General features: G+C 50.9%; 6 protein-coding genes, 2 long non-coding RNA genes and 2 pseudogenes across 11 annotated transcripts; 5 read left to right on the top strand and 5 right to left on the bottom strand.

The window, feature by feature from the left end:
* Positions 1–11,527: 11,527 nt before the first annotated feature.
* On the bottom strand, positions 11,528–12,479 carry LOC148055974 (olfactory receptor 51E1-like). The gene is given in 3 exon segments (XM_087758766.1): positions 11,528–12,039; positions 12,042–12,398; positions 12,401–12,479. Coding segments are annotated over 3 exon segments (948 nt in total).
* A 7,230-nt stretch (positions 12,480–19,709) lies between these two features.
* On the top strand, positions 19,710–20,123 carry LOC104014865 (olfactory receptor 51E2-like). Its single transcript, XM_009467539.2, has one exon. It carries the CDS (start codon positions 19,725–19,727, stop codon positions 20,121–20,123), a length of 399 nt encoding a protein of 132 aa, XP_009465814.2. The 5' UTR covers positions 19,710–19,724.
* Positions 20,124–22,956: 2,833 nt separating this feature from the next.
* LOC148055973 (olfactory receptor 52K2-like) lies at positions 22,957–23,685 on the bottom strand (annotated as a pseudogene).
* A 3,191-nt stretch (positions 23,686–26,876) lies between these two features.
* LOC148055972 (olfactory receptor 52K2-like) lies at positions 26,877–32,693 on the top strand (annotated as a pseudogene). The gene is made up of 3 exons (XR_015704697.1): positions 26,877–26,945; positions 29,061–29,150; positions 30,065–32,693. The product of XR_015704697.1 is annotated as an olfactory receptor 52K2-like (transcript).
* Positions 32,694–35,491: 2,798 nt separating this feature from the next.
* LOC104014868 (olfactory receptor 52K2) lies at positions 35,492–36,505 on the top strand. The gene has a single exon (XM_009467540.1). It carries the CDS (start codon positions 35,492–35,494, stop codon positions 36,503–36,505), a length of 1,014 nt encoding a protein of 337 aa, XP_009465815.1.
* A 7,044-nt stretch (positions 36,506–43,549) lies between these two features.
* On the top strand, positions 43,550–44,497 carry LOC104014869 (olfactory receptor 52I2-like). The gene has a single exon (XM_009467541.1). It carries the CDS (start codon positions 43,550–43,552, stop codon positions 44,495–44,497), a length of 948 nt encoding a protein of 315 aa, XP_009465816.1.
* A 5,774-nt stretch (positions 44,498–50,271) lies between these two features.
* On the top strand, positions 50,272–51,300 carry LOC104014870 (olfactory receptor 52K2). Its single transcript, XM_009467543.2, has one exon. It carries the CDS (start codon positions 50,272–50,274, stop codon positions 51,298–51,300), a length of 1,029 nt encoding a protein of 342 aa, XP_009465818.2.
* Positions 51,301–61,228: 9,928 nt separating this feature from the next.
* Positions 61,229–68,613, bottom strand: LOC148055971 (uncharacterized). The gene is made up of 3 exons (XR_015704846.1): positions 67,234–68,613; positions 65,449–65,583; positions 61,229–61,610 (listed from the first exon to the last, which is right to left on the bottom strand). It is a non-coding gene; the product is annotated as an uncharacterized LOC148055971 (long non-coding RNA).
* An 8,867-nt stretch (positions 68,614–77,480) lies between these two features.
* On the bottom strand, positions 77,481–82,741 carry LOC148055970 (uncharacterized). 2 transcript variants are annotated; one of them, XR_015704848.1, is made up of 3 exons: positions 82,514–82,741; positions 79,546–82,181; positions 77,481–79,305 (listed from the first exon to the last, which is right to left on the bottom strand). It is a non-coding gene; the product is annotated as an uncharacterized LOC148055970 (long non-coding RNA). The 2 variants fall into 2 exon arrangements; XR_015704847.1 differs by having other exon boundaries at positions 77,481–79,272.
* A 1,069-nt stretch (positions 82,742–83,810) lies between these two features.
* Positions 83,811–104,953, bottom strand: RRM1 (ribonucleotide reductase catalytic subunit M1). Of its 2 annotated transcripts, XM_087758146.1 has the most exons (19): positions 104,720–104,953; positions 103,484–103,572; positions 101,575–101,752; positions 100,980–101,080; positions 100,266–100,325; positions 98,886–98,925; positions 97,170–97,332; positions 96,443–96,584; positions 95,708–95,791; positions 94,902–95,063; positions 94,232–94,311; positions 93,564–93,765; positions 92,449–92,598; positions 88,252–88,473; positions 87,753–87,829; positions 86,773–86,908; positions 85,472–85,567; positions 84,424–84,612; positions 83,811–84,081 (listed from the first exon to the last, which is right to left on the bottom strand). In XM_087758146.1, exons 1-19 carry the CDS (start codon positions 104,883–104,885, stop codon positions 83,893–83,895), a joined length of 2,526 nt encoding a protein of 841 aa, XP_087614272.1. In that variant the 5' UTR covers positions 104,886–104,953; the 3' UTR covers positions 83,811–83,892. The 2 variants fall into 2 exon arrangements, with proteins under 2 accessions (XP_087614272.1, XP_087614274.1); XM_087758148.1 differs by lacking the exons at positions 103,484–103,572; positions 104,720–104,953 and adding an exon at positions 102,058–102,075.
* Between the last annotated feature and the right edge of the window lie 928 nt (positions 104,954–105,881).

The raw sequence follows: 105,881 nt of genomic DNA, 5'->3' as shown, positions 1-105,881 counted from the left end.
AGCCCAAAGTATATATAAGTTCAAAAGAGCATTAGACAAATCCATAGGTGAGAGATTCATTGATTTCTATTAAACATGATGGCTGAGGAGCTGCCTCCTGTTCAGAAAGCCTCTAAATTGATTGCTGATGTTGGGACATGTGCCAAGGGAAGGATAAACTGTAAATTACCTTCCTAAATGGCCATTAATAGCCACTCTTCAAGGCAGGATGGCAGGATAGAGGGATCTTTAGTTTGATCTAGTAGAACAGCTCCTCTGGTCTTCAGAGCAAACAAGCTTTAGCCAGAGAACAACATCTTTATGTTGGAAAGTGAAAGCTGCCTCACAGTTGGCTGTGATGAGTGTAAAACTCACGCGCGGTGTGATGGGCTAAGAGCGGTGAGATGCCACGATGCAGAGCAAAAGCAGGAGATGACCTTGGAGGCATCAGGGAGAGGAAAGTGTCCGGCAGCAAAGCAGAGATGCTGCAGAGATGGGAATAACCAGACTGTGGGGCTAAGACAAAGTGTCCTGGGCCGAACTGGCAGGAAGGAAACCTGAGGTTAGGCAAGGGGTGGACAGCAAAGCAGGGGAGCAGGCTGGCATGGTCATGGAGTTGCCGCCACAGATGGTTTTCCTGAATGTCTCTCAGTAACCGTTTCATCTGAGCTGATCCTGTCTCAGGGCCAAGGCACGGGTGAGATACCCTCTCCAGGCCCCTTCCAGACCTGGTTTTCCACAGCTCTCCAGAAAAGGTATAACCTTGAGTCTTTTTGGACTCATCCATCTGTGGAAATGACACAGTATCTCTTTCCCTGCCTACTCAGACCAGCTGCACGCACACACTCGTCTTCCACGCACCCTGGCACATTTAGTTTCTTTCCCTTGGGACTCTCTGCCACCATTTTACTCTACATATCGGGCAGTTTCCAGCGTTTCATTTCAGTTTCATTCAGCCTCCTGCACTGAGAGGCTGCAGACAAATTGTGTTGAGCAAACCTGTGTCAGCTGGAAGCAATGATCTGGTTTGCAAACCACAGCATCACCCATAGGAACTGCCAGAGAGAAAATTTCCCCTCATTACCTATCTTGCATGTGCTGAAACGATTACCGATTTCTAGCATGGATGTTGTGCTTGAGGGTCCTCTCAAGACCAGCGTGCCAAGCAGCCTGGTTGTATGCATGGCACAGAGAGAGGTGTTGCATGTGGTCTGCTGGGACAAGGGAATGGCTTGGAGATGAAAATGTCTGCTCAGGGTTATCCAGCAGACCCATGGCTGAATGAGAAAAAGGGCCCAGGCTTCCAGCAGCCACAATACAATGCCCAACACTGACCTTGCTTGAATCACCCCCGTACCTATTGTATAGTGTAAGATAATTCCATCTTGTACCCGATACGCTTGAAATCTTGCGATTCCCTCCTATTTGTGTCTCAAGTCTCACCCACATGCACCCAGCTTCCTGCAGTGGTGTTCCCACACTGTGCTCCCACCAAGTTGTTCTTGCTGGTTTTCTGCTTAATCCCTTTTCCCAGAAGCATAGGTATTGCGTGCATAAAGGGAGGGGTGTGAAGATCTGTTCATCTATTTTCCCATCTTCAAAAAACTGCTTTCCCAGAACCACAGCTAAGGGGCAACACAGCCACCACTTGACACACGTCACTCTATTTGCTAGAAATGTTTATAATTTGAGCCTAAGCCAGTCCTAAACATATTTACTGTACAGGTTAGAGTTCAGTGTGTGAGTGCTGATAGGAGTGTGAGAAGGGATGGCGAGAAGGGAAGGGAAAGGTGGGGGGGCTTGGTCCTCCCACGTAAAAGCCTTTACAAGTCCCTGTTCAACACGAGCACGATCACAACATTTAGTAAGGTAATGCTCATTGGAGAAATGCAAATAAAGAATAGGAAAGTGTTTAGGAAGATCCAACAGGAGCACCATTGGTGTCTGAAATCACCACATTGGCACCAATTCTGGCTTCCTTCTTTTCTCCTAGTGAGGGGTTTCACCGTCTGTGTGTCCACGCACAGGTCTGAACTGAAAGGTGAGACTCAAAGGCTGCTGTTGTGGAGGCTTCACCTCCCACCAGCCCAACAGTGTCCCTCAGGATTGCTCCAGACTTTGCAGATCCAGGGCAGGGGAGGAAGGCAGGCATGTCACCCAACCTTCTCTGCTTCAAAAAGTTTCAGAAATGCAAAGGCTGTTTGATCATACGCAGTTTTCTTTGGCTGCAGCGGCTGTGTTGAGCTGGACAAAAATATCCCAGCTGCCTGGAAGGAAAGACTGCAGCCCAGAAGGGATGTCTTCTCCTTGGCAGGCTGTCCTTCCCACTTGCTACCAAAGGAGCAGCTGACTGCGTTGGCACCAGCAGCTCTGATGTCACCAACAGTGATGCAACATTTTTCCAAGTCAGCCGTCTACTGAGGTTCAAAAATAGCACTGAGGAAAAGAGCTCGGCAGGACCTGGACATGGACCAGCTGCTCTAATGACAGATTTCCCAAAGGACCATGTAACCCTGGAGCTGGGCAGCTGTCCTGCTTTGGGATCTCCCTTGGGCCTTAACCTTAGGGGGAATCCCTCTCCTGCTGAGGTCCAGGGATGAGCTTGTAGCACCAGCTGAGCACCCAGGGGAGATGTGATGGGTTAGACACTTAAGATCCAGCAGCTCCTTGCAGGCAGCAGTCATTGCTGGTCTCTGCTCTGTGTGTGTGTGTTGAGGGTTGTGGTTGAAGATGGTGGAACTGGTGGGGTTAGGACTACAGTCCTGGCCTGAAAGGTGTGGGTAGATGCTGGAGAAGCATGCCATGTGGCCAGGCTTTGATTGCAGTGGGAAGTCATAGAAGCATAGAATCATTTAGGTTGGAAAAGACCCTTAAGGTCATTGAGTACAACCATTAATGTAACACTACCAGCTCCACTACTAAAACACATCTGTAAGTCCTGGGGAAGGATGGAGAAGGGAGGCTCCAGTTTGGGGTTGCAGTAAGTGCATGAGGGACTTACATGGGGCAGGACTCAGGTCAGGGGCAGCTGTACCTGTGCACCAAAGAGGGGAGGATAGACGAGTCCTCTGGATCAGGGTCTGACCTGGAATAGGGTTTGCTGCAGACACCTCTGTGAATGTCACCACTTCAACCTTGGAAGTTTAAATAGCTTTGAAAGGGGACAGAAGGTCCCTCCCTTCTGCCCATGCTCTTGCTGCTGTGCCTGGTGTCAACAGTGGGTCCCCTGCACTCCGTGTGTGAGGCATCTAAGCTGTCTGCAAGACTTCTTGTTGTCTGAACTGTGAAAGGCAGGATCAAGAGGTGGTGAAGCCCAGATGTGACTCCATTCATGTAGTTCTGTGCAGGGGTTCTGGGCAACTTCCAAAACTGCAGAAACCCTCGCTGGCTCTGGTCCTGTGCTGAGTGCCCTGCCAGGAAAGCACCATGCAGTAGCTGTGGGTAAAACCCTCCCAAACTCTCCCAGGTTCTGTCGTACAGCTGCGTTTCTGTATTTAGTGTTCATCACCTTGCTGCTCGTACATTTTTTTCAAGTGAAAACCCTCATTCAGTGGTTGCTAATAGAAATCAGTCTTTTGCCAGAGCACCACAGTCTCCAGCTCTATTTTCCATCCTAAAGCGGGTCCACTTTAACTTCACCACCTTATGAACAACAGGGTGACCTCAACACAGAGCTTGGAAGAAATTATAGAGGCAGACAATGCCACTCCAGCGTGGTCTTCTGCAGGTAGCAGAACAGTTAAACTTGTACGAAGAACTTTTAAGCCTGTCCAACTGCAGCTCTGTTTCAGCAGAAAAATAGTGTCCTTAATTGAAATCATCATGAAAACCCTGGGTGAAGTGAAGTGGTGTCAGCCAATTTCCTGTGCTGCCGTGAGTGACACACAAGAGATCCTCGGTCACCAGCGCTCCATCCTGCAGAAGTGAATGAGCTCTTGTATGGGCAAACATTGACATATTTAATGCCCGACTTGGTACATCAAGTAAATAATACAATGGGGGGATTCAGAAAATGCAGAAAGGACAGGGAGTCCTGTCGCAAAGGCAGCAGACTCTCTGCTTTTAGTGTGCGGGGTGGAAAATCAAACAATCCCAGAGAAATCTGCAAACATTGCAAAGCCCTGTATTTCATTTTCCCATGTTAAGTGAAGCTGGTAGATAGAGGTGATTCAGAGGCAACTGAGAGGTGAGCGTAGGTCAACATGACCTGTATATAATTTGCTAAAACACAAACTCACAGCAGCATCATGTGCAGCATGTCCCAGACCTCCACCAGCAAGATAACATTGTCTGAAGGCTGTAAATAACAACTAGGATGCAATAAATTTACTCTGATGGGGAAGGAATGTCGAGGCAAAGCTGTGAAACTCGCTGCTGGTGTGTGATCTCAGTGAGAGCAGTGCCTGTCCCCCAAACCCAGCGGTGCACGCCATGGCTGTTGAACAAGCATCGTTCCTTAGGGACTTCCTTGCAAGTGTGGTTTCCACCTCCTCTGCTCGCCATCCGCAGAACAGCTCTGCCAGGAATGGCCAGCAGAAGGAGAGGGCACGGCATTAGCTGTAAAGAGAACACTGTTTTGCCAAAAACAACAATAAAAAAGTCTGTGTGGAAAGCACACTTCACTTTTGGGTGGATCCCCAAGTGCCTAAAACAGGGTCAAATGGATCCAGGTGCTTGCTGGGGGCAGGGACAGCCATGGTCTGCTCTGCAGGAGCGTTTCCTTCTTAGAAGGAAAAAGAAGAATGATGCCAATTAATTAATCCAAAGGGTTTCCAGGTTGCCTAGCCCTGTCTGGATCAAGGTGGCTGGATCACAGTGCATGCGTGCAGCAGGAATTTCACATTTGTCTTCACCGCGTCTTGCAAGATTTAGAGACCAATTCCAGAATGTCATTTTGAAAAGGTTGAAAAGACCTTGGGTTTTGATCTCATCAACATATTTTGTATTCTGTTCATTGAAATCGTTTCATTCTGATAAATCCAAACGTGTCCATTCACCTTTACCAGTCTGCTATAAGTTTGTGTGTTACAGACCAGAGCTCTGGGCTGCACCGCGATGTCGTCCCTGCTAAAATATACATGTACAGAAGCTAAATAATCACAACCACCCACCTCCAGCCTTTCTCACTGCCTCTTGGTGTCTGTGCCTGGTGAGATGGGTTAACACCACCTCTCAAAAAGCAGAGCCGGTGTCAGATTTACATCATGATTTTAAGAAGATATTGCAACGGGCATCTCAGTAACAGCAGCGAGGAAATGAGAGCAGAGCTGTGAGGAGAGACAGTAACAACGTTACGTTGTTAATCTGCAATGATTTCTTCAAAATAAATCACTGTGACATCATCAAACCGGTCGAAATTCAATCTGGCAATTCAGAAAATGTTATCAGATGACTCTGCTTTCAAAAGGGACCGGGGCAGAATCAAGGGGATTTGATAATGGACATATGAGTAACTCCGACGTTGAGCGAAGTCAGAACCTCATGCATATACAATTTTTTGTTTGTTTCACAGGCTGGTTGTATGTCTCAAATGGTTTCTCAAAGAGATGGGATGGAAGCAGAGCCAACAGAAAATACCAGCCAAAGGACAGATACCAGTGTAAGCAGAGATGTAATCCGAAGGATTGCAGGGAAAATTTCCATTAGAATTTGCGTTCATAAATCTTCCAGTTTCTTTGAGAAGCAATTTTGAAACCAACGGTTCTTTGGACAGACTGGTTTACAGATCTGCAGAGCTGCCTGGTGTTCCTGTTGGCAGCCCTGGGCACACGGGTGCGTTTCCCCTGCCTGTGCACAAGCACGAGTCCCTGCAGGAGAAGAGGAAGGGGGGAATCAGGGGAGACTGATGGCAGAGGTGCTCTGGGACGCTTGTCCTGGGATGTCCAGCATCACCACAGGGGCCAGAGCATGAGACACCACAAGGACTGTAGGGCCAGCCACAGGGTACTGTACTCAGGTCCGGCAGGTTGTTGGCCATTATGCCTAGAGAGGCCATCTTCACTGCCCTCAGGTTTTTAAAAGAGTATTTAACAAAGTCAGAGCCTGAGAGGACCATGCAGGTATCTCTGGATAAAGTCACTGCTCCCACTTTCTCCATTAAAAAGGTTAGGAGGAATGAGGTATTTCTCCAAGGTCATTAGTCTGATTAATTCACTGAAGAGCACTGCAATAGGGACACACAGCCAACCTAGCCTCATTGAGGAAGAAGATGTGGGGAGTGCAGTGGGCAATTTCTTTGGAATTAGACCAAATCAGGTTCGGCATAGCTGGCAGTATCAGAAAAGGTAGGACTGGATCTGTGAGGACTTGCACAAAATGCAAAATATATCTGGGTGCATGGAAGCTTCTCTTCACCTTTGCAATACAGAGGATGTGGAGTTTCTAGCAAGACTAAGGAGATTAGAGCACAGAGGCTGGACAGAAATGTCACTGGCGCCCATCCAGATGGATGTCTGATGATTAAAGATGCTGCTTGTTGCTGGGCAATAGTTTCTGGATGCCGTAGCCCAGAGTCAGTAATGCAGTACCCTGCAACAGAAGCAGAGATGTATACCTAACCAAGTGCCCTAAGGACCATCAGAGCCATGATGCTACAGTTTTATGCTGTCTGTTCTGTGCTAATCCTAGAAATCATACACAATTTGGTCAAAAGGGACTTGAACAGGTCATCTGGTCCATCCCTCACACTGAAGAGGGTTCATGGGTTTCTAAATGAGGCTGGATAAACTCCCCCTCTCTGCAAGAAGCAACACAATGGTAGGGCCAAGAGCCACAAGACTCACTGCGTTTAACCAAGGTGCCAAGAGGAGGAGGAGGAGGACATGGGGGAGCCATCCTGTGCAATGCCTGATTTCTCCCGCAGCTGGAGACTAGGATTATTCTGTAAATCCTAAAGCCACCCAGCATAGCCCACCACCTGACTGACAAACCTGAGCTTCTTGAAGGACACTTGTGGGTCAAAAGCTGAAGGTTTATTCATGCATGACCTACAGAGCTATAAACACCTCCAATGGGTCACACCTACCAGGTGAAATTTAAGATGAAGGGTTCGTTAGCCAGGGTGTGGTTTCGGGGGTGGGATTTAGTTTGAAGTTTCCTTGTTTGAACCTGCAGAGCATCTCAGCTCACCTTAGAGAGGTGCTCCATGGACTGCATTGACTCACCACCTCTGACTGTCATGGGAGCTTGCACCCCGGGCCCACATGTAGTCCCAAGTTTGGGACACAGAATGCAGAGCTGAATCTAGGGGAACTCAGAAGCTCCATTTTTTTAGTTATTCCTCAGCACTTTGAAAAGCCATGTGCCCTTTTATGGTGTCCCAGTTTGTGTACTTAAAACATCCAGTTCATTTTGGCCTCAACCATGATCTACTTCATTCTCAAGGTTGAGATTCATGTATGAAATTTGCTTACATGGAGCTAAAAGCTGCTCTGTCCGGCGATGTGCAAAGATATGGATATGCAGGCATAAACAGAGAATTCTGTGGTCTTAAACTAGGTCAGAACATTAGTTCATGTCCAATTCAAAAGATAAAACAAACTTTCCCAATGAACATGTAACCCTTCTCAGAATCGCCCCATTTATGTTGATTTGTTACAAAGTTCCCCGGAACTTAAGAGGACCTCATAATGGTGAAATCCCACGACGCATAAGCAATGGAATTGGATCGTTGCTACTAAAAATAGTAAAAAGAAAAATCCCCCAAATATCTCAGTGGTATGCAGCGGAGTATCCCAGATCTGACCCAGTTTCAGAACTTGTCTATAGACTCCTTTAACATCACAGTTAGGGCCCGGTTTATATGTCTTGCAGAGCAGATGAGGTTTTATCAGTAAGAAAGCTGTGCTGCTGCAGAGAGCCTTCTCCCTTTCTTGGAAGAAAACCCCTCTGAAATCTGTTAGTACAAAACCAGCTGAATCTGTTGTAAGGGCTGTGCATGTTTAGCTATTTCAGTAGGAAAGTTGCACACCCAACTAAAATATGAGACTGGTGCAAAGCACAAATGTTGAGCAGAATAAGAAGCAAGTGAGGCAGTGTCTGGATATCATTTATTTCCACATCCCTGTGTAGCATCATCAGAGCTACTGTACTTACCAGGCTGTGAGGGTGCTGGTGTGAAGTAGAAGTTGACAACTTACACTGTTTGCTGGCAAAAGGGATTTTTGTGACAGCAAATGTAGGTACGTATGTAGGTAAGTATGTAGGTACAGGGCTGAGCAAATGCAGATAAGAGAAAGGGATCGACAGGTGGAAAGCACTTGTAGAAAAATTGGTATGTACATTATTGGTTTTGGCGTCATCTATGGAAAGTCAAACATAGAAAAGCAAACAGCAAACGTTAGGAAGATGTGTGCGCCTGTCAATTATTAAATGAAGCCGGCAAATTGCTGTGACTCAGAGACAGCTGGAGGACAGCGGGTTTAGGGGGAGCTGCAGGTATGGCGAATGCATGCAAGCCTCATGGTAGCACATTTCATATTGCAGACCTAAATCAACAGGCAGCAAGGTACCTGACTGTGTTACTCTGTAAAGTGGGTGACATGTTTTTAGGAGAAATAAAAACTAAAATTACTATGAATTTCATTACTCGGCATCACACAGACCTTTCAGGACTGCAGTGCATTAGCTGTGCTCTATTCTTGAGTAAAAGGCCACCTCCAGGAGGGCTGGGAGGCCCCATTAGCGCCAGATGGACAAATTGTCATGCTACGTCTGCCCCTGGAAGGAGATGCACGAGCTGTTTGGGGCTGGGTAACTCAGCACCGCGGTGTCAGTCGGCACTGCTTGGCTGAAATGAGTGAAGTGCTTGTAGTTTAACCCAGTTGTGGATTTCGCCTGTGAGGCAATTGGTTCAAAATTGTATCAGGAACGGTGTGGCCAGCAGGAGCAGGGCAGGGATGGTCCCCCTGTGCTGGGCACTGGTGAGGCCGCCCCTCGAATGCTGTGCTCAGCGCTGGGCCCCTCACCCCAAGGCGGCCATGGAGGGGCTGGAGCGTGGCCAGAGCAGGGCAGCGAGGCTGGGGCAGGGTCTGGAGCCCAAGGCTGGGGAGGAGCGGCTGGGGGAGCTGGGGGGGCTCAGCCTGGAGAAGAGGAGGCTGAGGGGAGCCCTCATCGCTCTCTGCAACTGCCTGAAAGGAGGCTGGAGCCAGGGGGGGTCAGGCTCTTCTCCCCAGGAACAAGCGATGGGACGAGAGGGAACGGCCTCAAGCTGCGCCAGGGCAGGTTTGGGTTGGGTATTGGGAAAAACTTCTTCCCCAAAGGGCTGTCAGGCCCTGGCCCAGGCTGCCCAGGGCAGGGGCTGAGTCCCCGTCCCTGGGGGGATTTAAAAGCCGGGGAGATGTGGTGCTTGGGGACATGGTTTAGTGGTGGCCTTGGCAGCGCTGGGTTAACGGTTGGACTCGATGATCTTCAAGATCTTTTCCAACCTTAACGATTCTGTGATTCTATTCTATGATTCTATGAAAACAGCTGCCAGATTTGTCAGCAGCTGACATGCACCAGCTGCATTAACCTCCAAAGGAGCTGCTCTGTTCCTCAGGGAGCTGCTCTCTACTGTCCACAAGCTGATCACAGCAACACTTGCTCTTCCCCATGGCTTGCCCAGCCTGACTCACTGGATTTAGCAAAACATTCCGGCACGAGACAAACTGTTCATTCATGTGCTCACACAACAACACTGCTGAGCACTCAGCTCTCCGTGGTTAGGTCCCCAGCTTCTGACCTCTTGTTGGCAGGTCGGAGCAGCTTGACAAATTCAGCAGGCACAAATGGACATGCACCAATGCCCTCTCTTCAGACGACTACTTTACAGGCCCTTGGAAAAATACAGGAGAGACTTCTGGCAGCTTCCCAGCCATGAGGCCCAGAGTCTGCGTGTTAAACACTCACATTTGCCTTGTATCCACCTTTCTTTTTGCATGGCGTACGTCTTTCTTCCTGCAGACACCAGTCCCTTCCCAGCATCTGACTGACGTGACGCTTTGCAGCATGCACAGCAGCACCCATGTATTCTCGCTGGTTTTACTGCTTGGCACCTCCCAGTGACAGTACCCGAGAGACCGTGGAAGAGACAGCATTTCCTTCCCCTGATGAAAAAAGAAAAACCCAAATGCAGTTTTCCCATAACTCTCTCATGCTTGCCAAAAAAAGCACCTAACTTTCATGACACTGGTTCTTGCCAGCTGGATTCTCCATAGCAGCACCTAGGACAGCTGGGAGAAGCTCTCAGTACATTTACTAAAGCAGCTTTTGGAGCTGTAGGGGGTGGGTGGGAAACAAATAAAAAACTAAAGAGAAACACCAATTTTTTTCTCACTATCAAAACTCTCCAGCACATTCCTGCAGCATGCAGCATCTCCCAGTTTGCTGGGACCTGCTACCAGATGGCCAGGGCATCCCAAGCTCCAGTCCTGACCCTGGAAGTCCTTATCGCCCTGCTCCCTCCTTCTTGACCACTCAGCTACTAGGACGAGGCAAAGGCTGGGCTGAGATAGCCCAGAGGAGGAGACCAGCCCATGAGGAAGACTGATTTGGGGGGAGAAAGGAGCAAATGGTTTGGTGTGACCCTGCAGACATGACAAAGTCACAGGGATTTGGCTTGCAGGGGGGATTATTTTACACAAAGACAAGGGTTAATCAGGAGGTAGGTGCCTTGGGACAGGCTGGAGGCTCCATAATGACAGCCTGATGCTCTGAAAGGGGCAGCTCAGCCAGCCTGGGTATGAAGCATGTCACTTATACATCACATGCCTCCCTGAGGAAATGCGGCAATATACAAATAGCACCACGCGTCGCAGGATGCATTTGAATTGCACGCCCGTTGCACCCTATACCTCCATGCCAGAGCAGCCTACCCACATTTGGATCATAACCTGGGAGGTGGGGAGAGATTTTCGTGATGTTCCCCAAAGAGTTGTAGGCAGAGCAGATGCTATCATGAGACAGTAAAAACGATACACCGCCCTTGCAGACCCTGCAATGAGATTGGACTCAGTTTTCTCAGTTTGTGTCCTTAGGTTGCAGTCCACAGGCCATTAGTACCTGTCTGTCCTCCATAACTGTAAAGAATCACATTATTTGTATAATGGAAGCTGGGGAGTCTCATATGATCACATAACCCTGGGAAGTGACAGTTTCATACAGTGGACCGACATAGGGATATTGTAATTAAAAGCACAAGTCTGGCAATACTGCTTGTATTTCTTCAGAGACCAAAACTTCTGCTAGCAGTGAATCCCTTGATGAAAGCCTGCTCTCAGCAGTCTTCTCTCTCCCCATGTGCAGGGAGGACAGCTTCATCACACAGCCACACCAGCTCTGCCCTCTTGCAGACTTTCTGAGAAATGGGGCATCCCAAAATGGGAGGTGGAATAATGTGAAATGCCATAATTCACCCCTCCATGGAGAGCAAAAGAGCTGTATTGTAGAAGAGGTGACAAGTTTCTTCTGGCATGAGTGACTTTCTCTGGGAGAAGATACTGCCCATGAGCAACCAGTCTGGAGAGGAAAAGAAGGAGGAGACTGGCTTTGGGGCATTGCTGCTCTGGGACTAGACCTGCTGCTGGGTCCCTCTCCGACAGAGCAAGATGAGGATCCGCCTGCGGATATGCTTGGTTTTCCAGCTGTACATCAGTGGGTTCGGGACAGGCGGCACCAGGAGACAGGCATCAGCCAGGAGCGTGTGAGTGAGGGTGGGCAGGTGCTTCCCAAACCTGTGGATGATGGACAAGCCAATGAGCGGGATGCAGAAGATCAGGACGGCACAGAGGTGGGAGATGCACGTGCTAAAGGCTTTGGCTTGTGCTTCCTGGGAGACGATGTTCAAGATGTCTCTGATGATCATCATGTAAGACAGGAGGATGGTCAGGGAGTCCAGGCCCTTAGTGAGTATCACCGCAGTCAGCCCGTACAAGCTGTTGACCCTGACATCCCCACAAACCAGCCTCAGCATGTCCTGGTGCAAACAGGAGTGAGACGAGACATAGGACCTGCAGAAAGGCATCTTCTTAATAAGGATGGCAACGGGCAGCACCACACAGATGCCCTGCGTGAAGATTGCCCCCCCGCCTTCATTATCAGGGAGCTCATCAGGACAGAGGCATAGCGCAAAGGGTAGCAAATAGCAACAAAGCGGTCAGAGGCCATGGCCACTAGGACCCCAGACTCAATGGCAGAGAAGGAGTGGATGAAGTACATCCGGACAATGCACACCTCAAAACGGAGGGAGGTGGACTCAAACCAGAAAATGGCCAGCATGGTGGGCAGGGTGGAGAGAGACAAGCCCAGATCTGCCATGGCCAGCATAGAGAGGAAATAGCACATCAGTGTACGGAGACTGTGGTCTGTCTTTATCATCCAGAGTAAGGTGCAGTTCCCCAGGAGCAGGAGGAGGTACAGGCAGCAGAGAGGCAATGCCATCAGTAGCTGCTCATCGTCAGACCAGGAATCCCGGTGAGGATGAAGGTCAGGGGACTGGACCCAGTCCTATTGGAAGATGACATCTCACACACAGATGGTCTGGGGCTCTGGAAATAATAGTGTTTTGGAATAAAAGCCCTGCTATGAGACATACCACACACCCCCCCCACGCATCCCAGCTACAACCGTGTTGGGAGGACAGGCTCCTGAGAGCCAAGAAACCTCTGTGCAGCTGCCCTCATGCATATCCACCACATCAACCAAGGAAAAACCACAGTGGACCAGCCCTGGGGTCACTGTCTGGGCTGTGCACAGCAGCAGATAATGAGGAAAGAGCAGTGCACAATTTAGTCTCCCCTAGTTGTAGTCCCCAACATTTAAATACCCAGGGTTTCAGGAGATTTGGTGCTCAGCCCTTTGGGAGGTGCCTGAAAGCTTCTTAGCAGCACGGGCAGGACAAGAGCCTGGGGCCAGGGTGCTCCTGCCTGGGGAAGGAGGAGAGGTGGGATGGAGACCTGGAGGTCAGCCATGGGAACAGGGCTGGTTGCTCCCCGCAGCAGCAGGAGGAGCAGCCCTGGCCATGCTGGTCCCTGCAAGGCTGAAGCACACGGACAGGAGGGAAGGGGGGATGGAGGGGGAGAGAGACAAAGGCAGCGAAAGGTCAATGTTTGTGCTGAATCAAATGCGGTCAGACCACAAGAGATAACATCTCACTCCGAGATGAGAAGTAGCCCCATTATATGTGATTCTGTATTGATTTCCTCCCTTTTTGTTTAAGTATGGCAAAATGTATAATGTTTTAGGGAGCTTTATCAGGTAAACCTGCAGGTCAATTAACCAAACTAACCCTGATGGAAGGAAAATGGATTTGTGCTTTACAGCTGCCAAAAAGGTTAAATGGAAAGGAAGAAATTCAGAGGCTCAAATAAGACTGAGAACCTGAAGTGGTGTTTTGTCTGCCTGAGGCCTTTAGAAAACCCAACAGCAAACACCAGGTCTCCATTTAGGCACTCTGGTAGCCTCCTGCTTTCCTGGGCAGCTTCACTGGGAGCACAGGCGATCAGCTGTGATGCTCAGCGATGGGAGGCTGGGGCAAGTGGGGGAGATTTCCAGAGAAATATTCCAAACAGGCTTCTCCGCAAATGCAGTTAATTTTAGTGCATCTTAAACGTGCCAGCTGAACAGCTGGTGGCCACAGCAGCATATCCTCAACTCTTGCCACGGCTGATCAGGGAAAATGTCCATGTCTCTATTAAGCTCGAAATGAATACGTTTTGCATAACTGAGGAACACAAACTGTTTGAGATTTGTCCCAGAATTTGTCTGCACGCGCACACACACATTCTGAGACCTGATCTGCTGTCAGGAAAAAAAAAAATAAATCAAGTTTTCACATGGCCAAAGGGTCAGGCCTGAAAGAGAGCAGTGGGAGAGCAGTCGTGCCTGCAAATAGCTCAGCTCACCACGGTGCTGCTCTCCTCCAGCAGCCCGTGGGGCAGCTCCTCAGGAGCCATCAAACACCCACTTCCCTGGTTAGGGGAAGAGTCACACAGGGACAACAGTTAGAGCTGGCTGCCCCTGGGATGAGGGGAAAAAGCTCTCTGAAACTGAACTGAGCAGTGTGGGAGAGGGGGGACTGAGGGTGTAAAGAACCTAAAGCCGAGGAGCTGAAGACCCCTTTTGCTCCTGTGGGGAGCAAAGACGTTACAGAAATAAACTTACACATCCTATTTGTGTAGCGCTTGTGAGAATTAGGGAAAATTTTAATTATTGACCAAGGCTGATGTTTAGTGTGGCTTTTCATATCAAGCCCATCTGTATATATGAGATCAGAAGTAACATTTAGTAAAGCAATTTGCTCCTAGCACTTTTCTAATACGCTGGTTTGTTGTTTCTGCCAGAGACTTTTGTAAATTCTTGTTTTGATGCAAGCCCTCAAACAAATTGTCCTTGCAGAGGAAGAACACCTGTATTCTGTCATCTTCAGGCAGCCCACCCCCTGCTTACCCCAGGTGACAGCAGAGGACGTGGGGCAGGGACCAGGACCAGCCCCAGCTGCACACACTGCTGCAGGCAGGCGCCGGGCAGAGGGCTGGAACGCCGTGTTTAACCCAGCCAGAGCAGACCCCACGGGTCTCGCCCAGGGAGTCACAGCTGATTTCTTTGTTCTTCAGGGTCTGTGAGCGCCACAGGACTGCGTACAAGTAGGTTTTCCTGTCGTGTCTGAAAAAATGGCAGAGTGCAAAAATGGGAGCGCAGGCAGCTTTGGGGCACTGGCTGTAAAAAAAGAAAACGGCAAAAAACGTGTATTCAGAAAATTTCCCAGTTTTGCCCTGCTCTGTGAAACTTTTGCATTCTGGAAAGTGAAGACACCCAGCCCCGATGCCTTCCACCCCCCGGGTGCCTCCGTGCAGCTCCCCGATTTACCCATAGGTACACTTCATATATGTATATTTGTATATGTGTGTCTATCACATTTAGATAGATAGGTTAAATACAAGAAAACAAGGACAATAAGAAAAATCCCCAAAAGGTTCCCAAAAAAGAGCACAAACCAAAAGAACCAACCAATGGATTCATAATCAGAAACTTCATTTTGAGAATTTTTTTGATTCTGTGATGAGTTTCACATAGAGATGGTGGGTGGTGGGGTACGGAGATGGTGGGTGGTGCAGAGATCCCTTTGTCCATGGCTGTGGAGAGCCTCCAGCTGCCTGTTGCCCACCACTGATGGGGTACAGACTGGGGCTGTGTATGTTTCCTTGTCTTTTGGTCAACGTCCTTGTAGAAAGCTGTGACATTCTCGCTGGTGGCGAGGAGGGAGAGGACAAGAGCATGGCGTAGTCTGATCGTGTCCCTGCCTGGGCTCTGGATCAGAGGAACTCCTTGCTGAAGGTTGCTGTGGATTCAAATTATTTACATGAGTTCAAAAGGAGGTTGGGAGAATCTTGGAAGAGGGATTGCTGAGGGCTGCCTAAAGAAGACCAGCCCCCTCCTGAAATGAAGATAGCAGGACGCTGGAGAAGAATTAAGGGGTATGATCAGGCCCCCCCCCCCGCCGGTTTTGTATCATCTGCAGAATTGCTGAGGGTGCACTCCGCCCCATCATCTGGGTCATTAAGGAAGTGGTTCAACAGTACTGGCCCCAGTATTGGCTCACTAGTCACACTAGTGACTGGCCTCCAGCTGGACCTTGTGGCACTGATCACGACCCTTTGAGCTGGGCAGCTCAGCCTCTTTCCTGGGACGCAAGGAGGCTGTCCAGGAGGTGAATATTTTGGTGTGGTGGGGAGAAGACCAAGAATCATTTCACGGTGCAGAGCTGTGTGCACTGACAAAATCAGCTGGAGCAGCTGAGTTCTTCCAGCATGGTGCTGTGCCCCGGGGGATGGATAAGGGTGTCCTATGAAACAGGGCAGCCTGTGGCTTGTCCTGTGTTGGCAGCACTGAGCCTGGCTGGGACACTTGTGCAGTGAGAAGTGCAGGTCTGTGGGTGCCTCGGGAAGCTGTGGGGTTTTGGTCCCCAGGATCTCCTCCATCATCAATGCGTGACCTCTCTGTGCTCCTGCAGCCTGGTTTTATCTGAGGTTCCATCTGCCATCTGCAGCACTGTGCTTTTTGTGATTGTCAGGATTTGTCCCAGACTTACCCAAAACTCTCCAAACACCAGCAGCCTGACCTCAGACACTGAGTTGCTGGAGCTTAATGAGCTGGGAGCGGCAGACGAGCATGGTCATTCCTCAGGGGCTGTGTTAGACATGTTTCAGACATGATGTAGCCCAGCTCACAGTGAGCAAAGCTGAAGCCAAGCAGACATTGCCAGTGTTTTCTGGAGGCTAGAGCAGTTTCTCCAACGCTTTCTGCGGCTCAGATGATGTAAAATACCCTGGGAAAGGCTCTGACTGCTTTGCTTGTCAGGCAGGGTCTTTGTCAGGACTGTGGGAGGAAAGAAACTATTCCCAGATGGCATTTTGTGAATATATTTATCAGCTTGAAATTTCCCTGTTGTTGCCATAACATACCTTGTGCCCTAGCCAAGAGCATAGGGATGGGAGACGTCCAAGTTGACAAACTACACTATGAACACAAAAACTACAGAATTTAGACTAAGCAGAAACACGCTCACTTTCGACTTGGCAAGACAGTTTTTTACCCTTACCTTCAAAGTCCCCTGGAACTGAAATTTACAGTCCTTATCCTTTCCTGAGACTTCTGTTCTCTGTAAGATAACATTTGCTTGCAATGGGACAAAGCATTTACCACCGCCTCCTTCCTCCACAAACACCACGTGTCTGTGTCTGTGATAGACCCTATCAGGAGACCTTCAGGAGTGCAGATGTTTTCAGCTGTGGCAACTGTTCAGTGCCCAGCACAATGGGGTATGAGTCTGCGAATGCTACTGCAAGTGGTAATAGTGTAAGTTGCTCAAGGATTGTGCTGGGAATTTGAAATACAGAGGCCCTTTTCCTTTCCTGCTAGAGTCAGTGCAAATATTTCCACTGGTTTCAGTGCGGTAGGGCTGAGCCTGAGCCAGGAATTCAAAGCAGGATATGCTGATGCTTCTCTGTGATTCATCCTTGCTTCTAAATTCTTGTTGCCAATTATAATAGCATAGCTGATAAATATTCTTCACTTCAAGGCTTAGGAGCTCAAGCAAATCTGCACGGAGCTCGTGCCAGCATTCAAGAACATCAGCTTCAGGGCTGCATTCTTCCCCCAACAGGTTTCCCAGGGTTGGAAACTCCTCACCTCTGCTCTCTCTGTTTCACTGTAAGTCATGGCAATGCCTCCTCATCTTCTATGCAGTGAGACAGGACTGAAGCCCATGCACTATTTCTTGGCCATGTTGTCCATCGTTCTAACTGTTTGTCTTCAGGATGTATTGTGCTGGGCATATTCTGGTTTAAGCACAGGGCAGTGCTTGTTTCCCTTGAATCTTCTTCATCCACTCACCGTTGCTCATGGAGACATCTGTGTTGCTGCTGATGGCCCCCGGTAGCTTTGTGGCAAACCACAACCTCCTGCAGTAGAAGTCGATTTTAACCACTTGAGGGATGACCATGGCAGGACTGGTATTCATGTCCTTCTTGTCTCAGGAGGGAAAGTGCCTGCATGTCCTGGGCTGGATGCTTAAAAAGACTGCAAAGAGGCAAAACCACAAAAACTGGGAAGTAGATTTTTATTTTTTAAAATTATCTACAATAGCATCAGACTTTTATTGTGGCCCACTGTGATGTGCATTGGTAAAGTACAGAGAACTTCTCTGGAGGTCTGTTCTTAGCCTGGGCCACAGACCCAGCCTGGTTGGGACACCAGGGGAAGGTGAATATGGAGGATGCTCTGCATGGGCAGGGCAGGGTCTAATGGCAGAGGAGTCTTTGGGGCTGAGAGGTGTGGAGGAATGAGGGGTTCCTAGGGGGGATCCTCACTGATAAGAGAAGTTGGGAGCTGGTTCACTGTGTAAAAGGTATGATGGAGCAATAACGTCTTCAGAGGGTTTGTGATGTTCGATCTGCGGTTGAAAGCAGGACTACTGTGGGAAGTCTTGCTGAATCACCCCCTCATCATTGCAGGGCAATGGCACAGGACAGAAAAGCAGAAGGGAGAATTTTGCCAAACATAGGAATTGCTCAGGTGGGTTACAGGGAGCAGGTCACCATTAGTACCTAGGTGATGTCTCATTAAGGACAGTTATTTTCAAAAATGACCAGGTTGGAATTTCTTCTGAAACCCACATCACTGTCCCCATTGCCATTGTCTCAACACTCTGAGCAGGCCCTGCTTTACACTTTCAACAGCCAGGAATGTCAGTGCCTCCAGCCCTGTTGCAACTAAACCAGTTGTGCCGCTCCAGTTTGCCCAAGCCACAGTCAGTGCCTTTAACCCTCAGATCTCTCCTTTCCCCTCACAGCTGGACAGTTTGAAGCACAAAGAGATGGAGGCTCTTACTTTTCACCCGCTGATGCGCGGGTTCTTACTGCACACACTGGTTCCTAAGCAAGGCGCATCACCACTATCTTGCAGCAGTGAGCTGAATGGGTTTAAATACATGTATTTTAATACCAGTATTTTAAAAAAAGTGTTAAAACTGAAACCTTCTCAGTTTTCCCCAATGGTGTGCTGCGTCTGTATTTCTATTCAGTAGACACCTAGAAATTAATTTTTTTGAGAGCTTTTATGCTTTATTCTCAAGCATTGCTGTAACTCCTCTTGCTCTGAAACAGGATCAGTCAAAAGCATGAGCCCAGCCTTGACCACGGTCATGACGTCGCACCTGTGAGCTTGCAGGGTGCAGCAACACACGGTGAACAGTGTGGCACCTTGGTACCCCCCTCACCCCACCCACAGTTCTTTCTGCCTTTTAACTCTATGAATCCTCAAAACCAGGCATGCACCCGCCGCTCCACACGGGTGCAGTGGGTCTGGGCCCCACATGATGTTCCCCATGATGTGAGGACCCAACTCTGTGCCCCAAACAGCAGTTAGGGAGCGGACAGCAAAGGGCATGACTAGTACATGAAGCAGTCCTGACTCTTCACCAACCGACTCATCCCAGTTGCTTCTAAGGTAGATAATAAATAACCCACAGAGTAATGCTGACCTGCGGGTGGCCCTATAGGCTGTATCAATACTGTATGAATAGTTACCAATGCAAACTATTGTCTTTTTTGAGTCTCAAGCACCTTAAGGGAGTCATTGTCCCTGTTGAAGGGGCATTTCCCTTGGCAAAGAGATTCTATGCATGAGTGCGCCTTCTTAATGTGTATAAATACTTGATGGGATGGAGTAATGAACACAAAGCCACATTCTTCTCAGTGGTATCCAGTGAAAAGACAAGAGGCAATGGGCACAAACTAGAAAAAACAGGAGATTCCATTTAAACATAAAAATTTTTTTTTTTTTTTTTATGATTAAGTTAATCAAACACTGGCACAGGTTGCCCAGAGAGGCTGTAGAAGCTCCATCCTTGGAGATACGCAAAACCCAGGTGTGCGTGGTCCTGGGCAACCTGCTCTGGGTGACCCTGCCTGAGCAGAGAGGTTGGCCAGGATGATCTCCAGAGGTCCCTGCCAGTCTCAGTGACTCTGTGACTCTGGATAGCATGTACACCTGTTTCACGCTACAAAAGCACTGCTCTGGTGGTACTACAGCGCAGCTCTCATGCTGGTAACATAATTTCAGTACAAAAAAATAAACACACTTAATGTTCTAAGACTGCCAGAACACCACCTGGCTCCAGAGGAGAGTCAGAACCAAGTCCTGCTCTGCCCCCTCCCTTCTGCAGCTCCCGGCTGCTGTCACACTCTTTCTGCCTGCACCAGGACGTGATGAACCTGGCCTGTGCCAATACCACCCCCAGCATGGTCTACAGCCTCACCGCCATCCTGCTGGTCATGGGGCTGGACACCATCCTCATCTGCCTCTCCTACATCCTGATCCTCAAGGCTGTCTTGCGGTTGGCATCATGGAAGGAAAGGCTCAAGGTGTTTAGCACCTGCATTGCCCATATCTGCGTGGTCCTGGCCTTCTACGTGCCCCTGATTGGGCTCTCCGTGGTGCACAGGTTTGGGAAGGGCCTGGCTCCACTGGTCCATATCATCATGGGGAACATCTATGCCCTGGTGCCTGCTGTGCTCAACCTCATCATCTACGGGATAAGGACCAAGCAGATACAGAGGAGGATCCTGATTTCAATTAAAATTTCCAATGACAGAACTGCCCATTGAACTGCACCCAGCTCTTGACTTTTCTTGACTTAGCTTTGGGGATGGGGAATGTACTCCTCTTCTTTGACTATGCAGCATGCTGCCTTAGCCCTTGGCAGGCTCTCAGTCACTATCACAGCACAAATAACAATAATTTATGACTGCAAATTGTAGAGCAAATATACTTCGTGCAGCAAGCACTAGTACTGTAGTAAAAGACTACACAAGCTTGGCAGGTTGATGGCTTTACGGACGCAGTCAGAGCCCTTCAGGAGTTAACATTTAGATGGGATTTGTTCCTTTCCTTGCAGTGCATCCCAGTGCAACCCAGAAAGACACTGTGGCAGACAGACAGTATAAAACACTTTCATCTAATATTAACTTTTTCATCGTGTGTTCTTTTTCTTGCATTTATTCACTGCCTATAATTTAGAAAATTATTTTTGGAAACAACAGATAAATACCACTTTGTGGAAGCAGAAATTTCTAGCACAAATTTGATTAAGAGCTTCATTTCCTGAATTAGGAACAAAATAACTCATTATCCACACAGCACAAAGCAGAACAATATTTGTAAATAGTAGCTCAAGATATTTGTGGGGAGGTATACTCGGTGTAGGTGGTAAAGTTTGGGTAGTGGAGGGGGCTGCAGGAGTGGCCAGGAGGGAGGTCCGGGGCTGGCCTGTGCCAGACACAGATGGTTCCAGCTGGATCAGTAACAGACCCATCACGCACCAAAGCTGAGCCAGTCACGGGAGTTTGTGGGGCCTCTGTGAAAACATATTTAAGAAAGGGCAGAAAATGTCAGACTGAGAGAGGAGTGAGAAACAGCACGGAGAACACCAAGGTCAGAGCAGTAGGAGGTGCTGCATGGTGGTAGAAGCACTTCCACCGAAGGGACTGTGAGCCATGGAGGACCCACACCAGAGCAGGTACACCCCCAAAAGCACTGCAGCCCATGAATAAACCCATGACAGAGCAGACATAGACCCCAAAGGAACTGCTGCCCATGAACAAGCCACACCGGAACAGGTACACCCCCAACGGGAATGCAGCCTGTGGATCAGCCCATGCTGGAGCATTGGAAATGAGTGAGAAGGAAGGAGTGGCAGAGAGAAACTGCTGTGTACTGACCCTGACCTGTGCCAATCATCATCTTGCTGAGGGGACTGAGTGAAACCTGCAGTGATAACAATGAGAGGAGAGGACTCTGGAGTGAAGAAGTGACTGGGTACCACTGAAGTTTTCAAGGCGTCATCAGTCATAACTCCAAGATATCTATTTCCGAGTGGGGGTGTACAGCTCATAGCACAACCTTGTCTATGCAAAAACAAGGCTGTGTTTTGCCAGAGCACCTCAGTTTTAATGAATCTATACTGAATTTTGCTGTCCAGTTTATCACTTCATCATTCAGCTTTGCAAAGTTCTCCCATAATCCCTCATCTCTACTACTTTGGGTATCGTGGCTTCATAAAAAGCTTCATAACATCCTTCTCTAGGTGTTTATAACATCCTTCTCTAGGTGTTTAATCAGTAGAAGAACTGCTGAGGACAGCCTGGGGGAAGCAGAGACCCCCCAAGACCCTGTGACCCTCATGGTAGTGTGGGTGATGAGCCACCACATACAACACGAGCTGGTTGGACGTGGGGATTTCTTACCTGCTGGGCTGCGATTGTAAAAGCTGGGTCAGGGGTGCAACAGCTACAGATATACTAGTAAAATAGGCTGGACTTTTTTCTTGTGCCATGTAAATTCGACACTGTGAACAGGAATCTCCTTTTGTAATAGTCCAGATTTATAAATATGCCAGCTATGCAGCAAAACACATTTCTTATTCTAAGACTTGGAGAAAATAAAGGAAGTAGACACATTAATTCAGTAGAAATATTATGGATTTCTTTCTTCTTTTGTGCTCTATTTGCAGTGCCGATCTATGAATCAGATCTGCAGCAGCCTAGCACATCAATAAATAACTCAGGCAACAGAAATCACATCTAAGTCATATGAGGACAAGCACAACTGAAAAGAGCTAAAAACCCCAGTGCTCACAGGTGTTTGTGCTCTTCCCCATGACCCTGGGAGCTGATCCCCTGAGCCCCCCAGTGCATACAGGGGTGGAGGAAGGGGTCAGTGCTCTGCCTTTGCTATTGAGGGGGGATAAGGTGCATGCAGCAGGTTTAACCGTACCGTTACTGACACTGTTCTCAGAGTTCATGCTGGAAAATGTGAGCAACCCTCCTCCAGGTAGACATGTCATTGGCCACTGCACATCTAGCCAAGAGGCTGGGAGCAGGCATGGGGCTCCGGGCTGGTTTGTGCCTGTGCCAGTGCCATGTGCTGGAGGAGTGGGCATCACCCACCACCCACCCCCTCTCCTGGCAGCGAGGGTCAGCACCTCAAACTTCACTCCTCTCCCAGCTGCCTGCCAACACAGGATGGCTTGGCCCCTCTTTCCCCCACCCACTTTAGTTAAATGGTCCAGCAGCATCAATAGCTCTTTGGAGAAGACCTGCAGGCCATCAGCTCATTTCCTTAGCACACAAAAAGAGAAGAAATGCAGCCTGTGGAGCTCAAACAAGGGTATTATTTACCTCCAGGTCACTATCAGCACAGTGACGTCAAAGCTGAATACTCTGAAAATTTTCCAGTTCTACATAGGCTGACCTCTGGATTTCGCACCCTCCTCAGTCTGCCAAGCAGGCTTTGCTGCTTGCTGCAGGCAGTGATGAGCTGAAATGCTACCATTTTCAGCACATATGTACAATCCTCTCACAATTCTCAAGTCTTAAACTTGGAAAGATTGAGGAGAAGAGATGGAAGCTATTTAAAGTGGATCATGCACTTGCTGCAGAGTTATGTGTCCAGGGTTAATTTCTGTGGCCCATCATGGGCTGCAATTTGCATGTGCAGTTGTATGGATGTCTGTACATGCTCCTGTGGATGGGATGTGCAAGAATTTAGATTCTCTTGAGAGAAAAATGCAATGAGCAATGAGCAGTCATGGATTTGCTTGGTTTTGACACCATACACCATGGTGGGGGAATGGGAGTTAGAAATTAGCCATCAAGATGTGCATGTGAGAGGCAATGTGGCAACCAAACCTGTGGATTACTGATGGGAGAACCACAGAGGTGCAGAAGACGAGGATGATGCAGATGTGGGAGAGGCAGGTCCCAAATACCTTCAGTCTGTCCTCCTCAATGCCAGGCTCAACATGATCCTCAAGATCCTGAAGTAGGACACCCCGACGAACAACAGATCCAACCCCACGATGAAGAGAACCATGGTGATGTTACTGAACCTGGTGTTGGCACAGGTCAGCTCCACCACTGCCCGGTGTTGGCAGTGGCAGTGGGAGATGCTGTGGGAGCAGCAGTACAGCAGGCAACAGAGGAGAAAAGGCAGAGGCAACATGAGCCCAGCTGCCCTGGCTAGAGCATTGCAGATGGCAACCTACTTGTTGAAAGCCATGGCCAGCAGCTCCACCGATTCCATGACTGAGAAAGTGCAAAGAAAAAACATCTGCACAGGGCAAGCACTGAAGGTATGGGGTCGTGCTGTTGGAAGCAGAGAGTTTGACATTGAGAGGCATCCTTTGCAAACTACACCTAAAAGTCTTTCTTTTCAATAGAACATAATAGAAAGAATCATTAAACTTTGCAAAACATGCCCAGATTGTGCCACTTTCACTGAAATTCCCTTATAATGTGTGAAGTTGATTTATTATTCTGCTTGTTACTAAATCATGGCAAGGTCAGTGTGTGGAGTTTATCAAAAAGAGTGTGAAGTGATATCAAGTAAAAAGCGTGATCACCGTTGTTCAGATATGAAATTCTTCGGTGTTTATTTGGATCCAAGACACCTCTCTTTCCTTGGGGAGGCTCTGCCAGCTGTGCACAGAGGCACAGCCACAGCTGGCGAGTGGATCCTAGGTGAGGAGGACTTCTGATTTGACCCAGCACAGGCTCTCTTATGAGTTCCCAGATTAAACTAAGAAAAAAATCATGCATCATCAGAATTCAAGCTGTGTTTCCATCCCACAACAGATTGGGACCTACATCCGTGCTTGGTTCAGACCCTCTCTTTCCTCCCCCCTCGCACAGCTCGTGTACCTGACTACCTGGGATGACTCACCATATTCCTGACCAAGCTGAAAGCAGCAGCTCCTTTTCTCCAAGGACCTCTGGCTCTCCAGCCCACTGAGCAGACTTCAGAAGCTGCCCTGCAGCTGGGGAGTTTATCACTAAGCTGTATGCTCAGAGGTTTCCAGTGGGCAATCTCATGTCATTCTCCCTCTTTCATCTTCAGCTCCAGAAGACCAGGATTAACTCTTGCCTCTCAGAGTTGGAGGAAACCCTTGCTGCAGAAGAAGGGAGGCAGGGCAGTGATTTACCTTCTCCCTAAGCTGTTTCTCTTGGCCAGAGTCCCAGCAGACTTTCCGTGTCTCTTTTTACAAAAACCCAAACAATTAATTACTGCCACCATATCTGGGAGACGCATCCAACAACCCCAAGTGCCCAGCAGCCCCCAAAATTTCCTCTCTAGCTCTACCAGAGGTCTCATCCTAGCTGGGTGGGCTTCCCCCACCTTCTGCCGCTCAGGCACAGCACTGTGAGCCAGGTGCAGAGACGCCAGGTAGGGTAAAGGATGCAGTAATCGCAAAGTGGTGTTCAGTGGGCAGTGCTTCGCTGGTTCACCTCTGCAGTATCAAGAGTGAGCCTCCACTCAGGCCTTCTTGTTCCTGTTTGCACTGTGACAATGACGAGAGGCCTCAGAGCAGAAAAGCCATCCCATTTCAGACACACAGATGCGATACCTTTGCTTGCAAAGGATGGGAACCCATCCATCGGATTGTACAACGGGACTGCATCTGGAGCACCAGGCTGCCTGGCAGGTCCACATCTGGCTCACGTGCTGAGGTGAGCATGTGAGTCCTGGTGTGAGATTGCAGCTGGGGAGGGCTTTCTGAAGAGGTCCTTTTGAACACGGATGCTGGGTGCCCACCCCACGTGCTCCCCAGCTGTTCTGGCCTCTCCCCACCGCGGCAGTGAGATGTCCCTGGTCCCTTGATGGCCAGGTCAGACTTTGGAGTAGGAGAGAAGCTATCGCTCGGCTGTGGGGACCCTGAGGCAGGGCCCTATTTGTGGTAGGGCAGGACTCAGAGATGGCTTCCCACCACACTGATATCTCCATGCCCTCTGATGCTGGAAGAGCTGCTGAAATCACACATCAAGGCAGCCCTGTGTGCCACATTAGAAGCAGGATGAAAATAAGTTGGATGGCCAAAGTCACCAATGAGTTGTATGTTGAGAAACATGAATGCAGGGAGAGCTCAGGTGATGGAAATACACGTCTGAAAGCAAAACATGGGTGAGTGGCCAGGAGCAGCACATGGAAGAAGAGGGGACAAAGAAAGAGACCAAGGAAGCAAGGAGTTTCTACTGGGAGCAAAACAGTCTCTACCTGGGGATTTTCACTGAGTTTAATTTATGACAAATTAACATAAACTTTTGATAATTAGTTCATGCATTGAGGCAAAAAAGAATAAAAAAAAAATTTTAAAAACATTTAGAGAAACACTGTTTCTCACCCTTCCCCTGATTTTTCATCACTTCAACATCTCTTCTCCCCTGTCCTAGCCTCAGGTCCCCACGTTGTGCCCATGCATTGCACTCCTGCCCTCCCAGCCCTTTTGGTGGGGTGATGGTGGTCCAGGAGGTCTGGATCAGTGTGTGGTGGTTTCCTTCTGCTGCTCCTTCATCCTCATTCACTCTCCTCTACCCCAGCTTGGGTCTCCCATGGTCTATCATGCTGTCATGCTCCCATGTCTGTCAGCTCAGGGCTGTCCCTGCCCCATTGTGGGTTGCCTCCTTCCAAGAGCATCTCCAACCATGCCGTCTATTTGTCTGTATCCAAAACGCCAGCAGAAGCCACAAGGCTCCTTAAACTGATCTTCTGGGCTTCTCCTCCTCTCCAGTCTCTGCAGATTTCTACTAGTTTTGGTTGCTTTCTTTTGAAGGACCAGTAGCCCAAGGGGCCAGCACAGCCATAAGTCATTGCTCTTTGTGTCATGTTGGTAGCTGCCAGACCGAAACAGCTGAAAAACTGACATTGATCCAAGATGTGGGGATTATCTGAATGGCTTCCTGCACTCTGCCCGCCACATCCCCCTCCCTAAATACCATACTGATCATCTGTGGTTCATACATGACCTCCACCCTCAGAGACTGCAAGGACAGGGAATACCTAAATTAGGTCCAAAGGATCAGCACTCATTTACAAAGCATTCACTAAAGGTCATGGATGCTTCAGGATCCTCAGATGAAAGGTGACATGAAAATACAGCCCCAAGAATCCAGGCTGCTATCTTGTGCCCCAGGAGTGCAGTGACATTGGATTCAAATCCAAAGTGAGTTTTACACCGACAGAATTAAGCCCAAAGGACACATGCACCATTGGGTGTGTACCAGGAGAACAGCTAGTCATGCCCAGAGGGGTATTTGCCCACCCAGAGATAAAGTCTTCCCCCGTTGTGGACCAAAGATCTGTTTGGCACTGCTTAATGCTGAGACAGACATAGCCCATGCAGTGGGGAAGAGGAGCGAATTTGTTTACGAACTGTTGCTATTCCTGGCTGTTCCCAGGCAGCAGTTTCTCCTCTGTGATGATTAGTGCCTCTGAAGCCCCAGCAGTGAGTGATTAGGGTGATCACATTCCTTAAGGCATATAAGTATTTCCACGCAGGTCCTTTTGGCTGGTTGAAGAGTTGCTTGGTTGCATGAAAGAGAAACAGTATTTGAAGGTGATGTAGGTACAGCCAGGGTCACATCCAAAGCATCCAGGTGAGCTGGGTAGATTTTTTTTTTTTTTTTTTTTGCATTTAATCTGGTGTCATGCCAGTATTTGTAAGCATAGTGCCAAGCTCTGAGCCAAGTTCAAATTTTAGCCAAATTGAGGTGGAATATAAAACAATCTATCTAGAAAAGTTACTATGCAGCTATGCCAATACATCTAAGTGGACTTTGTCTCTTCTTGAGTTAATGAGCTACTTCATTACTTCTAGATATCCCACATTAAGTGAATATTGTGGCAGAGAACTGCCAGTCATACGCCTGCAACCTCAGTTTGCTTCCTTGCATAGGTTAATTACAAAAGTACTGCTGCAAGCTGTTCCTTGGTTAAATCAACTTTAAACAAGCTGTAGACACATAGGTGTAACATCTGCTAACCCAGTCATCTGTGAAGACCTGTGATTACCTGATCATAGCTCTAGTCCTGTCCTTTTTGCTTATGCAAATCTGAAGAGGATGGCAAACACCACAAGGAAGGTAATAATTTGTTCTTCTCCCTTACGGAAAGGACAAAAGTCATGAGCTCCGGTGAGATATAGACGTGATGATAGGAAAATGCTCTGAAACGGGTGATTTGGGGAAAGCATAGAGTTTCTGCAATGAGAGATCAGCTTGTGCATGCATCTATCAGAGATTACTTTTGATCTTATACTGGGAAAGGGGTATGGACTGGATCATTATTCTAGCTCTCTTAAAACCCCAAATTCAAGGGATCTTTGTTTCATGACAAGCTGCACGCTGGTCAGGAGTGCGGGGTGGCTGTTAGCACAGTCGTACCAAAAGGTGTTGGCTCTGTGTTTTTCACAGGCTCAGGCTGCATGGCTGTTAGATTTACAAGGTCTAAGAATGACACAAGATGTGAAGCGCATCAAATCTGGTAAATTTAATGACTGCTGCTTAGCAGCAGAGAGGCAGCGTTGACAAAAATGAGTGAGGAAAGAGTTAAAATCTCAGCTTCAAGTACAAGAATCTATTGCATCCTTACAAAGTCAGGGAAGCTTTGTCAGTATGCTAGCAATTAAAGATTTCGGCTCCTTTTGTACCTTGTTCAATACCGAGCAGCGCATTCTCCGAGGGTATTTTAATCTGTTTCACTGTTTAAAAATAAAGTAGAATAAGTTTGCCACAAATGTAGTGGGGTACAGCAAGCTAGGTCAAGGTGCCTGGTAATGTCCCCCATTTCTAGAAAATCTTCTGGATTTTGACTACTGCAATGAGCAAAACTTGTCACCTTACAAGTTATTGAACTACTTAATTGCACAAAATAAAACTCTATCAGCTTTTCGTGCCAATGAAGTGTGTCAACAGGCCTGAAAGCGCTGCTCCACTTGAACAGGAAAAAGGCTGAAAGTGCTGCTTCCATCCCTGCTGTTGCATGTACAACTCAAAAATAGCCAAACATCACAAGATCTTCCTAACATGGCATTTGTATGTAGGCTGCAACTGCAGTGGTTCTTGGGGGGTGGTGGTAGAAGTGAGAGGACCATGCAAGGCTAGGTTGGGGTTGATGAGATGAAGGAAGAGCTCCTCCAAGTGTGATGCTCTGTGCAGGGCTGCTTCCTTGGTATTTCATGTGTTTATGTGTACCCAAGAAACCAGACCCTGCTAAGGGAACAGAACCAGGACAGCACTGTGAACATACATGAAAAGGACCCAGTAAAAACTGAGTCTGATGCTTGTTGAATAGCATTATTTAATAATCTGGATAGCTTTATTATACAAGATGAAGCACAGGTAACACTGCCCAGAACAGTACACAAGATTTGTAGATCAATTACCTCTGACAGAGAGGAGGGAGGATCTGCTTTTTTTCCAAGCGCAGGATTACAGGATCTCAGATGTGTTTGCCCTTCCAGATAAGCAATTCTGGCACGAGACACATTTCCTGCTGGACTGGCTTGCGCCAGCTGTGTCTCTGCCTCCCTGAATTTATAGCCGAGGTAGCTGACTACACTGCAAACAGAGTCCTCTCTGCAATAAACTATTATAAATAACATTGTCTTGGCAGCATTTTCACAATATTGGCTGTGCAACATTTGGCCTTACATTGCAAATAGCAATGACTAGAAAGAGATTGAAGTGCCTGTTGGTTTGTGTCATGTGCAGGACTCGAAGCGGTTTGGAAGAGAGATGAAACTATTTAGGGGTCAAGGAAGTCAAATATCTGGAAAGCCAAGGAGATGGTCTGGCCCTTTGGTATGTTGGGGAAAAGAGAGGGTGCAAGTGCCTGAGAAACTTGCATCTAATTCCCATACTGCCAGCAGGCTAATTTAACCCTTCTGTGCCTCTGTTTTCCCAGTAAAACAGGGACAATTCACAGCACTTCTTTCTTCTGGCAAGGGCTTGAGGGCAGGGAGGTACACGCACTGTGGGAGGGTTAGTGCTGGAAGGGACCAGCACTGCGGCCTCCGGGCAGTTTTGGCCATGACACTGGTTTTCCTTCCTAGTGCAGGAGACAGGGACCCTGTAGGTGGGATGCCCATTCAGAAAGGGACTCCAACAAGGTGGTTTGGATTTGGGCTCCAGCAGAGACAGCCCCACAGCTCACAGTGCTGGCCTGAAGCAGGGCACGCAGCTGGGGGACGCATGGGGTCAGTGTGCTGCTTCCATGGGCATCAGCTCTCACAGCAAAAATGCTCTGGGCAACAAATATCGGTGTTGCAAATATACATCTGCTGCAGTTTCCCAAGGTGGGAATGAGATGGGGCACACCAGCCCAAGAGAGCTATGGTTTATACCTGCAGAGGTGTGTGGGTGACCAGAGTCCTGCTGAGCTGCATCCCCAAAGCACTCTGGATCTTCCCTCTTTCCCCGTCTTAGATTTTTGTACTGATGGCAACTAAATGTACTTAACTTCTAGTTTGTAACTCCCAAACTATGGAGTGGAGGGGTGGGGACGACAGCCAGAGGCCAGCCTGGGATGGGAGGAGAGGTGAGGTAACTCCCATATGTTCGGGCTAAGACCATGTGTGTTTGTGTCCTGCCAATGATGGGACTGAGTGTACCTGGATAAGAGGCAGGAGGATATGATCACAGGTCCGTGTGCCTGAGAAGTGGTTGGAATCCATAACAGTCTTGCTACAGCTCTTTCTTCTCCCTGTCTGTGCCAGCTGTTCCTGTGGCTTCCCTTCCAGCTCTGCAGCAGTGCCTCATGTCCTACCTGAATCACTCCAGTCCCTCTTCCTTCATCCTGACAGGCATCCCTGGGCTGGAGGATGCTCAGTTATGGATTGCCTTCCCATTCTGCACCACGTACATCATGGCAGTGCTGGGGAACATCACACTCCTCCTAGTGATTAGGATGGACCCAAGCCTGCACCTGCCCATGTTTTACTTCCTCTCCATGCTGGCTGCCATTGACCTCGTGCTCACCACTTCCACCATGCCCAAGCTCCTGAGCATCTTCTGGTTCCAATCCCATGAGATCGTCTTTGAGGGCTGTGTGGCCCAGATGTTCTTCATCCACGGCTTCTCCACAGTGGAGTCAGGGGTCCTGCTCACCATGGCCTTCGACCGATACTTGGCCATCTGCAAGCCTCTGCGCTACTGACTGGCCTACTACTAGCCTCTGCATCCTGACTGGCCCCACCATTGCCAAGCTGGGTTTGGCTGCTGCAGTGCATGGCATCGCCACCATCACCCCTCTGACATGCATGGTGACCGGCTTGTCCTACTGCGGCCCGCGCGTCATTCACCACTCCTACTGCGAGCACATGTCAGTGGTGAAGCTGGCCTGTGGGGACACCTGGCTCAACAGCATCTACGGGATCACGGCTGCCACCCTCGTGGTGGGCTCAGACTCCATCCTCATCACTGTCTCCTACATGCTGATCCTGAGGGAGGTCATAGCTCTCTCCTCCAGAGAAGCTTGTCTGAAGTCCTTCAGCACCTGTGGCTCCCACATCAGTGTCATCCTGCTCTTCTACACGCCCGGGCTTTTCTCCTTCTACACTCAGCGCTGGGGCCAGAGGATCCCTGCACACCTCCACATCCCGATGGCTGACCTATACCTGCTGGTGCATCCCATGCTCAACCCACTCATCTATGGGATGAGGACCAAGCCGATCTAGAAGTGGGTGCTGAGCCTGCTCTGGCAGAAAGGGATCCAGCCCAGGTCCTGACCCCAGCCCATCGCTAATGCCCGGTGGGAAGGCATGGGGTTCAGACCAGAGAACAATGGCAGCATGTTTGGGGAGCAAAGAAAAAGCTTACAAAGCTGTCTACTGGAAAAGTGGGAAGATCTCGTCGTCATCTTGGCCAAACCCTGAAAGCTGGAGGCACCACAGAAAATTTGCCTGGTGAAACATTATTTTTAGAAAGTGAATTCTACATTCCTGTTCAGAATGGAAAGATAAATCTTGTCTAACTGTATCTGTGGTCATCCTCGGATCTGTTTCATCTCATGACTCTCCTCTTCATCTCAGCTCTTGATAAAAGTCTTTTACCACTTTGCAAATGAAAGTCAGTTCATGGATTCATCCTCCCCATGTACCTTTTCCACCCAATCTGTAACTCTCCATTAATTCATTTACTAGTTTTTAGCAGCTGCCTGATCTTGGTGCCTGGCTACAAGGGGGGAGTTTGGGATGTGTGTATGCACATTTACACACACACACTCATCCAGATGTTGGCCCAAACAGTTTTTGTTTTCATCCCAATCTTGTCTTGAAACCTTACTGAAGCATTTGCAGCAATCACAAAAACCCAGCTCACTTGAGAACAGGGTCTACAAGTCACACTGAAACCCTGCACTGTCACATAAGGTTTTGTTCCTTTCTTATTAGAAACACCAAAACAGCATCAGCCATGAAATGTTGTTCTACAATTTTTTTTCCCAATATTTTAATGAGACTCCCTAGCTTTCTATGTTGTTGTGGCTCTTCCCTAAGCATATAGGCACCTGTAATAGGATTTTGAGAAACTCCAGTTTTTCATAAGCCTTCACTTGCCTCCGAACTCCTGTGAGATCCTACTCCTGTGGATATGGCACTTCAGTAAACTGGCTCTCCTCTGCGGAGACCATGTAATTCTGCACGTGCTGCGCTGCACGAGGGTCATACGTCACTCCCACCCCTGAGCGGACGCTCAGGTGCAGCACTGTGTTAGGGAGAGCAGGAATGGTTTGCAATGGGGTGCGCAGAGCAGCCGGAGAGTGCAATCGCACAAGTCTCCTTCGCTTTATGCAGATCTCCTTATGCAAAGGACAGGGCCATAAACTAAAAAAAAGCCTGCAGGGCTGTTGTAGGAGGGTCACCTCTGCGCACTGGAGGTGAGGAGCAGGAGTGTGGATTAAAGAAGGGGAGCAGAGAACAGGGACTGGGCTCCTCTTATTCTCCTCAGCAAACCTGTACCTGTTTTTAACTATGGTGAAAACTCATCTCCTAACACCACATACTGACTTACCATCCCAGCTCTCCTTATGCCTTCACCCCATGGAAATCAGGGCACAGGAATTCCCTGAGTCTGGTCTCCGAGGGAAGCTTGAGGTCCTGCCTGTATCCTGCACCGAGCTAGAGAGGAAAGGGGAGCGTTACAAAGACCTGTGGTGACCACTAAACTCAATTCTTTCGGTGTCTCCTGACACTGCTGCCTTTGGGTGCCTTCTGGATTACACAGTTGTATCCCTGCCCCCCCCATCCTCAGCAACAGTACAATCTACACAATGCCCAACAACTAAAATACAGTGCAGACTTGGAGACCAGACTCTTCCAACACACATCTCGTAGTTCTGGTCCAAGTTGGGGCTGGAAAGTGCCTGTGCTAGGTGCACTGCCTGGAGCCTGCCAGGCAGTGGATTTATTCTCCAGTTACGGGGTCTACCTCCACTGCCATTGCCTGCTGCTGCCCAGGTAGGATGCACTGCTCCCAGTATCACCCAACCTTCCCCTTCCCTGGGGCCACCCAGTGAGGCTTGGTGCAGCTCTTCTCATCCCCTTCAAGGAAGCACACCACTGCTTTCAGCAGCCCTTTCACCACACAGTGCCAGCCCTCTTTGGTCAGGGGTCTTCAATGGCAAACCCTGGCTTTGCAGAAGAAGGAGACTTAGACAAAATTAGTCTCAGTTAGGTCAAAGTGGCCAAAATTGGTCTGCCACATGATTTCTGTCTAACTGTGCTATTTCTGCTGTTGTCTTAGAGGATGCAAAGCACAAGTGTGGGAGAGGACAGCCCTCCCCTGGCTCACAGCCTCTGACAGGATGGAGACAGCCAGGAGCTCCATCTCATGGTCATACAGACCATGGAAGGAGACCCAGACCTCATTCGCATCTGGAAAGATTCAGCATCCTGAAAAGAGGGAGCTGGCAATGCCAAGCTCAGGGACCTGAGTTTGGAAGGCTGCAGGGTCAAAGGATGAGTAAGAAAGAGTTCAAGGTACTGCAAGGGTTATAAACACTGTAGGGGATTGACAACAATATCTTCTCAATTAAACAAACTGAATTAGGAGGTGTCAGTAAGTGAGCAAGTCAGCTGCACGTGTGTGTGTGTGTAGACTCATTGAGCCATGAGACAGACACACCAGGGATTCCTCTCAGCAAACTTATAAATGCTTCCACCGTTAAAATCTGCTGGGTCAGAGAAGCAGGCGACATACCTGGTGGACGCAGGGCTGGCCGACATCACCCCTGCCAGGGCTGGGTGAGTTGGGTGCACCTGCTGGTTTATCTGGACAAATCTGCAGCAGCAAGCCGGGTAGGTCATCCATCAGTGCACAGAGTTTAAATAGAAGCAGCACAAGAGGATTTGCTGCTGAAGTCTTTTCTTTATAAACTTAAAAAAATATATTTATTTTTAAAAAAAAGGAAAAAAAAGAAAAAAAAAGAAAAGAGCCTGGAGAAGGCCCTATGACCCTCTCCAGTCCCATGCTTCCTGACCACGTTCTCTACAAAAAAAAGCAGCCTGGATTTTGAAAAAAAATCTTAGGCAACTTTTCAAGGCTCTTCTCAAGACCATTCCCCAGGTGAGCCAGCCCACTCAGCTCTCCAGCTTAACTTCATCTTATTTCTGACTTCCCTCTAGTTTGCCATTATTCTCCATGAAGTGCCCGCCACAACGCACTTCAATCTGCAGCTCAGTCCTTTGCCCCTGCCCTCACATTCATCCTACCTGAGGGTGTTCCACTGAACAAGCAATTCTGAGAGTATGATTTGCTCAGAAACTTTACTTTAATCTGCTAACATATTTTATAAATGACAAGAAAGAAAGTAATCAGATTTGCCTGGGAAGATCTAGCCTTGATAATGTGATGTTTTCTGGACATGCCACCCTCTGCCTGCAAGGTCCTGCTGGAAAACAGCAATTAATTTGGCTGAAAGATGGATGGCTCCCCTGGGAAATAGAAACCCCAATGCCTCTCTTTCCCGAATGGGAGAGGTGAAGGTGATGTGGGCAACTGGACCTTAGAAGCATGGGAGTATTGCAACCACATGTAAAGTGGAGCTCTTTGAAGACTGGTGGGGGGGGAACTGTTGTGCATCAGAGACCCCTTTGTGAGACCTCGTCTGTGTGACTCTAAGCAGGCACGGCCAAGAAAGATGCTTTAAAGGAAGGTGTAAAGAGGAAAACTGCTTGTGCAACTACGAGCAGAGCTCTGGTCTTGTGAAAGGGGACAAAAGAGCAGAGACTAGTTTGCTTAGGAAATGTCAGGCTGGGTTGTGTGGCTCTATAGACATGCTGGGGTGGAAATGCCAGGGAGGGAAAAGTGTAATCAGATTCAGCTTCAGAGGTGATAGAAGCTGGACAGGAATACACTGAGAGAGGAAAGTAGAGGTAATTTCCCAGCTGTTGGAGCAGGGTGGAGGGTTGGTGCTGTCTTCCAGCAGATGCATGAAAGCAAAATATCCTAGGATGACGACTATCATTTTTTCTGGGTAAGATGAGCTGTCACACCTAAAGCAACAGGCACTCAGTTCTGTGATACAGAAGGTCTTTTTCAGTTCCCTCTTTCTAGATACAGAGCAAGACAAATGGGAGATGAAGATGGGAAATCAAATAGTCCTGACAGAAGGGTTAAAAATTCTCCTGCAGGTCTGGAATAAAACTTCTGTCATCTGAGGTTTACTTACTTCCACGTCTCATGGTGGCATGTGGAAGAAGGACAAGAACTGGGCTAACTCTTCTCTGCTTGTTTTGATATAGGAACTATGGGACCTCAAATGACACCAGCAAATGTCAGGCTGACAGGCAAGGGAAAGGGTTATTTCACAAAAGGTGCTGTTAGTTTGTGAAACTCCTTGCTAAAAGACAGTGTGGGTGCTAAAATTTTGCACAGAAGAGACTAGATGAGTTTCTGGGGTGGGGTTAATGAAAATGAAGAAACCATATCCAGCGCAGGAAGTCCCTGAGCTTCAAATCGTTGGAAGCTGGGAAGGCACTTGGAACAGATATCATGGTATGTTTACCTTCTCATATTCTTCCCTAAGGGTCTGCTCTTGATGCTGGACATAGGATCTGAGGCTGGATGGACCTTTGGTGTGACCCAGGGTACAGCTGTCCTGGTGTGCCTGGGCTCTCCTCACTCTGGCTCCTGCAGTGACCACCATGTCCCACTCCTGTCCCACCAACACCTCGCTGTCAGAGCTGCACCTGACGGGCATCCCGGGGCTGCAGCACCTGCACCACTGGATCTCCATCCCCTTCTGCCTCATGTACCTTGTCACGCTGGCTGGGAACAGCACCCTCCTGTGTGTGATAAAGGCTGATCCCAGCCTGCGCCTGCCCGTGTTCCTCTTCCTGTCCATGCTGGCTGTCATTGACCTGGTGATGTCCACCTCCATCAGCCCCAAAATGCTGGGCATCTTCTGGTTTCAGTCCACTGCCATCAGCCTGGATGCTTGTCTTACCCAGATGTACTTTGTTCATGCTTTCTCTGTGATGGAGTCAGGGGTGCTGGTGGCGATGGCCTTTGACCGCTACGTGGCCATTTGCAATCCACTGCGGTACTTGTCCATCCTGACCAGCCCCGTTGTGGCTGCCATTGGCTTGGCCACCTTGCTCAGGGCTGTGGTTTTCATGAGCCCCCTCACCTTCCAGATTCGCCGCCTGCCTCTTTGCAGCCCGGCAGTCGTGGACCACTCATACTGTGAGCACATGGCTGTGCTCAAACTGGCCTGCGGGGACACTGCCTTCAGCAACACCTACAGCCTCTCTGTCTCCACCTACGTGGGCAGCTTTGATTCACTGCTCATCGCCCTCTCATACACGCTCATTCTCCGAGCAGTGCTCAGCCTCTCCTCCCCACAAGCCCGCAAAAAAGCCTTCAGCACCTGCGGCTCACACCTCTGTGTCATGGCCCTCTTCTACATCCCCGGGCTGCTCTCCATGTACGTGGAGAGGTACCACCAGGAGCTCCCACCCCATGTCCAGGTCATGTTGGCTGATCTCTACCTCCTTATCCCTCCGGCATTCAACCCCCTGATCTATGGCATCAGGATGAAGCAGATTCGTGATGGAGTACGCAGGGCGATCTCCCGGAGGAGACCCGTGGCAGGACGGATTGGGCATGGCCTTCAGGGCACAGGGCTGGGACTCATGAAGACAAAGTCCGTTCCCTAGAATGGCCAAAAGCTCTTCTGGGCTTTGGTGTGGCTCTCAGTGTACGTTCGGAGACGCAGGTGCCTCAGGAAACGTTGGCACCCACTGAATTCAGGTCAGCACCAAGGGCTTCAGCTGGTTGTTCTCCTGCCGGTCCCTTGCACAAGGCAGTGACATTGGCACAGCACCTCTGGGTGGTCCAGCTCCCTCAGATCTCCCATCATAAATATGATTGCAGCCACCACATAACCTTGTTCTGGCAAAATGACAGAAAACAGCTGTTTCCTTAACATATCACTTTATGTGCAGCAGAACCGTGCCAAGAGATGTAAGGGACATGGGATCACAGGACCACGGGATAACTCGGGCTGCAAGGGACCTCGGGAGGTCTCTAGTCCAACCGCCTGCTCAAAGCAGGGTCACCTATCAGGTCAGGTAAGGTTGCTGAGAACATCCCCTCCCTCTCGGTGACGGTCTGTCAGCCCTGGGGAGCAGGTACCCACACACAGTCGCCACCATCCTGAATGCACAAACACAGCACACACTTTACCTATCTCTCACCAAAGCAAATGACCCGAACACCTCTCTGACTCTCCCCTGCCTCTGTTCTCCACCCCTACAGCAGGGCTACACCGGAGCATCTCTTCAGTAGCATCCAGTTGCCATCTCCTTGACGACTTCTTCGTGCTCTAGCAGGTAAAGCCCAGACAGCTGAGGTGCCTGCTGGGCTCTGGGCATTGCTGCACTTCTGTCCTGTGCAGGGGCAGAGGGCTCTGCGTTGCTCCACCAGCCCTCTCCATGCACCATGGCTTGGGGTGCCATGGAACTGGGTTTGGCTGGGATAGAGTTAATTTCCTTCATAGTAGTTTGTATGATGATGTTTTGGATTTCTGATGAAAGCAGTTGTATTGGGTCTGGCTGAGATGGGGTTAATTTTCCCCATAGCAGCCCTCATAGTGCTATGCTTGGTATTGGTAGCCAGAAGGGTGTTGATAAGACACCAGTGTTTTGGCTACTGCTGAGCAGTGCTCGCACAGCGTCAGGGCTGTCTCTCCAACATTCCCCCCGCACCCAGTAGGCTGGGGATGGGCGAGATCGTGGGAGGAGACCTTGTCCTGCTGCGGAGGGGAGTGATAGAGCGGCTTGGTGGGCACCTGGCGTCCAGCCAAGGACAACCCGCCACAGCAGTGTTGATAACACAGAAGTATTTTATTTCCTGCGGAGCAGTGCTTGCACAGCCTCAAGACATTTTCTGCTCCTCACATTGCCCCAGCAGCGAGTAGGCTTGGGGTGCACAAGGAGTTGGGAGGGAACACAGCTGGGACAGCTGACCCCAACTGACCAAAGGGATGTTCCAGAACATATGACATCATGCTCAGCAATAAAAACTTGGGGGGGGGCGTTGCCAGGGCTGCCATCGCTCAGGGACTGGCTGCGAATTGGTCAGCTGGTGGTGAGCAATTGGGTTTTTTGCATCACTCGTTTTTCTGGGGTTTGTTTTTCTTTGTTGTTGTTGGTTCTGTGGGTTTTTTCCCCTCTTCTTTTTTATTATTAAACTGTCTTTACCTCAACCCATGATTTTTCACGCTTTTACTCTTCTGATTCTCTCCTCCACCCCACTGTGGGGAGGAGTGAGTGAGCGGCTGTGTGGTGCTCAGCTGCCTACTGGGGTTAAACCACGACAGCCATGGATATCATTGTCCTGCAGGGATCTGCAGCAGGAACCTGTCTGCCAGGTGCTGAGGCTGTTGGGTTGTGTGATTAAAGGTTCACCTCCATAAACCCGAAGGAGCAGAGGAAGATGGCAGGCAAGGGAACGCCAATATCCCCCTCAGAGTCAGCAGAGCCCCCAGCCCAGCTGCTCCCCAGGCTGTCCCAGGAGGATGGTCAGCCCATGGCCAGGGGTGAGACCTCCAAGTTGGTCAATGGCAGTGGGTCTCCCTCGTTGCAAACTGACATGGGGTACTGCCTACAGGGTGGGGGACAATCGGTATGGGATGCCAGGAAGAGCACTTTGAGACTGTGTGGCACTCAGACATGGGATGTTTAGAGGAGGAACCAAAGGCTGGGAATGAGAGGGATAAGGGGGATTGGGGGCAAACAATGTGGGAAAACAGGGGCATAAGGGGATGAAAGAGTCCAGTCACATGTAAACATGGTTTTGGTCAACATGCTTGTCTGTCCATGCCTGGTGCCTGGTCAGCGCAATCTGTCCCATCTTCTTAAACTCCGTTTCTAACAGCACCCCTGGGTGAGGGTCCCCTAATCTGTGTGCATGTGTGAGCATGGAGGGCTGAGCACCAGCTGCTGGAGTGGGGACCACGGACCATAGGGGCCCATGAGCCTGGGGTACCAGCACCTGGCGAGACTGGGGTGCACACATGTGGGGTGGGTATGTACATCAGTGTGCAATCACCAGCAGACATCCAGCAGGACCAGCCAGCGAGTAGGCTGAGATTTGGGAGCCAGGTATTAGGGAGGCTGTAAGTCCGGGCTGGATGCTGGAGAGACCAGAGGGTTTGATTGCTACTGGAGGGACCAGGGGGGTCCAAGCTACACCACTGCAGAGACCATGGGGTCGGCTACTGGTGATGCCATAGGACTCAGCCAGCTACTGGAGAGAGCCGTTTGCACGTGTGTGTGTATGTGCATGAGGCAACTGGGGAGACCAGGGACCCAGGACCAGCTACTGGGTAGACTGAGCATCTAAGTTCAGCTACTATAGGGATCCATACTGTATATATGTATATAGAATTGCCTCTAAAAGCATTCATCCTAATCACCCACAGAGGAGAACAGGATCAAGCCATTGATGCTGTTTGTGTTTGTGTGTGTGTTTTCAGTCTGTGTTGACCTGTGTGGCTGTCTGGTCTCCACTTGCAAATAACCTGGGGCAGGGTCCGTGTTTGCACCTTGTGGTCCAGATCAGCAGCCAGGAATCTCCTGGGTGCAAAAGCAATAAACAGACTGTCGTGTATGACATGACAGGCTCCAAAGTGTGTGAGAAGCATGGGGGACCTCCCTTGGGAAGAAAGTCTTGCTTTGGGTGTACTGAAACTTCCCAATCTGCCATTGAGACATATCAACCAGAGAAGTGCACTCCGAACAAAACAGCCTAAATTAAGAGTTTTTCTTGAAAGCATGCTCCCTACCTGCAGTCTAACACTGTGTCCCTGCCCTAGCGCGTGACCTGGCCACTGAAGACATTCCCTCTGCTCGACAGGACACAGTGCCCTTTTGTGGGTCTGGAAAGGAGAAACTGCAAGGCATCATTGCCATCCCACATGCATAAGACCACGGCAGTAGAGATAATTTTGAGGCCATGTGGAGGTGAGTGATGGACAGTAGAAATGACCTGTCTTGAAGAGGCTCTCAGCTGTAGCTCTTGAGGGCTGCTTTGAGGTAGAAGCTCTGACAGACTGAAGCATCCCAAATGTCAGGGCTGATGCACCCATCCTACATCAGGTCTATGCCTCCCAGACCATGCATGGGGTCAAGCAGTCCCAGACATGCTCCCAGGCTCTCCAGGGCAGCCGGCTGGTTGCAGCAGAGTTCATGGGACAAGACAGCTCCTGTGGGGACCACTCAAGGAAAGAGAGATGCGCTGGAGGCTGCATCTCCATCTCACAACCTGAGCGTACACACACATTCCTCTGGGAAAGTGCTGAGCTGGAGACAGGACATGGGGGGCTGTGAAGAAAGTGCTCTTAGGGCAGAGAATGCAGCTGCAGAACAAAAGCCCCACTTTAGGAAAACCTCCCCTTTCTGACAAAATCTCTAGGAATGACATTGCCTGCACATCACAAATGACCAAGTCTTTATCTCCTCCCCTGTCTCACACATCCCTCATTGCTGAGCCCTGTGCTGAACAAATCCTGTGCTGTTCGCCGAGATCTTAGGGGAGCAGGAAGCATTGAGAGTGGAGACCGAAGAGAGAGGACAAGTCAGAAGAGGGTCTCAGTGGGACAGAGCTGGGATGGAAGCTCTCCAGGGCAGTCCCACCTCCCCTCAGTGCTGTGCTTGTGCGGACCTGACACAGCCCAGTCACTGCAGTAAACTAAGTGTACCCGCTCGCCTTATACCAGGTAGGATAACTTTATATGGATGACAGGAAAATAAAGGACGAGCTCAGTATGGTGTTCCTCTTGTACTGCGCTTCTGCTCACACATAGGCTCTCGTCTGCACTTCTCCCGGAATCTTTTTTTGGAAAATAAGCTGGAAAATGAGGGATTTATTCCCTAATAAGCTGGCATTCTGCTAATGATCCTTAAAGGCAGGCCTTACACCTGCTGGAGGCTTGCCATCATGCATGGTTTCCTTACGCATGATCATTAGGCATCGTTCCTCACCTACATACTGAGTGATGCAGCCAAGGCTCAGGACCTGCTGTGAGATCCCACCTCCCTGCATCAACTCTTGCGCAAACCCTTTTCGGGGATTAAATAGACATAAAAGTTTGCTGTAATGGTTCTGAGTGGAGAGAAGAGTGGAAACCCACAGTTTCCAAACCATCTTGCTCTCCCTGGCAAAACCAAAGGGATTTTTCTCCACTTCAGACGGACTTCTTAGTTTACATTTTGTGCATTGGTCTCATGGGCATCCAGCAGGCTCTGGAGACCGCCATAACCCTGAGAGCCCAACAGTATGACACTACGAGGGAGAGCTAATGAAAGAAGCTGAAGCAGTCTTGAAAATTTCCATCTCCTCACAGGACAGAAAACCTAATCTCTGCGTCCTCCGTCTGCTGTCCCTTAGGGGATTTCCAGAGGATGGATTAATACCCCAGTGTTGCTGCACTTACAGGTACGCAGAGATGTACTGCTGCAGCCCTCCAGGTGACAGTCCTACAGGTGAGACAGATACCAGACCAGGATCAGAAGCCTTTGCTTAGGCTGCAAAGTTCTTCTGTGCTATGTTTTTCTACCTCCCAGGACAAGAAGTTCCTGTGATCAGGGTTCTTCACTACTGCTGCAATACTGATAATAATATTTTGCCAGGCACTGCCTGTGGAAGAGAGCTTCTGGAAGCAAATATAGTCTTGCCTTGGATGTAGGCACCTGGAGATGCGGCTCTGGATTCAGACACACATAAGTGCCTGGAGGTAGGTGTCCACACATGCTTGTGTGCATGAGTGCTTGGTGTCTAAGCACTGAATGCAGCCAGTGGAGATCCAGCCCCTACGTCCAGTGGATCCTGGAGAGCACCTCAGCTCACCCTAGGGCAGACTCCTACATTTAGGGAGCCAGTTACTCTGTAGGCTCCATGCTCGAGCTCTTCTCTGACTGCAATGGGGTCTCAGACCCTCAGGGTGTCATTCCACTGCCCCTTCCTTGGATGTCTACAGCCACTTGAGATGCCCCCAGGTACCCAAGGCATCCACGTGGGAGAGGCAGACCATCACCCAGGGTTTGCAGAGACCTGCGCCCTGCTGGGTGTAAAGGAAGTCGAAGCCAAGTAGGACACACCGGGGGGTCTCAGATGGCTCTAGGCACCTGTGTTTAAGCAGCTGAACGATGCCCTGAGTCTTTGCGGAGGGACCCTTGTGTAGACCCTGAGATCTGGTGTATTAGACTGGGGCTTACGCCATCCCAAGGTGCACAGCTCTGTTTTACAGCAGGGCTGGTCTGAAAGGCTGGTCCGCGTCGCTGGCAGTACGTGGCTCCGCTCGGGAGCACGGGTTGGTGAAAGCAGCCACGGGTTAACCTCGCTGCTCAAATCTGGATTCACACCTGCCTCCTGCAGCCGCTGGTTACCGGGATGCAGAGGGTCAGTGCAGTGCAGTTAGGTGCCGTAGTTAAAAAGGAATTTTGATCCTGTTTCAGCCTCTAAAATGTCCTGATTTGCAGACATTTAGGCCAGAAGGTAAGCGCTTCTGTCCTGACCAGTCTTTTCAGCCAGCAGCTCCTGCAGCAACCCCAAACCTCCTATAGTTGAAATGGAGGGTTCAAAGCCTACAAAAGTCTGCTCTCTATTTTAAAACTTCAAATGCTGTGTTTCCTTAGTTGCCTCCCAATATCTTCTTTATTTCTATTCCGAAGTTATCTAGCTTCTGTCTCTCACTACTGCCACGCTGGCCATGTCTAATGTTAAATTTTAGCTTAAATGATCCTGTAGTTGGGCTGTACACAGGTGAATTTTACTCCATGTTGTCACTAGCATGGGTATTGTCAGCCATGAGCCACCCCACAGCCTGCTGCTTGCTGAAAAGCTACTGGTGGATGATCATCCAGGCAATTTCTTTTAACAGGCAGGGATCTGGTGTAGTCATCACCTGCCTGGTCTTTGCCACTGTGTGGGGAGAAGCAGCAGAAGCAGTAGCAAGGTTTTGGCACAAATGAATGTGTAGATCCTGCGCACTGGACTCAGGCTCTACTTCTTGTCTCTCTGGGATTGTTCTCTGGAGTTTTTGTATTATCTTCAAGCTTCTCCCATCAGAATAAAGCCTCAGAAATTAATCTTTTCTTCTAACTGCCTCCTAGTTTTGCAGGCTTCTCTCATGGGTGAATGACAGAATGAAGACAGAGCAGCAAAAGGCAATTTCATGATCACGCTTAATGTCCCAGAGCACTTTCCGAGACCACTTTTTGCCCTGCAAATTTGGAGGAAATTCCTATGCTGGGTCCATTGCAGGGAAGCCAGGGCTGCTTGGGCAAAAATGCTGTCTGAGAGAAGCTGGATGCTGACTTTTTTCTCTCCTCTTGCAGCTTATTTCAAGATGTCAGCTGAGTGGTGGTGAGCAACCAACAAAGAAATAAGCCTTTCACAAGCAATGAACTGTAGAAGTCCCTTGGTTATCATGGTGGCACAACTTGAAACATGAACTTCTTCACCTTACAAGAACTTTCAGGCCATAACATCCCCATTTATTCAGCATTTCTGATCCTTTCCCTCTAGCCAGTCGTGTCATGCTGTAGTGCTCCTACCTCACACATCATAATAACGATGTGGATTCCTGATTTGACTCGCACTGATGCAGAGTCCCCATCTTATCCCCCTAAGTTCTGGACATCTCAGGGCTCAAAACTGGGCTCCTTTTTTTAAGCACAAAAGCAAGATTCTCCTGCATGGCTTCTGATCCCTTCGACCGCCCCAACAGAAACTCCTCCTCCTTCATCCTTGTGGGTGTCCCCAGCCTGGAAACTTCCCCCATCTGCCTGGGCATCCTTTTCTGCTCAGGCTATATCATCACCTTGGTAGGAAATGGTGGTGTTTTGCTTGTCATTGGGCTGGACAACTCCCTGCGTGACCCCGTCCATTGCTTCCTGGGCATGCTGGCAGTCATTGATGTGGTGATGGTGACGACCATCGTTCCCAAGATGCTGAGCGTGTTCTGGCTGAACTCTACACAGATTAGTTACATGGCCTGTTTTGTTCAGATGTTCCTTGTTCACTCCACAACATCAGAGGAGTCAGGAGTGCTCTTGGCCATGGCTGTTGACCGCTACGTTGCAATTTGTCACCCCCTTAGGTACCAGGCCATCTTGAATCGCCAAACAATTGCCCAGATAGGCCTGGCCATTGTGGTGAGAGCTCTCCTTTTCATGGACCCCTTGACTGGGATGGTGACAAAGCTCCCCTATTGCCATTCCCACGTTGTTCCCCATTCATACTGCGAGCACATGGCCATAGCGAAGCTGGCGTGTGCAAACCCCAGACCCAGTGGGCTTTACAGTGTGGCTGGGTCCTCTCTTATAGTAGGGATGGACATGGCTTTCATTGCTGTGTCCTATGGGATGATCCTTAAAACTGTCCTGGGGAAGAAATCGTGCTGGAAGGCCTTCAGCACCTGTGGGTGTCATATCTGCGTGATACTGCTGTTTTACGTCCCTGGGATAGTCTCCATATATGCACAGCAGTTCGGCAGTGGCATATCTGTGCATGCACAGGTTCTGCTGGCTGATCTCTACCTGACCCTCCCCACTGTGCTGAACCCCATCGTTTACAGCATGAGGACCAAGCAGATCCGTCAGGCAGTGCTCAAAATGCTATTTTCCAGGAAGGTTCATGCCTGACACAGTAGTCAATGGTTTTCCAGGTGTATTCATCTACGCAAAACCAGGACAAATTTCATTCCCATTGAATGCACACGGTGAACAGAAGCAATGAGAGGAGGGAGGGAGGACTCGTTGGCTTAAATGACCACATGAGACCCTACTCTGTGATGAGAGTTATTTGGGACTGGGATCCCAAATACCAGAGTCATATTTCCCTTCCTCCTTCCCAGGTGATACAAAGCAGCCACCTCCGGGTTTTGAGATGTTCCCGATGCCATGAACATCCCTGTGATAATTTAAAGCAACATTTCAGGGCTCCAGGTATATTTGTGTAAATACACAGATTCTATTCCAAATGGGGAAGTTTCTTCTGTGACGTCTTCTTTAGTCCCTGCTAGCAACAGGGGACGGTCACACATTGCAGGTGCTGTAGCCACAGAGGTTCTCCTTTCTGGGCCTCTCTTGCACAAAAGGCTGACCTCATTGAGCACGGACCAGCTTTTCTGGGTTTCTGGGTGATGACGGAAACTGAACATCTTCAAAACTGATCTCTTCAAAGCATTCTGTCCATCAGACAGTTCACACCAGCTGGGTGAGGAAACCAAAGCAGGGAGATGCACAATGGCATTTATCACTGTATCTAGGTGTCCATACCCTGTAGTGGTGGAAATAAACATTGAGTCTACTTGGAGATACTTACCAATGCTGTGTCTGCTTGTTGTAATGACCACAAGTCCATGAATAGCTAAATCTACCATGTCTTGGAGGCCTGAAGGATAGCATGCCGTAGGTCTGAGTGTCCTGAGGCCTGGCTAACTGTTGTTGCCCGTAGACCAGCTGCATCCCAGACTTTTCTGATCCCTCTCTGAGCCAGCCAGCTATGTCCAACCAGGATTCACAGGCTCTGTCGGGGGGCTGCAGCACCCAACCATGCTGAGACTTCCCCAGGTGCAGGAGCCTTCCTGTTCTGGAAGCTGGGATCCAGCTGGGAATGACCCAGACAGGTCAGGTCCCCCAGCAAGGGCAGGTTTTATCTGGAAGCTGTGGGCACAAGGAGCCATTCTGAGACTCTACAGCTTAGCATTAGCAGATGGAAAGTCCAGCTCTGACCTGGGATAAGGAGCTACTCTGCAGGCATTATTTTGAACTGGTACTGGAAGCTCGCTGGGAGAGGTGCAATTTCAGTGAACATGAAGATACATGTCAACAGCAACTACCCAAAGTACCAACACCAACAACTCATATCCCCATGCCTTGCCTTTCTTCAGTACCAAGAGGTTCAGAGGTTCAGCCGCTCACAAGGGTTTCTTCTCCTCGGAAATGGAGGATGCTCCAGTGGCAGAGGGATGCTCTGCACCCACTCCGCAGGGGTGCTCCTCCTGGGGCCAGGCTGGAGCCTTCTGAGACTGAGTAACACCTAAAGGACAAAGAGTCAGTGTTTTGGGACAAAAGCAGCAGGCTGGTGAGCATTTGCTGGGGTGTTTTGCCAGGGTTATGTGACAGGTGCCATTCGGGTGTTTAAGGGAGCGAGGAAATCGAGAGAATTCAGTAGAGGTGAGCGGCTGTGTCTCAGAGGTGCTCGCGGTCCTCTGCTTGGTGGGGGGAGTTGCATCCAGAGAGAGGAGCCATGACCCCACTTGGGTCCGAGGGTGGAGGAGGAGGAGAGGGATGACGTTGGGGATCTGTGTCCATTAACACAAGGATTCAGAAGAAAAGCATCGAGAGGTGGCATGTCTCCTCCAAGAGCAAAGGAGTGGGACAACTCTCATCCTCCTCAGACACATTCAGGGCAGGGGTCCACATGGTCACCACCATCTCCCTTACAGCCATGGCAATGAAAGGGGCAGGTGAAGCATAATTCTGCTGACCTATTTCAGATATTAGCTTCAGGTTGGGCTGAATACTGCCGTAAAGTCACTGTTTGTGTCCATGGATATGAAGGCAATCTGGAGGACCAGCTCCAGCCATAGACTGACACCCTCTCTACAACTGCCACCTGTGTTTGTTCAGATGAATCCCACCCAAAATGTCATGTTTAGTCCTCACTTCTACATTAATTGAAAAATTAAACTCAGTGAAATGCATTCAGTTTCAGAACTGGTTTGAATGTGTCATTCTCCAAGTCAAAAATATTTTCTTCTGTCTTTGTGGTGTTTATGTGACTTTCTGCTGCGCTCTTCCCTGACACCTTGAAAAAACAGTTGACAGAATGTTTCTGCTGGCCTGAATTTGCATTTTTTGCTATACTGAATTTGCACATTTCAGCCTTATGCTGCCTGGGGCTTGGGAAGGGGGTCTGGTGGGGGCGAGGACAGCTCATGGGTTGGCCCTTTGCACCGAGAGCCAGGAGAGACTTCCAGCTCCTCATTCAGCAGAGCCAGAAATGAAACTGCACTTGCCTTGCTCCAGGCAGAAACACAAAGAAGGTCTTTCATTCTGCTGGAGACAACTTGTGCAGCCTATTCCTGTCTCCCTTGGTCATCTCCTAGCACCTGACATTTGTAAAAGAAATTAGATGAGAGAGAATTGACTGGGGACTAAGGCTGTTACTGTCCGCCCCTTCGCTGAGGTTATTACAGAAGATGCCTGGAGAGGACTTGTGCTCTTGGGAGTCTCCATCCCGGAGCAGACTCCCAGTGGGATTGCCTGGGGTGATTTATGCACAGCCGTGCAGCTCTGCCCTCATGCACCGGAGCTGTTTCTTTCTTGGCATGAGCATCCCTGAGGGTGGCAGCTGTCTGCAAGCAGAGAGCAAGGTGGGTGGCTGCACGGGAGGACTGGCAGGAGTCAGGGCACGGCAGGCTGCTCCAGGTGCCTAAAGACGGGAGGCTGGTGGGACTTCAGCATCTGGCCTGTATGCATTCACAATGTGAGTCTGTTAGGAAAAAGGCAATTGCTGGAAAATTTATTTTAAAAGTAGTTTTTCAAAATTTTTAAGTTTCTTATTAAATGAAACTGCAGACCCAAGGCTGCAGAATTCTGATTTTTTAAAAGTATTTTTTAGGTAAAATAGGCCTTGAGTTTAAAAAAGTAAACAAACCATTGTGAAACCCTTTAACCAAAACCAGAAATTGTTTGCTGCAAAAGAGTAGGCTTGTTTCTCTTTGCATAAATTTATCAGTAATTAGCTAAATGCACATTTTCTGTAAAACAAACTAGATTTTCAACCACAGATAACGTTCTTAATCCCTTGGACACAACAGCAGGTATCTGACTGGAAAGCTACAGGCATGCCCCTGGGGGTTCTTGCCGACAGGCAGAATTTGGTGAAATAGGCTGGGTTATGTCACACGTGGTGCAGCTCGCCCGGGATCGGGTGGAGGGGTGAAGGAGGCGGGCAGCCCGTTGGTCCAGGGTCCCACCCAGCCCCACTGACCCAGCATCCTGACCCAGCTGGGAGACAAAGCTTTATGTTGGGGAGGTGTCCTGCATCCGTGGTGCAATTTGTGGAAGAGGAGCGAGCGCCCCAGGAGCGCACACCAGATCAGTTACAGGCTCAGGGCACGGTCTGGAGCTGGAGCTTTGCCTTTGATGCGAATGGGCGTCCCAAACACCGTGCTATCAGCCAGGCCAGGCAGCACTCGCCTTTGTGCCCCGTCCTGAAATGACCTTGCTGTATCTCCATAGCAGAGTATGTCTGAAGCATGCACTATGCTGCAGGGGGAATCCCCCACGGCCACTGGTGTCTGTGACGAGAAGGAAAGGGGTGCAAGGCGAGGAGAGCTCAGTGTGGCAGATGTGACAAAGCAGACATGAAATGTCACGGGAGAGCGCAGGGACCATTCCTTCAATCACAGGGTTCTGCATCCAGCACTAATTAACTGCGAGGAGTAAAGAGGAATTAAACTACAGGGAAAAAAAGTTGGCAGTGCCTAGGAACCGGTGGCAGTGATCTCAATGCATTTCAGCCTGCAGTACTGATTTTTCATTAAAGTTCCATTTTCCCAAAGCTGAGGGAACTTAAAGGCAGAGGGAATTTGGACAAGGAAACTGCAGAGTAAGTTAGGAGATGTTTTGAACAAGTTCAGCGAATGGCCAAGCCGGCTGCCCTGCACGCTTGCGGAAAGGACAGCTGTGGTTAGGAAAGCAAACGGAGCACTGAGAGCTGCAGCTAACGCACCACGGACAAAGTGAAATGGGGGAGCTGGTCAGGATCTGGTGGGAGTTACAAGCTGTTAAGTAGAGAAATCAGATAAAAGCAGATGAAGGCATCTGTCCCTCTGCATGGAGAAGAGAGGTCCACGCCTGCCTGAGAGAAAGGCGATCAGAGAACTTTATTTTTTAATGTAATTTAATTGATTGGTAGCTGAGAAGGATGTTAAACAGCTTCTGCTAAGAACAGAAAACAAATACAGCAGCAGGTCTGGGTAATTTACACGAGGGAAAAAGCTTCTCTGAGTTGGCCAAGGAGGTCCTTGGCCTCTTCTGCCAAACTTTATGAGTCCTGGCATGCTGCGGTGACTGCAGATGCTTCCTCGGGCCATTACTTTAGTGAGAAAGTACGATGATGTGATTAGCTGCAGATTGCTTAGCCTGACGTCAATGCCCAGCAGAATGCCCAAGAAGTTAACAGGAGATTTGGTCAATAAAGAATTAAAGGACTGGAATCAAATTAAATTATGGCAATCATGTGGCTTTGCAGGAAACAGCTCTTGTCAAACAAACCTGATTTCATTTTCTGATGAGATAGCAAGTTTAGTTAATCAATGTGGGCATGTGTGTGTGTTTGAGTACAGTACACAGAGTTATCTAAAAGAAATGTGCATCCACGACACTGTTTTCAGGTGAGGAGCTCACACAATGCAACATCTGTGAAGCATCAGCATTAAGAACGGGATGACTAAGAAACCTCAAAATGAAGCTGTCAGAACCATCATCACAAAAAGCTTGTGTTTCTGCAGGGATGCCACAGCGGTTGTCTCTAGACTAGAAGTTATTCTGTACGTCTGTAATCAGTTGTCCCCAAATCAGCACAAACTGTTTCAAATAATACTGGGGAAAGGCAAGTCATGCAGAGCAGTCCAGAGAGACTGGCAGACTTGGCCGTTCAAAGGAACTGCCTGCAAGAAGCTAAATACCGGGGTAAGGAGAGGCAGGTTTTCAGAGTGGAGCACTGTATCCTGGAGAACTGAGGATCTGGAAAGCAGCTGACAGCACACTGAAAGGGTAACACGGGGGCCCAAAGGGCTGGTGCGATTTTGGATGCATAAGAGGGAAATGGAAGAGGTTATATTTTTTCAAAAAGGATGTTGAAATCTTGGAGATGTGCAAGAAAACCCTCTCAATAAGACAGACAGTGGAACAAGTGAGTGGAGATGAGAAACTTGCAGGGCTCTAGGTCTTTAGTTTATCAAGAATAACTCCTTGGTCATGGAAGTACATACCTGCATGCAGTGAAGGTACTCCGCCATAAAGGGCTCTCTGGCCAAGCACAGGAAGGTAGAGGAGGATGCTGCGGCTGGGAGGAGCAGACAGGCAATGTCAAACGGGAAGAAAAGCACGTGGTTATAACCATGAGGATGATTAGCACTTGAGGCAAAAATCAAGGGATGGAGGTTCTCCATCTCTGGATGCCCGCAAGCCCTGACCACAGCATCAGTTTAAAAGCCTGGCTGTAGATAACAGGTTCTGAAAGTTTTTCTCCAAATAAATACGACAAAATTGTGTGATGCTTGAAAACTCATCATAAACAGTTTTATGATCAGACAGATGGCAGCCACATCCCAACCTTTCTGTCACTGTTACAGGGGACTGAAATTGGGAACAAAGGTGTGGCTTGGCCCACCTGTGCCATGTCAACCGCCAACCGATCCAACACCAACTCTTCGCCTTTTCTCCTGATGGGCATCCCTGGCCTGGAAGATCTCCATGTGTGGATTTCCATCCCATTCTGCTTTTCATACATCATGACCTTGCTGGGAAATAGCATGGTCCTTCTTGCTGTGAGGCTGGACAAAAGCCTCCATGAGCCTATGTACTATTTCATTTCCATGTTGGCTGTCATCGACCTCATCTTCTCAACTGCTGTAGTTCCCAAGATGCTGGGTGTATTCTGGTTGGATTCAAGGGAGATTGGTTTTGAGGCCTGCTTCATCCAGATGTTCTTCATCCACACATTCACTGCAGTGGAGTCAGGGGTGCTCCTGGCAATGTCCTTTGACCGGTATATAGCCATCTGCAACCCCCTGAGATACAACACCATCCTAACGAGCTCAAGGACCATCCAGATAGGACTGCTGTCTCTGGCCAGGGGAGCTGGTGTCATGACACCTTTAATGTGCCTCCTCACCAGCTTACCCTACTGCAAAACCAGAGTCATCCCTCATTCCTACTGCGAGCACATGGCCGTGGTGGAGCTGGCCTGCGCCGACCCATCTGTCAGCGATCTCTACAGCCTCATCGTGGCAACACTATTGGTGGGGACAGACTCTGTCTTCATCACCTTCTCCTATGGTATGATCCTGAGGTCTGTGATGAGGCTGCCATCCCAAGAGGCACGTCTCAAGGCCCTCAGGACCTGTGGGTCCCATGTTTCTATCATCCTGCTGTTTTACATAGGTGGCCTACTCTCCATGTACCTGCAGATGTTCTCTTTTGGCTTGGCTCCTCATGTCCAAGTCCTAGTGGCTGATTTCTATTTGACAGTCCCTCCCATGCTCAACCCCCTCATTTATGGCATAAAGATGAAGCAGATCCAGGAAGGGATCTTCAAACTATTGGGGCAGTTGGCAAGACTCAATATCTCACAAGCTGATAAAGACAGGTCAGATGGTGAGAGAAGGAGGCACTGCCAGAAAATAATTTATCCCATCCTAGAATAGGTGTGAAGTTAGGTGCAATGAATTATCCCCCAGAAATGTCCATCTCTCTGCAGTGACTAGAAGGGGAACCTAGACCAGATGCCTACTGCTGACATGGCAATAGTTTATTCACATGAAACCAACAGGCCAGTTCTGATGGGTGCTGGGCAACTGTCTCTTTGGCCAATGCACTCATGTTTTCCAAGATATCACTTGGAGACATTGCATCATGGTAGCTCTCTGATATCACTAGCAGCGTTTCAGCCCCTGTGGCACGTGGCTGAGGTGCCCCACAGACTGAGGTGCATCAGCCAGAGGACGGTTCAGTCCACCAAGCACCAGCGAGATGATACCACAGTGCTCAGTGCCTCAGGTCCCACGTGGAGGGGAGAAGAGGGTGCTCTGACCCCTTCCCTGCTCACAAGGGGTGGGAATGGCTCCCCCTGTGTCTCCTCCACCCATCCATGCAAGAGAAGTCTGCTCTCCACTTCTAATCAGAAGTCAGACCAGTGTATCTGAGAAACATCATGGCTACCAGGGAGAGGAATCTGATTTACTCAAAGGCCACAGTTAGACATTCACTGCAGCAGTCTCAGGCATCACCTCCCACACTTCTCTGTGCCTCTCCACTTGTATTGGGTTTGTGTGGCAAGGTTTTGGTAGCCGGGGGCTACAGGGGTGGCTTCTGTGAGAAGTTGCTGGAAGCTTCCCCCATGTCCAATAGAGCCGATGCCAGCCGGCTCCAAGACGGACCCACCACTGGCCAAGGCTGAGCCCATCAGTGACGGCAGCAGCGTCTCTGTGATAACATATTTAAGAAGAGGGAAAAAAAAAAAAAAAACAAAACTGTGCAATTGCAGCTGGAGAGAGTTGTGAGAACATGTGAGAGGAGCAGCCCTGCAGACACCCAAGGCAGTGCAGAAGGAGGGGGACGAGGTGCTCCAGGCGCCGGAGCAGGGATTCCCCTGCAGCCCCTGGGGAAGCCCATGGTGAGGCAGGCTGTGCCCTGCAGCCCATGGAGGACCCCACGCCGGAGCAGGGGGATGCCCGGAGGAGGCTGTGACCCCGTGGGAAGCCTGTGCTGGAGCAGGCTCCTGCCAGGACCCATGGCCCCGTGGAGAGAGGAGCCCAGGCTGGAGCAGGTTTGCTGGCAGGACTGGTGACCCCACGGGGGACCCACGCTGGAGCAGTCTGCTCCTGAAGGACTGCACCCCATGGAAGGGACCCACGCTGGAGCAGTTCATGAAGAACTGCAGCCCAGGGGAAGGACTGAGGTTGGAGCAGCTTGTGGAGGACTGTCTGCCATGGGAGGAACCCCAGGCTGGAGCAGGGGAGGAGTGTGACGAGTCCTCCCCTGAGGAGGAAGAAGCAGCAGAGACAGTGTGTGATGAACTGACCCCAACCCCCGTTCCCCGTCCCCCTGTGCTGCTGGGGGGAGGAGGTAGGTAAACTGGGAGTGAAGTTGAGCCTGGGAAGAAGAGAGGGGTGGGGGTAAGGTGTTTTTAAGATTTGGTTTTATTTCTCATTATCCTACTCTGATTTGATTGGTAATAAATTAAACTAATTTCCCCAAGCCGAGTCTGTTTTGCCCATGACAGTAACTGGTGAATGATCACTCCCTGCCCTTATCTCAGCCCACGAGCCTTTTGTTCTCTTTTCTCTCCCCTGTCCAGCTGAGGAAGGGAGTGATAGAGCGGCTTTGGTGGGCACCTGGCGTCCACCCAGGGTCAACCCACCACACCACTGTAAACTCTGACCGGGACCACATGCACGTCAATGCAAAGGCAATGTGGTAAGGTAAAGTGTTGCAAGTCCTCCTACAAGTGTTTGCAAATCCAGCAAAGCCAATGCAAGGAACCGTGAGCTGACCCAAGCACCAGCGCTGCAGAATCGGCTGGAAAGGAGGAACCCAGGATGGAGACGGTGCTCTGCATAGAAGCAATTGCTGCTGCGTACACCGAGCTTGGAAAATCACTCAGAAATCTAAAGCGAAAGCTGTTTCCTATTCCTGACATAACCTACGGTTACAGGTGCCAGGAATGATCACAGATCACTCTAGGAAATAGAGTTATTTCGTGATTCTGCAAAGAGTGACTGCAGATTTATCACCCACTTTGGAGAGAGGGTGGTCTACTCAAGAAGTAAGGAAAAAAAAAAGTCTCCTGTAAAATGTGATGCATCCATCCACCTTTGCTTCCTTCCTCCCTTTGTCGATCATCCTCTCAAAAATGACATAAATCATCACAGTCCCACTGACATGCATCGGCTGGAAAACTTCAAAGAATCACAGAATCATAGAATATCTCAAGTCGGAAGGGACCCATAAGGATCATTGAGTCCAACTCCCTGCTCCTCGCAGGACTACCTAAAACTAAACCATATGACTAAGAGCATCCAGACACTCCTTGAACTCTGACAGGCTATTGTATATCATATACGTAACTTGACTATGAAGGTTTAGGTTAGACCTGTTTAAAAACTCTACCAGGAAGGTGTTCAGCACTTGAACAGGTTTCTTGGAAAGGAGGCAATCCACCACTGGAGAACCTTAGACAAGCATCTTGCTGATGCTGCGGCAGGGCGGAGAAAGGGCCAGGCGACCTCCCCAGGCCCTCTGGCATTGTGCGTTGACAGGGCTTAGGTAAGCCTGCCGGAGTTAATGTTTAGTGTGAGACTGAAACTGGGAGCATTTTGCTGCGCAAAAAAAAGGACGGAGCGCAGGGTGCTCTTAGCTTGTATGAAAAAGCTTCCATGTATGTTCCTACAAGCACTGGTTATGTTTCTCATTGCTTCCTCAGTCAGCAAGGCAAACGGGGGGTTTATCACCACTCAGGACCAGCAGCTGGTGTTGTACAACGTGCTCCCTGCCACCAACACCTTAAGAGATGCTCCTGCCTTCATTGAACACTGCCAGAGATCAGTGCATGACTCTGGACAGGGGGACTACGACAAAGCAAAGGACTAAAAATTAAATGTGATCTTTTCTGTCTCTGCTTCCTGCTCTCTGCCTCAAGAACATCTACAACATGGTTTTTCCACAAATAAAAAAACTTAAAATCTCAAAAGTTCAGTTCCAACAGAAAGCACAGGTGAGTTCTCAGCCTGCCACCTCCCACACGCAGAAATGCTCCGGTGGTGTAAGTGATGGCAAACTTTACCCCTGTGCGCAGCCACGCGTCATTGCCAGCGCTCATCTGAGCCACCAAAATGTCTAAAAGGAAAAAAATTCTTAAGGTATTATGGGCACCACTGGAAAGAGCCTGGCTCCGGCCTCTTTGCACCCTCCCTTTGGGTATACATTAATATCTCCCTGAGCCTCCTCTTCTCCGGGCTGAGCAGTCCCAGCTCGCTCAGGCTTTCCTCATAGCAGAGATGCTCCTGCCCCTGCAGCATCTTTGTGGCCCTTGGCTGGACTCTCTCCAGTCTGTCCATGTCTCTCATACTGGAGAACCCAGCACTGGACCCAGCACTCCAGCTGTGGCCTCTCCAGTGCTGAGCAGAGGGGAAGGATCATCTCTCTTGACCTGCTGGCCAGTCTCCTCCTGATGCAGCCCAGGACACCCGTGGCCACCTTTGCTCGTGATCAACTTGGTGCCCACCAGGACCTTCTCTGCCAAGCTGCTTTCCAGGCGGGTGGCCCCAGCCCGTGCTGGTGCCTGGGCTTGTTCCTCCCCAGGGGCAGGACCTGGCACTTGCTGAACTTCTTCAGATTCCTGCTGGCCCACTTCTCCAGCCCACCCAGGTCCCCCTGGACACGAGCACACACATCAGGTGAACCAGCCGCTCCTCCATGAACTTTATAAGTACAAGCATAGAAAGGTTGGTCCTGGCTGAGCAGGCATCCTACCAGCGGTGGTCAGGACATGCCCCCCAGTACCCATGATTTCACTGGGAAAACCTCCACTGACTTGGCTGTGAGCAGGACTGGGCTTTGCGACATGAGGGATCTGCTCGCTGACCGCTGCAGACATAAAATCAGTGATAAAACAGTGCTGGTGGTGCAAATCCTGACTAGTTAGGGGGTCCTGGCTATTGGCGAGTTTGGGGGACAGCATTTGCCCCAGCACCGTGCGAAGGTGAACAAGGGCCCCATTTGCTAACGAAGCAGATGCTTTGGCCTGCCCTCGTGCGGGTGGCGTGGTGCGGCTCAGTGCAAGGGGTGCCCAAGGGATGGGCTGAATCCCATCCGGGTCCGGGGCTGGGACCCTCCTGCCCGCTCCAGTGGGCAGAGCCTGGGAACCAGCAAAGGCCAGGGGCTGCAGCCGGGCCCAGCCGAGCCCTGCAGGGTCCCCTCTGCAAACAGCCCCCGAGCAGCCCGGGCACGGGGCTGCGATAGCGGGGGCGTGGGGTGTCCGTGTCACCAGAGCTCAGCCTGTGACACTGAGCTGCTCCCGGCCTGTGACTTCCCCCTTGTCCCTGGCCATGGAGCAGCTCTCCCGACCCAGGTTTGTCCACCACTGATCACAGGAGCCCCAAGAGGCACTTTCCCTTGTTTACCTGCAAAGCAGCCATGAGTGGCAACAGATAGATGCATCAGGGCTGAGTAATTAGCCTCAGGACACTTTCACCTATTAGCCATAGCTCACTTGCTAATTTTTAATCTCTCCTTCGGGTGAAGTGTCCAAAGCAAACAACAGCTTAACCCTGTGAGTGCTGTGCAGGGGTAGATGCCCACCGTCGGGGCTGTTCGGAGAGGGGCAGACAGGGGACACAGAGACCTGCGCTGCCAACGGGCCCCTGCAAAGGCCGGTGGGTTTGGGCAGCGATACCCAGCCCTGGCCATGCTGTGGAGGTGTCTACAGGATAGCATGAAAGAGCTGGATGAACATGCACGTGGCCAAGAAGATTCTTGATGCAAACAAATTAAAAGCTTTTAGCCGATACCTCCCCTTGCAAGTCCCGCACTGGCTGCCTGGGGCCCCGGGTTGTGCACAGACCCCAGCTCCCACCATTCTCCTTGTGCCTTCACCTCCTGCCTGCACCAGCCCCAGAGCCTGCACCATCCCTTCTCACCATAGCCCATGCCCCACGCCACTCAAAACGAATGTATATTTTAATCCCAGCTGAATTAACACTGCTCAGCAACATTTCCTTACATGGCTGTAGCATACAAGCCTTCTTGGGATCTGCAGCACAAAAGGTCTCTTTTGGAAACACCACTCGAACTCCAGCTCCCGGTGGTGAGTGTTGGAGGTGCCACTGGAAGAGGTTTTCTCATTTTACCATGGCATTTTCAGCCCCTAAAAACGTCCCAGCCCTGGGGCTGGGTTTGGGGAAGTGTGGCTCTGATTTTTACAGACTTCTGAAAAGTTTGGATTTGGCTGCTGGTTTTCGTACCAGGCAGCTGCTCCACGGACCCGGGGGAGCTGCATGAAGCCTGCAGCCACCCTGAGCGTGAGGCGCTGGAGCAAACCCCCGGCACCAGGAGGGAGCTTGGGGGTCCCCACGGAGCACCCCAGGGGAGTCCCCGCCTGGCCATAGCGGGCACCGGGGAACAGCAAGGCACAGCTGCCCAAACACGCCTCCCCCTGCAAAGGGGACAGACCGCCAAGGGGACAGAGGGGTCCCAGTGCCACCAGTGCCCCCGTGCAGAGCCGGGGGCTTTGGGAGGAAGGGGCCGTTGTGCACCAGGGAGCTGGCAGGGGCTGGGGCGGTGTTGGAAAGGAGTTAATTTGGGGGGGGGGGGGGGGGGGATGGAAAGAGGGACCAGGGTCCTGCAGCCAGGTCTCTCCCCACGGTGAGATGACCGAGGGGACACGGGGACAGTCACCCCTTGCCACCAGCTCTGGCTCCAGCCAAGGAACTGATGCAAAATCCCCAGCGAAGCATCATCAGTTGCAAACCTGCTAATTGGCCCCTCGGCAGCCAGACGGGGGGTTGCCAGGGGCCAGGCCAGCCTGGCCACCAGCAATCAATCCTCCTGTGCCCCCGTGCTGTAATTACCATCCAGCTCGTTAGCACTAATTGGACTACTCCCAGGAAGGGAGCCTGATGGAACAAAAACCAAACAAAGTTCAATTGCTTTTAACTTTGACTTGCTCAAAAGCCCAGGAAAGAAAATAAGTCAGAGGACTCAAGACATCTTGGAGAGGTGCTCCTGTCTCGTGTCACGGGCCACACAGCCCAAAATCTGTGCCCGTGGCAAGGGGACAGTGCATGAGTCTCCTGCTGAGGCTAACGGCACGTACCTTTCTGCAGGCAGGATCAGGCCTAGTCCCTGGGGCGAGGGGTGCTCGGCTCACCACCAGCGCAGTGATGCTCCATCACAAAATCCTGTGCCTGGCGCTGCTGCGGGGGGTGCTGGGGGGTCCTGCGCCCGGAGTAGCTCTTCCCCAAGCCAGGAGCCTGTTCTCCCCCGGGGGTTCACACTGAGTGCATCGGATGCCAGGGACAAAGCAACGCTGCAGCCTCTGCTTCCTGAGGCCACCTCTTACCCAGCACGAAATGCCAGGAGTTGCCCTGACGTTTGTCCCCGCTGCCCCCGTTTTAAGGGTGCTTGTGACCTATGGCCATGCTGGCGATGTGCGACCCAGGGCAGTGCTGGGGGGGGTAAGGGAGCTCCCGCCTCGGGCCATGCAACACGGCCAGGTGTGTGCCGGGGCTGCGGGGGGACAGCCTTGATGGCTCTCCTGGCCGCACCGGGCACTGGGCAGCTCTTGGTGCTGCTCTGAAAGCAGCTCCCCAGCAAACCCTTCAGCTTGTGCCTCCCAAAACCCAGGTCTCCTCGCTGCTAGGACAGCACTGCCCTGGGTACGGACCCTGCTCAGCAGCCTTGCGGTGCATAAACCGCTCTGCAGCGGGGACCCTGCACCACGCACTGTGCACCATGCACCCTCTACCCTGCACCATGTACTGTGCACCCTGCACCCGGCTCCCCCGGTGGTCTGCTGCTCTGGAGCTGCTTCAGGAGCACAGTCAGGAGAAGACAACCTGTTGAACTGGTCTGGACTGGGATGGCAAGGTCTTGCAGCCCCCGTCCCAGCCATCCCCCCCCCCAACCCCAGCACTGTGCCCGGCTGTGCAGCCAGCTGCCCTTGCCTCCACTCCAGTGTCATCAGGCCTTTGCTGAGCTGGTTGAAGGCCAGGTCCCAGCAGAAAGCAAGCTGCGGAGCAGTCCAGGGTGGGTTTCTTCAGGGCCATGGAGGCAGCAGCAGGAGCTGCATGCATTGGTGACACGTCCCTTGGCCACCACTCCTTCCTGCTCCCGTCCCAGCTGGTGGACTGGGACAAGCCCCAGCAGGTCCGGGCAGCTGAGGGGTGGCCAAGGGGACAGGACTGGTGTGGCATCAGTCAGGGAGAGAGTCTGGATTGCAAAACACCCCCTTTCTCCTGCATCCCCCTGTGTGGGCACAACCCCAGGGCCTAATACCCTGGGAATGGGGTGTCCTGGGTACCCCCAGAGAATTTCATCCTGGGGGGAACAGAAGGACGAAACCAGAGGATGGTCTGAGCCTGCAAACGGCTCCTCCAGGTCACGGCTGGTCCCTGGCCCCCGCAGAGTCCTACACATCCAACTCACAGCTGCTGGAGTGAAACGGGCCCTGGGGTGTGTCGGAGACCCCTGTGCTGCTGGGATGGTGCCCTGAAGCCCCTTCCATGCCTGGATGGTGGACCACAACGTCACACATCCCCCACACACTATGTCAGCCCCTCTTGCCGAGGGGCAGGGGTCCCACGCTGGACACCAAGCCCTCCTCAGCCCTATAGTGGGGCTGTGCAAAGCAGAACTCCTGGAGCAGATGTTTCTCCCTGCCCCAAGATTTGCACCATTGGAAGGTGAGCCGGGAGGACAGTGGCATTTGCACTGCTGGCGGGTGAGCTGGGGGGACGGTGGCAGCAGGAGCACGTGCCCTGTCCCAGGGTTGCAGGGGCAGCGAGAGGAGAGGTGCCCAAACCTGCCAGCTCTGGCCCAGTGGGTTAGCAAGGGCCATGGGTGCAGTTTCAGGAGCAGAGGGGTGCATGTGTCCCGGTGATGCCATGCACATCTCCAACACCTCTCTGGTAAGACGTGGCCCTTCCAAGCTGCCGGCACCTCTGCAAGGGTGGTTATTGCTCTGCTAACTAGTGACCACAGAGCCCAGGGAGGGCAGCCCTTCCCCGCTGCTGCTGCTCGCACTGCCAGGCTACTGGGAAGAGGAAAAAATAAATGAATGTGTCTCCAAACCTCTTCCCTCTGCTCTGGGCAAGCAGGTAGCCGGGCTGCCCTGGGGACACCGCTGTGGCACCGGGCACGGCACCAGGCATGGAGCATGGGAGGCACCTCCTGGCCAGAAGGCAGCACTGCCACATCCCTGCCACCCCCTGCCACCTCCCTGCCCTGCCACCACCTCCCTGACACCCCCTGACACCTCCCTGCCCTGCCACCACCCCTCTGCCACCTCCCTGCCATCTCCCTGCCCTGCCACCAGCCCCCTGCCACCCCCCTGCCACCCCCCTGCCCTGCCACCACCCCCCTGCCCTGCCACCACCCCCCTGCCACCTCCCTGCACTGCCACCACCTCCCTGGGAGGGACAGCAGCTGAAAACCGGGGTCCTGTTTGTCCAGGAGCTTTTACAGACTCTAACGGTAGTTTTGGTTTGGTCCCCGCCGGCCCTGTCCGTGTGCGGTGCAGAGGGTGCAGTGAAGGCTGGGTGCCGTGGCCAGGGACAGACAGGCAGGCGGTGGCAGAGGACAGCACCAACCTGCCCTCATTCCTGCCTGTGCGCTGTGCTACGCTGCAAGGACAGGGCGACCCTGCAGCACCCCATGGCCCGACGGGGCAGCCTGGGAGAGGCCCAGCGAGGGACGGGGCTCTGTGCCCTCTGGGATGGAGGGCAACGGCAGAGAGCAGAGCCCCGACAGCCCCACAGCCGTCCCTGTCCAGTGTTGCCGTGCTCCCCAGCACCCTCTCCCCCTCTTCCCTGGGAGAAGGGACTGCTGCCCCATCGCAGCCTCCTCTCCTCTGCTACCACCCGTGTCCAAGTCTCTCCCCCAACCCATTTCTTATCGGTCCTTCTTCTCCCTCTGCCTGCAAAGCGCTGCGGGCTGGGACCCCCACAGGGACAGCCCTCCTTTTCCCGGACCACAGCCCAGCAAGGCAGGGGGACGCAGTCCACCCAGCCCCTGCCCATGGAGACCTCCCCTGGGGCAAAACATCCACCTGATCCTCCCTGAGGCCATCGCACCATGGGCGGAGGAGAGCATCCCCCTGCTCCCAGGAGCTGCCGTATCATCGGTGCAGGGGCAGCACCATACGCATCCATCAAGCATCAGCATGGGGGGCTTCAGACTGGACTTTACAACTAGGAATTGTCTACAGACAGCTCTGATGCTGCTCTAACACCTGTGAACGTTTGACTGGTTTTCCTGAGCTGTTCTCCAACCCAAGTCCCTGCATTAAACTCCCTTGGCCTTCAAAAGAGGAGGTTGTGTCTGACCTGCCTGTGGCAAGAGTCTCTGGACCCTGCTGCCACGGCTGGGACCTGGTTAGGGGATGCTCATTGCATGCAAATAGCCAACAGCCTGGAGGGCAGGACTACGTGTCCAGGAGCTTTTCCTGGTGCTGTTTGGCAGACTTTGCTCCCAGGTCTTTATGGGTCTGGCCAGGATTAGTCCAAGGAGGCCCTGCCTGTGATGGGGCTTTAGATGCTCCCACCATCCAGTGACAACCGCATTGTCATGGACCTCATCACCAGAGGCAAACCTGAATAAGATGCTTCATGTTGTGCTTTTCCTACCTGCCCTATGGCCAAGGCTCTTACCAATCCTATGTGCTACAGCATGCACGGTTAAATGCAAACAGCGCAAGAAGCGATGTAAAGAAAGAGGCTGCAGGAACAGCCTCAGCTTCCATGGAAACCCAGAGCGAGCTCACAGGATTCAGATTTCAAGTGCCAGTCAAGAGCCGTTCCCTACAGGTGACAGAGTGGCCCATATCAGAGGGTGGGAGCAAGGAAACGTGCACAGCATCACTCGGTCCCGCTCAGAGGTGCTGGTGGGAGCGGGGTGTCCACCCCGAGCAAAGGGGCAAAGACAAAGATTGTGGAGGAAAGCCACAAGGATTGTGGAGGTAACAGGGTGTAGAAGAGCACCTGAGTCAGGCACCCAAACTGAGAGATGCTGTCAAAGTTCAACACGAAGCTGAACAGCAATTTTGGAGGGTGGTGACAGTGCACAGAGGATGAAGAGCAGAGGACAACAGATCTGTGGGTCAAGGAGTCCCTCTTCCACCTGAACATCCCCAGGTGGTGGTGGACCTCTCCAGGAGGATCTAGTGAAAGGGAACAACCTCTGTTGGCTTTTTCATTTTGATGTCTCCTCTCTGGGGGCTACGAGACTGCAGCATTCAGACCTGGAAAACAAAGCAAATGGACAAACTCACAAAACTGGGATTTGTGTAAGTCTCCTGTATGGATTCAATGTGTACACGCTCATCCTGCAGCCTTTCCCCGCGCACCCTCCTGTCCTCGCTCCTGCCAGCCTGTTCTCATGAGCCCTGCCGGGATTTCACTCCTTTGAGGTGGCTGCTCTCCACCGTGTTGGCAGGAGAGGGAGGCAGCAGCAGGAGCACAAAGGCATTGCTCTCTTCCGGACAGAGGCAGAGCAACGACCACAAGGGGTGATCCCACCTGGCTGTTGCAGTCCCGGGACCAGCAAGGCGGGCGATGACATGCATGCTGAAGGAGCATCATGTCTGCTGCCCACTGTCCTGCCAGCCAGGATGCTCGCAGAGCTCTGCAGAGCTGGTCCATGGCCAGGATCTCTTCACCCCAGCGATCAGATAGATCAGGGGAGCAGTATTTATCAATCTCTTGAAATCCTCAGCGGAGAGCTAACGAGTATGCCTACCTCAGAGAGAGCAGCAACAGCAGGAACAGAAATTGCTGATGTCTTGTTCTTTCCAATATCGCAGCCCCGGGGCCCTGCAGCCCACGTGAGCGGCTGCCTCGGGGGGAGCAGGGGGTCAGGGTAGGCAGGGTGCCTGCGTGGGAAGGGTTTCTCTGCTCGGGGGGCTGAGGTGCCCTTTCCCTTTGGTCTGTGTTTAGGGTGAGGCTGGCTGAGAGACCCCATTCACTGGGCTCAGGAACCCAGCGCCAGCTCATCCTGGGCCAGGAGGCGTCCTGAGTCCCAAGCCTTGCTTGCACGACTGCCTGCACGCATCCCAAAAAATGGGCTGGAACAGATCTTGGAAGGCCACTGGGTCAGTCCCTCTGTATCTTACCTTGGTCTTTGTGCTAAATATCACCAGATCTTGCAGCCTTTCCTTCTGGCCACCTTTTCTAGATCCCTGATGATTTTTGTCCCTTTCCTCATTCACATCATGCACTGCTGGTCTTCTCTTGAGATTCTAACTGGATGCTCCTTGTGCTGCCCGCTGCAGTTCCAGTTCACAGGGCATGCAGCTGAGTGAGAACATGTCCCTGTGCTGGTCAGACGCCTTATGATGCGATGCCTAAATAGGCACCTTTCCCAAATTACATGACTTTGGAGTTTGTTTAACACAACGTACTCGCCAGGTGGCCACACCGACTGGCATCAATGATCTTCTGGTCTTTGCAGCGTGACCCTGATGGCACTCTCTTGCCAGGGAGGGAAACCCAGTTATCCAGGACTGATGAAACACCAGCACGTCCCAGCTTGCAGATTTTGGCCCAGATCCCTCTCATCCAATTCAAATATGAAGAGAAGTCAGACAGTCAGCTCAAAACCATTACCTACAGCAGATGATCAGACACCCTGTCCCCAAAGGATCTAAAGGTGCTTCTTAATCTGCCTGTGATGCTGGGGCAATGGCTGGCTTCTCTTCAAACACAGTGCTCAACCAAACACCTCCCTTTTCTCTGCAGCATTACCAGCAATTTTACCATAGCCATCACTTAGTGAGCGTATTTGCTTTGGTTTATATTGATTTTAAAATATTTTCGCAATGTATTTGGTTGGGTTTTTTCTTCCTCAGCCTTCACCCTGAAGTCAGGAATCTCTCCTAAAGACTTTGGTTTTTTTTCCCTAATCTTATTAATGTCACAATTAGCAGTCATACTCCCTAACTATCCTCTATTGTGTAACAGATGGTGGGGGGGCGCTTATAATTCCCATGCCAAACCATGATTTGATTTTTGCCCAAGTTGTGCTCCTCTGTGACTCATCCAGTAAATGAGGGCTGGCTTGAAGAGAAGAATAACTAGACTTGAGTGGAAATGGGGTAAAACACATCAAGGGTCGACCCAAAGGGGAGGGGGGTGTCAGACCAGCTGACTCTGATAACCCCTGGCCATGGGAACGGGCCAGCACCGACCCCAGTAAAGCAGCGGGTGCCCCCAGGACAGCTCAGCAGGAGGAGGTGGAGACGGCTGAGGAACTGGCAGAGGAGCAAGGACCAGGACAGACAGTATCAGGCAGCACTGACAAGGAATATACCAGCGCCAGCAGGCTCAGGAGTGGGCAACCGGGCCTCATTTGACATCGATAAGGACCTTACCACAGACTGCAGGGGCTAATGAAACCTGCTGACAGCCCAAGGCTGGGAGGACGGGGATTTATCACAGGGGACCCGGAGGAGGGAAGTTTCCAGACCTCATACTGACATCCAGATTGCTAACAAAATCTTTAATAGAAGTGGAGGAAGAAGCAATTGCAGGAAGTCCTTGCTGTGAAAAGCTTCGAGGCCTCCTAATTAATAACACTGCCTTGAGCACCGCAAGTGACTCATGAGCCACTGCATCCTCTGATGCTCCCTGCACCATCACTCACAGAGCAAGGTTTATAGCTCTTGCAGCACTGTCAGAAACCATGGAGAAATCCACCTGTGGCAAAGCCCACGCACTTCAGCAGAGGAACATATAATCCTGCAGGAAAAAAAAGCCAGTTTCCTTGCCAGAAACCTGCCTCCTGTGAAACCGAGCTGACGGGCACGAACTCTATCTTTAGCCTCTGGCTGTGTGTTGGCAGAGTCCCCGATTAACTGCTCCTTCCCTGTTTATGGGGTGCACCCCAGGGCTCTGGGATGTGTCCGTGTGCGAGCAGAGGTCCCAGGCTGGCAGGGATTTGGGGTGCCCTGAGGGAGCTGGGTTTGGGTCTAAATCATAAATCCTGGAGCTGCCTTTCTCATTGCCCATCATTTCTCCTCTCCCCTTGCCTCTGCCCTGCTCTTTTGGTGTGCGCATTCATCATCTCCTCCTCCGTATATTTTCTCCTCCTTCACCTTTTCTGCATATTTTTGCCAGGGATGGCTTTTTGTCCCAGTACCCTTGGTGGTGCAGGGTTGTGGCCCTTGAGGGTATCCCTCAAGCAGCTCCCAGTCTGCACCATCACCTCCCGTTTCAGATGGCGGTGCCCATGCCCGTGTCGGACTCGCCGGCCCTGGGACACCTCCTTGCTCCTCTCCCAAGGGAAGTCACCATGACATCCCTCTCCTGTCAGGTGTTTTGGTGGGTACACACTGTTGATGAGTCAGTTCACTGAAGTCCACAGCCCTGAGCACGTGTTTAAAATGAGCCTTTCTGGGTCAAGGCTGCGGGGAAGCTGCACAGAGACTCGGAGCACGTTTCCCTGCCGAGCTCAAGGGACCAATGCCGCCTGAGTCATGTCTTAAAAAGTGGGCTCCCCCGGGACACCTGGCTCTCACAGACACCCCCAAGCACATAACTGTGATAAACAGCTTTGCTTCCAGAGCCGGGGATGAAATGGCTTGTTCCCAGTTGTGGTCTGGGGATGCTCACTGCTGCTGTGCCTCGGTCCTGGCCTTTCCACGCAGGACGAAATCCTCTGCCACACCACCAAGTGACCCTGCACTACGGGACACCCCCGAGGAGAAATTCCCTCCTCCGTACCCCTGTTCTAGCCACGCTGGGCATGAGCACGGAGCCCTTTCCTTTTCGGTTTGCTCTGGCCAAAGGAGAGCGGGAGAGGGTCAGGCTGCTCGGCTGGTGGGTGCTCGGGAAGCAGACAAGCAATGGAAAAGAAAAGCTGCTGTCAAACCCAGGACAGCAAGCTACAAACCAAGCAGACTGTTAGGCTGAAAGAGGGCTGCGGCTCGCTATCGGAGCAATGAGATGCAGGAGCAGCCGAGTAGAAGGGGAAAACAACCAAACTGGTCTCTGGAAGGCATTGGGAGCGCTGCGGTTGGGGGTTATATGCCACGATGCTGGATACGGTGACCCACGAGCCTTACTGAAAGCCGTAAGTCTTACTGAAAGGAGGCTCGGGCTCCCACGCTGCCGTCCTGCAGGAATCCCGGGGTGGAGCGTGCCCAGACACCGCTCCTGCTCCGGTCTCTTCTCGGAGAGGAGACTTTCGCCAGCGCTGGGGCAGGACTGGAGCTCAGCCTACAGTAGGAAAACAGGGATTTATATTTTTATCAAGCAAACAGCAGAGTGGAAGAGATTTGCTAAGACAAATACACAGAAGCTGGGATGCTTCAGTCAACCCCAATTTAATCGCCATCTCCTTGCTCTAAAACAGCTTGTGTTGATAATTGTGCTTAGTGATTCTTTGCCAACGCTCAGACAGACTTCTGTCCTTTCAGAGCAGACAGAAACACACATCTCACAGCAATGGCTCCCCAGTCCAGCACCCTCCCTGGATCCCTCCACGCACTAACAGCATCCCCATCCACCAGCCCTGATGGAGGGGGGTTTGCAGGGATAGAGCTCGCCGCTACACAAACAAGGGGAAGACAGGAGAGATGGAGGGAGAAGGGTGTGCTCCACACTGTGTCCTCCCCCAGGGCTCCCTGGACAATATGCATGTGTATACTGGTATACAATATGTATACCAGTATACAATACTGTAAATTGTATACCAGTATACAATATGCATTGTATACTGATAACTCCTGAGAGCACAGGACACAGAGGACTGGCTGTGTCAGGGCTCAGGTCTCAGCTCTCAGCCTGGCAGATAATCCCCTCCATAAACTGATCAAGATTCCCAAAGCATCCTAGCTCTATCAAAGCCAAAAACATGCTATGAATATTTCCTTTTGCACTACTGTAGCAGCAGGCTTGCTTCCTCACCCTGAACAAAACGTGTGCCTGAGTCATGGCATCTGAAGGCAAAGCATCGGGAGCTGAGCCTATAGGAAACCTTAAGGGACAGAAGCCAGGGCACTTCTCTTCAACCCTAGACCATGGTAGTGGGAAGGAAGATGCAAACAGGGTTCTCTGAGCACCAGCCATCAGTTCACGAGTGGAAAAAAAATGAGGTGTTTGTATCTTGGACCCAATCTGAAACTAATGCTGCCTCTGGATCAGCACACGTGCAAGAAGGAGTGTGGTCTGGGTCTCATCTGCGAGGACCTGTCCTTTTCAGAGGACCACCAAACAGCACCGGCATCGAGGACTGTGCCTTGCATGCATGTGCATTGCTTGTCCTCGGTGCTACCCACATCTCAGCGGCATTTCACCTGTCCAGTGTTGCTGTGCCCTGCCCAAAATAAACAAAGGGAGCTCATTCAGTGAGCCCTGGAGTGTGCAGATGCTTCTTTAATAAAAATAATCACAGTTTTGGCTCATTTTTTCAAGCCTTTTGCTGCCTTTCACTTACTAAAGGAACTGAAGAGACAATACAGGCTGTGGGGGTTAGTGCTACACTTGCTGTGTGAGCACAGCCCCTCACCAGCCATCAGTTCTTCTACTGTTTTCACTGCTTGTAGTTCACAGTTTTCATGGGTCTATCCAGTTTAAAAAACATTTTATCGTAGGGAGAAGAGATTTGCAGCTGCAGCAGGAGAAACTGCTTTCTCCTTTCAGGTGCAGGAAAGCTGAGCCCTTCCAGCAGGCTGACACTCTGGGATGCAGGCGGGAACCAGGCAGGGTCAGCCAGCACATCCCTGGCTGAATTCCTTGGGGTCCACAAGCACAAACTGCTCCTCCTCATCCCTTTTTTCTTCCTGTACCTTCTGATCATCATGGCAAACTCCATTCTCACCTACACCATGGAAGTGGAGGAAGACCTCCATTCCCCTATATACTCACTGGTCGCTCTGCTCCTGGTGATCCCTGCAGCTCCAGCGCATTTGTGCCCAAGATGCTGCTGGGTTTCCTCTTTCATCTCAGCCACATCTCACTGGGGGCTGCGTGGCCCAGATCTTCTTCCCATACGTCTTCATCACGTTGGATTGCAACACCCTCCTTCTCATGGCCACAGGTATGTGGCCATTTGCAACCCAGTGCACTACACAGGCATACTGACCAGAAAATACCTGGCCTGGTTATCCCTGGCTGCAGTGGTGAGGAACATCTCTTTCATCAGTCCTGTGGTGATCCTGGCATCCAAGGGGCACTTGTGCCACTCTGAAGTTGTCAAGCACTTTGTGAGGAGATGACCCTGGTGAGCCTGTCCTGTGGGGAAACCTCCAGGAACAAGATGGTAGGACTGGCCACGAGAGCCATCACAATCGTCTTCGATTTAGGCTTCCTCCTGACATCCTACTGCAGGATTATCCATACAACCCTGAAAATTGCTTCTGGGAAAGTGCAGCACAAAGCTTGCCACACACGTGCTACTCACCTCATGCTCATGGTGGTCACTTACTTGTCTTCCTCAATAGTCTGTTGCATGGGGAAGTTCATCTCTGAGGACGTGCACAACCTGATCAGTGTGACATATCTGCTACTGCCATGTGGCATCAACCCTATCATCTATGGCGTGAGGACCAAAGAGATCAGGGAGCACCACCTAAAACTCCTGAAAAAAAGAGGTTTGGTGCCAATCCCCTTTAAGGCAGCAGCCACAAGCAAGTGGAGACAACACCTGTCTGTGCAGACACACAACATCCTGCGCGTCACCATGGAAATGGAGCTCTGAATACCCTCTGTCGGGCAGGAGAAGAGAGTTTGATGACATGCGGCAAGAGTTAATTACCAGGGCAAGCCAAAGGAAAAGGAAAGCATTAAAAAAAGACTGTATGTGCCCCAACCAGCAATTTCCAGCTTCTCTGGACCAGCCACGCACTGTCAAGCCTCAGAATTTCCCCTCCACACTCAAACTGCCTCCGACGAGCATCTAACAGTCATCACTACCTGTGGCACACCAGATTTAAGATGAGAGATTCAGGCTGCCAAACCACAGGCTCCCTTCACAGACCATGGGGACAAGAGGATAGGGGATGAGGTCTAGAATAAGCTCCCTGAAATCAGCCTGACAGATGTGACACAGCATCGGGGAACCGCAGGCTTTGGATGCTGTGCCTTGTAGCTTTTCTCTGTCTCAATGCTCAGTACTAGTTAACAGCCCATGCTGCAATTAAGATAGCCTGACTCTTCCCAGTTGTCATGGAATAGAATCACAGAATCATTTAGGTTGGAAAGGACCTTTAAGATCATCGAGTCCAACCGTTAACTCAGCACTGCCAAGGCCACCACTAAACCATGTCCTCAAGCACCACATCTCCCCAGCTTCTAAATCCCCCCAGGGATGGGGACTCAGCCCCTGCCCTGGGCAGCCTGGGCCAGGGCCTGACAGCCCTTTGGGGGAAGAAGTTTTTCCCAATACCCAACCCAAACCTGCCCTGGCGCAGCTTGAGGCCGTTCCCTCTCGTCCCATCCCTTGTTCCTGGGGAGAAGAGACCGACCCCCCCGGCTCCAGCCTCCTTTCAGGCAGTTGCAGAGAGCGATGAGGGCTCCCCTCAGCCTCCTCTTCTCCAGGCTGAGCCCCCCCAGCTCCCCCAGCCGCTCCTCCCCAGCCTTGGGCTCCAGCCCCTGCCCCAGCCTCGCTGCCCTGCTCTGGCCACGCTCCAGCCCCTCCATGGCCGCCTTGGGGTGAGGGGCCCAGCGCTGAGCACAGCATTCGAGGGGCGGCCTCACCAGTGCCCAGCACAGGGGGACCATCCCTGCCCTGCTCCTGCTGGCCACACCGTTCCTGATACAAGCCAGGATGCCACTGGCCCTCTTGGCCACCTGGGCACACTGCTGGCTCGTGTTCAGCGGCTGTCGACCAGCACCCCCAGGCCCTTTCCCGCCGGGCAGCTCCCAGCCGCTCCTCCCCACGCCTGCAGCGGTGCCTGGGGTTGTTGTGCCCCCAGTGCAGGACCCGGCCCTGAGCCTTGCTGACCCTCACCCAGTGCCTGGGCCCATCGACCCAGCCTGGCCAGGGCCCTCTGCAGAGCCTCCCTGCCCCCCAGCAGATCAACGCTCCCGCCCGACTGGGTGTCCTCTGCAAACTGGCTGAGGGTGCCCTCGATCCCCTCGTCCAGGTCGTTGATAAAGACATTGAACAGAGCTGGACCCAGTACTGAGCCCTGGGGACACCACTGGTGACCGGCCGCCAACTGGATTTGACTCCATTCACCACCACTCTTCGAGCCCAAGCATCCAGCCAGTTTTTTACCCAGCGAAGAGTATACTCGTCCAAGCCGTGAGCAGCCAGCTTCTCCAGGAGAATGCTGTGGGAAACAGTGTGAAAGGCCTTACTAAAGTCCAGGTAGACACCATCCACAGCCTTCCCCTGATCCACTAAATGGGTCACCTTGTCTTAGTGAGCACCTCCGCCAGCTCCCTCAGTATCCTCGGGTGGATCCCATCCGGCCCCGTAGACTTGTGTGTGTCTAAGGGGCATAGCAGGTCACTGACCATTTCCCCTTGGATTATGGGGGCTTCATTCTGCTCCCCATTCCTGCCTTCCAGCTCAGGGGGCTGGGTACCCCGAGAACAACTGCTCTGACTAGTAAAGACTGAGGCAAAGAAGGCATTAAGTACCTCAGCCTTTTCCTTGTCCTCTGTCACTATGTTTCCCCCCACATCCAATAAAGGACGAAGATTTTCCTTAGCTCTGTTTCTGTTTCTAGTGTATTTATAGAAACATTTTTTCTTATCTTTTGCACAGTAGCCAGTTTAATTGTCCCTGCCGGAGAGCTTGCCAGTTGACCCAAGCATGCGAGAGATCAGCAAGACTCACCTCCCTTGCCTGTGAAGGCCCTTCTGGACCTAACTGGAGGAGGAACTATATCCTGCTCGTAGGTGTTCTCCTGGTTGGTAGATTGAAGCATCTGATCCCCACACAACCCATCCCAGGTTACTCAATGCACAAGAGCGAGAAGATCCCCAGCAATGCACGGTGCTTGGAAAGCTCCCTTCAGATGTACAGGATAAAAATATCGTTCTCATATCAAGTGGGGAAGCTCATCAGAAGGCTCTTCTCTCGAATTTCCTTGCCCAGACAAATTAGAAAGAGCCTGGAAGATGCAGAGAGAGTGAGTGAGGCCCAACCAGGCAGCACCCAATGCCCCTCGGCTGCTGCAAGCACCCTTCCCTCGACCTGTAACTGCAGGCACATCCATCGGGCTGCAGGGCCCCTTTTCTGGGGGGAACCCTACTTGCCCCAGTATGGCTGCATCTTCCCATCTTCTGAAAACACCAAACTGGGTCACACCAAAGTTCCAGCCTGTGCATCAGCTCCGAGAGCGGAGAGCAGCAAATGCACAGGGGAAAAAGCGAGAGACAGGAGTGCAAAACACCGAATGCCACTGGCCCACTTTATCCCCTCCCAGGTCTCAGCAGTCACCAGCTCATGGGTTTATTGAATCCATGGTTGCACCAGACCACCTTACCCCTCTTCCCCAGGGATTGCTTCATTCTCTTAAGTGACCATCAGACAAGAAGTGCTGCAGAAATAACACAAGTTACAGTGGTAATTCCTGCAAAAACCTGCAGCAGGCAAAGAACAAAACACATGGTGTTGCTAATGCCAAGTTCTCCTTACTCACATAAAGCATCTAAGGTTTGAACCGGTGGTAAATATACAAGTATTGGGTGCAGTTCAAAGCCAAAAGGACTTACTTTTGCCCAGTGCAGCTGGCCAAGAGGGAGATCTCTGCAAGGTCCTGGATCTATCCTAGATCTCTGCTTCAGTCTTGGATCAGACCTGGTTTCTCCTCTTCCCTTGGTTTTCAGAAGAGTGGCCAAGGATGAAATATTCACACTGTGCATCTGGAAGTCAGCCCCCGTAGATACCCATCAGACAGGAGAAAACATTTCTCTCTCTGTCACCAAATCACCTCTGAAGGAACCTATGCAAAAGCAACCACACTGGCTAGTCAGGTCTCCAGCGCCTGGGAAGGAGCGGAGCAGGGCTGAGGAGCAGAAGAGCTTCTGCCAGGCAGCGCCTCGGGGTGCTCAGCGGAACCCCTGGGGGATTACGGAGAGCTGGGTGGTTTAGTCCAGAAATACGGTATTTCTGTTCAGGTATGAGCTATTTTAACTCTGTGAGGTTTCCCAATGTAGAGAAGCATCCAGCTGTTCTCGCAGCCTTGCTGGGCTCCTTGGCTGACACGGAGTTACAGTCTCGGACAGGCCAGCGCTTCAGGATCAAGTTCAGCAGTTGTCCATGCTGGGTACCACCTTACTCCAGCAGTCTCCGCCTTGCAGGGCAAGGGGTGCCTCAGGCTGAAAGTAGGATCTGGCCACGGAGCTTTCTGTTTGTAGCTGTGAAAACCTTTGAATTTTTGGTGAGCACTGTTTTTCCTTTTGGAAAAAAAAAAAAAAAAAGTTTTGGTATCTTTAATCTAAAATAATTAAAAATCAATGTTACAAAAAACTCGCCTGCAGTCACAAGGTAACACACAGCCCCAGACATCCACAGGGCCGTAGGGCATCTGTCCAATTTGGACAACAACCTCTGCAAAAAAAAACCCAACAGACACCACAACCCTTCTACAATACAATGCAGTGCATTGAAGTAGAGCCAACGTGCTGCAACGGCAGCGGGCAGATGTCCTTATTGCACAGGACACTGGTACAAACCACAGAGGTGCAGCACGGGGCAGAAAGCTGCTCTCAGCACATGCCCAGGGTTGTAGCTCTGTGATTCGGGCATTCTGAGATCAGCCCCGCAGGACGCGCATGAAGAAGGGTACAAACCCCAGGCAGCTCGGCGCTGATCACAGCGCTGCTCCTGCCTGCCCGAGCGAGGTATGTGGGGAGAGTGTCTCAGACTCAGCCTGTCACTCGAGGAACAAACAGCTAATGGGCTGCCGTCACCTCGGATCGCGGCGTTCCACGTCGCCGGGAGAGCACGCTCTCAATCCGCAGCTCGGGCTGCACAGCAATAGCTGTTCAATCTAACCGGAAAGATAAAGCTTCTGTCAGACCCAGCCATCTCAGTGCAATTTCTCTGCAAAGCTACCCTTCATTCTGCAGTCACAGTGTCTTGGCACAGAGCCTTTCTTGAGGCAAACGTCCCCGGTCCCTGCGCGGCGCTGGGCTGCTCAGCCAGCACACGGGGAGGGCTGCAGAGCCGGGCAGGGACCCTCCAGCACCAGACTGATCCTCTGGGACTCCCATGCTCTGGGAACCGCAGGCTCCGCTCTTCCTTCCTTTCTCTGCCCTCGTGCCAGCGGTTATCCATGCAATCGGGATGGGGAAAAACCCGTGCTCCCCCATGGGTGTTCCAGCTCCGCTTCCCTCTGCCCTGAGGCTCTGTGGGGCCGATGCTGTTCTGCCCCAGGTGCCACCTGCTTCTTGCTCCCATGCCAGCATTTGGGTCTCATCCCGCTGCCTGGCACAAATGCTGCTCACTTGTCCGACACTCATCCTGGTTTCCTCCATCCTGCAATGGATGGGGACGAGGCATTCTGCAAACCACCACGCCACATGGACATCATGTCCACACAGCTGCCGGCTTGTCTAACCTTGCTAGTCTTGTACCACAGCCTCCAAACTCTCTCTGCCACTCCAGTGCAATCCAGCTTTGTGCCTGTGAGCACACAGCCCTGGCACACCCGGCCTGCGGCAGCAGATCCCAGAAGAACGCCGTGGGCATGGTGCTGGGGGCTTTCTTCATCACCCTGGATGCCACCTGCGTCCCAGCCTTGTACGCTGGCTTCAGCCACGCAGCCCTGGCTGCAGCAGCCCGGGCAGTGAAGCTCCCCACACCGGCTGCCCCCAGCTGCTGGCGGTTCTCACCGCGTATGGAATCATAGAATCACAGCATGCTTTGGGATGGAAGGGACCTTTCCAGGCCATCCAGTCCAACCCCCCTGCCATGGTCAGGGACATCTTCAACAAGATCAGGTTGCTCAGAGCCCCATCCAACTTGACCTTGAATGTTTCCAGGGGTGGGGCATCTCCCACCTCTCTGGGCAACCTCTGCCAGTGTCTCACCACCCTCAGCACAAACAATTTCTTCCTTATCTATCCTGCCTTGCCTTCTCCGTCATGCGCTGCACTGGCCAGGCAGTCTCACAGGACACGCACAACTTGCTGAGTGCCAGCTATCCCTTCCACACACCCCCTCAACCCTATCTTTTACAGGGCATTGACCAAGGAAATCAGGCAGCGTGTCCTGAGATCCCTGTGGAGACAGCAAGGAGCCCATGGTCTCCTTGAAAACAAGCCTCGGCTCACCGCTCCCAAGGGAGGTTTCGCTTGGGCTTTAGGAAAAACTTTCTAGCAGTAAGACAGCCTTCAAGTACTGTGCTTGGGCAACCTACATCACCAGAGGATTTCAGATCAGGTCATGGCGCCCATGTAAAATTGTTCAGGATGAGAAGATCCTGCCTTGGGGAGGGGATAGACTACTTGGTCTCTCCAGATTCCATCCAGTCCTATTTTCTGCAAGTCCTGGATTCAAGACGGCAGGTACCACCCATTCCCTCCGCTGTCCTTCCACTGCAGCACAGCTTTGGGTGAGGACTGAGTCAGCCATGCTCCCAGCAACGCGCTCTCCTCCACCACCGCAGACCTCTGGGCTCGGGCTGCTGGACTCAGACTTGGGGATGCACTGGAGGTTGGGGAGAAATCTTTAATGTCTCTCAGATGTTGAAGCAATTCAGATACCGTTTATATCTATTCACTTACACAGCAGCCAGGGTTTGTTGAGATACTCACAAAGAGCCCAGGAACAACCCAAAGAATGGACCTTGTGCCCAGGGCTGCCGTTGCTCCCCCTTCGTCCCCAGCTATCTCAGTCTCATAAAAGCTGTTATGAGCCCTCCAGCATTTTATTCCTGCTAGGCATCTAAACCTGGGCTGAAATTAATGAGAAATTAGATGTCTAAACACCTGCGTGGTATTGCTACACTGTGGGGACAAGGGTTGTATGGGAAGCAACAGAGAACAGGAGCTGACTGAGCTGCAAAGTGAATATTAAACAGAAATAGCGGCACAGCAATATTTTATGCTTGTTACTGAGTTTGACTTCAGTGCTGACGGAAAAAAAAAAATCCTAGGTAATGCAAGAACTCCAGGGAATTAGCATCTTCCCCCAGCATAAATGTCTCATTTTTTTATGGAGAACAAATGAGCCCTGGGCAGAAACGGGGGAGTCTGCCCAGAGTACTTCCCTCTATTTGCATCCGATATTTCGCAACAGTGTCTACAAAGAGTTCGGAGAACACTTTCTACAGCAAGAAAGTGAAACATTAAAAATTTTAATTTTTAAAATAGGAAAACAGATAGGAAAGAGCCTTAGGGGGAAAGAGGAGCTCCTTGTCTTCCTGCTGCATTGCGGCTGCAGAGTTAAGAATCTTCGTTATGCTTTACTGCCATAAATTAAGAAGCATCACACGGAGGCAAAAAGAAAAGGAAAAAAAAGTCAGAGCTCTTATAGCTCTGAGTAGCTCAGAGTCAGAGCTCTTACAGTCTTCCCAAGCTGAGCCCAAAACAACCCAAGTGATGGAGTAAAACCTGGGGCCAAGAACCAGCCGAGGAAGGCTGCGCTCACCCCAGGAACAGGAGGGGATTTCAAGTGACCTTGACAAATGGGACAGAGCCCAAAATCCACACTGTGAAGTTCAGCCAAAAACAGTGGAAAGTTCCACAGTTCATGAGGAAAAGCAGAGCATGGTTTCCAAAGTAAGAAGTCATAGAATCATAGAGTCATTTAGGTTGGAAAAGACCTTGAAGATCAAGTCCAACCGTTAACCCAGCACTGCCAAGGCCACCACTAAACCATGGCCCTAAGCACCACATCTACATGTCTTTTAATATCTCCAGGGATGGGGACTCAGCCCCTGCCCTGGGCAGCCTGGGCCAGGGCCTGACAGCCCTTTGGGGAAGAAGTTTTTCCCAATACCCAACCCAAACCTGCCCTGGCGCAGCTTGAGGCCGTTCCCTCTCGTCCCATCGCTTGTTCCTGGGGAGAAGAGACCGACCCCCCCGGCTCCAGCCTCCTTTCAGGCCGTTGCAGAGAGCGATGAGGGCTCCCCTCAGCCTCCTCTTCTCCAGGCTGAGCCCCCCCAGCTCCCCCAGCCGCTCCTCCCCAGCCTTGGGCTCCAGCCCCTGCCCCAGCCTCGCTGCCCTGCTCTGGCCACGCTCCAGCCCCTCCATGGCCGCCTTGGGGTGAGGGGCCCAGCGCTGAGCACAGCATTCGAGGGGCGGCCTCCCCAGTGCCCAGCACAGGGGGACCATCCCTGCCCTGCTCCTGCTGGCCACACCGGTCCTGATACAAGCCAGGGTGCCACTGGCCCTCTTGGCCACCTGGGCACACTGCTGGCTCATGTTCAGCGGCTGTCGACCAGCACCCCCAGGCCCTTTCCCGCCGGGCAGCTCCCAGCCGCTCCTCCCCACGCCTGCAGCGGTGCCTGGGGTTGTTGTGCCCCCAGTGCAGGACCCGGCCCTGAGCCTTGCTGACCCTCACCCAGTGCCTGGGCCCATCGACCCAGCCTGGCCAGGGCCCTCTGCAGAGCCTCCCTGCCCCCCAGCAGATCAACGCTCCCGCCCGACTGGGTGTCCTCTGCAAACTGGCTGAGGGTGCCCTCGATCCCCTCGTCCAGGTCGTTCATAAAGATATTGAACAGAGCTGGACCCAGTGCTGAGCCCTGGGGACACCACTGGTGACCAGCTGCCAACTGGATTTAACTCCATTCACCACCACACTTTGGGCCCAGCCATCCAGCCAGATTTTTATCCAGTGAAGAGTTTGACTGTCTAAGCCGTGAGCAGCCAGCTTCTCCAGGAGAATGCTGTGGGAAACGGTGTGAAAAGCCTTACTAAAGTCCAGGTAGACACCATCCACAGCCTTCCCCTCATCCACTGAGCGGGTCACCTTGTCATAAGAGACCAGGTTAGTGAAGCAGGACCTGCCTTTCATAAACCCATGCTGACTGGGCCTGATCCCCTGGTTGTCCCACACATGCCATGTGATGGCACTCAAGATGACCTGCTCCATGACCTCCCCCAGCACCGAGGTCAGCCTGACAGGCCTGTAGTTCCCCGGATCCTCCTTCCGACCTTTCTTGTAGAGGGGCATCGCATTTGCTAACTTCCAGTCATCTGGGACCTCCCCAGTTGACCAGGACTCCTGATAAATGATGGAAAGTGGCTTAGTGAGCACCTCCGCCAGCTCCCTCAGTATCCTCGGGTGGATCCCATCCGGCCCCATAGACTTGTGTGTGTCTAAGGGGCATAGCAGGTCACTGACCATTTCCCCTTGGATTATGGGGGCTTCATTCTGCTCCCCATTCCTGCCTTCCAGCTCAGGGGGCTGGGTACCCCGAGAACAACTGCTCTGACTAGTAAAGACTGAGGCAAAGAAGGCATTAAGTACCTCAGGCGTTTCCTCATCCTTTGTCACTGTGTTTCCCCCCACATCCAATAAAGGATGGAGATTCTCCATAGCCCTCCTTTGGTTGCTAATGTATTTATAGAAACATTTTTTATTGTTTTTCATGGCAGTAGCAAACTTAAGTTCTAGTTGGGCTTTGGCCCTTCTAAATTTCTCCCTGCGTAACCTCACAACATCCTTGTAGTCCTCCTGAGTTGCCTGCCCCTTCTTCCAAAGGTCAGAAACTTTTTTTTCCTGACTTCCAGCCGAAGCTCTCTATTCAGCCAGGCCGGTCTTCTTCCCTGCTGGCTCATCATTTGGCACACGGTGCTCCTGCACCTTGAAGATGTCCTTCTTGAAGAACATCCAGCCTTCCTGGGCTCCTTTGCCCTTCAGGACGGTCTCCCAAGGGACTCTGTCAACCAGGCTCTTCAACAGGCCAAAGTCTGCTTTCCGAAAGTCCAAGGGTTCTGCTGACCCCTCTCCTTACTCCTTGGTCGGTCTCTTCTCCCCAGTAACAAGCGATGGGATGAGAGGAAACGGCCTCAAGCTGCGCCAGGAGAAGTTTAGGTTGGATATTAGGGAAAACTTCTTCCCCAAAGGGCTGTCAGGCCCTGGCCCAGGCTGCCCAGGGCAGGGGCTGAGTCCCCATCCCTGGGGGGATTTAAAAGCCGGGTAGACGTGGTGCTTGGGGACATGGTTTAGTGGTGGCCTTGGCAGTGATAGGTTAACAGTTGGACTCGATGATCTTAAGGGTCTTTTCCAACCTTAACGATTCTGTGATTCTCCCAGAATCAAAAAACTCTTTTCTTCATGATCACTGTGCCCAAGACGGCCTCCAACCATCACGTCACCCACAAGTCCTTCTCTCTTTGCAAACACCAGGTCCGGCGGGTGCCTTCCCTCGTTGGCTCCCTCACCAGCTGTGTCAGGAAGGTCTCTTCCACACACTCCAGGAACCCCCAAGACTCTTTCCTCTCCACTGGATTGTATTTCCAGCAGACATCTGGTAGGCTGAAGTCCCCCACGAGAACAAGGACTAGCAATCATGAGACTTCTCCCAGCTGTTTACAGACTATTTCGTCTGCCTCTTCATCCGGGTTGTGTGGTCTATAACAGACTCCCACCATGATCTCTGCCTTGTTGCCCTTCCCCCTGCTTCTGACCCATGAACACTCAACCCTTCCATCACCATCATTGAGCTCTAGACTGTCAAAACACTCCCTAACATACAGGGCTACCCTACCGCCTCTCCTTCCTTGCCTGAGCCTTCTGAAGAGTTTATAGCCGTCCATAGCGGCACTCCACTTGTGTCAGCCATCCCACCACGTCACCACAAGTATATCATAGTTTTCCAGCTGCACGAGGGCTTCCAGCACCTCCTGTTTGCTGCCCATGCTGCCCGCATGGGTGTAGATGCACTTTGGTCGGGCCATTAACCCTGCCACCTCTTTGGGGGCAGAAGCCCTAATTCCTATGTGACTGTTCTCAGGTGCTTGCGTTGTTTCTAACACGTCAACAACCCTTGCGTCTTTGCTGCCGCGTGGATCTCCATCCCCTGCCTCCACTGAGATGGCAGACCGAAGGACCTCGCTAGCACACCATGCCTCCAACGCTGGCGTGCCGCCCCCAGGCTTAGCTCTAGCGAGCCTGGTTTAATCCCCTTCCCCCTTCAAGCCCCTGGGTAAGCAGTGGGGTGGTAAGGACAGAGCTGGGCTCGAAGCAGGCTGTGACCACGATGAGCCGGCAATGCAGTGCCGGTACTAGGAAAGACGTGTCTAATTCGGAAGCTCGATAGCAGCAGCATCGCACACAAGACACAGGTGTTATTATTCAGCTCTGCTTGATACTGATGTGGTCTCAGCCAAGTATCGTACTGGGGTTTGGGCACTGCGGTCTCAGAGAGAAAGGGAAAGAACTCCTATCAACCAGATCAATAAGGGAATAATGACACGCGAAAAGAAGAGACTGGGTTTGTTTTCTTGAATAAACAGGGAGCTGGAAGGATAAACACACCGCTGTTGTCAGGAGGTAAAAGGCTTTTCTAAAGAGCGGGGATTTGTTTCTCTCCGGGGATTTGTTCCTACCAAAGGAAGGATGAGGAGCTTAATTTGAAGCATCGATAATTCAGCTGGGAATTAGGAGAACTCTGAGTGACAGTAATGAAACACTAGAAGCAAGGAAGTCACAGAGCATCCTTCACCAGAGGCTTTGACGAGCAGGTTAAACGAGCAGCTCTCAGAAATCACCTGGGTCCTGGCTCCGAGCACACCTTCCTGCGGCCACGCCGTGCTGCGGTTCGACAGCGAGCGGGTCATGCCTGCGCCAGCGAGCACGTACCCCGCCACGAGTGCGTGGCTGCTGACTGTAGCTGCAGAAGCGGCTTGGCACACACCGCTCGCCGCTGGCACGCCTTCGCCGTCACCAGGCAGCGTGCGTGGCACGCGCGCACCCTGCACAGCTTCTGCACGCTCCGCTTTTCTGAGTAACACATCACGCCACAAAATCCCGTCCAGGAGAAGTGAATCCAAAAGCTGTGAGACAAAATGCACACCTGAGCAGCGCACCTGGGGGGGAGCATGAATAAATTTGCTGTGAATAGAACACACTCCTTTTGGCTCCCGGCTGTCTGCTAGACACCGAGAGCCTGGATCAGCCTCCCAGCGAAAGCAGAGAGGACAAAAATAATCCAGCGAAAGGCAGCTTTAAGACGGCACACGCCGCGCTCAGGAGGCACATAGGTGCCAGGTCTCCCTGCGACCGCAGGGGATGGGGCCCCGGCTCCCCAGCCACCCCACCAGCTTCACCTTCTGCATCTGCAGACCTCCAGCCGGTCACATCTTGCTGCTGAGCACCACGGAGCAGACACCAGTGGAGAATCCCGTGGAAGCTGTGGTACAGGGTTAGGCAGGATGAATGCTCTAGATACATCTCGAAAACAGAAAAGTTCATTTACTAAGCAGTTTTCTAACTCTGAGATAATTTCCCCAGGAATGAGTTAAAGCTACAACGCGGCACAGATCCTGTGTTAGGAGCAGCAGAGGAATAAACAAAAGGTGCTCAATGCTACGGGCTTCAGGGAGAAAAACCTGAGGAAGTCTCTGCAGCCGGTGTGGTAAAGAAGTCAGGGTTAAAAATACGAATGCTAGAGTCTTTCTGCAGAGGGCGGCTGGAGAGAACACCGAAACAACTGGGACGAGGAGTGGAGGGTGGCGAGGGCAGCAGCCCGGTGGGACCCATGCTCGGTGCCCTGGCACAGATCCTTACCCATGACCAAGGGCAGGGCCGTGGGTGCAGCCTCAAAACCAGCCTAAGCCAGCCCAGACGCCCGCTGCTACAGCAGGATGGTCCCTTCCTCGGCTGTTCCTACCCCCCACCTCCCATCTGTTGGCACGAGCAGTTGCAAAGCAGCAGGGTCCACAGCAATACAAGCAATTCCTTCTTGGACTGACAAGCAGCACAGCTGGATACGGCTACACCAACACAGGGACGGCAGCGTGAACGGTGGCTGGACGGCCTCTTCCATTGGCAAACACGCACCCTCCTGAACTTCAGATGATTAAGTCCCAGCGGCAGAGCTCCTGGGTAAGTTTCTCACCAAGAAAGTTCTGCACAGGCCTGGACTTTGCTAAATCAAGAGCTCGCGGGCAGCCACCCCAGACCCAACACCACAGAGAAGCACCAATCCTGTCCTCGCTCGCAGGACAGGCTCAGCACCCACAGCCAGCACCAAGCACCGGGGCCAGAGCCCAGCACCCCCAGCACATTAGAGGTGCTGCCGCTGTGGATGGACACCTGGACACTTACAGAAATTACCCTGGAGGTGGCAGGTCTCGGTGTTACGCTCACCCAGACGCGATGGAGTTCAAGCCTACACCGCCCATGTGCCCCAGGCAACTGGAGATGGGATAACCCCCACCTTCCGAGGCGGGCCAGACGCTGCCGAAGGCTACGGGAAGAACAGACTCACACCAGCCCGAGGAGGAACGCGCCCAGCTTCGGGGCCGCTGCTGGGGATTCAGCGGGGAGCGGGGAGCGCTGCCTGTGCGCTCAAGGGCTGTTAGACAGAGCGAGCCAGGAGCACAGCCCAGGCTACTTCTTACAGGCAGCCGCGGTCCTCGCCGCCCTTCAGACTGACTTTTGGTCTGACTCGCACGAATTTTCACCGTTTGGTTGCAGTGTCCCACCATCAGCAAGAGGCATGGTCCTCTTCCAGGCTGCCTCTCTGTAGACAGGGACAGCGCTTTGGGCCAAGGCAGGCACCGATCCCCGCCTCGTGGCCTCGGGCAGAGACGTGTGGTGGCCTCACCACCTCCACTTCAGCTTTAATAGGACAAAAGGGCAGCGAGCGCTGGCTGGCTGGAGAGGACGCTGCCCATGGAGCGCACCAGGCTGAAGGGAAGGGGCTCAGCCTGCCTCTTTGCTCAGGATCTCCCACGGACCCCATCGGGCAGCCTGCGCTCAGCACCTACCACTATGAACACACTGGCTTCCCTCATTCTCCCCCTGCTCCAGGAACCACACGCCATCTGGGGCTCCAGCATTTAAATATTTTTTTTTTTTTTTCCCCTCTTTGTAGCTCGGAGCTATTTCCTAGAGAGCAGCAGCACCTTGCTGCCACGTGGGGAGATGTTCAAGAGGGAAACACTGTTCAGCGTTGCTTTAGCCCAGCCACAGCAGAGGTAACAGAAGCCTGTTTCAGAAAAGGAGCAAAACTGGCGCCACTCAAGCAATGACAGAGAGCTTCCCGGGCTAGCGACAGCAGTTGGGGGATTCAGGAAACAGCCACAGGAATATCTGCTTGGCCTTCAAGGACATAAGTGTGTGTCGGAAGCGTACAGGCAGCAGGGGACAGCCCAAAGGCCAGGCAAGCAGTGGCCAGGGCAGTGGTTAAGGACGAATTGCGTACGGGAGAGACGGCGGCTCCCGAGGCCTCCCTCCATCCCGCAAAAAGAGCATCAGCATTCAGAGCAACTCACCCCCGCCCCAGCACCGCTCTAACCGCCTCGCCTCTCTGTCTAGCAGGAAGCCTAAGCCCTCTTCACTCATCCCCCAGGAGACCAGATCAGGCAGGAGTGCCGATTCCAACAGCACTCACCTTTAGGAGTGCCTCAAAGAGAGGCAGCAGCAAAAGCAAACTGCAGGAACAGGGAGAGTCTGGACCGCAGGGCCCCCCGGGAGCTGCTCCTCTTTACACAGGGACACGTTAACGGTGCGCTATCCCAAACCTACACCCAGCCCCAAAAACTCCCCTTGTGATGCTCAAGCAGAGCAGTCAGGCCCGGGCCCAGGCTGCCCGGGGCAGGGGTGCAGTCACAGCCCCTGGAAGCGTTCACAAACCGTGTGGATGTGGTGCCGAGGGACGGGGTTTAGAGGTGGACCAGGCAGTCAGGGTAACGGTTGGACTCGGTGATCCCAGAGGTCCTCTCCAACCTTAATGGGCCTATGATTCATGAACAGGTGAGGTTAGCGTGTTCTGCAAGAGGGATTCTGCTTCCCCACCAGCCCTGCTCCGGCCCTTGCAACTTCTGAACTTTCCAAAACCTGCTCAGAAGAGGATTTTTCTAGTCAAAAGGCCCTGTCCCCTCAGAATCTTTTTGGTGCAATTTCCTGGGCGGCAGAGGTGCCAGGAGTGGTGATCGGACACAACAGCCTTCCCTTGGAAGCAGAGACACTTCCCAAGGCATTTGCAGTGGTGCCTTGTAAGAGAAATCAGAAGCAGAAGAAAGAGGGCAAGTGCTGGACTGAAAAACAAGACCCGAGCTCAAGCCTTACCGTCAGCGCAGTCCCAGCTCTGCCCTGAGAACTCAGCACGCCTCCTTCGCGCGTTACTGAACTTGGCATTACTTCAGCCCCTTCCTCCTGTTTGCCGTCAGCCCAAATCTTCAAAAGGACACAGAGACACCGGCGCCCTGCCGAGGGAAGCACGCTGGCGCCCGCCAATACAGGGTTTCACGTGCCTCGTTTTGCACAAGAGCCGTCAGGCAGCTCTCTGGAAGGACCTGCGGGCAGGCGGTGCGGGGCTCACAAAGAAGGGCCCAGCCTCCAGCTGCTACAATTCACTTTTAATCAAAAAAAGCGTTCCCAAGATACCACGGCTCATTCCTTTGACATTCCACATTTTATTGAGTTTGGCTGGATTAACGGGTTAGTTGTATGGTACATGAATTCAATAAATATTTAAGAACTGGATGATGAAGCCCCATTGCATTAGAGCAGGGAGTTAAGTACATGGATAAGTAAAAATGTATTATTTTTAAAAGATCAGATAACTAGCTGGGGTGAATAAATGCAGCTCTTGAAAAAAAGCTGGCGTGTGCGCTTCAGAAGGCTTTCTGGCCAAGGACAGCACGGAAGCCCATCACCAGCAAACTGACTGATAAATTAGAGTGGGTTTTTAGTAGAGAATAAAATGCACTGCAGCCGTTCTGCCATTTCCCGGTCGGAACTGGAAAGGAACGTTTCCCAAGGGCAACGCTCTGCCCTGTCAGGCTGGGTGGAGATGAACTCTCCAGGTAGCATCGCACATACCGCCAGCCTGCACCTCTAAAAAGCTGTTTGGAAAAGGAAGAGGAGGGGACAAGGAGCGTACGAAAAGGTGGGAGAAGGGTCTCGCTGCCAGATGTGCACACACTCCAGCTTTCTGAGCTTAATATAAATCGCTCCTTTGCCGTGACAGGACAGCGAGCGTACACCACACCTAGCCCAGGGATGTTTTCCTGCTGTCTTATCGCAGCAAAGGAGAAGATATCAGTCAGGTCTGCTTCCTTCTCTGAAGACACGAGTAACAGTCTTTAGTAAATGAAAAGAATTGTCTGAAGTCCCCAGGACAGATCTTTCAGGTAAGTGACATTAGCACTTTCCCTGTCTGTTCGGGAAAAGTCCTGCCTACAGGGTTCAATGTAAGACGATGCAAGAGCACTTAAGTTTTCAGAAAGCCCAGCTACTAAAGCAATATAGAAACTTCTTATGCACCCTATCCATACCTGTGCACCAGCCCCCAACGGGATGGGGAAGCTACCATACACTACTGCCATCGCCCCTCCCGCCACAGCTCCAGCAAGCCTCTGCACCTGAGGTTGTACTGGATGCTTCTGTCTCAGAAGGAATCCAGCCAGGTGGCACGGCTTCGCTGGCACCGCAGGGCAGAGCCATTAGGAGCCACACATCATACACTCATCCCGGTTCTCCAGGGAGCACACCATGGCTGCTTTATTCCTCTCCTTCTCTTCCTCTTCCTTGGAGGCCTTCTCCCGCTCTCTGAGTTTCTCTTTGTTCAGGGTGAACTGGATGGGGTTAGCAGCTGGTTTTGTCCTTAGATAGTACATGCCGGTCTTCAGACCCTGCAGAGCAAAAGCATGAGTCTAAGAGCTGGCGTCAGCTGGAGGTCAGGCAAGCAACACAGCCAAACTCTGAACCGCTGAGGCCGACCTCCCTTAGCCCGTGCCACCGCACCGGCCTCACCGCGAGGTCTACTGGTCAGGATTCATGGGAGCAACGCTAAAGCATCCGCAGCTTTATTGCTCTAGAGAGATATTCCACTAGTAAGGCTGGATTCCTGGAAGGAAACGACCGTTTGCCCTTCTAAGAATCGGCGAGACCAACTTTTCATGAAAGAACTTACCAGCCCGCGTTTGCTATCTGCTCTGCACGAGCCCCCACCCCAGCCCGCCCCTCCCCGGTACCTGCTTCCACCCATAGAAGTGCATGCTGGTGAGTTTGCCGTAGTTGGGCTCTGCGATGTGGATGTTGAGAGACTGGCTCTGGTCAATGAAAGCTCCTCTGTCTGCTGCCATCTTGAGGATGGTTTTCTGGGAGATCTCCCACACTGTCTTATAGAGCTGCTTCAAGTCATCAGGAATCTCAGGTATGTTCTAAAACGAACAGGAAGAGTTTTCCAATGCAGCGTAACCAGTGACTGCCCAAACGTTCGTATTTGTAAAATCAAATTCTTCACCAACTGCGGAGACTTCAGCAATCCTGACCAGAACTAAGGCTTTCTGCAGCTGAACTCTTTTCACTGAATCCAAGCTTTCTGTGTGTGAAAGCACGCAAGCATAGAGAGACCTTACTCGCTGAAAGAGGACAGCTCATTCTGGGGAATTTGAGAGAAAAAGCCATTTGCAAACAGACCATTACTGTTTTGTCCTAAATGGTTGGGAGATCTGACAAAAAGCAATCCAGCAGCTAGTACCCCCCCCAAAATTCACGACAAGTGGGATGCACTTTGTTAGCGTGCGTGACTCCAAGCACAACAGTCACAGCAGCATCTCAAACTCCCCAGCACAAATGATTCATCCCACGCAGACTCTTCTATGTGTAACTTCTGGATCGGGATGGCATACACAGCTCCCGTCTCAAGCCTACTCCCTGCTATGACATTACAAGTTTATAATCTTTATGATAACGGAATCCAAACATTTGCAGAATCAGCATGAAGTAGCGCAGCCTGACTTGGTGTTTGTTCTAGCAATAATCAGCAGTACGTTTCCACTGGGCTTCGCTATGACACGGGCAAGCTCCAGCAGGAACAATTACCACTGAGATCAGGCACAGCCCCTCGTATTTCTCATGGAAATGCCACACATGGCAGCTTTTCCTCCCCCGGCTGGCTGAGTCCTGGGCAGCAGGCCTCAAAAGCACTGTGTGGCAAACAGGCTTCCCCGCCATCCAGTCAGCACTGCCCAGAGCAGCAGGAATCCCTGCGCCGTTCCCCCTGTTTTTCACACATACCTGGATAGAGCCGTTGTGGGCAATGATTTGGTTTTTCATCTCCTCATTCCACAGGCCCCTCTCTGTGAGATCTTTCAACAAATGCGGATTCACAACCTGTAAGGGGCAAAGGCCAAAGAATGAAAGCACTGCACATTCTGCTAAGCTTTACGCCCTGCCTTACGGCACAGACACGCCTCCCTAGAGGAGGCGAATCCACCCCAATGTGCGCAGATTTTTAAATGGTTAAACAAGGCCTCGTGCAGCACTGACAAACTTTCACTCTTCAGCTGCTGGCCATTGCAGAACGCAGAAGGCTGTCTGCAACGCCTGGCTGGCACCGACCCGGGCGAAACTTGTAGGACAGCAATGGGAGAAGTTACTGGACGTTACAAATGTGAAAGGGGGGTGTATGGAACTCCCCTGCGTGAGGAATGCCAAAAGGTATGAGAGATCTTGACTTAACAGGGCCACTGACCACAACCTGAATTACTAAATAAGGGTGTGAACAACCATCAAGACTGGGGTCAGAAGGGGAAAGAACAAAATGGGTGCAGGTTGTTTATTTGGGAGGAAAAAACCAGTGAGCATTTGCTTGCTGGGACTGTTTGGGGACACCCGTCCAGCAGCCCTGCAGCTGACCTACACAGTGGAGCAGGTTAATAAACCTCTCGTGCTGACCTCACCACATGTGCCTGATCTGATCTGCCGGCAGGAGGAAACGGGGCGCTTTCCCTAACACCAACGAGGGGACACCCAGAGGGGATGTAGGGCAGACCAGGCCTCCCTAACAGTTAGGCAGTCCCCGTGTCTCACACAGAGCTCTTTGCTAACTCCAGCCTCCAGAACTCAACTGTCTCATGCTCTTTCCTAAGTGACAGGCCCCTCTGCACCTGTAAAGCTGTTACGCGACCTCTTCAGATTTGTTCAGTGCTGTACATACAGCTCTTTCCTCAGGACTCTGCGACGCAGCACTGTGGTCTCATAGCGCGCATGTCCCTTCAGTAATTTCACTAACCATCACTCCTTTAGCAAGGACTCCTGCAGGCCATCCCGAGGCCTCATAAAGGTTTTTTCCAGACAAAAGCAGCACTTCTTTACAATTTTGCATATTCCACAATGGCTGTTGTGGAATATGCAAAACTGCACTACTGCAGCGCATGGTACGGGCTAGGTGTTCCCCTTGGCGCTTTGGCCTTGGACACGAACATCTAACTGAACGGAGTTACCACGTGTGGGGCCTCCATCTTGTCTTTCTTAGCAGTGAAAGTCATCAAAGATATGAAAACAGAAAAGCTCTTTCCCACAGCTGCCTCGCTTACCTGAAACTCTCCTGAGAGGACTCTGCGTGTGTAGATGTTACTGGTGTAGGGCTCGATGGATTCGTTATTGCCCAAGATCTGAGCAGTAGAAGCAGTTGGCATGGGAGAAAGGAGAAGGCTGTTTCTGACACCATATCTAGTAACAATAGTCAAGAGTTAGAAAGCTTCAACCAAGTGAGACAGAAAAGACCCAAGAATAGCTCGTTTATATACTGTGGTTAAGAGCTAAGAGGGTCGGTATAAGGAACTCTCAGCTCACACGCTCAGAAATCTCACCTTCTCAGGGTAACCTGCAAACCCTCAGATTACCCGCAGCCAAAAAAGGGAAGCTCCCCTAAACTTGTAACGTGGGTCAACATGGAAGCACAACTAAAGTCTTCGCTATTTTCATCTTTAATCAGAGGCTCTCCCAAATTATTTAGTCATGAGAAAGGATGCATAGAAAAATACCTGTCAGGCACTCCACAACTCCACAGCACTCAGGCAAAACCAACACGAGCAGCCCACGAAGAGCCTGAGACCGCTCCATACACAAGTCAGTAGATAGATTTACTAAATTTAAGAATTAGATCCACACAGATTGAGCAAATTCATTACAGGCACTTCACGCTTTAACGATTCCTGTCTTCAGGATGTTCCAGGCTCAGCTGCTTTTCCCTGGCAGCGGGGAAAGAGCTCCCAAGACCGGCCGACTGTCTCACTCATCGCTACATTTAACTGGAACACCAACCATTCTGCTGATGCATCCAAGATGAAATAAGAGCTCAGCTAACTCAGAGTCTAGGGGGTGGGCTCCCTCTGGCTCGTAAGAACAAAAATGAAAGAAAACCACCCACAAAACAGTTTTGAAGAAAGATCTACTGGGGCGGGGGGGAACACATAGGACCATTTTTACACTTGTGCCGTATCTTTTGTTTTTAGTCAGTCAGAACACATCGAACGTACTTTACATCTAATACAAACTGTGCCAGACTACTCACTTAGCAATCTTCTCCTTTAGAGCCTGCCAGTCCCAGAGATCAGACGGGGTGACATTCCACATGTCATACTGAAGAATCTGAAGAACACAGGTGTAGGCCAAATTAGACAGAGCGCTCTTTTCTCCGTGTTTTACAAATCACATTGTAAATTGACCTGTTATTCCTATTAACTATTCTCTAGAATTCAGCCTCAGCAAAGCTCCCGTATCATAATCTTACAAACACTCAATCTTTTAATTGCGCCAAAGGGGGCAGCCAGCACAGGCCGAGTCTTGCTTTCCTTTTATTGCTTTCTGCACCTCAGTTTAACTTATGCATTTCTTACTGCGCTTAAGAAGCTAAATGACGGAGGAAAACTCAAGCACCATTTGTACTGTTGCAATATTATCAGCCTAAGGTGTTTCAGTCATACGTCTCCTTCTGTACCAAAGACCAGGCACAGTCACATTTCTGCTTTTCATAGCTTTGGCCCTGACCCAGAACAGTTGCTGGTACTTACTCCTTTGCTGACAGGAGAACCCTCATACGTTTCATACGGTCCTTGCTCCTTGGCAAGTTCACAGCTGGCTTCCAAAGCACCATAATAAATGGTCTCAAAAATTTGCTGGTTCAAGCGCTGGGCCTCGGGACTTTCAAAGGGGTACCTCATCAAGATGAAAGCGTCTGCCAGGCCCTGCACACCAATGCCAATGGGACGATGGCGTCTGTTGGAGCGTTCAGCCTGCATGGCATTCAAGCAAAGAGAATAATTACCTTTAGCAGAACTACACAGAATCGTAGAATAAATTAGGTTGGATAGGACCTCTGAGAGGAATTTTCATCCATACCACCGCCTTAACTTTTACGGGCCATCCATTCTGCTGCAACAACCCACCTTCCAATTCTGCCCAGTTCCCCACTGTTTGCTGTTTGGAGGGGCAGGAATTTGAGGACTCAGATTAAGTTCGTTAGAAGCGATCACTGATTTTAATTGCTCAGCCTGACACACAGAGGGAGCCATGATTTAGAAGTGAACACTAAGCACCTTCTGAAAAAAAAAAAAAAAAAAAAAACAAACAAACCACCAAAAGGCCCATGAAGACATTGCAACTCATGCATTCAAACTGTACGTGCTAGAAAAATCTGATCCTCATCAGGTTTGGCTTCACACCTTGGGTATTTGCTTATTTCCTCCTCCAAAGCCCAGCTCTGCCGCTTGCCTTGCTGTGTTCTCGCAACACAATAAACCCTGCTCCCATTCCTCTTCAACAATTACCAACCCTCTCCCCGCTTTATTTCAGAAAGCTGTCTGTGCACCCTCCCAAAAATGGATAAAATCAACAACTCCAGACCGGGGTACACCTTCTTGGGTTCTTTCCGGGATCCTTCTCTCTTCCACTTCCCACTCTCCTCCTAGTGCTGTTCTGTGCCTTACAGAAATCCACGCACATGAAAAAATTCCACCTGCAGAACCATCTCACGGGGAGGCTTTTTCTACAACTGCTTCACTAAGGAACTGTTCCGGGTCGAAGCTTAAGAAGTCACTAACAACTGGTCACAGCCCAGGAGCTGGCAGGGCTGACTGACAGAGCTTTAAACTCGATTGGAAGGGGGAAGGGACAACACCTGCCGAGTCAGCGGTGAGCAATGGGATGGCACGCCAAAGGTCGAGGAGCTGAGTGCTAGTGAGATTCCGCAGGCTGCTCCACGAGGCAACGGGCACAATGAACTGCACTTGAAGTGTTTTTACACAAATGCACGCAGCCTGAGGAAGAAGCGAGAGGAGCTAGGTGCCTTGGCCCAGTCCCAGAGGTATGACATCATAGGCATAAGCGAAACCTGGCGGGATGTGTCCTGTGGCTGGCGTGCCATGATGGATGGGCACAGGCTCTTCAGGAGGGACAGGCAGGGCCGGCGAGGCGGCGGGTGGCACCGTATGTAGTGGAGGGGCTGGAATGCATGGAGGCAGCAGTTGGCGATGGCAGAGCTGAGAGCCTCTGGGCGAGGATTAAGGGACAGACAAATAAAGCAGATGGCGCTGTGGAGGTCTACGACAGGCCACCCAGCCAGGATGACAACATGGATGAGTTATTCTTTAAGGAACTACGGGATGCTTCCAGGTCATCTGCCCTTGTCCTTATGGAGGACTTCAACTTGCCAGATGTCAACTGGGAATAGCACACAGCTGGTACAAGCAGGTCCAGAAGATTCTTAAAGCATCTGGATGATACCTTCTTGGTACAAGTACGAAGAGAACCGACCAGGAAAGGCGCCTTCCTCGCCTTGCTGCTTACTAACAGAGAGGGTCTTGTGGGTGACGTGGCGATTGGTGGCTGCCTTGGCCACAGCGACCACGAAGCAGTCAAGTTTAAAATCTACAGTAACAGGAGGAAAACTGCCAGCAGGACCTCAACTCTGGATGTGAGCAGGGCTGACTTCAGGCTGCTCAGGGAACTACTCAGTAAGGTCCCCTGGGAAAAAGCTTTTGAAGGTTCTGGGGTCCATCGGTGCCGGTCACTTTTTAAGTACCACCTCCTAAGGGCACAGGAGCAGGCAATTCCAAAATGTCGGAAGTCAAGCAGCCGAAGTAGAAGGCCAGCTTGGCTGAGTAGGGATCTTATGCTAGAATTAAGACAAAAAAAGAAAATGTATGACCAGTGGAAGCAAGGTCAGGCTACACGGGAGGACTACAGGGATGCTGTTTGCCACTGCAGGGAAGAAACACGCGTGGCCAAAGCTCAACTAGAGCTGAAGCTGGCCAGTACTGTGAAGGACAATAAAAAGGGCTTTTTTAAATATATAAATAGCAAAAGGCAGGCGAGAAATAACATCGGCCCATTACTTGACGAGCATGGTCACCTCACAAACAGGGATATAGACAAAGCAGAGACGTTTAATGCTTTCTTCGCCTCGGTCTTCAACACCCATGATGGGCTCTGGGGCTAGAGAACCGTGACTGCGAGAACGACAAACTCCCAACCAACCCTGAACTTGTGCGGGATTTGCTGCTCCAGCTGGATCCCTATAAGTCAATGGGGCCCGATGGGATTCATCCGAGGGTACTTAAAGAGCTGGCTGACGTCATAGCAAGACCTCAATGATTTTTCAATGCTCCTGGGAATTTGGGGAGGTCCCAGTTGGAAGCTGGCAAACGTTGTCCCAGTCTTCAAGAAGGCCAACAGGGATGACCCCGGTAACTGCAGGCCTGTCGGTCTCACCTCTGTGCCTGGCAAAATCATGGAGAAGATTTTTCTGGGAGGTATTGAAAAACACCTGAAAGACAACGCAGTCATCGGTCCCAGTCGGCACGGATTCATGAGGGGAAAGTCCTGCTTGACCAACTTGATTTCCTTCTATGACAAGGTTACCCACCTAGCTGACCAAGGGAAGCCAGTCGATGTCATCTTTTGGGACTTCAGTAGAGCCTTCGATACTCTCTCTCACAGAATCCTCCTGGATAAAGTGTCCGGCGTACAGCTGGGTAAACACATAATGCAATGGGTGGGCAACTGGCTGATGGGTCAGGCTCAAAGGGTTATAGTAAATGGGGTTACATTGGGCTGGCAACCAGTCACTAGCGGGGTTCCGCAGGGATCCATCTTGGGGCCAGTGCTCTTCAATATCTTCATAAACAACTTGGATGCAGGACTGGATGGTTTGTTATCAAAGTTTGCCGATGACACAAAACTGGGAGGAGCCGTGGACACTCCTGAGGGCAGAGAGGCCCTGCAGCAAGATCTGGACAAATGAGAGAGCTGGGCAATCACCAACTGTATGAAGTTTAACAAGGGCAAGTGCCGGATTTTGTGGCTGGGACATGGCAACCCTGGATGTACCTACAGACTGGGGAAGGAGAGGCTGGAGAGCAGCCCCGCGGAGAGGGATCTGGGGGTTCTGGTCGACGGCAAGTTGAACGTGAGCCAAGAGTGTGCCCTGGCAGCCAAGAGGGCCAACCATGTCCTGGGGTGCATCAAGCACCGCATGGCCGGCCGGCCGAGGGAGGGGATTGTCCCGCTCTGCTCTGCACTGGTGTGGCCTCACCTCGAGCACTGTGTGCAGCTCTGGGCGCCACAGTACAAAAAGGACACAAAGCTCCTAGAGATCATCCAGAGGAGAGCCACGAAGATGGCGAAGGGTTTAGAGGGGAAGCCGCACGAGGAGCGGCTGAAGTCACTTGGTCTGTTCAGCCTGGAGAAGAGGAGACTGAGGGGAGACCTCATCGAGGTCTACAGCTTCCTCACGAGGGAAGAGGAGGGGCAGGTGCTGATCTCTTCTCCCTGGCGACCAAGGATAGGACCTGAGGGAACGGCAGGAAGCTATGCCAGGGGAGCGTTAGGGTGGTTCTTCACCCAGAGGGCGGTGGAACAGGCTCCCCCGGGAGGCAGTCACGGCGCCAAGCCTGACAGCATTCAAGAAGCAATTGGACGATGCCCTCAGACGTATGGTGTGATTTTTGGGGTTGTCCTATGCAGGGACAGGAGGTGGGCTCGATGATCCTTGTGGGTCCCTTCCAACTCAGGATATTCTATTCTATGACATCTGCCAACAGGCAGTTAATGGAACTCCCAACGATTAGCTGAAACAGGTTTACCAAATCTCTCGCTGGTGCCTGCTGCCCAAGACTGAACTGGGATTGCTACAGAAGAACAGGCCCTTTGTCACCAGACTCTCGGCGCGCCTTCAGCCCCATATCAGCTCCGTACAGCACGGCACTCACCTCTGGCACAGGGTAGTAGTTGATATCAATGATCTTGTTCAGGTTTCGGACAATAACTTTAGTGACTTCAGCTAGCTTCTTGAAATCATATGTATGCTCCGAAGTGACGTACATGTTCAGGGCTATGGAGGCCAAATTACAAACTGCAACCTGTGGAGAAGACACAGTGAAAACAGGCATGCCAGCCAACACCCCATGCAAAAACCACAATCTCAGTCCCAGAGCACGCTTTCTATCCAAGCTGTACGGAAACAAAGAACCAAGCAACATACAAGGCTGGAGAAATGCACTCCTCATTTCCCTGCTATCTTATGAGTTGCAAAAAGGGTAACAACAATTCAAAAAGGTTTAGTAGGTATCAATATCACCATAAAAATTCAGTTCTCTGGCATGGTCAATCCTGTTGCCCGTAACCCATCCTTCCAGCAACTACGTCTAACCATTTCTTGTCCTGCCAGAAGCAGCAGCTGATCTCAGTGAGATCCAGACTATATTAGGTCATTTTGTTTTTAAACAATTTTAACACTAATATTATTTCCAACCCCAGGAGAACTGAAACAAGTAAGCTAAAATTTCTTAGAAACTGATGCTTTGAGTTACAACAGCCTCAAGAGCTTTACGGCACTAGAATTCCCCATGCTGTATTAGCACTAACTCATTTATGTCCTTCCTTCGCCTTTGTTCGCAACGCTGCGGTCCAAACACAGCACATCCGTAGAGCACCAGGATTAGGGTAGTACACAGCGAAGTCGGGGGGAATCGATACTGAAGTGCAAGTCTTGGGGTAAGAGGTATGGTTTTACTAAATCATTAGCTGAAGAGATGCTTACATCGGCTACTAGCAGGCCAAAGAGCTCACTTCTCCCTCAAGCTGTCAGAGGTGCACTTTGATGGGTATTTTGTTTTATACACCAAATCCTCCACAGGAGTTGGAAGGGAAGGGAAATCACACACAGAGTCAGTGCAAGAGCTGTAAGTACTCGAGTCAAAACAGCCCCAGAATTTTCTTAGCTACCTGTTCCCTTCCCCAGCCAACAGTCAGACATATTCTAGAAAGCTGCAACAGGAGCGGTCACAGCTCTTCTAAATGGTGCAAGTTCCTGTTCTCCACCTACCTCATCTTTGCTGGTATACTCCACTATTTCTGTACACAGATTGCTGCATTTGATGGTCCCCAAGTTCTGCTGATTGCTCTTCCGGTTGCAAGAGTCTTTGTACAGCATGTACGGTGTGCCGGTCTCTGTCTGAGATTCAATGATAGCGTACCAGAGCTGCTGGGCCTTCACCACTCTGCGGACGCGGCCTTGCTTCTCATAACTGCAACAGGGCACATGTCGCTTAATAATTCCCAGGCTCACCAAAAATAACAGTGAAAGAGTCATTTTTGACACAACATCAGGTTCTCGGGCAGGCAAGACCCCATTCACTTGTGAACTGTGTGAACTCTGAACTGTCCTTGTTTAAAGGAAATAGAAATCTTTCACTACAAGATCCTACACAACTCGTTCAAAACAAAGCCATCGACCGCTTTAAGCAGGGATCACTTCAGAATTTCCCTCTAACAAACTAAAACAACCATTCATACCTAGTTCTATCTTGAGCAGGTCACAGTTTGAAGCAAATAGTAAGTAGACATTCCCCATCTTTGCCCTTTGATAATGGAACTCGCTGACCACTTATGAGCCAACACCACACACCTGTGCTTTGGCTCCCAGACACCACACAACAAGGGCAGTTCTGTGAATGGACGACCACTGCTTAAGAATCTGCTCACTTTTCTTACCTTTCATACAGTTTCTCAAATTCCTCTCCCCAAACCTCATCTAGGCCAGGACACTCATTTGGACACATTAAGGACCAGTCCTGTAAGAAGGAAAAATATTCAGAGAAAATCTTTAGGCACCCTGTTGACTAAAGGCATTCAAGTTCATCGGCAGATCCTGCTGTAAACAGGAACATGAAAACCACACTTCCCATCCTGAAAAACTAGGAACCAACTCTGCCAGCAGACATGGGGAAGATGTTTATCAGACTAGTCGGATTTATTTAAAAATTAATTACATGAATATTTATGACCAAACTGCATTTTTCATCTTGAAGTGACTGGTTCTGAAGCTATAGCCCACTTTAAAGCAAATACAAGCAGTCATATAAATTTACTGAGAAGGTTCTGATGCTTTAAGGAAACTCCAGAGTAAATATTTAGCGTAATAGTTATCAGTACATAAGTCATGGGCTGCAAAACTAAGCACTGAAGCAAAGTATCCCACTGGAGTTCTCCAACTCCATTCTTTCCCTGCACAGCCTAGCTCTCAAATAAGGTGCAGCAGCTCTTTCAGGAAGCTCCTTTGCTGCTGGGAGGAGAGCTCTGCAACCCTTCGTGAACTCCATCCCAGGGCTGATCGCCTCTTTCTCCGTTAACAGACCTATTCTGCACCAGTCAAGCTTCTCACCTGGTTGGTTTCAACTCGCTTCATGAAGAGATCAGGAATCCAGAGGGCAAAGAAAAGGTCTCTGGCTCGCTGCTCTTCTTTTCCAGTGTTCTTCTTTAAGTCAAGGAACTCAAAGATGTCCAAATGCCATGGCTCCAGGTAGATGGCAAAAGCCCCAGGTCTCTGATACATAAAACATAATCAACATCAGAACAAGTCGCCCTTGAAAATAAAATCTCCTGCACTGCTCCTGAGCGCACACAATACCCTAAACTAACTGGAGCTTAGTTTTAGAGTCTCGTTAAGGCAATTTCAATATGCTTTTCTGCGTTACTGTTGCTCTCACTTATTGAAACGAGGCCATGTTACTAGTTCCAGATTTTCCATAAAAATGATTTAGAAAAATATATTTCCTCTGTGTAAACAGGAGCTTGACAAATCTTAGATTTACTTATAGTGTTATGCCTCCACTGACCTCTGGACTATGTGAAGACAAAGGATACAGATCAAGAAGCTTTCTACAGTCTTATACATTAATTCACTACAGCGCATTCAAGGAGTGACTAATAACCAGCGCAAGAGGCTGCTCTAACACGTGCATATCATGCAGCAGACATACAACAAAAGATACACCTGCATGACAAAATGCGTAGTGAAAGGGGAACGCCAGAACATCAACAAGAGAAAACGCCCTATTTTAATTCTGTGTCACCTGCAACCACTTCATCAGCTCACCGATGTTACTGGGTTAACCCCTCAGAGAGGTGGCACCTCCCCCTCTGACCCGCGGTTCCCTTCTCGACTCTAATCGAACGGAAAGCCAGTACCTTGTTTCCACCTTGATCCACGTAACGGGCAGTGTTGTTGTAGACCCTCAGCATTGGAACGAGCCCATTGGAATTTCCATTTGTCTGCAGAGGCACAGGAAAACCATCAATACTGAAAAGCAACTGCCTGAAGAGATGGGGCTACATTTTCTGTATGCCTTTCAGCAGTCTGCAAAGCTCTTATGCTGAAAGCTAGGAACTGACCACCCCAATCTGTTATTTGGTAGCCCCTTCCCCGCCTTTTTTTTTTTTTTTAAATAGAAAAAAATGTATCTATCAGCTACTGGTCCCAAGTTAGTAAAATGTACCTCCTAACTTCTTTCCTCTACCTTATGTAATCTAAAGGCTTGCAGAGGTTACGTACACTGTGACAAAAAAACCAAACACACATCCACAGATGATCTTGAGCAGTCAGACATACGAAAAGGAAAAGGGCTAACGTACAAGTCTCTGAGCATATTCAGAGGTTGCTAATACACAAGTAACTCAGAATTGCCCGATCAAACAGTGGAATAAGATCCTCTTTTTGGAAGGACTTCTATTAGGAAGCCAAAACACCACGGAAAACCAAGCTTTTTGCCTTAGAGCATACTGAAAAGGGAAGGACTACTGAGCTAGACTGACTGCTGTGTTAAACTGACTCGGTAGAAGCAGCATTGGTTTGGCAACTGAAATACAAACATTTCCTGAAACCAGCAGGTTAACCTCAGCTGGGAACACCATCCGCACGCTCACCCCAGCGATATAGCTGCCCGTGGCTCGGATACAGCTCACAGCAAGGCCGATCCCGCCGGCAGACTTTGAGATCAGTGCGCACTGCTTGAGAGTGTCATAGATTCCCTCAATGCTGTCATCCTTCATGCACAGCAGGAAACAACTAATGAAAACAAACAGCTTTAGCATACAAAGATTAAAACAAAAAAAGTCAAGAAGTATTTCACCAGGGCTGCAGAAAAACAAGGGTAAACGCTGAATCTTTAACATGCTATGCAAAGCAAATAAATGAAGCAAAGGCATAGGTTGCAAAGTGGAATAAAGGACAGTTTTTGAAAATGTCACGAGCAATAGCTGTATTATTGAGACCTGTGTCATCAAAGCAAAACATTTTTAAAACCGTATCAATTGTGCTTGCTACTTCTAGCATATTTTAGAAAACAATTACCAGGATTCATTTTGTAATCTACAGGAGACTACGCATATAAGTAGCTTTTAAATAAAATGCAGCCATGTAAACATTTCCATTAGCTTTAGAAGCTTACAGACACCTGCGTATTTTTCCCCAAAGACTACACTAGAGATGAAGTTGAATTTGACAGCAGCTTCTCAAAACTTCATAAAACAATCACAGAAACACAGCTACTATTTTTAGAAGTTGTAAAAGCATTTCCATTGAACAGACCCGATCTCCAAAACTTTCTCTTTGTCCAGTTATGCATTAAGCAAATTTGAGAGCCAAAGGTACCTGGAAAGCTGAGGCCGGTTGGTGCCTGCGTTGAATAACGTGGGGGAGGCATGGGTAAACCACCTTTCAGACAGAAGATTGTACGTTTCGATTGCAGCATCAATGTCATTTTTGTGGATCCCCACCGACACCCTCATCAACATATGTTGAGGACGCTCAGCAACTAAATACAAAAAGCAAAGGGGGAAAAAAGAATGTCAGTATGACATTTATGATCCGTACAGACGTAGAGGTCATAGAATAAGCTACAAACAACGTAGCAGAAATAGTGTGGCCAGCAGGAGCAGGGCAGGGATGGTCCCCCTGTGCTGGGCACTGGGGAGGCCGCCCCTCGAATGCTGTGCTCAGCGCTGGGCCCCTCACCCCAAGGCGGCCATGGAGGGGCTGGAGCGTGGCCAGAGCAGGGCAGCGAGGCTGGGGCAGGGGCTGGAGCCCAAGGCTGGGGAGGAGCGGCTGGGGGAGCTGGGGGGGCTCAGCCTGGAGAGGAGGAGGCTGAGGGGAGCCCTCATCGCTCTCTGCAACGGCCTGAAAGGAGGCTGGAGCCGGGGGGGTCGGTCTCTGCTCCCCAGGAACAAGCGATGGGACGAGAGGGAACGGCCTCAAGCTGCGCCAGGGCAGGTTTGGGTTGGGTATTGGGAAAAACTTCTTCCCCAAAGGGCTGTCAGGCCCTGGCCCAGGCTGCCCAGGGCAGGGGCTGAGTCCCCATCCCTGGGGGGATTTAAAAGCCGGGGAGATGTGGTGCTTGGGGACATGGTTTAGTGGTGGCCTTGGCAGTGCTGAGTTAACGGTTGGACTCGATGATCTTAAGGGTCTTTTCCAACCTAAACAATTCTATGATTCTACATGCAATGGGACACTTCAGAGCCATCGTTTTCACAGAATCACAGAATAATTCAGGTTGGAAGGAACCTCAGGAGCCCTCCAGTCCAACCTCCTGCTCAAAGAAGAGTCAGCTAAGAGAATCCGACCAGTTTGCTCAGGACTTTATCCAGTCAGGTTCTGAAAAACTCAAGGACGGAGACTGCATAGCCCTTCTCAACAACGTGCTCCAACCCTCAACTGTTCTCATGGGGAAAAAACAAAACAAAGCAAAACAAAAAACACCTGCATTAACAGTTAAAATCCAATCAAATATCCAGTCCAGCACTCAATTGCTCTCCTGGTTCATTACATTGTAATTAACCTCTCACCCTTCTGGTGTCCTAGGATTTTCATGCTAGGGGCCTGCAATAACCGTCACTGATAGCACAGTAGCTCTTTCAACTTACATTTATTAAAAAGTGCTTAGCATTATGGAACAAGATATCAGCTGGACAGGAACTACTTCATCTTCTAAATCCTAGATAACATGCAGCTTTCAAAGCACTAGGGTCCTTAAAACAGACAGGTAAAGCAGTTGTCCAGGTCACACTGCCAGTATTTGGAACACCCAAGTTAAGCTTGCCACAGGGCTGCTCTTTAACAATCAACTGTTTTTCATGCAAGCATACCACCGCCACCATAGGGGCTAGATTCTTAGCCTAAGAAAAGAATTTGCACATGCCCAGAGAACACTTACTACAAACGTGTTGCTATTTTTTTAAACCAGTACTCAATGCTTTCACTGGAATGCTTTATGGAAAGCTTTGAGGTAGCCTATTTGCCTCCTCGACTCCTGCTCTGAGTCTCGGTCTTGGCTTTTAAATAATACTTTAAGCTGATACAGACAGTTCTTACCTTTTGAGTTGATTTTCAGCAAGTAGGAACGTTCCAGAGTCTTTAAAAAGAGAGAATGCGTTTTAGTAGACATGCAGATTTCAGTTTAAAAAAAAAAAAATCCCACTAACTCCAAACTCGAGCATCTTCATGCTCCTTATCCCAGGCTTCAACAGAAGCACCAACCCTGCCTTCCACTCCTCCTCTTGTTAATGGCATAGGTTATTAGGTAAGTAATGACTAAAAAAAACCCAGAAGTCCACTGTAAGATTCCGACACCGAGGATTCTACGGAGCGGCGATGGAGCATGCAGCTGCAAGGTTCAACGCTACCCCTCAACCCACAGTGAATAAAGACTAGAAGCCAAGGGAGTGCTTGTTCTCCACAACCCCACCCCTCCTTCACGCATTGCTAGTTATACTACAGTAATGCTTTCCAGACAACCTGCATCACAATCTGCAGTGCTGGGTGCTGAACACACAAAACGACAAATATGGCAAGCCTACAACTAGAGCAGATGCCTTTTAAGCTTGTGCCTAAGGGATTACAGCAGTAATTACAGCAGGGGATGTCAGGAATGCCGTATCTGTATACGTATAGAAACACGCCCCCCCTTCAAGGTCCCCTCTTTCCATCCTTGCCTACGCCGTTTCCGCAGCCACTCTGCTCTTTACACACTCTAGTTGTTTCCTCGTTGCAAACTACTTCCCCCAAACCAAAAGGCACCCTGTCAGGTGTGTTGATGGAAACTCTAGGCAAAGACCCCCAGTTCTTACAGAGATTCACAAGAACTCTCTCAAGTATGCAGTGCTATGGAAAAGCGAAATACTCTCCAGCTAACCCTCCGGAGAGCCCGCTGCATCATGCCCTAAAACAATTCGGCAAAGAACAGCACGTTACGAGGGGAGCAGGAGGAGCAGATGGTGGGGGCACAGTAGACTGGACTGGTTGCGGGGGAGATGTTCCAGCAGCATGGAAGACGACAAATGCGTGGGATGACACACTGAGAACAACCGTTACACAAAACAATGGGAAAAACCAAAAATCCCTTTTTTATTAAGAATCAGATTATTTCCTTGAGGAATGGCACGAGCTGGGAAGCTTTCAACAACATTCAGTGCTATCTGCTGCGAAACAGTTAGAGCCCAACAGTTAAAATGCTATAGCAGCCAAGGGCACCCAAGGAAGCCAAGAAGAAAGGACATGATTCATCCAGTCAGGCGACTGCTTTGTGCAGGTACTCTTTGTTTTTTACAAACCCGCTGATGTCCCACCTACTCCAGTGCCCTCCTTGCCCAAATCTAGATGATTCTGCAAGTATTCCCATCCGTCCCAAAAGACTCAGCTCCAGAACAATACCAAAGCAGCAGTCTTCGTTATCATGAGTAATGTGCTTTTTACCTTAAAACCAAAATAGTTGTAGGAGAAGTCTCTGTCGTAGATAATGGCAGAATTCAGGCGCTGAGAGGAAATCACACAGAGAAAAATTTACATTTACAATCAGCTTTTTTGTGCCCCACATTAAGGTATAACAACGCTATCATTGTGTGGTATTTCTGGCCTCAAAGGTCTAGTGAAACAGATATCAGACCAGAGGAATAAAGTAGGGAAGAGCACTTAGCTTGAATCAACAAATGCACAGTTTTACCATTTTTTTTTTCCAAGTACAATGCACAATTGTTGGCTACATTTTACTGAAGTCTGACTAGACACTACGAAACCCAAGAGAGAATCAAAATACAAACGTGGCTTCCCCGTAAGAACACAGACCTGGAACAACTTGAAACGAGAAACCAAACCTCATCTCTCCCTTCTGTGCACACAAACCAGCTACATCAAAAGGTAGTTTTTCTCAAATTAATTAGTTGTGCTGATCATGACTAGGAGGACACCCAAGCAAATCGATTCTACTACAGAAACATCCTCACATGAAGGAAATTCCTACATCCTTTCTTTTAAACTCTCCAGAACAGAGCAGTTATCGCCTGCACTGGTTTCTGCATTGGGTTTTTGTCCTAAAACAAACATGGCTTGCTTAAAAATAAGAAAAATAAGTTATCTGAACTAGTTCACTGAATTTTTAAAAAACTTAGAAGTGAAAAAAAAGTTACGTACATCTTTGTTGGCCAAAACTATGTCTAGAGTTTCTTTGGAGATCATTGGTGAGTGCTTCCCATTGTGAGGGTTCACGTAGTTGTAGAGATCATCCATCACATCTACAAGAGAAAGGTATGTAGAAAGAAGGACATCCGCAGACCTATATATGCATCACCTGTCATTTGTTTTCAAGGAGTTAGCAGGCAGGACTACCCACCCTCTAAAATAACCCCCTCCAGCTCTACAAACGTACACCTTCTCTCCCACCCGCTCACTACTATTACTGATCTGTTAACCTTAAAAATGCAGTTCTCTTACAATGTTTTTAATAGCATTTATAACACATAACAAATGGGAAAGCAAGTGGGTACAACCTAACTTCAATCAGTTACATTTTTCATCAATCTACTTATACAGATACTTTTCACAAACCAAGCAATTTAATTTTCCTTGTGACATGCCTAAAACTCATGTTTTTCATCTCCATGGCATTTTTAGTTAGGTCGGGTACTGAGTAACTTCTGCTTAAGAAAGAGATTTCCATATTTATATCCTCTAAAACTCCTACTCCCTTTCTGACTAATTGCTATCCAAGTGCCCCCAAGAGACCTACCGCTGAATACTTTCTTGGTTTCTTTGTGCAAATTGGACACCGCAATCCTTGCTGCCAGGATAGCGTAGTCAGGGTGTTTGGTGGTCAGGGTTGCAGCCGTTTCAGCAGCCAGCGTATCCAGTTCCACCGTCGTGACACCACTGTACAGCCCCTGAATCACCTTCATGGTGATCTGGGCCTGAAAAAGGAAAATTCTGGAGGTTAGCGACCTGGAGGTTAGTTGGGGAAAAAAAAAAATCCCGATGTTTCAACCATTTAAGATGTAAGGTATGCTTCACTATTAGCAGTACCAAACCCTCTTGGTGAAGTGCTGACTCCTAAAAAATTAAAGTAATACTAGGAGAATGAGGAAAGAGTGAAGAAAGCAGAAACTGTCGATCCGGAATCATTAACAGTTTTTTCTCTGCAGACACTTTCCTAAAGGCTAGAATAGAGTAGCAGCAAAGGTCATAGGGAGAAAAGTCAGATTCAAACAGTACTTACTTGGAAGTTTTGAAACTCCAAATGAAGCTTGACTTCATAAACGCCTGATGAGACATGGAAGTGCTTAAAATCATTTCATGACAAGAGCAAAAACACCCTGACCCTGGAAGGGATACAATGGCTTTTGCTTCATGGCTTAACCTAATCTTCACCTGCCAGCTGGGACCTTTCGTGGGAAAAAACTTCTGCATCTACCATCTCTAAAGTATTTTCTGCTTTTCTCTCAAGCATTTAGCACTGATGACTACAAGAAAGAGCATATTCTACACTGGAGAAGAGAGGTCTGATCTAACGTGGTAACTGCCACACGCATCTGAAGTGCCAACAGCCTCACAAACCCGGACGTGTCATTTTCAACCCTTACTCTCTGAAAGTGAGCACGTTAAGTTGGGGGGTTTTAGTATTGGCTTGTAAAGCATCTGGCACAAGAAGATCCAAGTCCAAAAGGAGAAACTCAGTTCCAGGAAGAGAGATGTCATGCACAACTGCAGAATAAATAGGAATGCAGTGCTTCATGTAAGATGAGCTTTATTATTAGGACAGGGATATTAAGAGTCAGGAGGACTAGGAATCTTGCTTCTGTCTTCATCATCAGCTTCCCATGTCATTGAGATCAAGCCAGTATACTTTGCGCTTCAGTAACCAAGTCACTAATGCTCCCCCTCCTGCTCTCTGTCTACAGCTGAAGAGCACTACCTTTCGGTACAGAATGAATGGCACGTATTTTACAGATGCAATTTAAGATGTGCAAACAGATCATTAGATCTCAGAGATGGGAAGAGCCTAAGTTGGCAACTCCAAACGAACAGGCCGAGTCTGTGTATCTGCGTAAAAACCTCACAGAGATCAACGGATCCACGAGGGAGTCACCCTCTGCCCAGGCTTTGGAAGGAGAAGCTCACACGAGTGGGATCAACATGCACTCAAAATCCTACGCAGGTCAAAAAAACAAAGTAGGGATATTATAATGACAGAGGGTTCTGTCCGACAGAGAGGGCACCTTGTTTTACTAAGAGAGGATCAAGAGCTACTTTCCATATAGTATTGCTCAAGCTCTGCAGACTGCAATTGAGAGCAATCTACCAAAACCAAAATACGTGAATTGCAGCAACAAACAACTCTTTTTTTAAGCACAAGAAGCTAAATTGCTTCAACAAGGTTTAGGTAAAAGCAATTTACAACAGGTAAACTGATTTTTCTCCCACCACAGTCTCAGACTCCGTATCTGTGAAGCAAAAAACCTCAGAACACAAAGACTTAGAAGAACCACATTACTGAATGCATTTGCCAAGAGTTCCTGTACAGGCTGCCACGCTTGGCTTTTGCCAAGGAGATTAACTGGGTAACACCTGCTCACCACTGCCGGCTTTTAGGAGAGAACCACAAGGGGCAGAGAACAGGACAGCAGGAAAAAGGACAGACTCACGGGATCGACAAAGTCAGCGTTGAGCCCATAGCAGAGCTTCTGGATGCGCGACGTGATCTTGTCAAACATGACACGCTCTTGGCGTCCATCTGTTGGAGAAGAGGTTACTGTCACAACAGCTCCCGTTACAGTAAAGCACCAGTGAAGCACAGTATCCTTCTGCCCAGCACCTCACACAAGGAGACAGTCCTCTTTTGGGGGAACCTGGGGTGGGAATCGCCAAGGACAACCTGTTCAAGTTCTCTGTTCAGGCCCAAGAAGAGGGGCTATCCCTCCACCCCAGCATGTTCTTCTGCAGATGATCCACTACACATGGGATCCCCCACTCAGAGGCACAGATCTCAGTACAGTGAAGAGAAACAGAGAGCTCACACCACGCCAAGAGAGGCACAAGCACCCGCTACAGGGCCAAGAAATTCCCACCTCGCTACACCTAAAATTTTGCATAAACCCAATTCTCAGGATAACCGCTGCAGAGATGGGGAACCCAGCTGAGGGGCACCCCAGCCCCCCAAAGGCTGGGGATCCCTCCTCTGGCCGGGCACCCTCCTTTAATCAAAGGTGTGGGGACCAAGCCCAAAGCTCACTGCTGGGGGTGGTGTGGTGTGTGTGCTGGGGGGGTGTGTGTGTGCCGGGGTGTGGGTGTGTGTGGGTGTGGGTGTCTCTGTGTGTGTGGGGGGTGGGTGGGGGTGGGTGCGGGGGGGTGTGGGTGTATGTGGGGGGGGGTGGGGTGGGTCTGTCTGTGTCTCCCAAAGCAAACTGGGGGGTCCCATCCCTCACTCTTGATGTCATGGGGGAGCTCCCTCACTCTGGGGTGCCCCCAATGCAGGCAGGGTGCTATCCCCTCACACTCGGTGCCGTGCGAGCTGCCCCCAACGCAGAGGAGATCCCACCCTTCCAGGTCCCAGGAGGGACCCTCCCAAAACAAACAGGGGTCCCCATTTGCTCACTTTAGGTGCCACGAGAGGGACCCCCCTCCTCTGCTTTTTCGGGGAGCCCGTCCCCTCACACCTGGTGCCATGAGAGGGACCCCCCAAAGCAGAGGGGGTCCCACCCTTCCACGTCCCAGGAGGGACCCTCCCAAGACAGAGGGGGGGTCCCCATCTGCTCACTTTAGGTGCCACGAGAGGGACCCCCCAAAGCAGAGGGGGGGGACACCCCATCCCCTCGCCCCCGCTGCCGAGGGGAGCCCCCCTGCCCGGCCGGTGCCCGCCACGGCGGGGGGCCCCCCCTCACCCCGCTTGACGACGTGCATGGCGGCGGTCGGCGTCCCGGCGCGCGGGCCTCCCAACGGCTGCTCAGCGCCAAGCGCGGTCTCGGCGCTTCCCGCTCCCGCCAACTGCGCTGGCCCCGCGGCGCCGCCGTAGCGCTCCACCCCTCCGGCTGAGGCCGCGGGCGACATCTTGCCTCCGGGCACCGCCTCCTTCTTTGCCCCCTTTCCCCCACCGCCACGACTTCAGCGCTGCCTTGCATCGTTGGCGGAGACTCATCCCGTCCCCCGTCCCCGCGTCTCTCCCTCTGCTCCCGGGAATCACCACCCTGCCAGGGAAGACCACGCCGCTTGCCCGCTTCCAAGATGGCAGCGAACAGCGCGCCTCCCCGCGGAAGGGGATGTCGGGACGGGAGAGGGCGGTTCCCGCCGGCGCGAGGGCGCCACGTACGGCGCCCGCGAAGGGACAAAACGCCCTCGTCCTGCGATAGGCAGTATCCCCATAACAATGGCAATTATAATTATACTAACGCAAGGCCCAGACGTAATATTTAACGCGATCCTCCACACGAGGGGCGGTTCCACGGCTCCCTTTCTGCCCGTGCCCCGCACAGGATGCCACTCCCCTGGGGCAGAGGCCTGCGGGGGACATGGTGGCCCGCGCACCAGCATGGCGCCCAGCCCAGGCCCTCCTGCAAGGGGGCTGGGGCCGGGGACAGGAGGGGAGCAGGCAAGGGAAAGGCCCCCAGGGGACACACAGCCCCTGGAGGGCTCTGAAGGCCAGCACCGGGGGACACCGAGCGGCCATCCTCGGCCGAGGCAGTGGGTGCCCCAGCTGAGGGTGACATGAAGGGCGCCCATCCCACCAGAGACCTTCACGTGATACCTGCGAATATAGATAGAAGCTGTCAATTTAAATCATTAGAATCATTATACAACAGACATAACCAAACAAAAGTAAATCTGTGTGACTAGTTAGGACACTTGCAAGATAACGAAGCTCCTGAATAATCCCACTTTAGACAGCTAGGCCTTGGGAGAGCAGATGTGCGGAACCACAAAATAAGAAAGCTGCAAGATGGCCGTTAGACCAGAACAAGCCAACCTTGAAGGACATCATATACGTGATCCCAGAACTGAGTTTATGCAGAAGTAAAGGTCAGGCAGCGAACACAGTGAAGACTACGA

The sequence above is a fragment of the Nipponia nippon genome, unplaced genomic scaffold (assembly GCF_047370975.1).
Source record: "Nipponia nippon isolate SJK-2023a ecotype South Korea unplaced genomic scaffold, ASM4737097v1 scaffold_2, whole genome shotgun sequence".
Taxonomy (NCBI): domain Eukaryota; kingdom Metazoa; phylum Chordata; class Aves; order Pelecaniformes; family Threskiornithidae; genus Nipponia; species Nipponia nippon.
This window is presented reverse-complemented; position numbering and strand designations above follow the sequence as displayed.

Coding starts and splice junctions, on each gene's coding strand:
- LOC104014865 (XM_009467539.2), top strand. CDS start 19,725: ATGAACCTGGCCTGTGCCAATACCACCCCCAGCATGGTCTACAGCCTC.
- LOC104014868 (XM_009467540.1), top strand. CDS start 35,492: ATGTCCCACTCCTGTCCCACCAACACCTCGCTGTCAGAGCTGCACCTG.
- LOC104014869 (XM_009467541.1), top strand. CDS start 43,550: ATGGCTTCTGATCCCTTCGACCGCCCCAACAGAAACTCCTCCTCCTTC.
- LOC104014870 (XM_009467543.2), top strand. CDS start 50,272: ATGTCAACCGCCAACCGATCCAACACCAACTCTTCGCCTTTTCTCCTG.
- RRM1 (XM_087758146.1), bottom strand. CDS start 104,885: ATGTCGCCCGCGGCCTCAGCCGGAGGGGTGGAGCGCTACGGCGGCGCC. Junction 103,573..104,719: donor CATGCACGTCGTCAAGCGGG/GTGAGGGGGGGC, acceptor CTTCTCCAACAG/ATGGACGCCAAGAGCGTGTC. Junction 96,585..97,169: donor AACCGGCCTCAGCTTTCCAG/GTACCTTTGGCT, acceptor TGTTTTCATTAG/TTGTTTCCTGCTGTGCATGA.